The 138,854-nt window shown below is 42.5% G+C and overlaps 2 protein-coding genes and 1 long non-coding RNA gene across 6 annotated transcripts; all 3 read right to left on the bottom strand.

The window, feature by feature from the left end:
- Nucleotides 1-29,637: 29,637 nt before the first annotated feature.
- On the bottom strand, nucleotides 29,638-60,521 carry KIF5B (kinesin family member 5B). The gene is made up of 26 exons (XM_072154047.1): nucleotides 60,135-60,521; nucleotides 47,164-47,251; nucleotides 46,666-46,739; nucleotides 46,484-46,588; nucleotides 45,408-45,456; nucleotides 44,793-44,848; nucleotides 44,604-44,691; nucleotides 43,453-43,577; nucleotides 41,779-41,883; nucleotides 41,424-41,569; nucleotides 40,262-40,410; nucleotides 39,994-40,175; nucleotides 38,850-38,918; nucleotides 38,235-38,441; nucleotides 37,941-38,084; nucleotides 37,452-37,640; nucleotides 36,803-36,920; nucleotides 36,069-36,130; nucleotides 35,489-35,598; nucleotides 35,090-35,191; nucleotides 34,572-34,632; nucleotides 34,415-34,486; nucleotides 34,228-34,332; nucleotides 33,932-34,148; nucleotides 33,698-33,830; nucleotides 29,638-32,770 (listed from the first exon to the last, which is right to left on the bottom strand). The coding sequence occupies exons 1-26, from the start codon at nucleotides 60,258-60,260 to the stop codon at nucleotides 32,764-32,766; spliced, it is 2,889 nt and encodes a 962-aa protein (XP_072010148.1). The 5' UTR covers nucleotides 60,261-60,521; the 3' UTR covers nucleotides 29,638-32,763.
- A 2,765-nt stretch (nucleotides 60,522-63,286) lies between these two features.
- On the bottom strand, nucleotides 63,287-77,861 carry LOC140134270 (uncharacterized). The gene is made up of 3 exons (XR_011856171.1): nucleotides 77,795-77,861; nucleotides 77,607-77,663; nucleotides 63,287-63,531 (listed from the first exon to the last, which is right to left on the bottom strand). It is a non-coding gene; the product is annotated as an uncharacterized lncRNA (long non-coding RNA).
- An 8,056-nt stretch (nucleotides 77,862-85,917) lies between these two features.
- Nucleotides 85,918-132,624, bottom strand: EPC1 (enhancer of polycomb homolog 1). 4 transcript variants are annotated; one of them, XM_072154044.1, is made up of 15 exons: nucleotides 132,502-132,624; nucleotides 131,370-131,568; nucleotides 101,486-101,645; nucleotides 101,232-101,377; nucleotides 100,930-101,136; nucleotides 99,326-99,474; nucleotides 98,138-98,282; nucleotides 97,061-97,231; nucleotides 96,739-96,828; nucleotides 96,511-96,659; nucleotides 96,063-96,415; nucleotides 90,585-90,700; nucleotides 89,076-89,217; nucleotides 88,549-88,927; nucleotides 85,918-87,538 (listed from the first exon to the last, which is right to left on the bottom strand). In XM_072154044.1, the coding sequence occupies exons 3-15, from the start codon at nucleotides 101,583-101,585 to the stop codon at nucleotides 87,466-87,468; spliced, it is 2,220 nt and encodes a 739-aa protein (XP_072010145.1). In that variant the 5' UTR covers nucleotides 101,586-101,645; nucleotides 131,370-131,568; nucleotides 132,502-132,624; the 3' UTR covers nucleotides 85,918-87,465. The 4 variants fall into 4 exon arrangements, 3 of the variants coding, with proteins under 3 accessions (XP_072010145.1, XP_072010146.1, XP_072010144.1); XM_072154045.1 differs by lacking the exon at nucleotides 132,502-132,624 and having other exon boundaries at nucleotides 131,370-131,617; XM_072154043.1 differs by lacking the exons at nucleotides 131,370-131,568; nucleotides 132,502-132,624 and adding an exon at nucleotides 115,629-116,144.
- Nucleotides 132,625-138,854: the final 6,230 nt, after the last annotated feature.

Here is a 138,854-nt window from a genome sequence, read left to right as displayed (position 1 = left end):
GATCGCCGCCGGCAATGCTGCCGGAGGCTCCAAAAAGATGGCGCCGCATGGGCGCCCCCATCTTGCCGTGGATCGCCGCTCCCCGATGACGTCACGGGGAGCGGTGATCCGTTGCCATGACAGCTTCGGGTCTCACGAAGGCCCGAAGCAGTCTCGTTTTAACCCATTCATTACAATGTGCTATCAGCACATTGTAATGAATGAGGAGTAAAATCCCCATATACTGCCATATTGCAGTATGGCAGCATATGGTAGGATCGATCAGACAACTTAGGGTTAAAGTACCCTAGGGAGTCTGAAAAATAGTAAAAGTAAAAGTAAAAAAAAGTTTAAAAAAAAAAAATTATAATAAAAAAACCTAAAAATTCAAATCACCCCCCTTTCCCTAGAACTGATATTAATATTAATAAACAGTAAAAATCATAAACACATTAGGTATCGCCGCGTCTGAAAATGTCCGATCTATCAAAATATAATTACGGTTTTTCACTGCGTTTAACCTCGTAACGGAAAATAGCGTCCAAAGTCAAAAATGACATTTTTTTGCCATTTTGGAAAATATAAAAAAATTAATAAAAAGTGATCAAAAGGTTGCACAGTCCTAAAAATGATAGCAATGAAAACGACATCAAAAGTCGCAAAAAATGACACCACCCACAGCTCCGTACACCAAAGTATGAAAAAGTTATTGCCGCCAGAAGTTGGCAAAATCAAAAAAAAAATTTTGTACAGGAGGTTTTAATTTTTTTAAATGTATGAAAACATTATAAAACCTATACAAATTTGGTATCCACGTGATCGTACCGACCCAAAGAATAAATTAGACATGTCATTTGTGGCACACAGTGAAAGCTGTAAAATCCAAGCCCACATGAAAGTGTTGCAAATGTGTTTTTTCACCATTTTCACTGCATTTGTAATTTTTTTCCCGCTTCCCAGTACGCGCCATGGAATATTGAATACCGTCACTGCAAAGTGCAATTTGTTACGCAGAAAATAAGCCATAACACAGCTTTTTATGTGGAAAAATAAAAAAGTTATAGATTTTTGAAGGTGGGGAGTGAAAAATGGAAGTGAAAAAACTAAAAAAGGCCAAGTCGTGAAGGGGTTAAGTGCGCAGTGCGCTGCGTACAGTTCTTTCATGCTTACCCTGCCGCCAGCGTCGCGTCGGTCTCTGCGCGCTTCCTCCTGGGCTGGCTGTGTGATCCCGCGAGATCCAGTGCTGGGTCACAGGTCTCGCGGGATCACACACTGTCTGCAGGAGAAGAAGGCGCGCGCAAGAGAACGAGAAGAAGACCGGAGCAGCCTTTTCCTTTTTGTAAATATATTTTGTGGCTGGGGCCAGAAGAGTGTGCCTTGTCGTAGCAACAGGCCTCAAACCCTGTTTGTGAAAGGTCACTGCGGGGGGCAGGAGGCTTGTTCGGTTTTGGGGTGTGTTGGGGCCCAGACACTTTTGCTGTATGGGGCCCCGAATTTCCTGATGGCTGCCCTGCTCATCACTAGTCATTACTGCTGAATATTACTACTCTTCATGTGACCATTGAGGCATGGATCTTTACAAGTTTTATTGTATATATCTTTGCCCCAGTCACCTGGAGTTCTGCTTATTAGAACTTAGCATTTTATATACAGGCGGTCCCCTACTTAAGAACATCCGACTTACAGATGACCCCAAGTTACAAATGGCCCTTGGCCATAATAATCAGCTGCAGGAGTTATAATAGGTGTCTGTAAATAAGCTTTATTGTTAATCCTGGTTCTTATGACAACCCAACAATTTTTAAATCTAAATGTCACAGAGACCAAAAAAAAAATGGAGCTACAACTATAAAATATACAGTTCCAACTTACATACAAATTCAACTTAAGAACAAAACTACGTAACCCGGGGACTGCCTGTATATATTTTTTAATAAAAATATTTTATGTACATGTAATTGGTTCTTTCTACCTGTCTATTATTATCACTTTTTGGACAGGGTGAACCTGGCAAAATGGCAAAATCTGATGCAAACTGGACCTACAGGTTAGGCTGACTCTACATGACCCTATTGTTAGGCAACGTTACCTTTCTGTTAGCCTATAATGTGGTGCTTCATACATTTTTACACATATGATCATAAGACAACCAAGAACGGCTGCTCATATCTGCAAATATTCAAGGCAAAACTTCAACAGATGACTTGGAAGTCAGAGAGAATTGGAGCGGAGTTGTGATATTTTCCCATCATTTGGTGGACATGTGAGGCCAGCTGTTTATGGAACTCTCTGTAACTCGGAGATTGCAAAACTTTCAAGAATCTGTTCAGATTATAATAATAATTCTTTATTTACATAGCGCCTACAGATTACGCAGCGCCCTGTCCCCAAGGGGACTCACAACCTAAACCACCTACCAGTATATTTTGGAGTGTGGGAGGAAGCCGGAGGAACCGGAGGAAACCCACACAAACACAGAGAGAACATACAAACTCTTTGCAGATGTGGACCCTGGGTGGGACTTGAACCCAGGTCCCCAGCGCTGCAAGGGTGTAATGCTAAGCACGGAGCCACCGTGCTGCCCAATTACAAATGAGATGTGGCTTCTCTTCAATCATAATCTGCCATTAGTCTATGTTTTTCTACATGTCAACAAGGCATTTATTCCCATCTAATATATTTATGGCTTAACTACGGGACATGCCATGAATTTCTACATTCCGAGCGGAAGAGAAGACGTCCATCGGCCCCTGTCCAACTGAAGTGATGAAGTTTCTGTGGACCATGGAGTTCGCTCAGTTTTAGTTTGCGGAACATTACGGAAACATTTTCGTGACTCCAGTAGAAGTGAATGGAGAGATTTGGACATATGCAGCAACCTCTCAACTCATTATCAGTTTGGATTTGCCAACCACCTCTATCAGATATCAGGGAATCTAATACAAATGCTCATAAAAGTAAGAGAAGTAAGATAAAGCAGCCTAAGGCCTTGGCAGTCATTACTTTCCAGTTGTGTTGGCAGGTCCCATCAATTACCTGCTAAAAGTCTACTGACTGCAGACACGGCTCCAGAGATCTAATTTTGGGAAAAACAAGATGATTATTTAGGAGAATTATTTCTTTTTATAGCTTTTTCCACGCATTGAAAAAATGTGATGTCACAGTACAGAGATAATACACAGTGATGTCACAGTACAGGGATAATACACACAGTGATGTCACAGTACAGGGATAATACACACAGTGATGTCACAGTACAGAGATAATACACACAGTTATATCACAGTACAGAGATAATACACACAGTGATGTCACAGTACAGAGATAATACACACAGTGATGTCACAGTACAGAGATAATACACACAGTTATATCACAGTACAGGGATAATACACACAGTGATGTCACAGTACAGGGATAATACACACAGTGATGACACAGTACAGGGATAATACAAACAGTGATGTCACAGTACAGAGATAATACACAGTGATGTCACAGTACAGGGATAATACACACAGTGATGTCACAGTACAGAGATAATACACACAGTGATGTCACAGTACAGAGATAATACACACAGTGATGTCACAGTACAGAGATAATACACACAGTGATGTCACAGTACAGGGATAATACACACAGTGATGTCACGGTACAGGGATAATACACACAGTGATGACACAGTACAGGGATAATACAAACAGTGATGTCACAGTACAGAGATAATACACACAGTGATGTCACAGTACAGAGATAATACACACAGTGATGTCACAGTACAGAGATAATGGTCCCTTGCTTGGTAGTTCCCATTGTCTCTGGAATTCAAAACAAAAACTCTGTGATATCTAAAACATTATATCTAAAATAAAACCACTAAAAGAAATCACATAATGAATAAATGACAGATGTTACAGTATAAGGCAGAACAAATCAGGGTTGTGGTTACAGCACGTGGACACGTGGAGCGCAGAAAGTGACGACCGATTTATATTATTTCTATCTATAACAGGAGACCACAGGACTGGTAATAACAGGTTAATATTCACACTGGAGCCTAAGAACGTAGAGCAGTAAAACATCTATGACTAAATGCAAACACAAATCCTAATTTATTGAATTTATTGCCTCCACCCTCACGATTCCAACACACATCCGATAGATCAGCGCCGTGAATCATTCCTCATACACAATATATTGGCCCAGGATTCTGCAGTCACTGAATGTAAAAAACACATTTCTGCCACCCACACACCGTATCCTGTATGTGAAGAACCCGTGGATATCATTCATGGCAATAGCAAGAAGATACAGGAACATTCATTTATTCCAACATTATTCCATGGATTATGGGAAAGTCATAGTAATGTATGTATATATAGAAAGCCACAAGGAAAGCTAAAGAAAATACTATCAGAATGTAGGTTACAGGCTCGGACTGGCCCACAGGTGAACAGGTGGATCCACCGGTGGGCCCCCAGGCCCTGCATAACTGGTGTTGGACGAGGTACCCTCTCTATAATTTATACAAATATTTTGCATAGAGCATCTCAACTATCCTATGTATTTATATGATATATTAATAGATTATGTAACATACTTATAGCTGTGGTGAGCCCCTAGATCACATTTTACTGGTGGGCCCAGGGTATCCCAGTCCGATAATGGGAAGTTACAACCCTATTACACTCCTCCATGTCTTTTGTCTTTTGTCCGTGCCATTGTTTTTAAAATTTACAGTTTTTACAGTTTTCAGATTGACCATTAAGCACAATATTAGTCTGGCACTTCCTGTTTTGTAGAGATCACTTTTAACAACTATATTACAGCTCCCCTTCTCACCCTAGTGATGGGTCGTTTGTGAACGAGCTGGCACGAAAAGCCGGCTCTTTTGTGAGAACGACGGGAGTCAGCTCTTTTCAATGACTTTCCTCACTTAACCACACCCCTAATCGGCTCGCCACGCCCCCTTTAACTCCATAAAATAGGGTTATAACTAGAGTGAGTGACTGGCCTGACACTCCCTATTATATATTTAATCGTGTGCCGTTCAGGAGCCAGAAGAGCTGGCGGAGCGGAACTGATGATCCAGCTCTCTAAGAAGAGCCAGCCGGACTTCCGATCACTATCTCCCCCTCCCAGCACAATGACTCCTGCACAGGTCACAGAGCATGCCCACTCACTCTTCCATAGATTTCGCTGTACATCTTCAGACTACAGATTCATGAGAAAGTTGGGAAAGCTGTTATGTAAATAAAAAAGGTATAAAAGCCGTGATAAATGTGATTTATGTGGCATTTTAGACAGTTATTTGGTACAAAACCAGCAGAATTCTGGCACAAATGCGTTGATAAATTCCCCCCAATATGTTCTCACTTGTTGTTGCTTATATCATCTCTGATACTCCAGTCACATCCAGAACTGCGATCATCTCAGATGCCTACAGCTCTGATTGTGACTGGAGTAGCAATCTGCTGTTATCATTCTTAGCATATGGCAGCTGATGTGTCAGGTAATATGTTTTTGATTGTGCCACTTATATCATATTTGATACTCCAGCCACATCCAGAGCTACAATCATCTATCTGTTATAGCATCTCAGATGACTGCAGCTCTGGCTGTGACTGGAGTATCAATGTGATTGAGGTAATATGTGAGGTAATATGAGGTTATAAATGTGTCCCAGGTCAACATCTGCAAAGAGTTTGTATGTTCTCTGTGTTTACGTGGGTTTCCTCCGTTTCCTCCGGTTTCCTCCCACACTCCAAAAAACATACTGTTAGCCCCATTGGGGACAGGGACTGGTCTGGCAAACTCTGTGCAGCGCTGCGTAATCTGTGTGCGCTATATAAATAAATAACAATTTTATTATTATTATATGTGAGGTAATATGAGATAATATATTCTCAACTCCTATGGCTAGATCATCTGTGATATTCCAGTCACATACAGAGCTGCAGTCTTATCCTTGCCATTATGTACTCCAGTCACATCCAGAGCTGCAATCGTCTATCTACCATTGGATCACCTCTGATGACTGCAGTTATAGTGAAGAGCAGTTATTTACTATCCCACTATAGCTAGTTACAGGCAGTCCCCGGGTTACGTACAAGATAGGATTTGTAGGTCTGTTCTTAAGTTGAGTTTGTATGTAAGTCGGAACCGTATACTTTATCATTGTAACTCCAGACAAATATTTTTGGTCTTTGCAACAATTGGATTTTAAAAATGTTGGGTTGTCATCAGAACCAGGATTAACAATAAAGCTTCATTACAGACACCAGTGATAACTGTTATAGCTGTTTATTGTAGCCTAGGACTAAAGTACAGAAAATTACCAATTACTAGAGGTCTGTTTGTAACTAGGGGTTGTCTGTAAGTCAGGTGTTCTTAAGTAGGGGACCGCCTGTACATATATATATATTACCCGGTCCGTTCGCGATCCAGCGGCGCGTTCTCAGCGCTGGATTTGGGTCCGGCCGGGATTCATCAAGGTAGTTCCTCCGCTGTCCACCAGGTGGCGCTGCTGCGCTAAAAAGAATCTGAGCGCACTGGAGTTCACCGGGCCGGACCAAGTGAAGGTAAGCGCGTCCCAAGCGACACTTTTATTGTTTTAAATGCGGCAGTTTTTCCGAATCCATCGGGTTTTCGCTCGGCCACGACCAACCCCCCCCCCCCCGATTTCCGCCGCGTGCATACTGGCGCCGGTGCGCCACAATCCGATTGCCAAAATCCCGGGGCAATACAGGGAAAATCGGCGCAAATCGGAAATATTCGGGTAACACGTCGGGAAAACGCGAATCGGGCCCTTAGTAAATGAGCCCCATTGTGTGTTTGAATTTCCTTATATGTTGGAGGCCTCCTGGGGCACCCACGCTCCTTGGCTATACACAGCCTAAATGGTTAAAGCCTGGAAACAGATGGGTTTTCTTTGTGTGGGTGCTGTAGTTAGAATAATATAGTTGATTTAAGCCAAACGATTCTTCTCAGGAGACTTTGGACATTAAAAATATACTTTTATTTAAGCAAACCATTGTAGTCTATGGCGCTCTCTTCTAAAGGATCAAACAGTGGATAATTCTTAAATGGCACATTCCTTTATTTTGTGATCGTCTTTCATTGGAATAAGTTATCAAGTGACATCCCGTTCTATTGAATTGGGTTGATTTGCAATACTTAGCACAGCTGCTAAAAATTTGAAGGCGCTACAGAGAATCCTCAGATGTTATCCGAACCCTGAACTGTCTGAAAAGGCCTGAAAACGTTTAAGGGTGCGTTCACACGTTCAGTTTTTAGGATGCAGTTTCGATGTCCAAACCAGGAGTGGAGTGTAAGCAGAGGAGGAGCAGCACCTCTCAATGATATGTTCTCACCCATTATGATCCACTGAAAAACTGAACGTGTGAACGCACCCTGTAATGACTTTTCCTACGTAGCGGTTTACTTCTTTTTCATTGTGTGCTACCTTAAAAAATTTGTAGTTTCTTTTTTCATGACACATAGAGCTAGTTAAAATTTACAAAAGTTTAAGGACTTTGTTTACATTTTTTATTCTTGGGGGGGGGGGCTTACATTTACAAATAGTGGGAAAAAAACCCTTTTTTGTGCAGAAGTGGTAATAAGCCGCTTTTGCCTTCCCGTTGGGGTCTCCAGCTAAGTTCCCATTGTGCACCCATCTAAAATTAATGGGCGATCCAAAAGGAGTTAAGGCTAATTGTTGGTGCCCTGGTGTCAAACCCATGTGGATCTGACATTAATCACCTAAAAAAATATTATAATTTAAATCTGGAATATCACTTTAAAAAGTTTCAAGCCTGAGATCACATATGGCACATCACCTGATCGTTATGATACACCATGCTTGGGTTGAGGTGCGGGGACTTGACCTCCAGGGTTGAGATAATGGGCAAGTGTCACGTTTTTCTGTTTTTGTTGACCGTATGAAGCGTTTCCCTTCCTTTCTCAACCCATCTCTCCACCCCTTCCCACTGGAACTGGAGAAAGATGCCAAACCAGGATTCAAGACTGCTTACTGTCAATATGCGGAATAGCCTGCCTCAGGCGCTGGTCACAGCAGGGACAGCAGAGAGCTTCAAGAAGAGTCTAGATGCCTTTTTACACCTAAATAACATTGAAGGTTATTATATATAGAATTGTTTCACCTAAATCCCTTCCACATCCAATCCCTTCCTTGGTTGAACTTGATGGACAAGTGTCTTTTTTCAACCATATAAACTATGTAACTATATAACAGGAGCCATAAAATGCAATGATGATAAATTCTGTAGCTGTACAAGATTTCTAGACTGCTAAATTTTCCCCCTCAGACATCGTCGTATAGTATGAAATTGGTTACGTTTCTTCTGGACCAGATCCAACGGCAAACCTTTAGCTTTACTCATTATCCAGATTCCATGCCTGAGAAGGTCCCATCAGATATTAGTTCAGTTCTTATTACCTGATGGCAAATGTTCCCGTCCCTGCTCCATCGAAGGAGGAAATGGGTTTGTTTAAGAATAAAGCTATAAATTACAATTGTCCTCAGGGGTGAATTTGACCCAGTCGCCCCTGTAAGGATCGTAGTAGAAAGCTTCTGCCTCGTCCTAGAAGACACTGAGCAAATTTACAAACCTTTAACCCCTTAATGCTCTTCGCCGTAGCTGTACGGAGCAGAGGTGCGGGGGATGTATGAATAATAAAAATTCAAATCACCCCCCCTTTCCCTAGAACTGATATAAAACATAATAAACAGTAAAAATCACAAACACATCAGGTATCGCTGCGCCCCAAAAAGCCCCATCTATCAAAATATAAAAATGGTTACGGCCGGCGGTGACCTCCAAAACGGGAAATGGCGCCCAAATGTCCAAAACGCGACTTTTACACCATTTTACATCACATAAAAAATGGAATAAACAGTGATAAAAATGTTGCACTGTCCTCAAAATGGTAGCAATGAAAACGTTGACTCATTTCGCAAAAAAATGACACATCACACAGCTCCGTGCGCCAAAGTATGAAAAAGTTATTAGCGTCAGAAAATGGCAATTTTTTTTTCTTTTTTCGTACACATTCATTTAATTTTTGGAAATGTATTAAAACGCAATAAAACCTGGATAAATTTGGTAGCACCGCGATTGCACCGAACCAAAGAAAAAGGCTGAGGTGCTATTTGGAGTGAAGAGTGAAAGTTGTAAAAACAGAGCCCACAAGAACGTAAAACACATGCAGTTTTTTTCAATTTTTCCGCATTTGGAATTTTTTTCCAGCTTCCCAGTACATGGCATCGAATAATAAATAACATCACGGAAAAGTGAAATTTGTTATGCACAAAATAAGCCCTCACACAGCTCTGTACACGGAAAAATTAAAAGAAAGTTATGGATTTTTGAAGGTGGAGAGTGAGAAATGAGCGAAAAATACCATGCGTCCTTAAGGGGTTAAGATTAAAAAAAAGTGTTTGCCTTAGTTCAGACAGAAACGTAGGAGACTTGGGTAAAAAATTGCAAGCTTGGAAACACGACTGGGTGGGAGTTAAGAATGAAAGGCTGCGCACAGCAACAAATGAGCTCTCTAATGAAGAAAAACACCATCAATGTGCTCACAAAGAGGTAATTATCTGCTAACGAAACACTGATTAGCCTGGTCAGTAATAAAGCAGAATGAAAGGGGAAATCCAAAAACTGCAGTCACTGGATTCCCTACTCACAGAAACACGACAAAAATTAACAGTACTGTCCATCACAGAGCCAGACAGAGGGAGATACTCCATAGAAAAGTCTAAAGAAAGACCTGACTTCTTCTAGATCGGGTTAACTTGGGCCATAGCAGAATTTTACTCTCCAATTTAGCAGATAAGGTGTCAGATTTTGGAGTTCCACTTGTTAAAAAATGTGGGACTATATTTTTGCTCCCCATCATTGCATTGCTTCTGGTTAACATAACAGGGCACATTTACTTACCCTGTCTAGTCTTCTGGGATTCACTAAGGTTGTGCGCCCGATATCCAGCAGGTGTCGCTGCTGCGCCGAGGTCTGCCGGAGTTCACTTTCTTCTTCCCGGTGCATGTAGGTGAGACACAAATCGTTTTTTAAATTCCGCGTTTTTTCTGAATCCATCAGGTTGTCTGATGGCCACGCCCTGTCTGTCATGTGAAAGCCAGCGCCGATGCGCCACAATCCGATCGCGTGCGTCAAAATCACGGGGCAATTCGGCGCAAAACAGAAATATTCGGGAAACCTGGTGAAAGTGCGGCGTTCGGACCCTCAGTAAATGAGCCCCAACGAGTACACTCAGAGCCTCAATGACCCTACTGTTGAAAGTCAACAAGAGTCGGTAACATGACCATGAGGGTGCGACCACACGTTCAGTTTTTGATGCCCAAACCCGGAATGGAGTAAAAGTAGGAGGAGGAGCAGCACCTTTCAATTATTTGTATCAACCCATTATCATCCACACCTCAAAGAACCTGTCACCTCCGGCTAACTTAACAAAACGTGGACAATACCTTAGAGAACACTCTAAAATTGTCTCAAGGCTTCTAATCCAGTCAATCTGTGTTGCTGCTGTGGAATTAAAATAACTTTTGTCTTCTTTTATTTATCCAGTCAAGGAGGCGGGAGAACTTTCCGATCCAGTCAAGCTCCCCGACTCCTCATGGCTGCTTTGACTCAAACTCCTGCTCTTCTGGACTGCCCCAGCTTTACGTCATTACACTCCAGTTTGAAGCTTCTGTTCATGTCCGGTCCACTTGTTTGTTTGGTGCCAGTTTGGCACTGCGCATGCACCAGTGGATGGCCAGGCAGTTCTCAATCACACCAGTGCTGTGCACACTACTAGCAAATGTGCATTGTACCTGTAGAGCCGGCCATGAATGTGCACACCGACTCTGAACTAACAGGTGGACCGCGCATGCACAGAAGTTTCAAAGTTTGCAATCTAGTGAAGTAAAGCTGGGGACACCACTGAGGGAAGTGGGTCCAAACCACAGCAGCCGTGACGAGACGTGGAGCTTGACTGGATCCGAAAGCTCTCTCGTCATCTTGACTTGATGAATGAAAGAAGACAAGAGGAATAAAAGTTGCTGATCCCACAACATCAACACAGATTAACTGGATTAGAATCATTGAGACAACTTTGCTGTGCTGTATAAGGTACTATCTGGGGTTTTCTTAGCTGGTCAGAGGTCATGGGTTCCCTTTAAGGCCAATGATCGACTACATTTCTCCTATGACCACCTGCGCAACTAACCCAGTGGGAACTGGGAATGAGAAGTTGGAACAGCTTAAGTAAAGTTTCTTTTTTATACTTAAAAAATTGTTTCTGTGTCTCTCTAATATTATATTAACCAATCAAAGCTGAGCCGCAATACCAAACCCGACCATATTCACAAGTGGCGCTAATACTGACAAATCATCCATTTTTCTAATAGAAAGTTTCCCTCACAATTAAGATCACAGTGTAGCGGGATTTGGCCAGTTTAGAACGATGTCGGACTTTTGCCTGATGAAAATATGGTTGCCAAAGCTACAAGTATCTGGCATTTTTGGCACATTTGGCGAATTTAGCTGTATGTATAATTGTACAATTGTACAATTGTACAGTTTATTATAAAGAGGGTCTACTATCTGTATAATCATTCCTTTGTGCATGGTGTGAAAAATAAAGAAGGACTGTGAACTGTGACTGTGCATTTCTATTCCAGGATTGTAGCTGGAATTGTACTGCTGCACAGGCCATCCTCTTTGCAATGCACTGCAGCAGCAGGCTTCTGATTGAATACTACAGCAGTAACTCGGGGGAACTCACAGTCACTCACAGTCCTCTCACAAATGTATAATTTCACAAATCTCTAGGACTTCTACCTGGGGTGTAACTACAGTGGTAGCAGCCATCACAGCTGCTATGGGGCCCGCAGTGTCATGGGGCCCCATCAACCGACCTGACACCCTAAAGAATGGAGGATGTGCACCATTATATACATATTATGCTGCATGTATGTATATAACATAGAGTATTGCCACTTAGACTCTTAGTATTTATCATTGGGGGCAGCATGCTACCTGTTATACAAAGAGACCAAAAAGAATAATCGACATGAACGAGGCCTAATGCACCAGGGATCAGGCTGCCAGGGGTTGGCTATCCTGGAATGTCACTTGTTACATTAGTTCTAGTCGGTGGGATACAGAACAAGCCATCCATATGCATAGAAAGTGTAGCATGAAGTTGCTAAGGAACCGAGACAACTGACTGGAGCTTGAGGGGTTAAACCAATTATTTTGTTGATTAAACCTCTTATTTTGCTGTCTGGCTAAGATTTCTTGCAATGTTAACACCCACGTGCGCTCCTACTTGGAGTTGGTGAACCTCAGAGCTGTTTTAAAAGTGTGAAAACGTGAGAAATCTGTGCCATAAAACAGAAGCACAGTGTGAACTAAACCCTGTTATGTCAATATCAGTCATTTACGGTTTAGTAATACTGTACAGTCTAATATTGGACCTCTCATTGTCAAAATAAGACACTGATATCACCTGTATGATATAGGTATGGGGGTGCAAAGGTGGTACCAGAGCCCCATCAGTGCTTCAGATTCATAGGCTGTTACAATGAGCAGAATGTGTCTCACTCAACCCCTTGCTCTCTCCGTCCTCCCTCTGCCTGTGTAATCCAGCAGCAGTGGGAAGCTCATTGTGACAGTATGTGAAGCTGGAAACACCCACCAGAGCTCTTCAAGCTCATTAGCATAATTGTATAAGTTGATTTTAGAAGGCAAGAGCCCAAGGATAACAAATATAAGAATATTACTACAGTCACAATACCTGGATGTAAGAGTAAGTGTCCCTGGTTTATCATGATGGCTTCTGATGGTAGATTTTCTTTATATATTTTTCTTTGGTGTTCTGAAAGTGCCCATACACCTTGGGAAACTGTTGGCCAGTGGTATATAGATTTGTTCTTTATGGGGGAGCGGAGGAAAAGTGACTTTGAGAATTGGGGGAGAGTCATTACACCCTCTGACACACTTCAGCTAAAATTCATGTTCTATGTATGGGTACACCAGAGGTTTTATGCGAATATTGAGTCAAAGTAGGGAAGATGACTCTTAGGTCAAGGTCACATCTCTGTTAGGCTACTTTTACACAAACATGCGCTACGCCCGATTCCGGGACCTGGGCATAGCACATGTTCAGCTGGAGAGGCGGGGGGGGGGGGTGAGAGCTGCTCACTCCTGCCCTCTCCATAGAGACGCCTGGTGCCCGGTCGTACATTCGGGGAAAGATATTCCATCTTTTCCCAGCGAAGGTACGTTGACACACATGTGTTCTCACCATACCGCCGCCAGCTGGTTATACGTCCCCAGAACGTCTGTGTGAAAGGGACCTTACTGTGAGCCAAACCCAGGAGAGGTCGCACACAGAAGAAATGAAAAAGAAAGAATCTGGTATTTTGTTTTTTAAATTTTTAATTTTTTACAGTTGGAGCGCCTTCGCCCTCCGGTAACAAGCCCATGGATTTTGGCAAGTTCCATTAGCATTTTGGAGTTCTGTAATAAAGTCTAGCGAGAGCAAGGCCTTGACTAGAGCATGTTCTACCACTGCCCTCCAAAATACTAGACAAACTTGAATAAATGACTATATTATCTATATGTAGAACATAAAAAATATTACTGGAGATTTTAAAGTGGGATCTGGCTTCAGTATTCTTGGGGGAAAAGTATGGTATGTACTACATACTCGAGTATAAGTCGAGGCCCCTAATTGTACCACAAATAACTGGGAAAATGTATTGACTCGAGTATAAGCCTAAAGAGGGAAATGCATTGGTCACAGCCTACCCGAGTAATTTAATGCCCAGCAGCCTCCCCCAGTACTGAAATGCCCCATATACCCCCCCCCCCCCACCACCATAATGAAATAGGGCAGCACGGTGGTTCAGTGGTTAGCCTTGCAGCGCTGGGGTCCTGGGTTCAAGTCTCATCCAGGTCAACATCTGCAAAGAGTTTGTATGTTCTCTCCGTGTTTGCGTGGGTTTCCTCCGGGTCCTCCGGTTTCCTCCCACACTTCAAAAACATACTGGTAGGTTGATTAGATTGTGAGCCCCTTTGGGAACAGGGACTGATTTGGGAAGCTCTGTGCAGCGCTACGGAATCTGAGTGCACTATATAAATAAAGAAATTATTATTATTTATTATTATAAAATGCCCTGCAGCAGCCCCCCTAGCAATGAAATGCCCCAAATTCCCCTAAATAATGTAATGCTCTGCAGTCCCCAAAATAATGATATGCCCTGCAGCCCTGCATGGTATATAAAAAAAACTTACATACTCACCTTCCAGCGCTCCTCGTGGCTCCTCTTCTCTCGTACCAGAATGGGAAGAGACGCATCTATGCGCCCCACCAACCGTTGCACACTATAATGTGACGGTGTCGCCCCTGATGACATCGTAGTGTGCGCCCCTGGGAAGAGCATATGGACGCATCTCTGCCCACTCTACAAGGGAAGAGAAGAAGGAAGAGGAGCTGAGAGGAGCCGCGGGGAGCTCCGGAAGGTGAGTATGTACTTTTTTTTTTTACACACTCATGTATAAGCCGAGGTCGTGCTTTTCAGCACAACTCGGCTTATACATGAGTATATACGGTAAGGTAAGTGTGAACTTTGTGGCCAGTTTAGGGCTCAGATATTACTGCAGACTTTTACATATAGCAATGACAAGTGTAATAAGTGTAACACACTGCCTGCAGTCTGGTAATATAAATATACTGTAATTACTCATGAGGGAGGGCAGCGGGATAAGTGCTCTGAGGTCGGAGGTGACCCCTGTAATGCTTTCTGTTTATATCCACTGAAGCATGAAGTAAAAAAAAACCCTGATTTTCCTCTAGAAGTGAAGCCTTACACATGTATATTTGATGAAATCGCTGGACTTATTCATGCCGAAAATACTTGAATTATAATTATGCTTTTTTTTATATGATGTTCCCCTGCTGCGCCTTTTTGTCATGTAGGAATATGGCCGATCTTTGAAGACGGCATTAAGGAATATTATGGGGGGGTTGGATTTTTTTTCCCCCCCAAAGACCCACTAATGAGGCCTCTCCTTAAATTTGGTCTGTTTTTTTTTTTATTTGGAGACAAATTTACTGTCCCCTAATTTGCTGGAAGAGGAAACAATAGCCTCCGGGGCCTCGTTCCGCTCTCCTTAATTATTTTTTGATCCTGTGGAGAGCTGACATTCTGGCTGAGCCCCAGGGCCATTATTTTCTTTGAATTCTACAAACCCATTACTCTCTCATGGGTACAGAGAAGTCATAATTAATAGTGACTACTCCCCGGAGTAATGAATTAAACATATGCATTTTCATAGCAAAATCATAACATGGAATATTGAAATGTGCTAAATTTAACGCTACGCTGAAATCCGTAACATTTCTTTTTTTCCGTTCTGCTATGATGTGGAAATCTGACAAAAAAACAGCCCTAACTACATAACTGTTAACCCGAAAATCTGGTGCCGCCACATACTTGTTTACTAATTAGGCCTCATTTATCCAAACCGTCTCAGAGCAGAGCTGTTTTAGTTGCTCATGGCAACCAATCAGAGTTCAGCTTTCATTTTATAAACAGCTGTGTGGAAAGGAAAGCCGAGCTCTGATTGGTTGTCATGGGCAACTAGAACAGTTTTACCTCAGACACTTTTCGTACATTCTCCCATGTTCTGTAGTATGTTCCTTGTAGTCTTAAAGGGATATTTCTGCCTTCAATACGTCCTGTATCAATGTCCTGCGACCCTAACCCCTTGATCCAACATGCGTTTTAGAATTTAACTTGTTCTTGTCACCCACTTGCCTTTTGACACTGAATGCTGAGAAGGATTCACAACAGATTCATCCCTCAGGATTCCGATTTTGGGATTCCACAGAGGTCGGAGTCTGGTGGTGAAATGTAAAAATAGTCATGTTCAATAAAGAACATTGGGGCAGATTTACTTACCCGGTCCGTTCGCGATCCAGCGGCGCGTTCTCTGTGGTGGATTCGGATCCGGCCGGGATTCACTAAGGGAGTTCCTCCGCCGTCCACAAGGTGGCGCTGCTGCGCTGAAAAGCATCTGAACGCACTGGAACTCACCGGGCGAACGTGAAGGTAAGCGCGTCCCAAGCAACACTTTTTTTGTTTTAAATGCGGCGGTTTTTCAGAATTCGTCGGGTTTTCGCTCGGCCACGCCCCCCGATTTCCGTTGCGTGCATGCCGGCGCCGATGCGCCACAATCTGATCTCGTGCACCAAAATCCCGGGGCAATACAGGGGAAATCGGCGCAAATCGGAAATATATTCTGGTAACACGTCGTGAAAACGCAAATCGGGCCCTTAGTAAATGACCCCCAGTGTGTTGAAACGTTAAAAACCTCAGGCCTCGTGTAGAGTCTTGGATGTATCCGATAATTTCATTATATCATTATATATATGTGTGTTATGGGCAAGAGTCGTAAAGTAAAGAATTTGTATGTCCTTACTTGATGGAGGGCTCCTGCCCAAACCACGTGTATAATATCATAAATTATTTTCTTCTGATATTTTCTTCGGAAAAACATCACACACTACATTTTGATTTTGAAGTCGCTGAATGACGTAACAACAGAATTTGAAAAGTCTTCAAAATCCTATTTTACCGACTAAAATGCTATTCCCCTTTTAAGGCATAAAGCCTGTTTGTGCCTAATGCTCTGTCTGTCAGTGTTAGGGTGGGTTCACACCATGTTTTTCGTATACTCTATAAGCGTATAAATCGGGAAAGCACACACATTTAGCGTATACGTTGCCAAATAGTGGCAGATGGACAGGGCCAGCTCCAGGTTTCAGTAGGCCCCTGGGCGACAGAGCCTTAGTGGGCCCCTTTGCAGTGAACTCGCTTGGCGGCATTAAAAATTCAAAAACTAAAACAGTCTCCTGTTCCCTAAAATATACCCTAGTTTATCATCTCTCATGATTATTCTATAAAAAGCCCTCACCCTCTGTGGATTCATTAGAAAACAGTCCCCCTCATCCTCATGGATTCCTTATGTCCAGCCTTTTGTGCCCCCCCAAGCTGCTCTTGGTCCCATCACGTGCCTGGGTATGCCCAGTGCTAGCGCCGACCCTCCAGACGGAGGTATAGTTGTAGCCTCTGTCTGGCCACTATACGTCCTGCCCATCAAAAAATGCAAAAAAAAAAAAGTTAACTTATGCTAATGATCCAGAAGCACTCTTGGTGGCATTACTAGAGCCCCTCTGTGCTTCTACTTCATAGGCTATTGCACTTCATAGGCTATTGCACTTCATAGGCTGTTGCACTTCATAGGCTGTTGCACTGTGCAGGAGCACTTCTACCCTTCCTCTACCTCCGCTTGCTGTAATCTCACAACTGCAGGCAGTTTCAGCACACAGCATAAGTGCACGTGGTTTATCATGCTTGATATTTTAAGGTAGATTTTCTTTAACGGGGCAAAACACGTGATCTTGACCTGTTATAAGGATAGTTTGGCTGGGATACGACGCAGTGTAGCCGTGACACAAAACAGGCGCAAACGCTCCAAAAATACATGTGAACGCAGTTTTCCGGGATTGTAAATCTGGGCAAATGTATTCTGGGTGAAGCCAACCTCAGTGCAGCGCTCCAGGCATCGCCAGTCTGCGTTTCCCCTCGGATACTGGATAACTAGAACAGGTGACCCGTATAAAATCCAAACAGATTTCTCTGCTTCCTGGAGGATTTGATCTGGGCTACGATTGCCAAGCCGTACGAGTGGGAATTCTCCGGAGCCTCCCTCCTCGCTGCAGCTGCTTTCTTATGGGGGGGAAAAAAGACAAATTAAAAATTGATAGCAGCATAAAAGTCCAACACACAAAGCGTGATAACACAACCTCACGTGCAAGACGTGCCCGAAATGGGACGATAGTAACTCTAACAACCGGACATATAAATATATGAATATCAATGCGATTCTGATCCGATCATGAGATTCAAGATGTTTAAGATGGGTTTCGTAGTGATGCCCACTTCAATCTGAGAATGGAATGTGTACAAGATTTCACTTCGAACGGCCGCATCGTTAAATTTTAGAATCATTTAATGAGTTAATAAGTATATGTTTGCGTGCAAGGGGCATCAGGCAGTAAGGTAGGGGAGAGAGTCCAGGACACAGCGATCATTACACCTTAGATTAGGAAAAAGCTGCGTGCTTCCAAAATAGCAGCGCCCCCATCCGGGTATTGGTCGTGGCTTGTATTACAGCTCCAATGCGACCAAATAAACGGAAAAGACATTATTAATAGCCCCTTCGCCAAGCTCTGCCCCTAATTTAATAAGATGTAGGTCTCGTCATATATTAAGCACACGGCCTTGACAAGGGATTGGGGTCAATTTTCATAAGCTTGTTTAATTTAGAAGATATTGCCCCATCCTCCTTTCTAGTGGATTGAGCCTTTTGCAGGCATTGATGTATGCACCCTCTCCATCCGCAGACAAGTGGGGTGCTCCTTTTAGAAGCGAGGAACAAACGGGGACATTAATCATAGTGCGCCTCAGGTTCGCCCATTTTTGCGCCTGGTTTGTTCTTTTTTTTTTTGGCATGTGATTAATGTTGGATCTAGTTTTGCCTTAGTAAATGAGTTTTTGAATTGTCGCATGTCCGATTCATTTGCGCCGAATTTGTCTTAAATTATTACCCTGCAAAGTAAATCACAATTGTGACTAATAATGGAATGAGATTGAAAAAACGTGACAGAAGGCTGAAGTATTTTCCATGTTACATGGAGGTAATTTTTCATTTGGGAAGCGAAGACCCTTGTTTTCAGCAAAGAAAATACGTTTTTTTTTAAGTGCAGCTGCTCAGAGTAGGTGTATTTTTATGAAATTTTTTGTGACTTTTTTAGGCGCAAAATTGTGAAAGATGGAGTGCAAATATCTGTATAGCAGCCACTAACTATGTCAGATAAGGTGCAGACACTCAAAACCACTATGTGCCGGACTTTTGCTTGCACCCAAAAAGTCGCAGATTAGAGACAAATTTACTAATCGTGCCCAAAATTGTGCAAAAATAGACAAAAACAGTCTAAAAAACTGTGATCAATGACCCCCAAAGTTTTTCTACTTCCGGGTAACCTGTTATCCATGAACTATTACATTTCAACTGTAATTTGCTTTATAGGTGGATGGAAGTCATCCAGCACTTCACAGAGAATACGGGATATGAGAATAAGAGACGCACTTTTATCAATTGTAACATAATTTTTTATTGGATTCTTAAAAAAAAATACATATATCATTTAGAGGTGAAACATGTTCTTGTGAGATGCTGCCACCTACTGGGGAAATTATGTAAATGGTCCCAAAAATGTATTATGCTGAATTCTAACATATTTAATATGTAGGGTTTAAATGCTGATCTTAAACTGAAGAAGAAACATCTTTGAAATGTTTTATTTTTTGGGGGGGGGGGGGGAGGGGGGTTGAGACTAAGATGTTTGGTGGTCAAGATAACGGATCTATACAAACATTCCTTTTTTTGTGCCCATATTATTTTCCTCACACCTGCCACCTTTAATAAGTGAGGGTAAAAGTAGAAATGATTAGGGTCACCAGATATATGAATACATATGTATGGTTCATGTCACCACCATAAATTTGGAAACTGCTTTAGGCAAAGTTTGATAATCGATTCTGTGCAGTCTTACAGCAAGAACAATCTACATTTCCAAATCAATCTTTACTTACTGCTTACTTCTACCCCCAAAAATTGAATAAATAGTCAAAAGGGACTATAGACAGCTGTACAATGTTTGATACAAATACTTAAACAAGGGAACAGCCTTGACTATTGATCGGCTATTGACTATTTTCTTGCTTTAATATTGAATAGAGGAACACGTCTTACAATTCGGAGGCCTTAGGACTAGTAGCTTATAATACTGTACTTGCCAACTCTGCTGTCATATGTTCCTTGTGTAGATGTCGTATGTGAGTCACATTCTTAATTCTTCCAAAACAAGGTTCTCTATTACATAGTAGTCACCGACAGCTGAGAGGAAGCACAATCCATGCCGCTTCCTTCCCCACATACTTGGGAGAGATTGGGAGTGTCACTATAGAAGAAAATTGTTGGCTTATCTGTTCTATCACACACTGGAGACGGCTTGTCCTATGGCATGTATAACATCTACATATCCTGTATATAGGGTCGGCTCCAGGTATCAGTAGGCCCCTGGGTGACATAGCCTCAGGGGGCCCCTTTGGAGTGAACTCACATGACCGCATTAAAAATTACTGCTCTGCCTCATTGTACTTAGGGACCGTCTGCTAATATTCATCTACAGACATATAAAGCTGTATGTACAGATGGGAAATATTGTGTCGTTTTACGCGGTGCCTTGTGTTACATTCATGACATGTGACCAGTGACATCATCGCAGGCCCTTCAGCCGTCTAACAATAGCAAACTGTACACCATGTATGTGATTACCTTATATACTCGAGTATAAGCCTAGTTTTTCAGCACAAAAAATATGCTGAAAACCCCAAACTCGGCTTATACTCGAGTCAAAAAAATAAATACCCCTGCATATCTTCTGTGCGATCTGTTCGCCAGCTGCAGCAGGATATATATACACTGGGGCAGGGTCTGGCAGGCTATATACACTGGGGCAGGGGCTGGCTGGCTATATACACTGGGGCAGGGTCTGGCAGGCTATATACACTGGGGCAGGGGCTGGCTGGCTATATACTGGGGAGGCTGTGACCAATGCATTTCCCACCCTCAGCTTATACTCGAGTCAATAGGCTTTCCCAGTATTTTGTGTTAAAATTAGGGGCCTCGGCTTATACTCGGGTTGGCTTATACTCGAGTATATACGGTACATGAAATCACAGCCACCTCCATGGAGGATGAGAAGTAGTAGAAGTCCATGGAGGCAGCTGTGACTTCATGTGGTCAGATACATGCATGGGGGCAGTTTGCTATTATTAAGAGTCTAAAGTACCTGAGATGTCACTTTGGTCACATGACATGAACTGTGGCCATTAAGGAGGCATAAGGCATGGGGAGTATTCGATGGGAGGGGCCGGACACGCAGGACACGCCCCCCCCCCCCCTCCCAAAAAAAAAAAAAAAAAACACACACACACAAACACACACACTGATGCCAGGCAATATAAGATAAAAAGGTGATTTATGTTGATGCAAGTGAAACAATTTTTAGCTAAAAGAAGGAGATCAGTCCTTCAGCTGTATATGTGCAAATGTGGTGACAGGTTGCCTTAAACAAAAAAGTGTTCAAAAACTGAAAATATGTCTTATATTCTAGATTCCTTTTGCTTTGATTACTGCTTTGCACATTCTTGGCTTCTCTTCATGATCTTCAAGAGGTAGTCACCTGAAATGGTTTTCACATCACAGGTGCCCGGTCAGGTGTAATAAGTGGGATTTCTTGCCTTGTAAACTGGGTTGGGACCATCAATTGTGTTGTGCAGAAGTCAGGTGGATACACGGCTGATCGTCCTACTGAATAGACTAAAGATTTAGATTATGGCTAGAAAAAAGCAGCTAAATAAAGAAAAATGATTGGCTATCATTACTTTAAGAAGTGGAGGTCAGCCAGTCCGAAAAATAGGGAAAACTTTGAAAGTGTCCCCAAGTGCAGTTGCAAAAACGATCAAGTGCTACAAAGAAACTGGCTGGAAAGGAAGACCAAGAGTCACCTCTGCTTCAGAGGATAAGTTCATCCGAGTCACCAGCCTCAGAAATCGCAGGTTAACAGCAGCTCAGATTAGAGATCAGGTCACTGCCGCACAGAGGTCTAACAGCAGACACATCTCTACAACAACTGGTAAGAGGAGACTGTGTGCAGCAGCCTTCATGGTAACATAGCCGCTAGGAAACCACTGCTAAGGACGGGCAACAAGCACATGAGACACGAGGAATGGTCATTACACCAGGGGAAATCTGTGCTTTGGTCTGAGAAGTCCAAATTTGAGATTTCTGCTTCCAAAGGACATTACATGCCTGGTTCCCACTGTGAAGCATGGAGGAGGAGGAGGTGTGATGGTGTGGAGGTGCTTTGCTGGTGACACTGTTGGGGATTATACTGAACCAGCATCTTGCACCGGCTGCTATTCCATCCAATATGCGTTTAGTTGGACCAGCATTTATTTTTCAACAGGACAATAACCCCAAACACACCTCCAGGCTGTGTAAGGGCTATTTGACCAAGAAGGAGAGTTATTGGGGCTACATTAGATAACCGGGTCTCCACAGTCACCAGACCTGAACCCAATCCAGATGGTTTGGGGTGAGCTGGGCCGCAGTGTGAAGACAAAATGGTCAACAAGTGCTGAGCATCTCTGGGAACTCCTTCAAGATTGTTTGAAGACCATTTCAGGTGACTACCTCTTGAAGCTTATCAAGAGAATGCCAAGAGTGTGCAAAGCAGTAATCAAAGCAAAAGGAACCTAGAATAAGAGACATATTTTTTAGCTTTTTCACACTTTTTTCCACATGTGTTAATTCATAGTTTTGATGCCTTCAGTCTGAATCAGTTTTTATAGTAGTGAAAATACAGAAAACTCTTTGAATGAGAACGTGTGTCCAAACTTTTGGTCTGTGCTGTATACCACAGAATAATGGCCTTAGATTGGAACCAAGATTACAGACCAGAGAACTCACTATGCACCCCAGATCTCATAAAGACCCCAAAACTTTATATGACAAGCTGGATTACATCTACAAGGTTTCCTAGAATATTCTATTTTAAGGAAAACATCCATGGATGACTATCAATCATAGGATGTTAGACAGGGGTGTATCTACAGGGGTAACAACAACAGCAGCTGTTATGGGGCCTGCAGTGTCAGGGGGCCCAGCCAACTGACCTGACAATAAAATGGAGGATGTGCAGCTCTGTATAAATATTGGGGGAGATTTATTCATCTGTCCGCGACAGAATTCTGTCGTAGTCTGCGCCACATTTATAAAGGGTTTTAAGACCGTTTTCTGTCTCTCCTACGACTAGCTTGGCAAAAAGGTCAGTGCGCCAGAAATTCTGCTAACCGGACAGAATTGTGTCCTAACTTTCTGGCGTAATGTAAGCCAACTAATAGGAGGCGCAGAGTGTGACTAGACTAGGGCAGATTTATCATCCAGCATTAGACACTTATACGAATCTGGTGCAGAATAAGACTCTAGTCTAACCTTAGGACACTTTTTTACAAATCTCCCCCATTGTGTATGCATAATGTGTGTATATTTGATGTACATAGTATGGGTGTATAAATGAATAGATTTGTACATACTGTGTGTGTATGTTCTGTGTGTTTATACTGTATTTACAAATACATTTACAAACACATTTGCGCCATATTCTTTTGTGTCCTGTTTTTACGGCTTTCAATGTTCGCTCCAAATGACACCTCCCCTTTATTCTTTGGGTCCCTACTATCATGGAGATACCAAAAGTACAAAAGTATTATTATGTGTTAGTACATTTTTTAAAAATTTAAATTTTTATTATTTCGTTGCAATATTCTGAGGGCAAAAACTTCATATTTCATACTTCAGTGTACGGAGCTGTGTGTTGTGAAATTTTTTGCGGGCTGAGATGACGTTTCGTTGCTACAAATATGAGGACTGAACGACCTTTCGATCACATTTTATTAAAATCTTTATGTGTTGCAATATGGCAAAGAAGTGTCGATTCAGAAACTTGGGGACCTGCAATAATCGTTTTTATATTTTGATATATTGGACATTTTTGGACATGGTAATACCCAACATGTTTATCATTTCATTGATTTATTTATACCCGGAAAGGGGGCGATTTGAACTTTTAGGCTTTTATTATTTTTTTACTATATTTTTAGACAACATTACCGGGGGAAGGGGGTGATTTGGGGTTGTTCAATGATGCGGCCCAAGATGGTGGCGCCAATGCACTGCCCACAAATAAATTGGTGGTGACATTTAAATTGTTGACACCCACGATCGGTGCTGGTGCATTATGCAGCAAACACCCAATGTAATTATTAAATAATTCCTTTATTTATATAGCGCACACAGATTATGCAGCGCTGCACAGAACTTGCCAAATCAGTCCATGTCCCCATGGGGCTCACAATCTAATCAACCTAGCAGTATGATTTGGTGTGTGGGAGGAAACCAGAGGACCCAGAGGAAACCCATGCAAACACGGAAAGAACATACAAACTCTTTGCAGATGTTTACCCTGGGACTTGTACCCAGGTCCCAGCACTCCAAGGCTGTAATACTAATTCACCAAGCCACTGTGCCATCCTATATGAAGAGGGCTCGGCCCGTGAGCGCTCTTCATACACTCGCTGCCATACCATGACTTTGGGGAACGTTGTGGAGCGGCAAGGGGTTAAATATATTTTGTTCAAATTGTGTAACATGCTCTGCATTTGCTAATTATTTTAGCACCATTTACGATGATCATGAAAAGGGGTGCGGCTTCTGTGCACCAGAAAATGCGCCATATCTGACATTAGACATTCGGAGTAATGCCAACAAAGCTGATGTCCCTTCACATAAAGATCAAGAACATAGAATAGCGATTGCTTCTGCCTGCTCGCTTTCATACTTGCCAATTCTGCCGCAAAGTTTTCTTTGTGTAGATGTCGTATGTGAGTCACGTTCTTAATTCTTCCAAAACAAAGTTCTCCATTAGAAAGCAGCCAGTCACCGACAGCTGAGAGGAAGCACAATCCATGCCGCTTCCTTCCCTAGATGCTTGGGAGTGTGAATACTGAAGAAAATTGTTGGCCTGTCTGTCCCATCACAGACTGGAGACAAGTGCTCATGTCCTGGATACTATGTAATCGTTTCGGTCACACGTTCCGAGATGGATACAAAAGTCCAGGGGCGAGGCTGGCCCAATGAAACGCATGTGGCCGGTAATGAGCAAAAACAATGCAAAACACCCGATGCTTATTACCAATCACATACGTTTCAATGGAAGTGCATGTGCTAGCTCGCACCCTAGAGGTAGCGTGAGGCAGTGTCTACAGCCCACAGAAGCGGCTCAGGCAGGGAGGCTCCGCTGCGGCAACAACATTAGCTGTGTCTGTCCACACAGTGTCCAGGGCATGGAGCAGATACCAGTAGACATGGAGGGGGCCTATGAGGGAAACAACCCAGCAGCAGGATTGTTACCTCTGCTTTTGTGCAAGGAGGAACAAGAGGAACACTGCCAGAGCCCTGCTAAATGGTTTCCAGCAAGTACTAATATCCATGTGTCTGCTCATACCAGCAGAAACAGCGAGATCCTCAGAACCATTGGGAGACCACATGTAGGAGCAGTGGTCCCTGGGTTCTCTCTGATACATGACTGTGCTAGGCCACCTGCGGCTGTTGTGTGTCAGCAGTCCCAGCATGATGAAGGCATTGATGCTATGGACCTGCCCGTTCTCCAGCCCTGGATCCAAACTAGCACATCATTTCTCGTTCCATCCACCAATGCCATGTTGCACCACACACTGTCCAGGAGTTGTCTAAAACTGTTATCAAGTTTTGGTGATAGATCCGTCAGGAGAACATCAGCTGCCACATCAGGAGCACCCAGACATTGTAGGGAGGTCATACATGGAGGATACACACACTACTGAGCCTCATCAGGAGCACCCAGACATTGTAGGGAGGTCATACATGGATGCTACACACTACTAAGCCTCATCAGGACATGCCCAGGCATTGTAGGGAGGTCATACATGGAGGATACACACACTACTAAGCCTCATCAGGACATGCCCAGACATTGTAGGGAGGTCATACATGGAGGTGACACACACTACTGAGCCTCATCAGGAGTATGCCCAGACATTGTAGGGAGGTCATACATGGATGCTACACACACTACTGAGGCTCATCAGGAGCAAGCCCAGACATTGTAGGGAGGTCATACATGGATGCTACACACACTACTGAGGCTCATCAGGAGCAAGCCCAGACATTGTAGGGAGGTCATACATGGAGGCTACACACACTACTAAGCCTCATCAGGAGCATGCCCAGACATTGTAGGGAGGTCATACATGGAGGTGACACACACTACTAAGCCTCATCAGGAGCATGCCCAGACATTGTAGGGAGGTCATACATGGAGGCTACACACACTACTAAGCCTCATCAGGAGTATGCCCAGACATTGTAGGGAGGCCATACACACTACTGAGCCTCATCAGGAGTATGCCCAGACATTGTAGGGAGGTTATACATGGATGCTACACACACTACTGAGCCTCATCAGGAGCATGCCCAGACATTGTAGGGAGGTTATACATGGATGCTACACACACTACTGAGCCTCATCAGGAGCAGGCCCAGACATTGTAGGGAGGCCATACATGGAGGCCACACACACTACTGAGCCTCATCAGGAGTATGCCCAGACATTGTAGGGAGGTTATACATGGATGCTACACACACTACTGAGGCTCATCAGGAGCAAGCCCAGACATTGTAGGGAGGTCATACATGGAGGCTACACACACTACTAAGCCCCATCAGGACATGCCCAGGCATTGTAGGGAGGTCATACATGGAGGATACACACACTACTGAGCCTCATCAGGAGCATGCCCAGGCATTGTAGGGAGGTCATACATGGAGGCCACACACACTACTGAGCCTCATCAGGAGCATGCCCAGGCATTGTAGGGAGGTCATACATGGAGGATACACACACTACTGAGCCTCATCAGGAGCATGCCCAGGCATTGTAGGGAGGTCATACATGGAGGTGACACACACTACTGAGCCTCATCAGGAGTATGCCCAGGCATTGTATGGAGGTCATACATGGAGGCTACACACACTACTGAGCCTCATCAGGAGAATGCCCAGGTATTGTAGGGAGGTCATAGATGCACATGGAGGCCACACACACTACTGAGCCTTATCAGGAGCATGCCCAGACATTGTAGGGAGGTCATACATGGAGGCCACACACACTACTGAGCCTTATCAGGAGCATGCCCAGACATTGTAGGGAGGCCATACATGGAGGCCACACACACTACTGAGCCACATCAGGACATGCCCAGGCATTGCAGGGGGGGTCATAGATGGAGGTGACACACACTACTGAGCCACATCAGGACATGCCCAGGCATTGCAGGGGGGGGTCATAGATGGAGGTGACACACACTACTGAGCCACATCAGGTGAATACCCAGGCATTGTAGGGAGGTCATACATGGAGGCTACACACACTACTAAGCCTCATTTCCATGTCTTGAGGCATTTCCACTGATTTTATTTTGAGTAGCATTCCAAAGCCAGACCTCTGGGATATTAATTTTGATTCAATTTTCATTGATCAGCTTTATGTTATGTGCTCAACTATGTAATGAATAAAGAATTGCAACTGGAATATCTCAGTTGAGATTTAGGATGTATGACTTTAGTGTTCCCTCTGTTTTATCAAGCAGTGTAGATACATATTTATATCTGATATCTATACAAGTTTTCATATAGTCTTGTATTATTAAGTTCAATTAAAAGGTAATGTATCAACACTAAGGCCCACATTTACCACGGCTTGTACACCTCTTGGGCGTGGATGGGGCGGTGCTGCCTGCACCTGCGCTCTGCCTATAGCCTCCAAATAGAAAGAGATGGGAAATTTCTAAACTTTACAAGAGGGGGCTAACTAGCCCTAAGGCACCATAACCAAGGAATAAAACTTAACCTTTATTCATATTAGTTTAAATATACAATGAACATAAATTTATGACTAAAAACACAGGGTTGCATCAATGCCAAGTGTCTAGGTGTCCCAGTACTGGTTTCCAGATTTGCCAGCCTAGGTATTGTGTCACATATGCATTAGTGGGGCAGACTTCAGTAGTGGGTGTGAATTTTGTGTCTGAGGTGACACTTTTTTTGGTGGGGTATATATATTTAGACTGTCCAGGTAAATAAGTCCAGGAGAGTGCAGTTCGCACTCCCTGGTCAGATCAGTGGGGTTTATCCACCATATTGTCCAAGTGGATTGTTAGATATTCCTCTTATTACATTGTATCCCTACGTGGGATCCAAGTAAAGTGGACCAGTGTTATGCCACTGTATGGATTGTAAAAGTGATGGAAACTGATACCCCAATTACCCTGTCTCTGTCATTAAACCCAAATGTCTCATACACCTGATGAATCGCATTCACACCACGCACTACTGCTCTAGTTCTATGCTGTCTCCCATATTATTTTGAGATTCAATTCTACACTGGCATAGTGTACCCTGCTATTAAAACTTGCTACTCAAAGCCCCCCAACAAGTTTCGCCGAATACACGGCTTGATCAGGGGTAACGGGCTTAGCTGTAGTCTAAATATATATATATCCCCCCAAAAAAAGCCTCACCTGAGACAAAATTCACACCCACTACTGAAGTCTGCATATGTGATACAATTAATACCTAGGCTGGCAAATCCGGAAAGCAGTACTGGGACACCTAGACACTTGGCATTGATGCAACCCTGTGTTTTTAGTCATAAATTTATGTTCATTGTATATTTAAACTAATATGAATAAAGGTTAAGTTTTATTCCTTGGTTATGGTGCCTTAGGGCTAGTTAGCCCCCTCCTGCCTATAGCCTGTCTCAATTCTACACCAGACCCCGGTGTAAAAGACCCAACAGTGCAGAGCATCGTTGTGCTGCGTTGCCTGCTGCTAGGATTTATCAGGAGGCCGAAGCCGCCTACCCTGCTAAAAGTAGCAAGTGTCAGGGGCCACATCATACACTGGCACTAAATTGATAAGTGTCCCTATTTGTTGTTTTTATTCCATATAGGACATGGTTTACTTTTCCTAATGTTTGTAACTTTTGACTAATACATTTTTTGAAATTGAAACGTTATATAAGTGTAACACAATGGACCCAAACTGACCCGGGGGGGGAATACATATTTGTATATACCGACTGGTACTTTATAATCGTCCCCTGGCTCTCTACAAATCTCAACAGCATTAAATCTTCAAATGCCCCTTCCTCTCCCTCCTCCTCCCCCCCCCCCCCCCCCCCATGACATCACAGGATCCCAGAGAAAATGGGCACACCAGTCATTTAAATGCTGCCCACAGTTGTGCCACTACATTTAAAGAGGTTAGGGCCCAACTTTGATTTGTGGGAAAACCCCTTTAACACACATATAATCAGTGGCATCACTAATCGCGGGTGTTTGGGTTCAGTCACCAGACCCGTCTACAAACATTTTAAAGTCTGCCAAACTTCAACTTCACTGGGTCTACTCCCCAAAATACCCTTGGCACACTGCTAGATATGTTATTTCCGGTCTAGACAACAAGTTTGCCCCTGTAGGGGCACATTACGAGGTATCTGAAATCATCAGTCTGCCACAGGGTCTGTCAGACCAAAACCCTGTTCTCGAACTCCACTGGGATGGGAGGTCGGTTTCATCCTATATATCGCTGGATTGCTTGGCCCTGAATATAAATAAAGAATAACCATTTTTAGAATACTTGTTACCCTTCGTTGTAGGGTCTTTTTCCTTCAGATTACGGTCATTATGGAGAACTATGGTTGAAAAATTGGTCCCGGTGACCTACATTGGAAAAAACATGCACAATAACCATAAAATAAACCATATACTAGACTAGAAGTTCTCTTTTTTTATTTTAAACACAAATACATTTACAGCATGCAGAAAGACTGATGGAAATGGCAATTTCTCTGTCCCAATAGCAGTGTGTATCATGTGCTGGACCCGTTACTGGCACCTCCCGTCTCCAATGCCCAGCAATGGTCCCGGTATTAAATAAAATAATTTAGCCGATCACCATTAATAAACAGGTACAATCTGTGTTTGCACGGCTGTAATCAAAATCCCAACATACGTATGTGCCAAGACAGGACAACGAAAGAATCCATAATGTCACCGTTATAATCTCATCGCAGAAGCCTCTAACACAAACCATCTGATGGAAGCCTCTGGTAGGGAAAACATGAAGATATTCATAGGGTAGACTTTAGGAAAACCATTCAATGACAAAAAAAAAAAAAAAATAACTCAGATATCAAAGTTAAAAAAAAAAAAAAAAAAAAAAAAAAAAAAACATTCTACTTCCCGTTGGTGTAGTGTGCAACAGTCTCCTGTATATGTAATATTCAACCAGTATTAGATCAATGTCAGGCTGTGGCATGAAAAGCCCAGAGTAAGCCGCAGTATCATACATCTTGTAAACAGGATCTGTCTACAGAAGTCCAGCTCTCTTGGGTACATTTTAAAACTCACTAGTTCCCAGATGCACAAACTGGGACTATGCAAAAATAAGTAATAGGATTAGTGTTAATCTATAACTGGTTCTATAGAAGGTCAGTATCATGACCCTTATGACAATGGAGTGTATGTATTATCTAGCAAAGCCTACTATTTAGTAAAGGACCACAGCTTCCAACCAGGAATGATGTACATAAACAGATACGGCCAGTAAATACACAGTCTATAGCCCGTACTAGTCCAGTATACACCAGCTGTGGGAATATTATACAGATGAGATACTAGCAGCTTGTATCCTATGAGTAGTGTTTCTTACAGATGCTGGAAGTCGTGTCATGTGCCTGTAGGCTCGCTCCTCAGTATACATTAGCATTAGGATACAGGTGGTGAAGAGCCAGAGACTGACTACATGTGCAAACTTTTGGCCTCCCCCCCCCAAAGACAAATCAAAGTATACAAAATATTTGTTACATTGCAACAGAATGACAATTCAGGAGGTAGAGTGCAAAACCAATGACATCCAAGAAAACAGGGGGGGGGGGGGGGGGGTCTTTTAAAGTACAAATCAGAATTCTTAAAAATGTCCCCATCTACAAATTCCAATAATTTATTTTTTTTAAGAGGGAACGGGATCTTTCCCAACATTCAGTGTAACACTAGTATGACTGATGGCATTATTACTTGGCCACGCCTCACGCTGCTCAGGGGCACCTGCGCTTTTGGTTTCCATTATAAATAAATATATTTTTAAAAATGCTCAACTGAAATTAATTTAAATGTAGCCGTTACAACAGACACCCGACTTTGGTTCCTTTTAATTTGAAATGAAACAAACAGTCATCAGGTTTTGACCAACAATCCTGATGACAGGTTCCCACAGCTTACAACACCCAGAAACCAAACCTGTCTAATGGTTCTGAGGCTGTGAAGCCGAGCCGGTGACTCCACTACTCAGTGCACAGGCCTGATGTTGGATTTAGGCATCAAGGCCAACTCACTATGTGACATGGAGAAGACTCCAAGACTTTGACAAAGTCAAGTGGATACTTTATGTAGTGTCCAGGACTTTTCTCTATTAAAAAAAAAAAAAAAATGGGGTTTTTGGGTTCTGTAGCCCCCTTTAACTTTATTTTTTTCCAGTTTTTTATAAATTTTTTTGTAAGGGGAGAAAAAAAAAATTGTGATGTGAACTGATCCACAATTTTCCCTAAAATGCACAAATTCTCAGGAACCTGGGCCTCAGCATCAACAGACTGTTCCTAAACAGTGTAACGCCCAGTTGTCCATTGATGTTTACGTACAGCATATGATGCATCAAATAAGTTATTTAACAAGGAATACAAAGTATTTTCACCATCACAGAAAAGTCAGGAGATCAGACAGCTTTTCCTTTAAAGGACTTTTACACTAGTTGTACACTGGTAGTGAGACTGAATAGACAACTTTGACAAAGGGGCGGGGACAAGTGTTTGTGATTCCTTTATAAACATTGCTTTTCCAGTGCATGTAATATGTAGCCATTCCATGAAAGCACCAATGCAAGGAATGTATGTACAGAAACGGATCAATCTAAAGTGGCAAAAGTGAGAAGAAGAAAAACAAAACAAATTAAAATAAAAAAAAATTACAGCCAGTGCAAGCAGCATTTTACAGTAATAGATCCCATGGACATTTATTAACAGGATAAAGCAGAACGTTCTCGCACATTGATGCTCATGAACAGAACCCCCCCCCCCCCCTCCCCCCATAGTCTTGTATATAAAAGTCCTCCTCCTGCCTCTGGTTACTATACATTATATAAGCACACGACGGCCGGGATCCCACCAGAGAATAGTAGAGCAGCCTCCAGAGTCCCGAAATCTTCCTATAGTACAGATTTCGGGCGGGTGGCAGGTATAATAAAGCACACGGTAGTATCTAGACGCTGTACAATCTATAGGATTTTATTGTAGCATCATTGTTAAATAAAGTCACTTCATAAAGTCGCCTACCGCCCCTTGTATGACGACGCGGTAGACTCTTAAAACGTTTTGGGGGAGAAAAAGGGTTAAACCTGGAAGTGTATTAAACCGTTACAGTCCGGCGCCATGTCGCCTACGACGAAGATTTACAGGAAAAACGTAACTAGGTTCTACCCGACCAGTGACGTACATTCAGACTTGGCACAGTGCAGACTAGATTTAAGACATGGAGGACAAGACTGTGCAATAGGTGGAGCTATTAAATTACAGATCGTATGCAAATACATCAAAATTGCACTCTAAAATTTTTTCTTTTTTTGCAGAAAATCAAAAAAAAAAAAAAAAAAAAAGTTTTGCAAAAAACAAACAAAAAGGAAAAAAAAAAAATGGAAAAAAAAAGGAAGAGCTGTACAGGCCAGATATAAATTACAATTTCAAAAACAATCCTACTTTCCCCAAAAATACATGAACCCCATTAATGATCACCCCCTCCCCTCCTCTGCTGTTCCCAAAGGCGGACGATGCTTCAGTGATCCTTCAGCAGCTGAAATATAAAACAAAGAAAAAAAAAAAAATTAAAAATTTTTCCTCATTTTGGGAAAAATTCTAAATGATTTTTATTGATATCAATGTTGTCCACTAGATGGAGTATTATTATCTGTGTCCTGTAGCAATGAAAGGCACAAAACACAGAGGATACCATGAATGAGGAGCATCCTGCGATTGTTCTAAAAGCTGGACGACAAATTTTGATAAGATAAAAGGACTGTAACAGTTCTGTGCCGAGATCCGGTAGTACGCAGAGCAGGACTGTCGCCCCCAAATGATGTGATCTCAGATTCTGTTCAACATTTCAGCACAGGAGATTCGGTTTGCTCTCTCCTATAGGTCGTGTCATTAAAGGGGTTTCCCACTAAACAAGTTAAGCCACATCCACAGGATAGGGGCCCAACTTGCTGATCTCCGTGAGAACACCCGGTATGATGTACCTCCGTTGGACACCTCTCCGCTACCTGAGATGAGCGGAGCAGGTGGCCACACTTGTCCGTTCTGCCCTATTCCCCTCTACAGAACCAACAGAGATTGGCTGTCATCAAGACCCCCACTGATCAGCAAGTTAAGCCCTAGCCACACTATAGCGCCTAACTTGTTTCGTGGGAAACCCCCTTTAAAGTAGACACCTCAAGCTCCCTCTGGTCGCCAACAGTGCCAAATATTAAAACCCATTTATCACTACTACTTCTTTTACATTAGTTTATGCATCCCCTTCAAAATCTGTAATCAGGTACATTACAGTACATTTACAGCAAAGCCAAAAAAAAAAAAAGGATGTGCCATGACTAGTTGCTTATCATGAAATTTTTGGAGGATATATCAAAACTGGTGCAAAAAACAGCAAGTGGATCAACGATCACAAGCCATATTTCCTTACTGTAGTACTGTAGTGTTTTTGCAACCACCACCAACTTACATTTTGTCTTGTTTAACACTTCCTCCACGGATAGAGACTGGCTGACTATTCTGAGGGAATACATTTCCACCACGAATTGCATTTGGGTGAGTTGGTGAGGCCGCTGGGTGCTGACCGGGACGGATGGGTTTAGCTAAAAGGAAAAAAAGTAGTATTAGAGGGCGTCATTGATTATTTCTGATATTAAAGTCCGATGAAATTTAGCACAACATTCGGCCTTCTGTCAGCACTCACCGATCTGTGCAGAGTGCCCCCTTCTTGCCATATTCTTGGATCTAACCGCCTCCTTGATGCGATCCACCTCCTGTTGATACCTCTTCCTATCACGAGATGCATTTTCTTTGGCTTCTTTTAGAGCGGACTCCAAGGCCTTAACTCGTTCAGCTGTAGCTCGCAGTCTTTTTTCCAACTTTGGAAGCTCGCAGCGCAGATCTGCATTATCACGTACCAGCTGGAGAAGACCAGGTGCCACATTAAAAACTTTTATACCAAAATACGCAATATAAATCACACTAGAAATCAACACTTACCTGTTTATGGACTTTTGTGAGCTGCTCCAGGTTATTCTCCAGAAAGGAGATCTTCTGTTTCTGAGCAGCGCTCCCCCCAGTGTCATCAGAGTCCATTTCTGCGCTCTGCACGGACAACACAGACCACACTCAGACAGGAGAACCAGAGCGTTACATTAACTATACAAGAAGTAAATTGATTTTGTACCTTTTTCACTCTGGTTGTCAAATCCTGAACAAAGAGCTTCCTGAGGTTGTGGAGGGTCTGGAGCTCCTTGGCCTAGAAGCAGAGTTTGAAGGTCAGTTTTAAGACAGATTTGGCAATGAGATAGGGAATTGCTACTGATCGGTCACATTTCACTTACCACTGTCTCTTCAAGACCCTTCAGATCCTGCCGTGCCTGTTCTCTTCTGTCCTGCATAACACTGAAAAGAAAAATCACACAAAACCTTAAAAAAATCTGACAACAGGGAGAATGTAAATATAAAAAGGAAATATACCATCAAAAGTTATGGTGCCTTGGGATTATCATGCTGGATTTGACCGTAGATTCTTTGAATTGGGTGTATATGTTTAGTCTGTTGCTCCACCCATTAGCAAGAACGGGATTCCCATTCTCCAAACTGCCGGGGGAGGGGGTCCAGTTCCCATAATCAGTAGGGATTCCAGCTGTCAGACCCTCACCAATAAGAAGTTATCCCAAATCCACATAATAGGGGATAACTTCCTAAGTTGGGGTCCTGAAGCCTCTATCCTCAACTACTGTAACTGGCCACAAGACCCAACGAGGTACTACATCAAAGTTTGGACCAGTTTGTTTATGCTGGGGTCATTATATTTAAGAGGACACAAAGTAACAGATCCATAGCTGTGTGTACTCACGTAAGATCGTGCAGCTTTTTGCTTTTCTCCTGGTCTGCGCACTTTAGTTTTTCATGCTCCACCCGCAGTCGTTCTTGCTCCAGGATCATCTTCTGGTTTTGGCTGCAAAAATCAACAGTATTATAAAATGGGGAAACTGACAAGTCTAAAGATTTGTTCCCAGGCCACTTTACAATTCATGTGCAAGCAATAACCTTACTAGAAACCTTAATTCTAACAGTAGACTAATACATGTTATCTAGACAGGACAGCACTTACAGAAAGCTGAAATAAGTAACAGGCTATATTTCCTACCAATGTATCCGATTTTTATCTGAAGGTGATATTTCTAAGTGTCTGAGTGGAGACTCTTTGTAGAATTACACACTGCACTGAGGTCACCGAGTATTAATGACTTACTCTTGGAGCTCGGTGATGACCTTCTCCTTAAATTCAATCTCATCTCTCAGGCTGCTCAGCTGTTTCTGATGAGTTTCCCGATGACTTTGAATCTGTTGTTCCACAGCGTGCTGAAAAAGTAGGTCACATTTTAGAAAAGGCTAAAACAAATTGTGCTTTAGGAAAACAAAAACAAAAAACAATCCACAGTTTAGGCTCCATTAACATATAGGCTCTATATAGCGGCCTGCAGCAACTGGATTATGCATGGATACTGTGCAGTGAGCACACAGTGCCCTAACTATGCATCAGCGGTCCCAAAAGACAGGGGGGTCCTATTCCTGCCTGCAGTTCCAGCATGGAGAGGGCAGGGGAGTGCTTGCAGCTCCTGTTTGTTTACAAGGATGTCTACTAGAAAGATAACTGGACTGATCGTTGAACATAAGTGATCCATGATCAGACCATATAGATTACGTATACAATGTAATTTTGGTCTCCATTTTAAAAAAACGCTAAATATTGAATGCTAAATGGTGGAGAAAAACCCATTTAACCAACTTCCCTACCTTCTAAAAAGGCTATAAATAAAAAAAGCTTGTACCTTAACTTCATTTGCAGTCTGTACTTTATTTAAGTGCTCCTTCTCCATTTCATGGACTTTTTCTAAAATAAAATATACAGTAAATGAGAGGTCATGAAAATCATATTCACAAATAGACGTCCGGCAGTCCGCTATAAAATTGTACAATAAACTGCTAATATCATTATATTTTTACAGGTCTACTTGGCATAAACTGGACTGACCAGCATCATATTTGGACTGGCGCCAGTAGGAGTGGTCACACATGCTGAGACAATGAGGTCACAAGAACAGCTGGACAAATATTCAGGAACACAAGGGAGAAGAATTACCGAATGGCTGCTAAAACAATGAAGACTCTTTGGGGCTAAGGATCACAATTTCACAAAAACAAGGATATAATAAAAGGTCCTGGGAAAAATTAAAGGGGTGTCTTCTTACTTAAAGCAATGCAGAACACTTGCCGCTCGTTACCATTCACAAGAGTTTCGGTTCAAATCCATATGCAATCGGGCCGCTTATTTCCAGTTGAATTGAGTTTCAAAACACAATTCAACCAGAATGCGTGAACCCAGCATCCGTCTCTTGTCAATTTGCATTCAATTATAAGACCAAATTAAAAACAAATTAACAATATTGAGCGCTCAATGATCACTATCCCCCCTCCCAGTTATTAGAAAACACTTAGCAGGCTTTCCAGAATATCTGGTCTGAGAAGTTTACAATCATTATAAAGCACAAGACAGACGCCCCACCCTGTGCCCGCAGCTTGACAAGCTCCTCGTTCAGAGAATCCACAGACTCCTCCATCTGCCTCTTCTTATGCTCCAGGTTCTGGACATATTCTGTCAGCGACTTGATCTTTGCTTCATGCTTTAATAGAAGATTAAGGTGTCAGTCAGTAAACAGTCACTGTTAAATCACAAAATATTAAGGTATGGTCACCTGCCACCTCAAAATCTGCTTCAAAAACAAAAGACACCCCTTATACGTCCCTTACAGTGTGCAAACCTTCAGCAAATCCCAAGCCTCAAGATTCAATGCCAAAACCTTCAGTGCTACACTGATGCCAAAGTTGTGACCACAACCTGAGATCCCAGCAGGTAAGAGACTTCTATATCAATTACACAGCATCCAAAAAAAAACAATAGGTGACTGAAGATTATAAAGTGACAATTCCTCTAGGGTGAAAGTCTGACATCCACATACATTATTATAGGGCTTATGGACTGTAGTTACTGTTATGGTAAATCACCCACTACAAGGTGTTACATCCACCCATAGGATAATTGTTTTAACGCTGCAGAATTTTCCTCAATGCCATAACATGGACCTCAATGATTCCCATTCTACAGAGTGTTTAGGGGTCTTAGGCATCCCCCACAAGTGTGAGGACGTCTGTACCTGAGAGATACGGAGCTGACATGCAGCAAGTTCCTTCTCGTTCTCCTCCATCTTCTTGTTGCTCTCAGTCTGGGTGCCTTCCAGCTGCTTGCAGCGCTTCACCATGGTCTTCACTTCAGATTTCATCTTACTGATGTACAGTCTGGCAACTGTGAACTCCTCGTCAATCATGCCACTCACTTCAGGTTGCTGCCATGAAAAGACAAGATACGGACTTATTTTTGCTGCACTGATAACCTAAAGCATACAGAACTTCCCTTTTATTAAGCATTATTTTGAAATAAAAGCAGATGCAAACCCACACATCACAGTGATGATCAAACATCTCCATTCTCTGGGGTTACAAATCTATATGGACATTTCCAGTAGAAGAGCATTATCACAGTCTGAGCGTCTATTTGTCATCAATAATGCAAAACTCTGTACTTTGTGTAAACACAGAACAAACCATATTGAAAAAAACCCAAACAAACAAAATGAACAAATTACCTTAGAGTCGTTGTTGCCTACGGCTATGCCAATCTCTGCAAGGTCCTTCAGTAGAGAAGTCATCATCTCGGTAGCTCTTTTCTTCTGATGGTTGGTCATTTCTTTCAGTTTCTGGAGTTCAGAATCTATACTGGACAAAATCACCTAGATAAAAGGAGGGGGGGGGGGGGGCAATCTATGAATAGAAATTTTCACAAAACACTATTTTGCAATTCTTATAAATGGTCATATGTTAGAAGCCAATGACCCCCTATAACAGGCCATTTTCCATACAGACACCCGCCTGTGCCTCACCGATTTCTGGCTGAGCTCTTCACTCAGGATCTCGTACTCTTTTGCCTTGTCCTCCACCTCCTGGGATTTCTGATCATAGTTGACAGCCAACTCTTCCAAGGCTTGGAGAACCTCCTTAACTTCTTCTTTAGAGGCATCATTTTCAGCCTGCAAGCGATTTAACTCCGCTTGCATGTTATCCTGGTCCCGTCTGGTGGAAGCCAATAGCTGAAAGTTATGAAAAACACATTAAAGCGATGTAAAAAGCAGGTTTTTAAAGGACTAAAGTTACACAAAATATTATAACCTGAAATAAACTAAGATAAACAAAAACAATTGGAGTATTGCTAAGGAGAGTCTGTATTTAGCAGGTGTATAGTTTGAGTACAGCTCAGTTGTAAATTAGATAAGGAAATTATCAAATACCAAACTCATACAAAGCAAAGTTTGATATAGAGTGCTGTTTTGACATTTTGGAAATCACAGGAAAACCACAAATATGTTGATCTCTTAACGGAAAAAAAAAATTGCTGCAAACCTTAAATTCTACTGCAATATCAAAGTAAAATTTGCACTTTTAAAACAGCCTTTTAGAGGGCTAGAGTTAGATACTTAATCTGTACACTTAGAGCTCACCTCTTCTTGATCCAGCATTTGCTGTTTGAGTTTTTCTACCAGCTGACTCTGCTGATTGATCTCTTCATCCTAACGAAACAGGATAAATTTATTACATGCAAAAATAAAAAGGTGGCAGAGTTTATAATAGAAAAGAGAAAATAACCCAACATTTGCACGCATGCCATTCTTTCTAATGGATCAGTCATTCGGTCCAAAAAAATAAGAGCATTTCTTCTACGAAGAGCAGAACACTTTTCATGGATCACACATATAATATAGTTTATGCGGATCAGGGATGACTGACTGATGAAAAACTGAGGAACAAGGCAGCTTTTCACAGCAGATTCTGACCATGTGTGCAGGTAGCCTTAAACTGGCTATGCAAAATAGATGCCAATAAGATAAATCACCAACATAATGAGCATAAAGACTGGACTGCTTCCATTCCAAGTGGCATAGGGAAATAAAGGATTTCATGCTTATGTACAGAAGACGACTTGAAGCGTCTCTTTCCAATATGCTCTAATAATAATATATGCATAATAATAATTCTTTGTGCAGCGCTGCGTAATCTGTGTGCGCTATATAGAGCTTGCTGAATTGGTCCCGATCCCCAATGGAGATTGCCAAATCAACCTACCAGTATGTTTTGGAGTGTGGGAGAAAACTGGAGAACCCGGATGAAACCCACACAAACATGGAGAGAACATAGAAACATCTCTTTGCAGATGTTGACCTGGGTGGGACTCGAACCCAGGACTCCAGCACTACAAGGCAGAAGTGCTACCCACTCAGCCACCATGCTTCCCTTACTCCATGAGAATTCCTAATCTGAGTAATCCTGCTTATGCTAATCTTATGTGAAGGGACATATTCAAATATTTTAAAACCATTAATTTTAAACACCCATCAATGCAGGTGACATTTTTTTATAGGCATCAATTTTCTACCCACAGCTGTACTATTATAAGCCATTGGGGAGCTGTTTCCTCCTCCAGTAAATCCTAACAGATCCCATTCTATAATAATGGAATTCTCAATGGCAATAATGGAGCTGCACATTTTGCTTGTTGATTGTAAAATATCACAGATGTAGCCTGGGCTGTGTATAGTAACTGGCACTGATTAACCGGGATCTATGAAAACGGACAATTGTCCATACCTTGTCGTCCAGCTGTTTGTACAGTTTAGTGACCTCATCTTCACATTTCCTCCTCTCAGCGTCCGTAAAATTAGCAGCAAGAGTGACAGCGGGTTTGTCATTGGCTACCACATTATCCACCACAAAGGCGTCCATGTTGGCCTTTTCCTTATCAAACTGCTCCTCTACTGGTACAGTTTCACCTGCAAGACAGAACAAGTTGACACCTACAAGACCTACATTGTGCACCTACAAAGCGAGGCCCACCAGCATATGGCTGACAACGCACCTTTACGCCAGCGAGCGAGCTCATTCTCCAGCCACTGCACTGTATTCCTCAAAGTCTTGCATTTCTCCTTTTCTTTCTCGTATTTCTTCTTCCACTGCTCGGCAGTCAGCTCCACATTAACACACACTGTGTTCTTGATGGTCTTCGCTCTAACAAAAGAAGAAATAAAAATCTTTAAGATTTCATTGTCCGCCATTAGCTACACAGGCATCTGAACACTTTCAAAGGATGTGAAACTTTGATCCTGTATAAATAATATAGAAGATAGACTTTACAAAACATTCATACTGTCAAAGCCATTGGGAGCATGCATGGGGGTTGTCTCCTAATCAGCCCCCCACCCCCTGAAGTCCAATTACTGGTGGGTGGTGCTGGCATAGAAAAAGTTCGGCCAGCAGAAAATAAGCTGATAATCCACTAGAAATATGTCGTCAAGCAGATCGACACCTTCCCAATCAAGTCTTTCATGCCCCAGTGTGTTGGTATAATTAAGAAATTCAACTGTGAAGCGAGATGAAAATTGGTTGTAGAAAGTCATGGTTGGAGAGTCTAGCACTAAAGTCGAGCTCTCCTCACATTCAGTGCCGAGATCTCCTCCTGTTGACGTCTGCTGAAAAATTTGATATACTGGATGATGCCACCACACTGGGACATGAAAGAAACAATCTGAAAGGTGTAAGGCTGCTCAACAACATCATGGAAGTGGTTTATTAAAGGAAATATACCGTCAGGATAAAGTATTGTAAGCCAAGCACACTGACATGGTGGTGTATTTTCCCTCTTACAGGTTCCCCTCTATTAGCGGCTTATGCCCTTTTGGTAAAAATAAGGCTTTGAATACCATGCAAATGAGCCTGTGGGTATCAGGGCACCATTAACACCAATGGAGCCTGGAGTCCCCCAGGTCACCCATTTGCGTAATTTGTAAAGCCTTATTTGTAACAACAAGGACATAATGCAGATGAAAGGAGAGCAGATTCTGCCAGAGGGGGCAAACACCAGCATGTTTGTGTACTTTGTTAATCCATCATCCTGGTGGTAGTCATTTCTGCTGACAGGTTACCTTTAATTCCAATAGTAATTCTATACATTTTCTAACATTACAAAAAGCCACCGTCGTCTTCTCTACAAGTTAAAAAAAAAAAAAACTTCTATGACCAACCTTTGCCCAAACAGAAGAGTAGACTTGGACTCAGCTTCATTATAAGAGGACGGTGAACAGCAAATTACAATAGTGGTTCTGCAATTTCCTCCCAGGGAATCCTGGAGAATTCTGGTCATTTTACTATCACGATAGGGAATATAAACCTGTATGAAAGAGCAAAGCGCCCATTACAAGCCGAAAATGTGAATCAAAGAAAATGCATAACAAAATTGCAGTCATGGTTCGACACTGTCTCACCTGTTCAATTGCCAATCACACAGAACATAACTATGTGTGTCAATACCATAATCCACACACAATTCATTGTATGTCTTGTATACATGCTATTGGAATAGGCCATTGTGCTACTTACACTGCCTTCTGCTAGGGCTGAGATGACATTGCCAAGAGATGACAAGGACTTATTAATGTTTTTTGCTTCGTCTAACACTGCACCTTCAGCTCCAGTTTTGCTAACCTGAAACAAAGGGGGGGGGGGACAAAAGTTGGTTAGAAAAATGCTAACACATCGGCAGTCAGATATCAGAGAACATCAGCTTGACAAGATAACATTCTAAATTTTCCTAAGAAAGGAATAACAGCCTCACCACTGAGCGCCTATCAGCTTAGTACATGGTATCTGTACATCGAAATTAAGCAACTTCGGGGATGTAGATCACCAAGACGATAGATGGTGAATGGAAGTTGACACTAGACTCATTACATCAATTATCTTGCATGTGGGCATACAAGACATCACGTTTCACTACCTCACAATACCAAAGTCTGGAGTCAGCAGCCCCTTTCTATGGAGTACCAGGCGCCCAATTGAAGAGACCGGTTTGGCGAGGACGACCTTCAATTCTCCATATATCAACTTTGTAATTTGTAACAAAGATCATGGGGACCACATTGTGCGACCCGGTCACTAGCCCCAATGCAGTTGTGTGCATGGGGCCTTACACATTGGAAACAGTACAGTGAACTGGACAACATTTGGCTCCGGAGCTGTTATTTCCAGTGAAATCCAAGCGTACACCCAATACACACATGTCAAAGGAGGTGACAGCTCCTTTTTAAAGTGTAAAGGCGTATGTGTACATATGACAGGTTTCCTTCAGGCAAAAAAAGCTTTGTTGTATTTACTATCTGCGGAGGTGCAGGATAGAGTTACAAAAGAAATGGTGTAAGGTATCCCAGTTATTCACCTGCTCAGATCAGTAACCTAAGAAGTAAATTACACCTTCATCACACAGCAATAGGGAACAAGGGAGCAACATTACTGTAACCTCTGCAAATATCTACTAAAAGAACAACATTAAGGTGTCCACTCCAAAAATAGTTCACATACAACCATACATAGCAAAGAGGCCATTAGGAACGTGATGGAGCCATCCCAACATTGTGCCATCTCCATTAGACCCAGTTTTCAAGGCTACACAAGTGTTGATGTGGCCACAGGAGAGGCCTTCTGTCCGGCTAGTACTATATGGTGTTAGCAAGAAGCAAACAGCGGGGGAGGAGTGCACAATGGCATGTGAATACTTGTGTGCGCCAATCGAGACAAACCCCGCCTTATATTGACAGTGACACCACTGGTGTCCTTCCTTTTGCAGAGCTCAGCGAGCCTGGTGGGAGGGAAGGAAAAGCTACATCTGCTCCCCATAGACTTCTATTGCCCCTGCTGAGCACATACGTCGCTTAGATGGAAGGAAAGGCGCAGCTTGCTCAGTCTTTCCATCATGCCTTTTTCATCGGATGCAACGTCTAGTGGTCAGATGGAGGCAACAACTACTCCTCTGTCCACCGGTAAATGTCAATATGTACACTGAGCATATACAAAAACCCAGCCTAAAACTGTGTTACCCAAGGATGTCTGTCACACCTCGCAGATTTTATTAGAAACCATTCAGCATCTGATAATCTAGTTTACCAGTACGAATGGTGGCTTACATACATCTAGGGTCCATCGTCCACAGACTGCTCATCAATCTCAAGGTAAGAAAAGAAAAAAAAAAAAAGGACCAAGAGAATCAGCTCTGCTCACCTTTTCACTACCTGCCAAGTCCACCAGGTAAAGTTTACCACTCAGCTTTTGCTCCGTCTGTGTATTTTCTTGCTTGACGTTTATTAAAAAAATGCTGTGACTTCTGGAACTGTGTTCATTCATGTCTGCAAGGCAAATGTAATACAATCAAGACTGAGTAGCACTGATACTAATTATCCACTTTGATAGGGTAAATAGACCCCAAGAAGGTCACCCATATTGTACAGACTCAAGTCTTAAGTGACAAATCCCCTTACTGCTGGAGATTTGCATTATAAGCCATCAGTCCCCCAACCTTTTTTTGGCTTCAGCGACTATAGGCACAAGAGAGTAAAGCAGGCAGGTAGCTGAAGGTCTGGTGAAGGTACCTAGGCACGTTACTCCTCTGTACTGATACTATGGGCTGTGAAATGTGTTAGGAGCAGAATTTCAATGCTGTGTACATATATTAGCCTTTTCTCCTGCCTGGGTGTAATTATCCCCCAGGCCCAGCAGTGGCATGAAAGAACAATAAGAGAGTCACCGCAGCAAGAGACCAGACAGCACTCTGTGAATACACTAGATTCCTTAGGTGTCTGAAGTGGTCTTTCTAGTACCCTGGAGGCTAAATGTTACTTTATTTGTGCAAATCTAACTAGTAGGCATACAGACCTTTAGGCGAAATATTCAACTCCTGTATCGGAGCACATTAAGTTTCCCACGAAGATAAATTAGGCCTCATCCATGGGATAGGGCCTAACTTGCGGATCAGTGCGGGGTCTCAGTGCAGAGACACCATCCAAAAGATCGCAAAAATGAGGGGTCCATCTGACCCCTCGCCCCTCCATCAGACTAATGGAGCAGACGGCCGTGCATGACTGTTCTGCTCCATTAATCTCTATGGAGCTCACGGAGATCGGTGCGGCACTCAGCAATTTCCGTCAGCTCCAGAGATTAATGGAGCAGAATGGTCATGGGCGGCCCTCTGCTCCATTAGTCTGAGGAGTGGTGGTGGGAGGTTAGTCGGACCGCTGGTTTTCGCAATCTGTGGGTATCTCGGCACCAAGACCCCCACTGATCAGCAAGATAGGGCCTAACTTGGCTTCGTGGGAAAACCCCTTTAAGACGACAGCTGCTTAAAACATGGTTCTGTATAATATATAAGTACGTACTAGTCACAGCTACATGTCTGTTTGATTTTCCTTCATCTATAGTATCCATAACCTCTTCAGGACTACATACAAAACGTTCAGTACAACCCTATAAAAAGAAAAAAAAAAAAAATTGCAAGGTTAATTTAACAATCAAACAACAACAACAACAAGAAAAAACTAGAGCCGTCCATCCATCATTACACCCACCTTTACATACGGCACTCTATTCTTGTCTTCATGGACAGAAAGATTTGTTTTTGACACTGAAATACATAAATGGAGGCATCAGCTGTAACGTGTGGATACAGTTATAGTTGCGGGGCTTGTGTACAGACGGTAACGTGACAGGTCTTGGCTTCTGAGGTAAAACACGTCTGACAGTTTTGGAGCAGGGGAAAGAAAATGTTCTGCGCAGACCATTAAACTTGAAGCATTCAAGCCTCTTACACGTGTCATTATTTCTCTTGTCACTTGATCAGAACTAAAGTACAACGAACGCTGAACAGACTGACAAATGATGTGATGATTGTTGGATCTATGGACAACCAAATTGTCTAGGAGGGCGGTCAAATAGCTATTGTGTATATTAAAAGGTCCACACCTTTATAGTGGCCCTTCCATGGTGGAGACAGTACTACCCCATGAGGGCGCTCCTCTACAGGTCTGGCTGCGGGTGCCCACTGGCTACGCATAAACTTTACGTCCCCATAACAGATTTAATACACAAAGATTTGGCCGAAGCATAACCATACTTTAGACCACTGCATCTTGCTAATGCATCAAAAATAGTAAAAATGTTATATAACCGAAGGTTTCTCTTACCATCAAGTAAATCTCTTATCTTGTCCAAATAGATTTCAAAATATGACACCTAAAGAAAAGAAAATACACTGCAGATTCTAGGAAAACACAAAATTTGAAGAGAAGCTGCAAAGAAATGCAACAATACAAGTCCTGCAATTATGTACAGTACATGGAGGCAGCATGAATGGACAACTCCCTCTAGACATTTATAATGTGCGTGTCCAGCTCAGAAAATCCAATCTCTGACACATTAAATCCATGACTGCCTCTGCAGAAGAGGATTCCTGCACCAGTGTCAGGGGCAGATAGACCCAAGCTATAGTTGTACACACTTTATTAAAAGAAATCTACCATCAAAAACCATTTTGATAAACCAGAGGCACTTACTCCTAGATCCAGGCACCGTGGCTGTGGCTTATATTTGTTATCCATGCCCTGGAGCCATCTAAAATCAATTTGTAAAATTATACAAATGAGCTCAAAAGTAACCTGGGGGGTTTTACCCAATCTTCTCTATGCTTTAGCTTCACAGGGTGTTACACTGTGCAGGAGCACTTTACCCCCTTCCATTGTGTGCTGAATCTTGCAGTGAGTGCAGTGAGATTAGAGCCAGGAGTGGGGGGGCTGACAGTGTAGCATCCTGTGAAGACAGAGCATGGAGGGCAACACCGCCCAGAGCGGTTCTGGCTCATTAGCATGATTGTACAAGTTGAGTCAGGAGGTCATGGATAATATACGAAGATACCAGTGCCTGGATCTACAATTTGAAGGGAATCTGAAACAAATGGAAGCTCAAGGGTTTGTGCTCCTGTGCCATTCATTCCTTATGGGTTTGCAGAAGATGTTTGATACAATGACAAAATACAATGTTTGTCCATCTTTGCTACATGCACTAGGAAATAAAAGGGGCCACCATTCTGTTGATCTAATGATTATCCCCCATCTGGTGGATATTGGAAAACCTCTAACCATAACATCGGCCCTCCCTTTAAGTGACAGGTCACACTCCACACCCACTGCATTATAAATCATTATAAAAGGACACAAATTACAAAGCGCCTTCCAATGGGCACCCACTAATCACACTTTTATACCTTTATATGAAATTCCAGGTTCTCATCCATGGAGTAAATGTAGTTAAAAATATCTTGAACAATCCTGGGAATAATTCCCATTCCATCTGGATCATGCAACTTCCCCTGAAAAGAAACACAAACATTGTTATCAGCACTGTAACAGCTCAGATCTATGTGGCAGTAAAGTGAAATAGAGTTACCTCCATAGTGTGCGTCTTTCCAGATGAGGTCTGTCCATACGCAAATATTGTACCGTTGTAGCCTTCGAGTACATCTGGAAAAACAAAAGGAAACCCATGTCTTATGTAGCTTCTTTTTATGATGACTGTGTAAGAATTTGTGTAGAGCTCAGTAATTAGAGATAAAGTATTCAGGTATAGAAGTATCATCATGGACTAATGCTTAGTCTTCGGGGCTCAATCTATTAGGGTAGAATCAGATGCAGTCAAAGTCATATACAAACGTGTACAAAAGTTTGTTCTTGTTCTTATGAAAACTTAAAAGTGTTTTAAATCCAATTGTCAGACAACTGGAGAGACATTTTTGGCCTGGGTTACAATTATAAAATTTACTTGCTCTGAATTACATACAAATTCATCTAGAGAACCTCTTGCATCCCACCCACGCGCTGATTGTATACCGAAGATCATATTTTTAACGTGATTTGCGCTGTGACGCTTATCTGTAAACATCTTTACCTTTAACAATCGCTTTTGCGCACGCATTGTAAACTTGTTCTTGGCTTGTGTTAGACTGGAACACACGGTCGAAGACGTAAGGCTTGGACTGAAGAGAAAAAAGAAGAATTGGATGTAAATGTACAGGCATACAATAGGATCAGTAGTACAAATAGACAAGATACAGGAAAAGCTCAGACAGACAAACCTAATGAACCTGTATAATAGATGGTAAAAGTAGAGCACAACAGCATCCGCATCTTGCACACAACTGCTGGATACCGGTATCTGCACATACCCCTTTCCATGGCAATAGCTTTACTATCAAATAGTGGGGGAAACCAAGAAATTAGGATTTGGGATCAACTATGATGGCAGGAGTCCCATTTTGACATGGTGTTCACTGTGAAATCTGGCCACATCGTGGTCCAGGAATCTAATGAATTGGATTTGAGAAGCTTTTTTTTTTTGAGAAGCTTTTTTATATTTTTCTACTGATGTTTGTCAGGGAAGAAACCAAAATTCCCTGAGAAGGAGAATTTGCCATTAAAGGTCACCTTTGCAGGAACATGGAGATTTAAAGACCATGCAAGCCCCACTGGAGATTCTGGGAAGGTAATATCTTTTAGGAATAGATATACTGGTTTGGTTCTGTAGGAATGGCATCGAGCATACACCCGCCATACAAGTGCGCATGCTCTATTTTTCACCGTCTGTGTGACCCGGGGGCAGAGCTTCCTATGAATAATGGAGGGGTAGCATAGATTGAAGCATATAGAAATACATGGGGCTGTATGCTAGTCATTGAGACAACAGCTAGCACACAGACCACCAAGCCAGATCTCCGAGAACAGAAATTACCTATGTATAGGTTATTAGTATAACAGGACTTGTATTCCAGGATTGTAGCTGGGGTATGTTACCACACTGCTGTTCTCGAATGATCAATTTACACCTTATAATGCCACCAAAAGATCAGGGTGGGTAAATCTTTCATTTTCATCTTCAAAAGAACTGATGAAATAACTGATGTGAATGGACTCTTACACCTCCGTTCAGTTGCTCCAAAGTACATGGGCTTCTGATTTGAATGATTTGGCAGATTCTACTGCAGCTTTTACTCAGAGCACAATGCAGAGAATTAAGAACACAGCAGTGTGAGTAGTTGTCCCTTCCTCTGCCTTTGATGTGCCATTCATATTCTAGAAGGTTATGCCAAGGGTCGATTCATCCATGAAATCTCATTTAAATTATGTGGCAAGTTATTCTCCACAGCACTAGACCATATAGGGGAAGCCGAGTAATTATCTCCATAGACAAATGGTGGCCTATAATTACACATCCAGTCATTATATAAAGCTCAAGCATGTGACAGATGCTTCACATTCTAGAAAAGTACAGGCGCCGGATCACAGGAACAAGATGAGAAGCAGAAAAATGACATTACAGAGTCATCTGCACAGAATAAACCATTGCCCATCTCAGAACCACCAAAATGCTACAAGTAGCAATGAGACAACTTCTTCTACACATAGAATACTCACATGACAACCCTGATAATGCCCCTCTCACCTACAACAACCGCTCACCCCAATGTTACAGCCGAGGCTCTGTTTGCACAGGCATTATCCATCGTTTGTATAATGATAAGTTATGTTTTCCAAATATACTTTCTGTATGAAATCCTCTTGGATTTCTAGATCTCTGCTTGCTGTCATTCTAAAAGGTAGCTGTGATACTAACAATCTGTGCACCTGTGTGACCACAGAGAGATTTCTGTCCACTGGAAGTACGTAATGCTTCATATACAATGACAGCAAGCAGAGATCTAGAAAAGCGTGAGGAATAGATACAGGATGTTTATTTAAAAATTGTTTAGCTTTTCAACAAACAAACAATAACATTTGCTGAAACAGAAACACCACTTTACCTGGGAGCATAGGGAGGGGATGTGTCAGGGTGTATTCACATGTTCACTTCTTCTCATCTGTTCTGATGCATGTAAACACAACTTTATCCAATGGTTACCCAAAGGATGACATAAAAGTGAAGTCCCCTAAACAAAGGAGCTGAAAATCCATGATTGAAGTGGCCAGGCAGAAGCAGCAGAACGGGGCAAGCATGTATTTTTTCCTCTATTATCCCTTTCCCTGGGGGAAACACTTTAGACTAGAAAGTCTCCAGATTTGTCCCAGTGGCTGATCTGGAGACTGTAGTGGGAAGGTTCTTTGCAGGTGAAGACCACCTAGATGCAGCCTCAATTATTGGAAGAGATTAATAGAAAACATTAGGTTAATAGAAAAATAAAGAGTTATATAATGTGGAATGATTACTGCTAAACCCCAGAGAAGTCAATGACTATATAAAGCTGCCTCTGTGCTGAAGATGAGAAAACTATGCCTCCCGGGTGAACCCATGTTCACTCCCGACACCCAGGAGATGAAGCCTCGCCAGGCGTCTAACAAAGCCGCACTTCATCCATCCGACCGAGCTCCACTGATGTGTATGCGATATCATCCAATAACTCCAAACCAAACAAGCAACATGCACAATAACCCAATAAAGAAGTGACATCGCTGTGTGACAAGAGTTGCTATAGGTTTCTTGCCATCTATGACGTGTGGGTGAAAACAACATAAGTCACAAAATCATCCATTAGAAAATCCTCCCAGAAGTAAAAGTTCTCCTTACAGAGACTGACAATTAAGGTGTAGAGTCTTCTAGCCATTGATGGTCCACTAGGGGGATTCTGGGAAAATATACAAAGTTTTTCAAGGTGGGATAAGGAAAACCACGCCTCTTAGTTACCTTATAAGGCAGAGCCTTTGACATCAAGCATGACCTACAAGAAGCCTAATGACATGATGCGGGATTAAAGCCAAACCAGTATATCTATTCCAAAAGGCAGAGAATTCCAACTGTAGACAGCGCTGTTTCCACCCGATTGGGTCTCCTCAGTGCAGTGTAGGGAACTGGTTTGGCTGAGTGAGAGGTTTGTGACTAGGGTCAGGAAGTAAAGGTCCTCCTTATGGAGACTGACAATTAAGGGCACATTCACATGGCCGTCTGCGGGGACGTACATGCGGCCGCAAATTTGCGGCCGCATGTACGTCCCTATAGACGGCAATAGCGGCGCAGATGCGGTGCCACACATGTGTGGCACCGATCCGGGCCGCACACCGCAAAAAGATAGAGCATACCGCTGTGTGAATGTACCCTAAGGCTGCTGTGCAGATGTGTTGTGACTTATAGCCATACCTTACAAGGTAGCTAAAAGAGGCCTGGTTTTGTTTATTCCACCTTGGAAAACATTGCATAAAAAAATTTTATTGCATAAATATGATTTGAATGTACCCTGCACCACATGACAAACAAACCAGATGGCATTCATCAGCCTCAGCGCACCCCCATAGTTGCATTCCATACAATACGACAGGAAAAAGTGTCATGTGTGTCAAGTGTATGATCAGGGACCCTCATACTCCAGTCTGTATTCTGCAACACAAATAAAATGTATGCAACCCCCCCCCCCCCTCCATAACTCATCAAAAAGGGAATCTAATGGGAGTGCTTGACATTTTATGCATGTATAACAGTATTTGTTAAAGGGGTTGTGCACTTCCAGCTAATAATGTATATTGTTTGTGTAATGGAAAGTTCTCCAACTTTCCCCATACACTTTCTCTCAAATCCTCACTGTTTTCTAGACCTCTGCTTCGTGTCCAGCTAAAGGAAGCGTCTATGTTTACTTCCAATGGACAGAAATCTGTTGATGGTCATGTGATATTACACAGACTATTGATTACTTGGTGAAAGTGGACAACCCCTTTAATGCAGCAGTTGGGGGAACTCCACCATTGATGTCGGAGGAAGGATTCAAAGCCTTACACAGCTGCTGCAAAGATGAGACTCGATGCAGGGGAATGAGCAAAGGTGAGCGTCCGATTGGTGGTTCATAAAAGGCGCTATAATGGAGGGCTACAGGAATGGTGTTTTTTTTTACCATAAGGGCACCAATAAGGGTTATACAAGCATTATATAGACAAGTGGATTGTTGTAGGTACCTGGTAAGGCAATTAACCTTGAATCTCCCAATCAGTCCCTGGCAACAAATCAATAAATAAATCTGACCCTGGTGATAAATGGGCCCGGCCCACAGGGTTATTGGACTAATTATATGTAGCAAATAGTGGCACTGTGGAGCTGGTCATACATTTAATGTGACAGGGGAGCAGATACATGTTGTTCATGTCTGGGCAGGTCCTCTGGATGGCGGCACGGACTAATTTACTGAGATTTCCCTCCAGTGACAATCCCTGAGGACTGATGGAAGTAGATGTGGCTGCTAGGGTTACATTGCTCATTCTCTTGCTCCTTATGAAGTGTGCGCTGATAATTGTGTTAGTGTGCCAAGACCCTTCTTTATTGAGAATTTCGTTCTTTTAAAGAACATTACTTGATACCCGCCATAGGGATCTGTTTTTATTAGACAATGGATTCCTCACCATTGAAGAAACAGGTGGCTAATCACCAAATTTCAGGTATCATTATGCACCCATTTACCTTGAAACACCTTGAATTGTCCAACTTTACTCACATAGAACCATAACACTGCACGATGCTGCAGAAAAGATTCCTACAATTACACTGGGAGAAGAGGATGGCAGAGCGGGGACAGCATCCCTCGCTCCCATAGCCCCGGCCGGGGGCACTCATCCCTCAGACTTGCTTAGTCAGTGTTGAGCTGTCACAATCACAGGACACTCCCTTACCTTAGGAGAAATGACTATATAAAACAGACAGCCTTCCACGTTACTACCCAGCAAAGATAATCCACCCCAGAAGACATTCTAATAGGAGGAGCTGATAAATATCTAATGCAGGAAGTAAACAGAGACATAGTGACGGGAAACCGAGGACAAGCTATTCATGCATATAGGAAGAGACGGGACAGCACCAGAAATAACAACCAATGTCCACAATATACATTAATGAGATATTTTGGGCAATGTGCCCCTTTAAAGGGGCACATTCTACTACACTTGAGCTGAACCACAGCACAACAGAGGCAGCCGTGGGTTTCAACCCTTCGGAAAAGAACTTTAAAGGGTTAAATGAAGAAGCACATGTGTATAAAAGCCACTCCAACTAGATCATTCTTAGATAATTGGGGAAATGAAAAGCCTTCTATGGTGACAAGTGGGGGTTACAGCATCGTAAATTATGAAGGCACAATTTTGGTCAAGGGGTTAATAAGTTTCAGCAAATACTGAAACTTATTATTTATATAATGAAAAGTTATACAATTTTCCAATATCATTTCTGTATCAACTCCTCGCGGTTTCCTAGATCTCAGATTTGTCATTCTATATGAAGGTTCCTCATTTACTTCCTGTGGATAAACACCTGTCCCTGGTTATGTGATGTCACACAGGTGGACGCCTTATACCTCCCAGCTCTGATTACTCGGATACATAACGAGCCGTGCACCTGTGTGACCTCACATGACCAGGGATATAACAAGCCATGTTCCTGTGAGATCTAGAAAAAACAATGAGGATGTGATAGAGAAAGTATATTTTTTTTTTGCCAAAACTGGACTACCCCTTTACCTTTTGTATTTACACAAGGTTAATAAGCAAAAAGCAGGTATAAAAACGTGCAAATTCCGCCAATTATATATTATTTTTTTTGCCCAAATGATCTCTGTGCCATTTCACGCGCCGAAACCACAGTGAGACAGGATCGTTTTTGTGGAGTCCACAGCGCGATTCGAATGCAACTTTCGATGTGTAAACGTGTGACCATACCCTAAAGCAAGTCTCATACAGATCTGTGTATACAAAAACCTATTTTTTTGTTTGTCAAATGATGTCCCTGTCGAGAAAGGAAATAAGTAACATCACAACACCACAAGTTTATAACATGGTGTTCTGCGGATATAAAAACCTAGCGCCTGAACGTAGTAAGAGGGCCTCCCCCCAGAGACATGGGTGTACACAATGGTATACAAGTATCACAAGCCCAGAACCTGGGCCTTACAGAACCGCAACAAGAGGTTGTAAGGCCAATAATATACTGACAGAAGTACTGAAAGGACATTACAAGAAATAGCAGCAGTGACAGGTCCAGCGCTAGGAGGTCCTCCATAGACAGACATATGTAATCCATCTCCTTGTGCTGCAGCTCATCAGACCCTCCGGCTACCAAATGCCATAATGTCCCCCATCTGTAATAATCTTACACAGTGAAAGGCCTTGGACTATACCATTGTATACAAGTAGGTTAGCTACAGATCAAAAACACAAACATGTAAAGAACATACAGACGTGGACAAAATTGTTGGTGTCCCAAGCCGGTTTCATTTTGTTTTTTTTTTAAGTCTCTTGAAGCATGGATGAAAAGCAATGTCTGACAAAAGTAAAAATAAAATTGCTATAAAAATAAATGGCAGATTCAAGTCATTTCTGTGACCACTATGGGTTTTTCTTTCATTAAACAAGGGTACCAACAATTGTGTCCACCCGCGTATGCATCTTCTGATCAGCGAATCCTTTCACGAAGACGGGTTGTCCTTTAGTGCTCTGCACTTACTACAGTGCTCAGGTAGGGGGGTAACATTCACAGAAGGGCACAGAGTTGTGATAGCTAGTCCTCCTACAAGCAGGTATAACCAACATGACCTCCGTTACGGCTTGCTCAGACTATATGTACAGCTAGCAGAGATTAGAGGACTCACTCAAGGTAACTTGTCACTGCCGGGTACAGAAGATACTCCTAGAACTAGAGAGATTTGTAGGACATAACTAATAGATATCATCTCCATAGGATAGCGGATGTAACAGTGGGCTAACTCAGTTATTTTTGCAGTGTAATTACACTTTAGTAGCAATTTTTTATTATTTTTTTTTTAATTTCAGAAATGAATACAGCATGTGATAACAGTGTACTGTGTGATGCACCTTATTAAAGGAAATCTATTGCTTGTATGTAGTTTTTAACCTTTGCGCGGTTAAGCAATATATGCAATGCTGCCGGCTTCTCCTACAGATCCCCACTGACAGGGGCGCGCTGCGGGTGTGTCGGCCGCCCCCCTTATGAATAAGACCGATTGCCCAGACACAAGATACGAGAATCCGTCCTCTTATTTAGTAAGAGGTCGGATCGGTATAAATCAATTTACCGCACATACATTTTTTTTTTTTAAACACTGGCTGGGGAGAAAGGGGCTGGGGAGAGGATTATGGGGGGGGGGGGGGGTCCTCATAAAACAGTCCGTTAAAAAACGCACTTTTGTTTTTTCACCGTGTTTAAAAACACACCAAAAACGGACCAAACAAACACACACAATTAGCAATGAGGCTGCGGTCACCAGGTGTAACTAATTTTGGACGCCTCTTGCATCCCCTCCTCCCTCCCCATTCAATCTGTACATCCAGTATCTACATTCAAGCCCATGCGTGGGAATTCCCAAGTTGGCGTACAGCACTAGTTTGCGGCAGGGGAAGGGGAGATGTACATAATCAGTTACACAATGAGCAAAAAGCAGCTACAGGGATGTACACAGTAGCCACTGACCAATTTGCATATTTTTAAAACACTAATTACACAAAATACAAAGACATTTCAAGACTAGCTACAAGCGGTAGATTTAATTCACATAAAGCAGCCTCTAAGTAAAAGCTGCCTTTTTTTCTTCCTTCTCATGTAGTGAGCAGTGTATCTGAAAGCCTTTTGAGGTTTGTCCACTTCAGACAGACAAGGAGGCTAATGATTAACTCTTCCCATACCTATAGAATATTTTCCTTGCCGATTCAGCTCTCTAAAGAGATTACATTTTCCCAGGACTGTGTGAAGTCAGGTGTTGAGTCATTAGACGCTTTATCAGGTTCCTTTATCTCTCAGCCATCAGTGGATACAGGATAGAAAACTGATTTACACAAACTGCTTAATACAGGAACAGATTTCTATAATATATTATAAGGTTTACTGTTATCATCTGCACTTTTCATTTATAATTTCTTGTTAAGAGTTTGGTTAAGCTTTAATAGTGCTATTAACAGGAATAAATACCGGAAAGCAAAAACTACTTCAGGGAGATGGTTTGAAAAAATTAAATTAAATTAAAATTTTTAAAAAAAGCTACGTTTAATTGAAGAAAAAAAACTTTCAAAGGCCAAGACTGCTTAACTATATGAATCTATTTTGCATATACAGGTTGTCCCCGACATGAGGACATCCGACTTATAGACGACCCCTAGTTACAGACTGACCTCTTTGCCCACAGTGACCTCTGGTGAAGTCTCTGGATGTTACTATAGTCCCAGGCTGCAGTGATCAGCTGTAAGGTGTCTGTAATGAAGCCATATTGATCATTCTTGTTTCCATGACAGCACCAAATTTTGAAAATCCAGTTGTCACATGGACAAAAAGAATTTTTGTCAGGATTTATAATTCTAAAGTATATTAGTTCCAACTTACATACAAATTCAACTTAGGTTCTTTAGGCATGTACTTATCTTGTACTTAATAAGCATATTCATAAGTAATAAAGACATGGAATTACAGATTTTCTTGTTCCACGAGATCCCATGAAAAACTCGAGAAGGGAGGCATTTATTACGTAGACTTTTCCACATGGAAGATATCTACCCATTCCGCAGGAGGAGAATAGGAAAAAAAGAAAAAAAAATCATAAAGTTCACCTTTAAGAGAGAGATGACTATTCAAATACATTTGCATCTTGGCAAATCTCTCTTCCATCTGTGGGATTTGTCCAAGTTTCCACAAAAGTCTGTAAAGACGGACTTATAATCTGACAAATTTATCGGAAAGTCTAAGCTTTGGGTCAGCATGGGACACATTAGGAGACACTTTGGCCGGCAGAAGATAAAGCCTTGCAGACATTACAGCTCCCCGCACTGCAGTAAAGGTACATCCAGAGTACAAGTGTATTTCGGCTGCTGGCCCAGCCACAAGTACTGCAGGCAGTGATTAAATAGAGACACAGCACGGGACAAATTGCTGCGCACTTCCCATTGAGAGGCGTGATTGCTGTGGACAGACATTAGGTTACTGCGGGGTAAACCCAGACACTGAGCTAGAAATAGGCCAAAGTGATGTATTATCCATAAAATCGTATGGAGTACTGCAAGTACAGCCTTTCACCATCCAAACATCTTAGAGGGAACCTGCCAGCAGGTCTTACCCCAAGTGACTAAAGTACTGAATAATATGCAAGGTCCTAAAGTTCAGGAACGTGGATCAGTTTTGTTCCACGCTTTCACCAACCTAGAGCACCAGTGAATGAGAAGCAACATCGATCCATGGAAGGTCTGGACAATCCCAGGGGACTCCTCAGCTAACATTACCACACAATAAAGGAGTTTCTCAGGCTTTGTCTACAGTGTGACTGAGGATCACACTGAGCATAAACCGGGCATAGCGCATTGTAGGAGAACTGTATATAGCCAAAACTTACTTCCTTAACCCCACTCAGGGGTAGGTTCACATTGCAAAAATTACATTCACGCGGACATATGATTTCTCCAGTCCCGTAATTACGCACCGTATATACATGACATTTTTCATCCGTATGCAGCACGTATGTAACCCGGATTTTATACGTCCTCAGACTTCTAGGGCATACGGAACTGAAATACGGGAGAAAATAGGACATGCTCTAAATTTTTATACGGCGAGTATACGGTACGGTACGGAGTTAACAACGGCAATATAAATGGTTAGACCTATTGTCCATTGAAATGAATGTGTCCGTATGTAATCCGCAAAAAAACAGTACGGTATGGATACGGCCGTTTTCATACGTCCGTGTGAATGTAGCCTAAATAAGGCTGCCATGTACTGGAGAGGAGGAGGAGGCGACCCCTCCTCCCTCCATAGAAAACAACGGCTCACGGCTGCACACACGCCAAAAGATAGAACCTGCTCTATCTTCTTGCGGTGTGCGGCCCGGATCGGTGCCACACATCCCCGCCGTGCCGCTATTGCCGACTATGGGGATGTACATGCGGCCTGGAAGTATGTTCTGCCTGGAACAACCAGCCAGACAGATGACAAGCAGAACTGACCTGACACACTGTGTGCAGTACTGGTTCCCCAGTGTTCGGGTCAGACATTAAAGCCTGTACATGTTGAGAGTGTGATCCGAGGTGAACACATCAAAATAACTTACATCTGTCAAATCTTAATACATTAAGCTAAGTATTATAAACATGCCGATAAATGTTTGGCTTAAAGAGGGTTGTCCAGAGCGCCACGGCACCACACCTGACCACGATTTCTGCCGGCATTGCAATTCAGCGGCAAAGATGAATGGAGCAGAGTTGCCTTACCAGCACAAAACATGGTCAGTCCCTTCTACCACGCAGAACAGTAGCAAAGTGTAATTAATGGTAAAGTTCAGTGAGGGCGATAGGACTTTGCATGATCCTCTCGGCGAGTCTGTGAATCCGGGCACTGCACAGTCTCTGGACTGACTACAGTCACCCATTTTAACCCTTGTGTGACACTTCTAGGCAACAGGTCTGCACATGTTATATACAGAATTTGCATTTCAAAACACAGATTTGACAGGGGATTTTGTTAAGAATTTCCCCTAAATTGCAAAAACTAAAAGCTTTTGCAAGTCCACAGAACATATTCTGTCAAATCTGCACTGCACGCCATCTGCAGGTAAAGGACTTTAGATTCTCAGATTTTAGTGGCGCTATATTCTACTATAGATGTCCAACTTTTAGCAACCACAGGTGGGTTGCAGCAGTCAAGTGCATGAAGTTGTCACAGCTCAGCCTACAGATGTCAAGTAAAACTGATGGGGAATGCTACACATCATAGATGAGATAGGTCTACAAACAAAGATTCCATTCAGCGGCAGCACAGAGACCATTAGGAGACAATGATTAAGCTTAATTTACACAAGACTGGACAACCCATTTAAGCCATCAGCTCTAGGACATCACAGATCATCCTCCTATTGGAGCAGTGACTCCACAATAATGAGCGAGATGAGAGAGAGATGACTAACAAAGTTGATCACACCCAGGTATTACAGAGAATACAGGAGGGATGGTAAAATCCCACAGGTGGCAGCGGCTGTACACGGCCTCCAACAACAACAATGAAGTCACATCCAGCAGACACGGCTGATACAGAGGCCTGTCAGTGCGCCTGTTTTATATGGATTACATGTATAATGATAGAAGCTTCCTACAGACACATAATTGTATGTTACAGACACTGTCTGATCACTCAGATACTGGATCCTACAGATTCTCATTACACAGCGCCCATAAGCAGGGAACATCTGGGCCCGGGGCCTCCCTGGTCTTTGCCAGATCAAGCACAATCTGTTCTTCCCTAAGAGCAGACAATCTCCTTTGTGGGGGGAAAAAAAAAAGCAGAGGAAGATAAAGAATTTAACCAAATCTGCAATGTCATCTGCTGCTTTGTGCGCTTCTATTATATTGGATGAATATATTCTTTATAATACACTGAAAAAATTGCTGCCAAGGCTTCACAAATTCATAATTCGAATGGTCTTAGTATTGAAGGCGGGTGGGCTCCCGGCACTGGCTACTGTCTGCCACATCACAGCTACCCCCAAGTATATACAAAATCATTGGATTCATCAATCTTACCAATTTTCTTTAAAGGGGTTTTCTGATCCTTGATAGAATATTCTTGCGATAGAGTGGGGAACAGAAGAGACCTTAAAGGGGCTGGCTAGGAGTTAAAAAAACATGGCTGCTTACTTACAAACACACCTGACCATGTCCAAAATCAGACAAGACAAAGTTGAGGTTTGATGCCTCTAATAGGGCACATCAGGTCTCATCTTGGTCATAGCCTGGCCAGCATCATGGCCCCATTTAATGTCATCTGAGAGGACAGGGGGAGGAGGCTTCTATATGATGACACAACAGGAGTCTCAAATGCCAAGTGCATTATCCACCACAAGAGACATAACTAATAAACTATGGATACCATCTTGTATCAAAGCACCCAGCTTTTCCTGTCTCCTGATCGGCAAAATGATGGGCCTTACACATGCATCATCAAGCCAGCAATATATACACTAATATATATATATATATATATAGAACTTAAAAGTGACTGATCTGTGGGATCTCTCTCCACAGGACAGGGAAAAGGTGGTCAGAATTATATGCAAAATCATAGACATGGACCCCAAGTGATCCGCTACTCCCATGTGGATAGGGGGCAATTACTGGGAAACCACTTGTCATCAATGCAGGGTACTAGGATTCAAAATAGAAGTGGGTCCCACATATGACCCTTATAGCCACAGGAAAGGAGTCTGCATTACAATCGCAGGGTCCTAGATGTTGACAGTGAGCAGCTACTCCTATGTGGACGGGGGTAACTAGTGGGGAACTCCAAGGCCCAATTTTCAGAATGGCAGGGTAGTAGGTATCAACCCCCAGCAAGTATCACAATGGAAGGGATCCCACATGACACCTCTCCTAACCATAGAGGTCTGACTCATAACAGTGGGGTCCTAGATGCTGAACACCTGGCCTCATATACTACTATGTGATTGGGGGAAACATCGAGTGAACTCCCCACCCCAAACAAAAATCAGAAGCCAAAAAAGTTTCCCAGTAGTTTGTCTCCCACTAATGACAAAGTCTTCTCTTGTCCTGTGCCATAAGGGGCAGCACCTTTATCTTCTGCATCCACCTAAGGGACCCACTAAAGGTCATCACTGGGGGCCCCAAATTTGTATAGGATAGAGAACAAGAGAGATGCTGGGAAGATCACTTTATTAAGAGTCAGGGGGCAGCTGACAGGCAGATGCCTCAACATGGGCACTGCCCTAAACACACCAGCCACAGGGGGCGCACAAGATGCAGCCACACAGAGGGGCAGCTCCCATCTCCTGCCAGTCATGGCGGTCCCCAGGGATGGTACCCATGGAGGATGAGGTGACAGCTCTGCCCCGCACTCACCGCGATCACCACCGTGTCCTCCGCCTGGAACTTGGGCACGTACTTGTCTCCTCTCACCACCTCAGAGTCGTTCAGGGGCCTGAAGCGGCACATTACTTTGATGCTGCACTCTGCCGGGTCGGCCATCTTGTCCGCTTTCTCCTCCGCCTCACGCCCGGGGCGTGTGTCCGGCAAGAAGAACTAGACGGGCGGGGACCGGGTGACGCGCACGACACAGTGAGGCGGCTACCAGCACCGCAGCCGCCACGCCACAGGGCCGCTCCGTGCGCCACCAAGCTCAGTGGGCGGAGGAATGAGAATCACTTCCCATCCAATATGGCAGCCATGGCGAAGGCCGGCGGTGACGCTCCCAGGCTCCTCCTCTCCTGCCGGCGGTTGACTGACGATGACGTCATGTTCGCCCACTGAGGGATCGGCCTGGAGTTTCACTGCGCATGCGTTGCAAGAATCGTCCACCCTACCCAGACAGGGCGGGATGATTCGCCAATTTGGCGCTCCTGTAACACGTCCCCGTGATCCTGGGCAGAGGGCCATTTTACCGAAGAACAACTCCATTGACCTTAATATGTCAGTCTTCCATAAAATGTCTCTTTTTGTGGCGACATGGCGGAAATGAATATAAAATTTATTTGAACACAGCCTAGAGCAGTGGTGGCGAACCTATGGCACGGGAGCCAGAGGTGGCACTCAGAGCCCTTTCTGTGGGCACTCAGGCCATCACCAGAGATGAGTCCAGGTATCTTCCTGCAGTCCCAGACAGCCCAGGACTTGCTGTGCACAGAGCTATTTTAAAGTGACAGCGCTACCTGGGACCACTGGAGGAGTGGGAAGGTGTGGACAGATCTGGATTATCATTAGAGCTTCTGCTCCGGCCCTGACAATTCTTCCTGTTTATGGGACCCTGGAGCGAAGCTACAATGATCATCCAAGTTTCTCCCATTTTCTGCTTTATTGGAGTCCTCAGGGTGCTGATATGAATGAAAGCTGTGACAGAGAAGGGAGTATATATCACTAATTAAATTTCTGTGTTAAATAAATTTCTGCGATAAATAAGCGGGTCTTTGTTGTAGTTTGGGCACTCGGCCTCTAAAAGGTTCGCCATCACTGGCCTAGAGTCTCTGAATGAAAGTTTGGCCCCTCTACTACGGAGGGTCATTGTCCATAAACCAGTGTGGGAGCGTTTATCTCATAGAGTGCAGTCACATAGTGGGCTCTTAGTGTATTTTTACCTGTTTACCATGCATGCTGGCTTGAATCCGATTTTCTTAATTTCTAAAAGAATAAGCAGCAGTACTAACACCTTCAGAGCTGCTTAAACCAGCCTAACTCATGGTAAACATGCAAAACGTAGTAAGAACGCACTAAGAACGATGAACAGGGCACTCTTGGTCCCTGTTCACACTTCCATCTGGGCTTTCCATTACGTCATAGACTTTATTGGTCGTTCTGATATTAATAGTGAAGAAAAGAAGGGGCTGCTGTGCTAGTTTTGCCTCTCTTTATGACAGAATGTGTAGTGGAACCTACCGAACAGGAGATTTCCTGTTGTTTGAAAACCGTAAATACAGAACCCACAAAAGCAGAAGCAATTTTTCATCAATTTCTCCCCATTTGAAATGTTTTAGGAGCAGTAGATATATGGAGGGAGGGGGCTCAGACTATCAGACCAGTAGAACAGAAGTCCGTCAGAAAACAGGCGCAAAGCCCTTAGTAAATGTGCCCCAATGTTTTAATTGTCCAATATGAGCTATGCTACACACGTGTGATATATCCCTATACAGCATTCTGCAAGGTGATGAGCCATACCAAGGTGCAAGCTATGATCTATTCTGCATAGTCTCTGATCTCCGTGAAGATCATCTATAATCATAATGGGTCCTTAGATTTATGATATTATGAATGGAGTGAAACACTGAATTTTATGCAAAAAGTTTGATCCATGTGGAATGAAAGCAATGATGCAATTAGTACAATTTGACCATTAAAAGTAACAGTGGCCAGATTCATAGATACATGTTTGTAATATAGTTTATTGCTATAAAAAATATTTTTCCTGTTTTTACTCCGGTCCTCCTGTTTTCCCTCTAGTGCTCACACTGACAGCTAATAGATAAGGAGAAGCTGATAAAGTTTCTACCTACTTAACTCTTTACAGACACAGATAGACTTTTCTTTTGACAGAGCTGTAACATCAAGTGAAATATTCTATGGGTTTGTTAGAAGTTAAAATTAAGCCTCCTGTCTTTATCTATTTGCTGTATACAGGCTTAAAGGGAACCTGTCACCAATGCGCTATTTTACACTAATAACATGTGCCAAAGGCCCATCACAAGACAAACGCATATGTGCTTTTGTCATGTTTATGGCATGTGTACATCAGCTAATATCGTCATTATACCAACATGCCTGGCTCCTTTCCAAGGTCCCCCTGAAGTCCTAGGGGCTGGGATTCAAATTCCCACCGTTGTCTGCTCCTCATCCTTTAGCAGTGCCCACTCACTGAAACCCCACCTCCATGTGATGTCACGGATGGGTGGCCGCTAGGAACCATAGGAGGGACGCCTGATTCCTGGCTGCCGCCCCTCTGTGACGTCAGCTCGCCGCTGCATGCATTGCCAGCGCTTGTGGGGTGAGCTGTATCTCTCTGACTCGAGTAGTGAGAGACGGAAAGATACAGCTCACCGCTTAAACGCTGGCAATGCGTGCTGCGGTGAGCTGACGTCACAGAGGGACAGCAGCTAAGAATCAAGCGTCATTCCCATGGTTCCTAGCGGCCGCCCGTCCATGATTTCACATGAAGGGGGGGGGGTCCAGTGTTTGGGCACCAATAAAAGGGATGAGGAGCAGACAGCGGTTTGAATGTGTATCCCAGCACCCAGGACTTGGTATAATGACGATATTAGCTGATGTACACATGCCACAAACAAGCACATATGCATTTGTCATGTTATGAGCTTTGGGCATATGTTATTACTGTAAAATAGCGCATTGATGACATGTTCCCTTTAAGAAGAATATCAATGGCTCATTGCAGGTGAAGAAAGAAGCAGAATAAAATGGGACAGAGAAGAATAAATAAACTTTCAACACAATTGCAAAAATAAGAGTAACATTTTAATCTACTTTAGTAATCTGTTCCTTTGTCCTTCTCTTCTTCCTATGTTAAGCAGTTTGTGTAAATCAGTTTTCTGTCCTGTATTCACCGACAGCTGAGAGATAAAGGAACCTGATAAAGTGTCTGATGACTTGACTCCTTACAGACAGTCCCTGAATAGTCTGTTCTCCGCAGACAGCGGAATCATCAAGGCAAGTGTTCTCTAGGTATGGAAACAAGTAATCATTAGCCTCCTCATCTGTGGATTGGAACTCTGAAGGCTTTCAGAAACGCTGTTCACTACTGTAGAAAGAAGAAGAATAAAGCTCAGAAAAGATGTTCTACTTAATGAAATATTCAACAACGTGTACTATTATCACCTGCTCTATTCTTCATAATTTCTTATGTTATATGTCCTTCAAGCTAAAAAAGAGGCAGGTGACCCCTGATCTATCTTCGTTATGATTATATATTAGTTATATATAGACATTTTTAAAGAATGTTATTCTTCCAGTAATGCCTTATGTACGACCACACACATGCCACCGTCTTGTCAATCAGTCCTGGGCATGTGGCGTTCTCTGGTATTCAGCCACATTCATGGATATAGCTGGACTGATAGACCCCTCTGCCCACTGTCACCTCTGGTGAAGCTCTCTGAATGCTTTACTTTAGTCCCCGGCTACAATGATCAGCTGTAAGGTGTCTGTAATTAAGCTTTATTGATAATCCTTGGTTCCATTACAGCAAAAAATTGTGAATGGGGCAAAAAAAAATATACCTATTCTGATTTATTCTACATACAAATTCAACTTACAGAAAATGCTGCAACTACACTGATGCAGAAACATAGCTTGTTTAATCCCTGAACTGAGTGGCTCTGTTCAACAAAACAGAGCGGGGTCTACATAAACACACAGAGCTTCCTGAACTAGCTAGACAGGACTAATACACCTGAGCAGCTGGAGAATGAGTGGTGCAGCGAATGATTACTTCTGCCTGTCAGGGACAACACAGTAATGACATATTTTTAGCTTATGTTGGGCGGGACAAGACTGGACCATTGCATAATTAGGGTAAAAAGAAATGCTGGGGCAGCCACAGAAGCAACAGAGCCTCATTATCATAATTTTATAATTGTTTTTTTCAGGAAATCAGGATCAGGGATTAAACAAGATATGTTGCTGCAACAGTGTAGCTACAGAATTCTCAAGGTATATTTGATTTACAATGAATATAATCAAATGGTAGATTTACTTTAAGAACAAACCTAAAGAACCTATCTTGTATGTAACCCAGGGACTGCCTGTACCTTATGATCAATACTGTGCGACGGCTTGCATGGAGCCAAAACATAGCAGCCATCACTGAACTATCATCCATACAATTTATTTTTCATCTAGTGTCAATGTATTTATGAAAACTTTTTTGCCAGACTATTGTAGGACATTTAGGTATTGCAGGCATCAGACATTGGCACAACTTGGTGTATTTGTGTTAAAAAAACACTATACATACAGTACTATATTAATGTGTCCACACAACATACTACAAACATAATCCATATAGTCTGATCCTGCAACACTTTCTTCCATCTGTCCACTATAAATATAAACTTTAGAGAAATGACCCTATCCCTGGCTTTATGACAAAATCATCATAATGCTGAGCTCTTGTGGTACCTGCAATGAAAACTTAAGGGAGGCAGATGCCAAACATTATTCCACTTTACATCGTCATCCTGGTGGTAAAACTGGTGTGACATTCCCTTACAAAGCCTTCTTCATGATGTTACCCATCTCCAGCTACCATTGCGACTGAGATAGAAAAAGTAGGATTGATCTCTGAAGAGGATAGACCTACATTTTAGACTTCATTACCATATAATACAATAATTTATATAGCGCCATGAAATTATGTAGCGCATATTGTTCTCCATCATGATATACTTTGGTGGCATCAGGTCAATGGGAAACCTGGAGCTGGACCTCTGGCATAAACCGTAGATTTGCGAGAGAAGCTTGTGATGGTTTGTGGAGACCTTGGGGTGACACAGAAGATAACTGGTAAAATTGTCCAGTCGTTTTTTATAGGATAAAATAAATAAAAAGATAAATAATGCTGAATAAAGCATTCCAAGGAAACTGTCGATATTTACAGAAATCAAGTGCATCAGTCTGCAGAGAAATCTGTTTAATGGTATGAAGTGATGAGGGATTACATATATCAGTGGAGCTTTGTAGAAAAAAAAGTTGAAGTTACATGCAGTTAGGGAATGTGATAAGTTTTTAGGGAACGTTTAAAAGTTTGGTAGTTAGGGATTTGCCTAATAGTTCAAGGTAGTGCATTCCAGAGAATAGGTGCAGCTTGAACATTTCATAATTTGCAGATCTTATCATCATCTGCTACATCTTTGATTTGCTTAAGCTTATACTTGCAATTCTTGGTGTTTTAATATCAATGTTGAGGGCTGTGTATACAAAATCAAACTTTATTGAGCAACAACTTGATCAACATAGGATTGAGGACCTGCGCAGCTGAGTTTACAAAGAGATTATGTTAGAGGTAAAAGTGCTTATTTGATCAATTGTGCAGGCAGGTATATTCTATACTTCTGTACTTCTGGTTTTCCAATTTTTGGCTATTGTTCTGAGACTATCCCTTTGTACCTGCAATTTTGTTCCTTATATGCCATCTCATTATTATTCTATGTTATGTGATTGCTGGTCTTGTTTTGTGTGCTCACTTTGGCATAGGAAGGGAACATCGCCCACGGGTTAAGGTGGACCCAGTAAGTAGGCAGGTGTTTGGGGGGTCTCGGTTGAGGGCTCACTGTCCTGTCTATATTTCATGAGTCCAGAGTCCTCATTACAATTTGGAAGCAAAATTATTGTCATAGAAAGAGCATTCTAAATAACTGATGCAGCTGAAGAAAAGTATCAGCTTCAGAAGTGTCAGAATTAGTGGGTTGGGATTACAGGGAATGTAAATCTTGGCAGAATGTATAGGACAGGTAGGGTTATAAAGATGGTAATTTGAAGTTTCAATTTCAATGGTGGTGAAAAGCTGCTGCAGGAGATTATGAAGGTAAATTTTGTGTGTGTGCAAAATAACAGATTGTAAGAGAGATACCAAGATAAAACCAAATGTTCAAAGTTTAGAGATGAAGTTGAGTTAAAAGATATTGTAGGGTTCGTAGTAAGCCGGGCAGGACAGTAGGATAAGAAAGTGCTTAAAAACTTTACAGAGGTGAGTGTAGTGAAAGACTAATAAAGGTAATAGAGTAAGAACATTAGTGATAGAAAAGAAACAAGTGAAAAAAGTGAAGTCCGCCATAGGACAGAGCAGCAGGAGAGGCAGTATCAGATAACAGGAACAGGTGTACTATGAAATTAGCTGAAGAGTGTAGATGCGAGTTATGAAAGTGTCTCGCAGCTAATAGCAGGAAGATCCGATTATTGTTGCACAGTTGTATAAGATGGGTCAAAGTTATTTAGGAATGTGAATAGTAGTTGTTCATAGATGAATGGAAACAATAGGGATTGATAAGAAGCGAAAACAATGATGGTGCAAATGGAAAAAACAAAGATGCACAGTGATAATCAGACTGATCATTATTTTAATAATATTTATTATTAGAGGAATTTATGATATTGGTTCTCAAAACTTATATTAGATATGGCTGCTACATTCTAATATTTTTTGGTTTTTACCTGTCCACTTATAAAGCTATTGATTTGATTTTGATGCCAAAGTATAAGATGTTCTCTGAAATACTGACATAACATTTTCCCAAAGTTGGCTGCATTAATAATTAAAAAGAATGCTGAGCAATTCTGATTTAATGTGGTGCATAATTTCAACGATGGATGGAGTGAGTATCTATTGTGGCATGCATTACGTTACAATATAGGGGGCATCCAGGTCATTTGCAAATATTAAATCTGCTCAGCTCCTAATGCAATATAACATGCTGCCTGCAGATAGGACACTATGTACAATCTGCTCAGCTTCTCCTGCTCTATAACATGCTGCCTGCAGATAGGACACTATGTACAATCCGCTCAGCACCTAATACACTGTAACATGCTGCCTGCAGATAGGACACTATGTACAATCTGCTCAGCTTCTCCTGCTCTATAACATGCTGCCTGCAGATGGGACACTATGTTCAATCTGCTCAGCTTTCCTGCTCTGAGACATGCTGCCTGCAGATAGGACACTATGTACAATCTGCTCAGCTCCTACTGCTCTATAACATGCCTCCTGCAAATTGGATACTATGTACAATCTACTCAGCTACTCTACTATAATGCACTATAACATGTTGCCTGCTGATAGGACACTTTGGGGCACATGTATCATATGTTTGTCTTTGTTCGTCTGTTTTTTTTTTTACTTTTCTAGGCTTTTCTACTGGTCAGATGTACATGTGGCGTTTGGTCTTTAGTGAATTTGTGACTTTTTAAAACAAAAGTCGCAAAAAGTCTCCAAAAGTTGCACTTAGTTCGAAGCTAAGTATTTGCGCCAAAGTTTGAGACTTTTTTTTCGACTTTTTGTAAAAAAGAAAAAAGTCATAACTTCCACATCTGGATTCAGGTGATAACTCATGGAACACTGCAGGAAACTAGACAATTTTTGTAAGGGAGACAATAAATGTACATGTGCCCCTTTGTGCAATCTGCTCAGCATCTCCTGCTCTATACGATGCTGCCTGAATGAAGTATAGGGGCACACCCAGTATATGAAGCAGACTATCTCTGAGCATTTGTTCTCCCAGCTGCACTTATGAATGGATGTGCGTGTGTGTCTGCATCATAATGGAAGCTATGAATCAGGAAAACAAATTCCGGTGGCTATAACAGATGTCACCCAGACTATATTAAGGCTGCAAAAAGCTCTGCCAAATCCAGCCGGCAATTAGGCTACTTCATCCTCTCACTTGAGATCATAGCTCTTGTTAACTTTCCACTTTTTGAAGATTCTTAATTTTTTCGGTGGTGTGTATGGTGTGATATATAAGAGAGGGGCCTTTAGCCAAGATGGGAATGGCTCCTTTATCGTGGTGCTTCATTCTGCTTAAAAGAACAGAAGGCAATGTGTGTGATTCCCCCTCAGTGCGCTTTTCATGACCCTTGTGCACAATTGTTACCCTCTCGCTACCCTTTGCTGTTAGCAATGTAGGAAAGCAGTAAACCACAGGTTCTTGCTTCCCAATAGTAAGGGGGGGGCTATAGTACTGCATGTGCAACGTCCACCCACCAGGGCCTTACCGCTGTGTGGGGGCAGCTGGATTCCCTGGGATCTGAGTGGCTTGTAATGTGTCCAAGCATCAGAGATATATCACGATGGCTTGGTCCAGGAGAACTGGCCTCATCCATGCTCATCAGAGCCAACAAGGAGATCCAAGAAGAGGGTGAGGCCCCAGTGTAGTGAAGGAATTCCCTTGGGGCACTCTTGGTACATATGTAGTGATATATTCCGGGGTAGATGGTAGATAAGTGGTGATAGTGGTACGTCAGGGGATCACAAGACACTACTGAGGTAGCCCAAACACAAACCGGAGCAGAATTTTCAGGTTCGGCTAAACGTGGCCGATCTCGAACTTTCTTAGGTCTCTTCATCTTTAAAGAGAACCTGTCACCAGGAGACCCATTTTTATCACTCCCCCGGTCCCCACAGAGCATAGTACATACACTGCCAAAGTGTTTTTGTATTAAACATTGGTTTTACAGAAAAAAAGATATGTTATATTGTACCTTTCATTAGCATCTGCTGTGTGACTGGGCAGTTGCCAAATGGGAGGGGCTGGAAAGGAGCAGCCCCCCCCCCACCCTTGGGGAACAGCTCCTCCATGTGACCTTTTAAAATATATGAAAACACCCATCACTGGGCTTAGCGACGCCCCCTGCTCCTCTACAGCCAATCCCGAGTGTGGGGAGTTATTCATATATTTGAAAAGGTCACGGGGGGGTGCCTGTGTGGTCTCTGTGAGCTGACTGTATCTAGTTGTCAGCTCACAGCAGTGCTCGGGGGCCTTCAAATCTACCTGGAAGAGAGAACAGAAGCACCGCAGGGGGAAGTCTCTGCAGTGCTGCGTCCGGCCTCCAGTTCCTACAGTCTTCAGCGTGGCCACTGTGAGTTCAGGGTTTGGGGTTTTTTCTTCTTCACCGGCCCCACCAGTGTCAGACCGGCCCCGGACCGGCCCCAAACGAGTCTGCCCACCGGGATTTCTCCGGGTGGGTCTAATGGCCAGTCCGCCCCTGCTGGTGGTATGAAACTAGTACTAAGGGATCGTTTGCCAATATTCAACTACAGACATATGCAGATCACTTTACTTCCCCCTGCTCAGCTCTGTGAGGCAGAAGAGAATTCCTGAGTATGGGGTGAGGAGCAGGTGCAAGATAGATAGTGGATGTGTGTGACTTGCTCTGCTACATCATTGGCCACTTCCTCAGGAAGGTAGGGTTTGAGAGAAAGAGATGCTGACTATATGAAGAGAAATCAACCTTACTCTTCACCTCTCCCCCAGGAATTCTCTTCAGCCGGGTTACCACCTTGACTGTATACTTGCAGCTCTCTGTCTCCATGACTCTCAACAAAAGTGTTTTTTTTTTCATTAGTGGAACAGACACAGAACCCAGACACAGAAACCAGGTCTGTTCACATGACAACTTTCAAGAGAGTGACCATGTGACCTGGACTTGGTAGGTTATTACACATCAGTAATTGAAATCTTTCTGGGTCCTGGGGACCAATAGGGAGCAATAGGAAGGTAGGAAACACATTAAAAGGTAACAGCACTCAGTAGGGATTACTCCAGTTAATAAAACTTAACTCCTTTAGTAAATTTTTGTAACCAAGTAATAGAATCAGGTAAAAATTCAGGATACCTCTAAAATTAAAAAAATTAGATTTAGAAATTGATTTTTAAAATTACCGATATTCCTTCACCTCACCCTCTCCTATCCCTGCACCAGACATAATGGACATGTATTGTTTCTTCAACCAGACTAACTCTAAAGCAGCAACAACGTAAAGTGCATGTCATGAGAATTTGGTGTTTTATTGAAGGGCAAGATATTGCGGTGACAGCTCTACTGGGCTGCCAGACCCTATGACATATAAAATATTGCTCCGTTTGATTCATAATGTATAAGACAGATGAGAATGGACTCATATCTCCTTCTTCTCTGGTAAACATGGATAAGACTGCTCTATGTAGCACAGTGGACCTGTCATTATAATAAGCTGCTCTTAAACGCGTTCAGTTAAAAAAATACCGACTTATTCAGACTGGTATAAAATCCTTGTTGCATCTTAAACCCACAAAAATAATAATTCCGTTATTTATATATCGCACACAGATTACGCAGCGCTGCACAGAGCTTTGCCAGATCGGTCCCTGTCCCCAATGGGGCTCACAATCTAATCAACCTACCAGTATGTTTTGGAGTGTGGGAGGAAACTGGAGGACCTGGGGGAAACCCACACAAACACGGAGAGAACATACAAACTCTTTTGAATATTAATTATATTTATTCCTGGAATACCCCTTCCATAAACACTTCATCTTTAATGTAACTACATTTCACCTTCTTACCTTCCTCACTGCCCTGCTTTTTATCTTGAGGACCTGCAGGTCCTTTAGCAGGTCCTGAAGATCACATGGTAACATTGTCATGATATTTCATGACATGATATAATTATATAATATAATTATAAATTATAATATCAGTAACTCTACCATCCACTAGAGGCTTGGTAACCTGCCATTAAGATTAACTACATTGGAATATTTCTGAAATTGAGACATTTCTGGCCTGATTTCAGACAATATACAGGACAAATATTTTAAGCCATCTTAGATCTATTAAGGTATATCCAGTGGCAGGTGCATCTAATAAATATAATCGGAGCCTTTTTCATGGCTAATCCCTCAGTGACGGCTTGAAATTTTGAAATGTTTTATTACCCCAATGTGAAAATATGTTCAAGGCTACTAGGAGTAGACGGAGCTGAAGTTACACGCCGCAGCTACTCCATGCCCCGGTATCGTCTATCGACTCTCCTACTATGAGATCTTCAGAGCGCAGCTCCTGGTAGCTGTGCGCACTCCGTTTCTAAGCTGGAGCTACTGCGCAAGCGCAGAAGCTCCGGCTTTCGTACCCAATTGGGGTCATTTACTAAGGGCCCGAATCGCTATTTGGCGTCGCGTTTCCCAAAAATTACCGTTTTGCGCCGAATTGCCCCAGGTTTGTGGCGCATGAGATTGGATTGTGGCACATTGGCGCCGGCATGCACACAACGGAAATCGGTGGGCGTGGCCGTCGGAAAACCCGATGGATTCGGGAAAAACCGCCGTATTTTAAAAAAAAATGTGTCGCTTGACACACACTTACCTGCACCCAGCAACAGATGGTGAACTCCAGTGAACTCCGGAGGACTTCAGCCCAGCAGCGACACTTGGTGGACATCGGGCGCACTACCTTAGTGAATCGCCGGAAGACCCGAATCCTCGACGGAGAACGCGCCGCTGGATTGCGACAGGACCGGGTAAGTAAATCCGCCCAAATATGCGCAGATGCCAGCTCTGCATACATAGTCTTAAGATCTTAAAGTAGGAGGATCCAAAAAGGTTACTGGGGCATGGAGTAGCCACGCCATGTAGGTTCAGTTTCGGCTACTCCACGCCTAGATTTTCTAATCAAGAACCTGCTTTAGATACAATGTATACATAAAGAACAATAATAAATAGACATGCTGGTGGACTGCATGTTTTTTCTTCTGTCATTCATCATTATAAAAACTACTTTTTACTGTGTCCGCTATCCAAATATTCCCAGACATCTAGAAGAGTAGAATGCAAAGTTTACCAGGAGGCAGGAGACATCATAAAGCCTTATCTTAAACACTGAGGAAGTGCTGATAAGCTCTAAGACACTGGGAATGGCTTAAAAGGAAGTGATAAAGTCTGGAAGACGCTAATAGCTAGGCATTGACCATCCAGACTGTAAGAGGAGGCCATAACAACAACATGTCTGTCTGTGTATGGTAGACAGTGGCAGACACCGGCAGCAGTGGCCCCCTGTGATGTCCTTTGCTCCCTAGGGGTATGTAATGTCAGCTATCATTTTTCACAGACACCTCCAGGACTCACAGGCTCAGGGGCAGTAGTGGATTATAATATAGGCGGTTTGAGCGGTAGCCCAGGGCCCAATCCACCCACCAAATTTTATACTGAGAAGGATCTTCAGCCATGAAATCCTCAATACACATGTATACAAAAGCCATTTCAAGACCTTTGAAGGTCCTCCAACGGCCAGTTTGAAAGCAGCAGAAGGGACACATCCTCCATTCCCCAAGCAGCTGATTCTAGTATCAGATGTAGGAAGTGATTCCAGACTTGTAGGGGCCATAATATTCTTACAGCTCAGGGCCCATGTCTTAATCCTCCCCTAGGATAGCATAGCAAGTGAGAGTGGGCCACATGACCTCCGGCGTGGCACAACACTCACTTACAACCGTCAAAGGCTGAGAGCTCTGTCAGCCATTAGACTACCACCAGTTTCTTGCAGATATAAGCTCAGTTTGTAAAGGGACTATATCAGGCCAGAAACCAGCCCCAGTAGCGCATGCATAGACCAAGAACACACTTGTGTGGATTCTTGGATCAAGATAAAAGATCACCCCAGGTTAGATTTAATATTTATTTGCTTTAAGGGCACACTAGACAAAACACTACACACACAATGGAAATATGATCAGACATGCAAAACACAGGTGGTGGTACAACAAGTTTCAGCAAATAAAACACAAGTCACTTACTGGCTTTGTGCTGTGATCACTGGGAGAAGAGGAGATTTGAGGAGGCAACATGTTTTCCCTGGCACAATATTCGGCATGATCTCCCCCAGAAGAGAACAAATGATAGGAGAACTTCAGGAGAACTTCACCGGATCATTGGACACTCCCTTCCCACCCCTGGTAGAATACTATTGGATGGAATCGCTGAAACCTACCCAACACATACCGGGCCAGAACTTTTCAGTGGTAGGTCATAGTTTGGTATTAATGGTGCCATCGGATCCTAACAGGTTCCCAGCACACCTGGAGACCAAACATGACTCCGCTACTATTCTCCCATTAGTAGTTCTGTGCCTCTCCTCACTCCAAGATCCAGGTAGGTGTTTGTCCCACTCCCCAGGTCTTGCAAACATAGAAGGTTCTACCAAAACTTCCTTTTAATATTACGTCTAAGGGATTTCCTTTGAGATGGGATTGCCCTCCTTAGAAGAGATTTCCCCCTCTGAACCTTTGATGCTGGACCCTTTACTAGTCAGATGTCGGATTTCCTAAGCATTACAGGGAAGGCCATATTTCCTTAACTGTCATGATGTTATATTCTCATATTCTCCACTGTCTGTCAGCAGTTATGACCATACAAAGTTGCATTGTATTGGCCCTTGAGATAAGTGTAACCATACAGGTGCGTGACCACAGTGGTAGCAGCCATAGTGGCTGCTATGGGGCCCACAGTGTAAGGGGGCCCCGGCATCTGACCTGATACACTAAAAAATTGGGAATATACATCATTACACACATAGTATGCGTCACACTGTACAGCATAATATGTATATAACACTGCCTATAACACTACATCATCCACAGTATACAGCATGAATCGGCAGCCCAGGTAAGAAATGTCGGATGAGGGGAAGGGGACAGCAGAACGGAGGGACTAGGGATTACTCATCTCTAATTCATGCTGTATACTTCCTGCTGGGCTGCTCAGCAGCTTTTGGGACGGATGTGTAAGTATGTAAATATGTATATTATCTAAGGCAGTAGGGGGGCCCCAGTCTGCTACGGGGCCCTGCTTCTCCTAGTTATACCACTGTAACCATATCTTTGTGTGTTGTTGCAGCTTCAGTGTGAAAAAATACATTTACATTTACATACAGCTTCTGGTTAGATATTACAGTAGAGGAGATGAGTGAGGGAGTGTAATGATCACAGAACAAAACATAGTCCAGCTACAATTGTGGACTATAAATGCATTCTTCACAGTTCAGCTTTTACTAACAACACAAAAAACGGCATGGCTTCACATATCTCCAGGACCAATACCCAACACTGTCTGTAGCTTTGTATGGTTATTACTCTCTTTTATCCCTACTTTGATCCCTTTTCATTCAACTGAACTTCCTGCCCCCCCTCCCCCCCCCAGAGGACCTCTAACATGATTAAATGACATCAGTTCTGTTGTTGTGTCCACTGATATCAGTTTCATCAGCAAACCAGGGAAAGATTGAGGCTTTCTTGCAGTGATTACTCATGAAAACACAATGGGGCTGATTTACTTATCCTAACACTAAAGGCAGTGAAAATGAAGACTACATAGTCCACAACTGTGCCAAAGTGGCTGATGCTGGATGATATGTACATGTGCTGAATCTGGTTAAAGGATTGTTTACTTTACCTCAGGCGGGGGTGGAGGAGGAAGAGGCAGAGGAGGAGGTGGAGGCGGAAGTGGAGGAGACAGAGGTGGAGGAGGAAGAGGCCGAGGTAGAGGAGGCAGAGGTGGAGGAGGCAGAGGAGGAGGAGGCAGAGGTGGAGGAGGAAGAGGTGGAGGAGGAAGAGGCGTTGGTGGAGGAGGCAGAGGAGGTGTAGGCGAAGGAGGCAGAGGTGGAGGAGGAAGAGGCGGTAGTGGAGGAGGCAGTGGAGGGGGAGGTGAAGGCAGGGGTGTACCAAGCCTGTCTGCTGCCTGAGGCGAGCCATAGAGAGACGCCCTCCCCCCCGCCAATATATGTGATATATCAGGGAGTGTCAGGACCAGATCCATCATATTGGTTTGGTTTAAAAATAAAGCAATGCAAAATGCATACAGCGGGTATAAAATGCATATAGCGTACCGCCATGTAGTATAAAATGCATCCAGAGTACCGCCATATAGTATAAAATGCATACAGCGTACGGCCATGTGGTATAAAATGCATACAGCTTATCACCATGTGGTATAAAATGCATACAGCGTGCCGCCATGTAGTATAAAATGCATACAGCCTCCCCCCATGTGGTATAAAATACATACAGCGTACCGCCATGTGGTATAAAATGCATACAGCGTATCGCCATGTACTATAAAATGCATACAGCGTACCATCATGTACTATAAAATACATACAGCATACCGCCATGTAGTATAAAATACATACAGCATATCGCCATGTAGTATAAAATGCATCCAGAGTACAGCCATGTAGTATAAAATGCATCCAGCGTACAGCCATGTAGTATAAAATGCATACAGCGTACCACCATGTAGTATAAAATGCATACAGCGTATCACCATGTAGTATAAAATGCAAACAGCGTACCGCCGTGTAGTATAAAATGCATACAGCGTTCCACCAAGTAGTATAAAATGCATCCAGCGTGCCGCCATGTAGTATAAAATGCATCCAGCGTGCCACCAAGTAGTATAAAATAGATACAGTGTACCACCAAGTAGTATAAAATGCATACAGAATACCACCATGTAGTACAAATGCTGCATATACATACAGCATATATACACATAAACAAACAGTAGATACAGCATAGACACACACAAACATATATACACATATACATATATAAACACACATATATACACACACACATATAACATATACACACACATATATATATATATATATATATATATATACACACACACACATATTACATACATATATATATACACATATATATATATATACACACACATTACATATATATATATATATATATATATATATATATATATACACATATTACACATATATAAACACATGTTACACATATACATATTACACACACATATACATATTACACACACATATATATATATAAATATATAAATATAAAGTAACCTTACCTGTTCTTGGAAAGTTCGGGGCCTTGTCCTGCAGCGGCAGTGCGGGAGCCGGGAGCGGGTAGGTCGAGAGCCAGGAGCGGGGAAGGGGGGGGGCGTGAGCGGGGGTTCAGACGGGATGGAGGGGGAGCCGAGAGCCTTGAGGGGGGGGGGGAGCGGTAACGGAGCCTGGAACTTGAGCGGGGGCGGGGGAAGCAGGGAGCCTGTAGGGGGAGGGGAGACATGAGCGCAGCGGGGTTGAGAAGGGAATGGAGGGGGAGCCGGGAGCGGAGTTATGGGCGGGACCGAAAGTATACGGGGAGTGGGGGAGTTTGATGCAGGCAGGGGGGCGGAAGCTCGGTGCCGGCGGCGTCGGGGGGCGGGCGCAAGGTGCCGGCAGCGTCGGGGAGCAAGGTGGGCTGCAACGCGGTCCCGTCCGGCGTGCGGCCCGGGAGCTCAGTGCCGGCCGGTGCCGCCCCCTCGTTGAGCAGGAGGCGCGCCGCCTGAGACGAGATGCTCAACTCGCCTCATGGCAGGTGCGCCCCTGGGTGAAGGCGAAGGAAGCAGAGGTGGAGGAGGAAGAGGCGGTAGTGGAGGAGACAGGTGGAGGAGAAACAGGTGGCAGTGGAGGTAAAGGGGCTGGAGGAGGTGTAGGAGGAGGAAGCAGAGGAGGAGGAGGAAGCGGAAGTGAAGGAGGCAGAGGTAGAGACGAAACTTGAGGAGTAGGTGGAGGAGGCAGAGGTGAAGGCAGAGCTGGTGATGATGCAGGAGGAGATGGAGAAGGCAAATGAGAAGGTGAATGTGTTTCCCCTTGTTCTGTAAAAGAGGTGAAAGAGGCGAGAATAGCTAATGATTCTATTTCACTATCACCCTTAGGCTACATTTGCATGGCTGTATGGGGGGATGTATATATACGTCCGACGTATATACGGCATATATACGCCCCCCATAGCCGGCAATAGTCGCACGGCGCCCTACAGGAGTGGTGCGGTGCAGCACGCGTGCAGCTCCGTACCGTTCCGTAGCCTGGAGAAAAATATGATATGCCCTATCTTTTGCCAGAATACGGCGCCGTGCACTCACCCCCTCCTCCTCTCCCCGGCACCTACGTGGGCTTGCCGTGCTACGGTACAGCGGGCAGAGGTCAGTGTGAATGCAGCCTTAGGGTGTGACAGACATAAAATTAGCACATGTCATACAAAGCAATTTCTTAATATTATGGAAATAGAAAAATTCTAGAAAAAAAACCATAAGCACTTTCTGTTATCTTGGTATCTCTGAGAACATGGAGATGGCGGATCGTCTGTTTTCTTTTCTTCTGCATAAGATACAACATCTATTAGACATCTGTGGACAGTGTCGGAGCCAATGACCTCAATATCTGCCCCCATATTAATAGTTACATAACTGGGCCCAGGTGTTTGTATTTCTGAGAAGAACTCTAGGTAATATTTCCAGCATAAACGCCCTAAGCACTTACCATCAGAGGAGTTTCCCATTTTATCAGGAGGTGGTGGAGCAGCAGTTTTCTTTTCTTCTGAAAAAATAGACAACTTCTATTAGTCACGGATGCACCCGTGATCCTTGTCGCGGATTGCGGGCACACCAGTGCCCCTCTATGTGCCACGGTCCTTGCTGCCGCTGTCCCACTCCCCGGCATGGACTCACCTCTCCATGCTCCTGGCTGTACTCCTGCTAGGCCTAAAGGGCCAGCGTCCTCCTGATTGGCTCTTGCTAATCCGGCTCGCCCTTATAATCCAGCACCTCCCTTCACTCCCCGCCAGATCTTCGGCATCATTTCCTGCTATGTGAAAGCCCTCCAGCGTTCCCTGTGTTTCCAGTGTACCTCTGTATCTCCGCCCCAGTCTCACGTCTTTTGCAGACTCCAACAGGTTTTCTTTCAGAATGGTCGAGTATTTGGATCCATCCATCTTCCTTGTCCCTGCTGAAGAAAAGCCCAAACCATGATGTTGCCTCCACCATGTGTAACAGTGGGGATGGTGCCCCCCACCATGTGTGACAGTGGGGATGGTGCCCCCCACCATGTGTGACAGTGGGGATGGTGCCCCCCACCATGTGTGACAGTGGGGATGGTGCTTCCCCCATGTGTGACAGTGGGGATGATGCCACCACCATGTGTGACAGTGGGGATGGTGCCCCCACCATGTGTGACAGTGGGGATGGTGCCCCCCACCATGTGTGACAGTGGAGATGGTGCCCCCACCATGTGTGACAGTGGGGATGGTGCCCCCACCATGTGTGACAGTGGGGATGGTGCCCCCCACCATGTGTGACAGTGGGGATGGTGCCCCCCACCATGTGTGACAGTGGGGATGGTGCCCCCCACCATGTGTGACAGTGGGGATGGTGCTTCCCCCATGTGTGACAGTGGGGATGATGCCACCACCATGTGTGACAGTGGGGATGGTGCCCCCACCATGTGTGACAGTGGGGATGGTGCCCCCCACCATGTGTGACAGTGGAGATGGTGCCCCCACCATGTGTGACAGTGGGGATGGTGCCCCCACCATGTGTGACAGTGGGGATGGAGCCCCCACCATGTGTGACAGTGGGGATTTTGTGCTCAGGGTGAGGAGCTGTGTTGCTTTTACCCCAAACATATGGGGCCAAAAAGACATTGGGGCAAATTTACTTACCCGGTCCATTCGCGTTCCAGCGGCGGCTTCTCCGCTCTGGATTCGGGTCCGGCCGGGATTTAATAAGGTAGTTCTTCCGCCGTCCACCAGGTGGCGCTGCTGCGCTGAAAGTAAACTCATCGCGCCGGAATGCACCGAGCTGGACCAGGTGAAGGTAAGCGGTCCTTATGCGACACATTTTCGGTTTTTAAATGCGGCGGTTTTTCCGAATACGTCGGGTTTTCGTTCGGCCACGCCCCCCGATTTCCGTCGCGCGCATGCCAGCGCCGATGCGCCACAATCCGATCGCGTGCGCCAAAATCCCGGGGCAATTTAAGTACAAGCGGCGCAAAACGGAAATATTCGGGTAACACGTCGGGAAAACGCGAATCGGGCCCTTAATAAATGACCCCCATTGTGGCCAAAAAGTTGGATTTTGGTTGCATCTGAGCAGAGCATCAGGTGGATTTATACGGAGACCTGATTACACACAGGTGGATTATATGTATGATCATCAGTCATTTAGGACGACACTGGATCATTCAGAGATCAGAGACTGAACTTCTGGAGGGAGTTTGCTGCCCCACTTCAGTTTATTATTTTTTTGACAAAAGTTTAAAATATATAAAAAATAAATTTCGTTCCACTTCACAATTGTGTCCCAAAAAATTATACTTTTTTAAATACTGTTCTGTTGTTTCTCCAGAGATCACAATTATGTCCCCACAGAAGCCAGTATGTTATCACATAGTAACCAATATAGTCACAGTGCCCCCAAATTAGCCAATATAAAAACAGGCCCCCCACCATAGGCAATAAAGTAATAGTGGCCACCTAGAGTCATGGCCAAAAGTTTTGGGAATGACACAAATATTATATCTTCACATGATCTGTTGCCCTCTGATTTATCACATGTTTTTACCACATACAGAAATACAAGTACAATCATATTATGAGTAACAAAAGCTTTTATTGTCAGGTAGAATGAGTTACTGCAGAAAGTCAGTATTTGCAGTGTTGTTCCTTCTTCTTCAGGACGTCTGCAATTCTCCCTGGCAGCTCTCAATCACCTTCTGGACCAGATCCTGACTGATAGCCGTCCATTCCTGCACAATCAATGCTTGCATTTTGTCACAATTTGTTGGTTTTTGTTTGTCCACCCGTCTCTTGATGATTGACCACAAGTTCTCAATGGGATTAAGATCTGGGGAGTTTCCAAGCCATGGACCCCAAATCTCTATGTTTTGTTCCCTGAGCCATTTAGTTATCACCTTTGCTTTATGGCCAGGTGCTCCATCACGCTGGAAAAGGCATTGCTGATCACCAAACTGCTCTTGGACGGTTGGGAGAAGTTGCTCTTGGAGGACATTCTGGTCCCATTCTTTATTCATGGATGTGTTTTTAGGCAAGACTGTGAGAGAGCCGATACCCTTGGCTGAGAAGCCGCCCTACACATGAATGGTTTTCCAGATGTTCCAAACAATCGGAAAGGGGATTCATCAGAGAACATGACATTACCCCAGTCCTCAGCAGCCCACTCCCTGTACCTTTTGCAGAATATCAGTCTGTCCCTGATGTTTTTTCTGGAGAGAAGTGGCTTCTTTGCTGCCCTCCGTGACACCAGGCCTTGCTCCAAGAGTCTCCGCAGTCTCACAGTGCGTGCAGATGCGCTCACACCTGCCTGCTGCCATTCCTGAGCAAGCTCTCCATTGCTGGTAGCCCCATCCCCAAGCTGAGACACTTTGGCGACTGTGGTGCAATCTTTCTAGCTGCGATACTCTTCCCTGTTAGACCAGTTTTGTGCAGTGCACTGATGACTGCATGTGTTTCTTTAGAGATAACCATGGTTAACAGAAGAGAAACAATGATGCCAAGCACCAGCCTCCTTTTAAAGTGTCCAGTGGTGTGATTCTTACTTAATCATGAGAGATTGATCTCCAGCCCTGTCCTCATCGACACCCACAACTGTGTTACTGGAGCAATCACTGACACCATGTTAGCTGCTCCTTTTAAGGCCTGCAATGAAGTTGGAATGTGTTTTGGGGGGAAACGTTCATTTTCTAGGCAAATATTGACTTTGCAATTAATTGCTGTTAAGCTGATCACTCTTTATAACATTCTGGAGTATATGCATATTGCCATTATAAAACCTGATGCAGTAGACTTTGTAAAAATTAACATTTGTATCATTCTCAAAACTTTTGGCCATGACTGTACTATAAACAATATAGAAACAGTGCCCCAACAGTAGCCAACAGTCACGGCATCTGCCCTACAGTAACAGCTTGTGCTCCATAGTAGCCAATATTCACATAACCAGCCCCACAGTAGCCAATAGTCACAGTGCCTGCCCCACAGTAGCCAATAGTCCTCGCATCTGCTCTACAGTAGCCAATATTCATACCTGCTCCACATTAGTTAATAGCCTGTGTCTGTTTATCTATGTCTACTTTGTAACTGCTATCCCATTTTGAACATAGCACAGCACTACTACTCCTATTATACACCAGGATACGGCACAGTACTACTACTCATACTCTGTATATATGAGCACAATGCTTCTACTCTTATCTTTTATATATGTCACATATAGTACTGCAACACCTCATGCATATATGAGCAGGTCACAGTTCTATTATGCCTATCTTGTCAATATGGACAATATATATCTGGTATATATGGGCAAAACACAGTACTACGACTTTTATCCTGTATATATGGACAAAGTGCAGTACTACCACCCCTATCCTGTATATATGGGCACTACACAGTACCACTACTCCTATCCTGTATAAATGAGCACAGCACAGTACTACTACTCCTATCCTGTATATATGGGCACTGCACTGTACCACTACTCCTATCCTGTATATATGAGCACAGCACAGTACTACTACTCCTATCCTGTATATATGGGCACAATACAGTACTACTACTCCTGTCCTGTATATATGAGCACAGCACAGTACTACTACTCCTATCCTGTATATATGGGCACAGCACAGTACAGATACTCCTATCCTGTATATATGGGCACAGCACAGTACTACTACTCCTATCCTGTATATATGGGCACAGCACAGTACTACTACTCCTATCCTGTATATATGGGCACAATACAGTACTACTACTCCTATCCTGTATATATGAGCACAGCACAGTACTACCACCCCTATCCTGTATATATGGGCACTACACAGTACCACTACTCTTATCCTGTATATATGGGCACTGCACTGTACCACTACTCCTACCCTGTATATATGAGCATAGCACAGTACTACTACTCCTATCCTGTATATATGAACACAGGACAGTACTACTACTCCTATCCTGTATATACGGGCACAGCACATTACTATCATTCCCATTCTACACCAGGCTATAGCACAGCCCTAGTACCCCTATCCTGTATATATGGCATGATGAAGTACTACTGCTCTTATCCTTTATATAAGAAAGCAGCACAGTACTTGTCCTATTCTACACCAGGCTGCAGCACAGCACTACCATTCCCATTCTACACCATGCTATTGCATAGTCTTCTACTCCTAATACTACTAATCCTATCCTGAAAATATAGATATCGTACAATACTACTACTCCAATCTTGTATATTTGGGCACTACACAGTACTACTACTCCTATCCTGTATATTTGGGTGCAACTATAAGATAGTAGCATAGACTGAAGTTCTGGCGATTCTACCCAGAGCTCTTCTGGCTCATTAGCATAATTATAAAAGTCGATGTTAGAAGGGAGGAGGCCATGGATAACAAATATAACAAGATTACCACAGTCACAGTGCTGGATCTATGAGTAATGTCCCCGGTTTATCAGGATGGACTTTGATGGTAGATTTCCTTAAGAGGACCCACTATGTATTAACCCTACATTGAAAAGATCCTCGAGGAATATCTATAGATATTTAATGTAAAAGGAATATGCAATGCTTATTTATGGTCATATAGACATAAAACAATCCCGATACCTTTTTTTGTCAAATTTGTTATTCTAAACATAAGGGATCATTCTTATGAAATGTAGAGAGGAAAGTTCAGCAATCCTCCACACGGTGGAGCTGTTGACCACATACAGTATATAGTGGGGATGTATATGTATACCTGGTGTAAGTGCTCCACCAGATGTCTGTCTGAATGACACAACACATGCAGGTAACGTATTGGACAGTGATGGTGAACCTTTTAGAGATTGAGTGCCCAAACTACAACCAAATCCCTCTGATTTATCATCAAGTGCCAAGTCTCCCGTAAGTTATTGCTCTCTGTTCTGCCACAACTTTCAAAATTGTATCGGCTCCCTAGGGCCACCAATACAAAGAAGGAGAGCAAATTCAGACTATCATTGCAGCTTCTCTACAGGGTCTGTATATAAAGAGGACCTTCAAAGAGAATCCAGCTCTGTCCACACCTTCTCAATCTTCCTGCAGTCCCAAACAGCCAAGGATGTGTCGCTTTCAAATCGTGCTAAGATTATCGTGTCTTAAGTTGCCTGGGACTGCTGGAAGATTATTTGAGTCCTGCCTGGTGAACTCTGTGCTGGGTTAATAGCTTGGGTGCCCACTGAGAAGGCTCCGAGTGCCACCTCTGGCACCCGTGCCATAGGTTCGCCATCACTGGTATAGGAGGTGAGAATTATACTGTACTGGGTTGTCTCATGTTCTCTGTCACTATAGTCTTATGCTGCTCTCACACAGCCGCTATGGGGGACGTATAGACGGCTGCAGGTTTGCGGACAGATATACGTCCCCATAGAGGGCTATGGCGCCTGGGCACGGTACGGTGAGCAGACACGTGTGGCACTGTACAGTACCATGCTCTATCCTTCCTCGTGTTTACATCCCAGGCTCTGTGCATCACAATGAAGAGGAGGGCGAGAAGTACTTACCCCTCCTGTTGTCCAGTGCAAGAATACGACTAACATATGAAATCTTCACTTCAAGGCCAATAGTAACAAAATGGCGTGTTGTTGGTCTCCAAACATCTTGCACCTGCTCCGGACTTGTTTGCTTACATCATACGGACCAGAAGAATTCAACACTATTTTTCCTACTTGTAAGAAAAGATTTGCCCATCTGCATTGCGTTTATGTAAAGTTAACGCAATGCAATCAGGCAACTCTTCACTTCACAGCTGTTGAAAAAGCAATGCAAACGCAACGTGTGACCGCAACCCGTGTCTAGTTCACACAGCAGAAATCAGCTGTTAAAACGTGACTGCATCCCATTCAATTTCATATGATGTCACACAGGTGCACGGCTCGTTATGTCCTTGGTCATGTGACGTCACACAGGTGCACAGCTCGTTATGTCCTTGGTCATGTGATGTCACACAGGTGCACAGCTCGTTATGTCCTTGGTCATGTGACGTCACACAGGTGCACAGCTCGTTATGTCCTTGGTCATGTGATGTCACACAGGTGCACGGCTCATTATCTCCCTGGTCATGTGACATCACACAGGTGCACAGCTCGTTATGTCCCTGGGACAAATTTCTACCCACAGGAAGCAAACAATGAAGCTTCCTATAGCCGGACAGCAAGCGGAGATCTAGAAACTCATGAGAAATTGTTACAGATTGTCTAATGAAATGTTTTCCAACATACTAACAAAAAGCAGAGGGGGAGGGTTAGACAGGCTAACAGCCGGTGAATCTGCAGAACGGAGGTGAAAGTACATTACATACAAGAAGATCAGTGTCACGGTGCCAGGATCTGTGTATGGCAACAACAAACAATCAAGCACCTTATCATAGTGTGTACACCGGTCAAGTTCGCGGGCTCTCCACACCGCGATCTAGCAATCAGTACAAAAAATACTTGAACCATCCGTGTAATCCAATCAAATACTTTATATAAATCTTTGGATAACAAATTTAGACATAAGGCATATATATACTTCACCAGTTTATGGCCCAATATGCTGAAGTCCACGCTATGCAAACCTGGCTCCACTGAGACACCGAACGCCCGGTGTGTCCTATGACGTTTCGGACGACGTCTCAGTGGAGCCAGGTTTGCATAGCGTGGACTTTTAAATGTGAGCCATAAACTGGTGAAGTATATATATGCCTTATGTCTAAATTTGTCATACAAAGATTTATATGAAGTATTTGATTGGATTACACGGATGGTACAAGTATTTTTTGTACTGAAGGATCCACAAACATGTGGAGAACCAATTCCAGCCCGATATCAGTCCTCATAGAAGCCTATGATATCTGTGCGGTTCCTGCCATCCCAGGTGGAAAGATAGAGCAAGCCTTCTTTTCCTGCTTGCAGCCGGGCACCATGGATTGCTACGGAGAGGGGCAGCGCTCATCCCTCCGCCTTTCCAGCCTACTGTGTGCTACGCCCGGGTCCCAGCCTAGCACACCTTAGTGTGTAAGCAGCTTAAGTGTCCCTGGTTTATCAGACTTGATTATCTTTGTGGAAGGAAAAGGTTCTACAATTATATTTCCTGTATCAATTCCTTCACCATTTTCCATATCTCCGCTTGCTGTCATTCTATAAGAAAGCTTCTATGCTTACATCCAGTAGATAGAAACCTGTCCATGGTCTTGGGACGGACACACAGGTGCATGGCTCGTTAGAACACTACTCACTATTTATGAGCTGTGCACCTGTGTGACATCACATGACCATGGACAGATTTCTATCTACGGAAGTAAACCTATAAGCTTTCTATATAACAGCAGGAAGAAATCTAGAAAACTATTAGGAATTGATAAAAAAAAAAAAAAGTATATTGGAAAATTGTTAAAAACTTTTCCTTACACAAAGTCAATTATTTGCTGAAGACAACCTCTTTAAGTCCCCTTACACACACTAGCTAGCAAGAGAGCGAGCAAAACTGAACTGAGTCCGGATAATCCAAACAGCACACGCTGGACTCTCACTAGTGGTGGGGTCCGACCCTCTGCTGTGTCTGCTGCTACAGCAATGACCTGATAACCAGATGGTAGACTGTACCTCTTCCACTTAGTGATGGTCTATATGTTACATAAGCCATTAAATGTGTATTCTGTGTGTTAAAATCCCCCCCCCCCAAAAAAAAGCAAATCCGAACACACTTGTGACCCCAATACAATAGTTACAGTAAAGCACACTGCAATCCAAGACGCCACAGTCATTGAGTAGTTTTTTTATGTATTTTAATATTTCCTTAATTTAGTGGGAGCTTTTCTTTCCTTCCATTTAAGAAACAAGTGCAGAACATTGAAATTGACAATGAACTCAGAGCGGAAAAAATTAATACAGGGAAAAAAGAAAAGAAAAGAAGAAAACATCACCACACATTTTCGTTTGTCAACATGTAATGCCCTGGGTTTTTATTTATTTTTGTGAGAAACCATTCACAATCTATTTCCAGGTGGGATTAAAAACCTCAAGGATAAACGTGTGCCATTGGAGTGGGCATCCAGACTTGGGTACTGACAAAGCGTTAGTAGTCTGTAAAGTACCATGCTCTTCACAGAAGAGAGCTCGTATTTCCAATAAGGAAGGCACCCGATAAGTTGTGGTTCTGGCCCTGCAGCCTTCTCTCGACAGAAAAAGGAAAAAAAAAAAAAAAAGCTGGCTGTTCTAGAAACTGGAATGATGACACGTACAGCAATTACTGCATTCTTCTCCCTTATGTCCAAGTAAAGAATGAAGTCTTTAAACAATGACACAATAAAAAAATACTATTTTTTAAAGTGTTTTTTTCCTTAAAAAAAAGGGGGCAGACAACATAAAAAAAAAAAAAAAAAAAACAACACTCCAGTTGAATGGACTCCGTTTGCATACTTGATTTAACACTTTTTTTGGTGTAGGAGGAGATGGGGGGCCGGAGAGGAAGGAGTGAAAAGGGGTTCATTCGTAAAGCAGCAACAAAACTTTAGTGCCTGAAGTACCAGAAACCACCTACAGGTGACGTACAGGTTGAAAACCGGGGACGGGAAGATTCAAGAGACTTCATTATTATCTTGTCACTTCTGATATTAGAAACCGAAAGATCCCCATTAGTACATTCCCCATAATTGGAACAAATAAAATAATTGATGCCTTTTTCTTAAGATTTCCGTATGTATGTCACCATTTCTTCACATGATACAGAGAACTCGGGGACCCGGGTGGGGAACCAAGTTATGTTATACCATTTACAAAATACCAAGGAGTCCACAGCTACCTAACACATTTACTACAGCACAGGAACCAATGAAGGTACAGTGTACAAAAAACTGTAAACACGGCACAATAAATAGATAAAACAGCAGGTTCCGCACCATGCACATGATGTGATGACACTTCTCATCTCTATACAATCTCACACTCTTTGTTGCAGTTTTTGTTTCCCCGTTGTATCTCCCCACCCCCCCAGTGCAAAGCATCACAAATGAACAGTTCTGTATTCAAGTAACATATATACAAGGGTATTACAAATATGCAAGTACTGTACAGATAATTGCTGTATTCATAATTTACAGATTGGTTTTTTTAAATTTTTAATTCTTTTCCTATTAACAGTACGAAAAAAAGAAAAGAAATCAAAAGCATGAGAGATGTGCATTGCTGTCGAGTCCCCACAGCTGCCGAGGAAAACGCAGTGGTGTGCCGCTTCCCATCATCCCTTGCATTCATAATGCTACTGATGCATAGCACCTAAACAAGTTCCCAAGGCTGCAAGTCCCAATCCTGCCGAAACTACGTCACTTCCATAGCTACTGTGTTGTCTGCTATACTGTTCAATGCTGGCTTTTCTGTTTCATGGTTGTCCCTACAAAAGAAAAAAGTGCCGTTAGTAAAGTTAAGCCCAAAAACATAAAAAACATTTATAATATCCAACATAATTCAACAAAATGAAACATGTGGTGTCTATTATTACAATCATTTCATAAACAAGATATTATATTCCCACCAGATCGAAGTTTTATCTCCTAATTTCTCCCGTTATTTTAAAGGTGAAAACCAATAAATCTGGGGAACCCTACAAAATCATGAGGAAACTCCAAACCAGAATATAAATTGTTTGGCTGTTTGACCAGGGCTATAATCAGCCGTGCACCTGTGTGACAAAGGAAAAATGTAGTTTTATTTATGTGATTCGAGGTTTTCTACAATATAGACCGGTCAATGGACTAGGAATTTGGCCTTAGACTGCACACAATAAGCCAGTGGTGTACTCCTGGGCTTCTCTAATGAACTTGATGAATAATTATCAACTGCATTTCAAAAGGGGTTTTTCTCGAGCCACAAGCTGTCATCCCCATTGATCACTAGAACTGAGCCCAGAAATCCATAAGATGTGAAGACCACAAGTCCATGTGTAGAATCAAATAATATAAAATTGGATGTACAAGTGGCCAAAGTAGTCCCAGCAGGCTCATAGTCTTTCTGATGGTGCAGATCTAACAGGGGAAGCTATAATCCACATGATTTATTAAGTTTTCACTCCTGTGATCTGAAAGATAAGGCTATGAGACTGCCCGGACTACTTGAGCTTCCTATGAAGAGGGGAAGAGTGCTCAAACCTCCCATCTCCACCTGGTCGAAAGGGCTACAAACCCAGCCCGGTTTGTGGCCTGTTTTTGCACATGGTCGCATACATAAGGCTAAAGCCTGTTCAACTTTATCATATTTAGGATCCTTGCAGACACAAATCCAAAAGTTTCTGTATTTCATTGAATTATGTTACTATATTTGTGCTATGTATAAAAAGGCACAAAAAGAAATAGCATTAAAAAACTACATATAATTAAGACTATATAAAACCACAACTATGCTTACCTCGGTACTCCATCCACAGAAGATGCTGCTGGAATCTTGGGTACCTGACAATTCGCTGCTGCTGCAGCAGCGAGCTTTAAGGCAGATGTGGGAACAGCACTTAAAGTCCTGGGTAAATGGCGTGCATTGAGGGTGTTTATAGAGTTTACAGTGGCAACGGAGGAGGGTACAGTTAATCGGATGTTGTTCCCAATCAGGACCTGAGTTGTTGCAGAATTGGCAGCAGTAACTTGGTGACTCAGAGTGCTGTGGGAAGTAGCAGTCTGTGTTATATTGGAAGGCTGTAGCAAGGCTGAACCAGTTGATGATGCAGATGATGTACTTGTATGTACGAGTGCTGCAGGCGTATTACTACTGAGGTGTAAGCCCTTGTATACTCCTGTTGAGAAAAGACAAAATGTAAGCCAGGAGATCTAGAAACTGTGTGCTCACCGCACCGTGACCAGGAGCAAAGTCTAAAGGGGACGCAACAACAGTCCTCATATGTTTGTAAGCATGGAGGCCTCAAGACTTCTGATATGTCATACCTGAGGCTTGAAGAATGCCATTCACTCCAATCCCTAGGACAACATCATCCTTCATTTTGATGGCCATCAACTGCTCGGATGTTACCAAAGCTGTAACGGCAAACTGCGCACTAGCAGAATCTAATGTCTTCGAGACAAAACCCTAGAACAAAAAGGAGGAAAAATATATAAAAATACCAGAGAAGAGAGAAAAGAAAAAAAATTACCCAATCCAAGCAATTAATGCATTTAATATATGTTGATGTTAGTGCATCACCACATCGTCAGGTAATGCTTGCAGCTTAGTTTAGTGCAATTGATAATTCTGCTTAAAGCACAAATACACATTTCATTCAGGGTTATTTTTATAACATTTTTATCTATTGATAAACCTTTGTGTAGTGGATTTGAAGACGTGTATGAAGAATTGGAGAAAGGGTGAAACGAAACAACATAATTGAGGCTCTTGTGATGGTTGCAGAAGCATGGATAATATTTTTTGACAAATGGGTCTCTGGATCAGGAAGATGGAGTTCTGTATTATATAACTTCTATAGAACTGCTACAGAAAGTGGGTAGCTCAAATCTCGGCTTTTGACTAATGTAAATTGAGAGGGGTTCTATAACGTCTCTAGGTGGTCTGAGCATAGCCAAGCGTGCTGTACCCTACATGGTGATATAAAAGGGGATTTCCCATTAATGTGAAAACTCTCAGGGGGTCAGGTGGCATGTATGTCCTGTTTTGGGCCCTGTACTCAACCTGAAGTTCTGTGGGGTCACAGGACCTGTTTCATCCCATAGGTGGCATCCACAGACCAAGTGACAAAAAGGAAAATAAGTCCCCTGTCTAAGGAGAACACCACTGGATGAAGTAGGCCTGGTACAGTCAACCTTGCCTCAGTAACTTCCATTGGGGAGCAGGGCCCAAAACCAGAAGTACTGGAGAAGGGCAAGGTTGTGCTTTTTTCCCTTACATTCAGTCAAAACCCATTTAAGATGCCAACAAACATGTCTAGTTAGGCAGGAACTGTACATAATACCCATGATACTAAAAGGATACAATAGCATGATGTTCCCCAATTAATTTGTGTCTATCCAGAAGATTGAGAATATACAAAACCTACCACGGCACAGCTATAAATCCTCTTGTATTTAAAACCATACTACAAGTAACATTATGCAGTGCAGGCTTCAGTATACAGATTATCCAGCAAGATATACAGTGCAGCGTTATGAGTCATACATGTATATATGTAAAAAGTCACAATGGGGCTCATGGAAGAAAAAGCCTCATGTCACTTTAAATTTATAATCCAGTCTGGAAAAACAAAAAACAAAACAAAAAAAAATGGACTGGTTATTACAGGCAACACAGACCATGAGGGATCATGGGGCATACTTTCAGATTTGTATATTTGATTGGGCAATATTGTGCAGACGTTAAACTTTTTGACTGATACCAAGTCAATACCAAAAAAAAACCCCCCACAACTTCTTTACAAGAGTCTACACTACAGAGTGCGCCATTACCTGTGAAGTGTTGGCAGATGAGTTATTTGCCTGCTGTTGATGGATTTGAGCAAGTTGCTGTTTCTGCATTAGTGCCAGTTGTTGTTGATGTTGCTGGTATTGTTCGGCTGTAAATGCTGAAAATAGAGTTGTATGTATTAGAGGATGACCGCAAGATCACTTTAGAAGTTCTATTCCTAGTCAAAACGGTTAGAAAAAGTATGTGTGATTTGTTGGTCCACCACAATAGGGTTTTTCCGGGCTAAAAAAAAAAATATTGATGCCTAATCCTACCAATAGGCCCTCGATACCAGATTAGTGTGGGTTGGATAACAGGAAGCCTTGCTGATCTATTGTCCTATGTAGTCAATGAAAAGTGACTAGAACAAGAAGCAGATAGTAGGGCCACTACATCATTAAAGTCGCTGTGTTACTACAGACATTCACTTGAATGCGAGTGAAGCTGTAAACACTACACAGCAGTGGAGTAGTCTACTTCAAATTCTCTGAACTGACTACACAGCCGATCAGTAGGGCTCTCTGTTATCAGACCTCCCCTAAATGCATCATCATAAGGATTAGTCATCAATATTATGAAGCCAAAAAAAAAAAACACTAACTCTGAAATTATTCAGAAAAATTATTTGCCACCCTTTATTTGTGCCTTCAATTTTCAATGTGACAGCACATTTACAAAAACAGCAGCTTGCCTCCAATGTAATGTACAGAAAATCCAATTTTATTTTCTTTAAACAGATAAATCATCATTCTGCACCAATTAGAAGATGGCAAATTGGTGGGACTTCTGCAGAGTTTTACAATGATGGGATATAAATTAGAATAGGTGATCAATAACAGATCTGCAGTTGTCCACCCCTGGTTTGAAGCTGCCCATTGGTGGGAGCACTAGGTTCTGATCCAATACGGATACAAACAGAATACCCCTTAATAAGGGGAGGGTTACAGGGCAACTTAAAGATTGCAAATGTCGCCCTGCAAATGGCAAAGAGTCATCATGAACATGCAGAAATCCTGCAACATGGGGCTAAAGTAGCAATGCAAGTAGTATGCTCTGTGATTGCAGTCACCACCTGGGCCAAGGTTTATGGACATATTAAAAACTTCACATCACTGCAATTGTTTAAAAAAAATTTTAAAAATGCAGGTACAATACCAACCCTTGTTGTATGTAAGTTGAAACAGGTATATTTTATAATTGTAGCTCTAGTAAAAAAAAAATAATAACTTTTTTGTGCCCCAGTGACGATTGGATTTTCATAATATTGTGCTGTAACAGGAACAATAAACTTAATTGTGAACATCTTACAGCTGATCATTGCAGCCTGAGACCAATGTAAAGCATCCAGAGAGCTTCACTAGAGGTCACATAGAGGTCCGTCTGAGTCAGAAATCGCCTGTAATGTTGTCACAGTTTGAAAAATTGAGCTCCGTCTGTACTGCCTAAAAGTTGTGCGCCAGTTAATATTCATCACAATAAACCCACAATGGGGAACATGAAGTGGAACCACATGCTAGAAATCTTAAAAAGCCAAATACTCCAACAATATGTGCTGTAGTGGACTACTATAATCATCAAAAAGAGAAGAAGTCTCAAAGAATTGGCTCAACTGTCGGTACAAGTGGGATATGATTGTTGGATTAATTTGTTACCGGTTACATATAACCATGAAGAAACTATACCCCATTGTGTTTCATGAAATAGCAACCCCCCACTCCAAGAAAGAATGAATTAATGCACAGCCCCCCCTCCCCCGGTTCCTTATTTTACCACAAATTACTAGGAAAACCGATCGACTCAAGTATCAGCCCAGGGAGGGAAATGCAGCAACTACTCTTAAATTATGATTCGGCGCATCTGCCGACTTCACAGTGCGCACGCGGGCAGAGTGCATAGACCTGCCTCTGTAGAGCCGGTAGAAGCGCCAGAGGGCAACTTTATTATTTTTATATACTCATGTATAAGCCGAGTGGAGCTTTTTCAGCACAAGAATTGTGCTGCAATACTTGGCTTCTACCAGAGTGTACACAGTATTTTATTTATTTGCTAGATATCACCTTTAAACTCCATGTCCAACATCCAGAATACTTTCTACATATAACCACCAGTGCTCTACTGTATTGTGTGAGCTGCACATCTACAATCCCAGGGGGTAAATTATGGAGTATACAGTGAACTCTGACAAATGCATGGATCCAACTAATAGTTGCACAACTCGGGGCCAATGAAGACTGTTTAATAGTTGCCATTGACTACAAATACAACTTCATTAATATTCTGCAGATCATACACTCATCAATATTGAAATCGTTTTAAGTTTCTCTTCAGTGTACAAGTGCTAAAATTCATACACATCTTTAGCTGAACTGTGGAGAGTTTTGGCCACATTCTCCTACTCCAAACCTATAAATTGGCTGCTCACTAGAATGTTAGAATGTTTGCTATAGGTACAAACGTTCAGGTCCGGTCTTTGATACAATACTGGGGCTGCCAATTCACCTGCATCTTTATACTAAATATCTCACAGGCAGACAGTGTGCCAATGTGATATTGCTCACATATCTCACCAAATGTTTTGCTTACATGTAAAATGTTCCTGAAGACGCTCTCTAAAGCCAAAAAGGAACATTTTGATTTTTTTTTTTCATTATGAAACCAAGACATTCATTGTTATTTTTAAAAAATACCTCTGTGCGGCCATTGCAGTCTATTGAGAACATATGTACGGCCGCAAGCTAAAAAGTTATTCAATAAATAATCAATAAAATGCCCATAAGCACAAAAAAAAGTCATAACAAGCACACAAATCATAACACAAACCCCACATATATAGTATCACCACGTCCGCAGCAACCCGCAGAAATAAAAAAAACCATGTACTCCCGAATTATACTGTTGCAAAGTACAACATGTTCTGCAAAGAACAAGCCATTAACACTGGAAAAAGCATCTCATCTCGAAGAAAAAAAAAAATGCTGTCACATGGCCCTAATTACAAAAAAAGCTAAAGTTTTATCTCTTACAAAAAGGGGCCAATGAGGAAACAAATCCTGGCAGCTGTAGGTCCCTCCTTCCCTTCTGCACCACGCTGTTCGCCCATAAAACAAGTAACGGGCACATGTGGGGGGTCTCTGCACTCGGGAGAAACTGCATAACAAAGATGAGTTTTCTCTTTATCTTTTGGAAATGTGTAAACTTTAGAGCCAAATAAACTTATAACAGACAAAATTTGACCATTCTAAATTTCACCTCCATTTTTATTTAATTACTATGAAGCTCTCAAGGGGTTAGTAATCTTCTTAAAAGTTATTTCTGATAGTTTGAGGGGTGCAGATTTGAAAATGGGTTGATAAGGTTAAATATTTAAAATTTCATTCAAAACAGCCATCAGCCCCAAAATAGTTCATTCTGAAGATACCAAAAACGGATATTCGATTTGTAAGCCGTGTGACATCAAAATAAATTATCCAGACATTTCAAAAATTATGAAAATGTAAAGTAGACATGTGGTATATGTTATTCAGCAATTTATTAAAGTGGTAAATAGATCTGCCGGAAAGAGACGATTTTGAATTTCGAAAATTTTTCAACAAATTCATTAAAAAAAAAACAAAAAAAACTCAAAACCCATCAGCCATAATTTACCACTAAAATGAAGTACAACATGTGGAGAAAAAACAAAACAAACCATCTCTTAATTGCTTTAAGAAACAGTGTTCAAAAGTATGTCTTATAAAGGCCATGACCTACAGAACAATGTTGGAGGAATGGCAATAATCTAGAATAGTACCAGGTTTGCATTTATCCCCCCATTCACAGGATGGGGAGTAACAAGCTGTTCAGTGAGGTTCCTATGGAACCCATCCTGAGTAATGTGTGGAGCAGAAGGTCAAGAAAGTCTTCCGATGCTCCACCCCTAATAAGCAAGGGACCCTGTTCTGTGGATAGGGGGATGACTTGCAAATCTGGTAGGTACGATGGCCTTTAACACAACCGGCGATCAAGAGGTAGAGAATATTTAGCAAGCTCATCTTTCTAAACTATCAAACAGCAAGTAGCTTTGTTTAAGGTAACGAAAGTTGCTAAAATGCAGCACAATATAAACAGAGTACAAGCTGAGGCCCCTAATTTTCCCACCAAAAACTGGGAAAACCTACTGACTCAGGCATAAGTAGAGGGTGGGAATTGCATTGGTCACAGCCTCCCAGTATATAGCCAGCCAGCCCCCCTTGGCATACAGCCAGCCAGCCCGCCCACCCAAAAATAAATTAAAACTCACCTTCGGTTGGTCTGGATGTTTGGCATCTGCTCCTCTTCTGTCTTCTCCGCGATGCTGCGGTCCCCGTAGCTCATCTTTTGCCTGCTGTAACAGCCAGCAGATCACATGGACGCATCTCTGCTGCTTGTTACAGCAGACAGAAAGAAAGACAAGCCGCAGGGACCGGAGCAGACAGTGAAGCCGAGCATCAGGGCGCCGGAAAGTGAATATGTAAAGTTTTTTTTTTTATTCGCTCGTGTATAAGCCGAGGTGAGGTTTTTGAACACATTTTTTGTGCTGTAAAACTCGGCTTATACACAAGTTTATATGGTAAACTTCCTGCCTGTACTTCCAACAAGCATTTTCTGCTTTGCCATCAAGGATCTCAGGACTTCTATACCTACTGTGTAAAATATATTTAGACTTAAAGGGGTATTCTCACCTGGGCATTCACATTCAGTTTCATTAATCTTCCATATATAAACATTTCTTCAATTGGATGTTATTAAAAAAAAAAAAAAAAAATGCTCCTGTGTGAAGATAATTACTCATAAATGTAGCCATGTTATCCCTTAGAAACAAGATAGCTTCCTCTGTTACGACCACCGCACACTCTGGCAGTGGTGGCCAGACATGAGCTATTGAGTCCTGCCTGACCACCTGGATTCAGCTATCATTACCACAGGACGGCTGTAGGATATACAGTAACTCCCGGATATTTCATATACAAGAACTTTTTGTTTGTGCAATCCCTCCAGCAGAGGTGGTCGTATCCAAGGACACAGCCTTGTTTCTAAGGGACCAAATCACATTTATGAAAACTTTTCACACAGGAGCATTTTTTTAAATAACATCTAATTGAAGAATTGTTTATATATGGCAGATTAATGAAACAATGTGAATGCCCATTCTATCCTTGGTATTCCATTGCATTGGGCTATTTATGGCCAATTATTAAAACAAAATCTCAAGATTCATCCTGCATGTCAAACTTGTTTTTTATCATAACATTATCAATGAAATATGAACAAAACAATGATCAAAAAAAAAAAAAAAAAAAAAAAAAAGTCTGGCCATATAGAACAGCTGGCAAATGAAACACTGCTTCTTCACATATGCAAAACGTATGGCATGTCACTACGATACAAACAAACATTGACACTCATTCCGTGGTGGTACTTCCAAGCCAATAAAAGAATAAAGAATGCAACAGACCACGTACCAAAGTGTGCTGAACCACTGCTACTTTTACTTGATGTGGAGGTACTGCAAGTCTGGGTCCCGGGTTGTGCTGTGCCTGTTCGTGTTATACCCTTGTGAAACGTTCTACAGGAAAAGTCAACAATGTCACTGTCATGTAGGGATGTTGTCCGTGGCCTAAAATGGCGCCATCTACATGATTTTATATTGACTAATATCTGGCTGAGGTCTTTAGAGAAACATTTATCCGAGGTATTCGTTTCTGAGGTATTGGCAAATAAGTTGATTGAAGTGTGTTCGGGAGAGGAAAGCATGTCAACATCCAATTGACGAAAAGTACTGTTGTAGTCAGAATGCGCTCTGTCAAGAAGTACCCTAAAAACAAGAGAAAAAAAAAAGGCTTAATACAAAACTGCACACGCACAAGGCAGATACAGTGCGGTCTATTTTTACTCTAAACAGAAACTTACCTTCCGCCACGCCCAACCCGTCTTCGTGCAAACCCTATGCACTTGCGTGGAACAGTGAGGGTAGTGAGGCAGTATCTGTAGCGAATGTCTCCCAATCCTCCTTGTTCTGGACTACACCACGGCCAGTTGCCGGTTTGGTCCAAATGTGGCTAAAACAAAAAACAAAAAATTGTGCTAAGCAACAAATGCTGTATATTTTTTAACTGTAACAATGGTTTATGTACTTACAGCATAGTATTGACAGCCAGCTTTCCTACGAAAAGCAAAGGGACCATCGGGATCATTCTCTTCCTCAGCTTCTGATGAACCGGACATGACCTAATAAGACAAAATGGCAGAAGTTTTTAGCGCAAAAAAATGTAAATAGACCATTGACTTTCTAAATATCTGCACAAGATATGCATCTATAGATCTTAGATAAAAGTGTACCTTTACAAGAAGAAAAAGTTAAAAAGCATTGGCTTATAGGCATTCAAATTGTTAGCTATAAAATTTTAAAATACAGGAATTCAAATTTACTAAGAAAGAGGTGACAAAAGCATGTATATACCTGTGAGAGGGGCTCATCATCGGAGCTTGGAAAGTCATACTGATTCAGATCTTTAGCGTTGAACACTGGCAGTGCAGCAGGGCTTGTCTGTTGAGCAGCAGGAGATGAGGGTAAGACTTTGGGCTTCTTCTCGTATTTACGTTTCGGTCGTACAACATCAGATTTCTCTGGCTGTAATTCATAAATGGGAAAGGAAAAAAAAAAAATACATGAAAATTAACCAGTCGATGCAAAACTATACGAATGTAATAGTGAGCATTAATATAAAAAAAAATTCAGAGATCTATATATGGCTAGCTTATCCTTAGCTTTATCCTCTTTTTTCATTTGTCTCTAGCTTATCTTTAGGATAGGCCAGTAATGGCAAACCTTTTAGCTGCAGAGTGCCCAAACTCCAACCCAAAACCTCCCTTATTTATTGCGAGGTGCCAACCAAAAGTTAAAGCAGTAACTTATTATCCTCAACAACATTACATCATATTGGCCTCCTCAGGACAAGATGGAACATTTGCAACATTTTAGTTTCTTTCCTGTGTCCCTCTCTACTCTGAGAATCGTGGGGCCAGCAGAAGATCTTTAAAGATAATTCGGCCCCGTCTACCCATTCTTCTGCCTACATTCCCAAGTAGCAAAGTCAGTATCAATTTAATATATGACTGAAAGCAGCATCCTTTAAGTTGCTTGGAACTGCTGGAAGATTCTTTGAGTCCTGTCTGGTGTGCTGATGTGATGGCCGAGTGCCCACAAAAAGGGCTCTGAGTGCCGCCTCTGGCACCCGTGCCATAGGTTCGCCACCACTGGGATAGGCCATCCATATGAGTGGGGGTCCTAACCTCTACACCTTCATTAAATCAAATTTTGCAGGGGCTTCTGTGTCTGGGTGTGCTGTCTGCCCTCATGGTTTATACTAGTTCATTTACCTGAATTCCATCATCATAACAGTAGCAATTCAAGTCAGTCACTTTTTCCAGTTTGCTATGGTTGTCATCAAATATATATGAAATCTCTAGTGAGTTCTATTATTCTTCTAAGATAAAGATACATTCATCACTTTACTGTATTGTGCTTCAGTCTTACCTTGTTGATCTTAATTTCTATTGTATCCTGATGTTTAAACGGACTAGAAATAGGGATCATAGGGATGGCATAGGTGGGCTTTAATGGCTGACGTTGTGCCATTACCTCTGACAAAAGCTCTCCATTATAGTCACCTAGGTTATACCTGCAAGTAAACAGTGGAAAGCATTAATTTATTGTTCATTTAAGTGAACAAATTTTTACTTTGTCACACAAGTTAAAAACGTAGCAACACTATCCTGGCTAAGCAAAGCCTTTACTCAAAAAAGGCAGGGGGGGGGTGAACGCCTACAGAAAAAATCTCCGGCAGTTCAGATCTGGTACAAACTTGCAGAGTTTGCTCCTTTACTTACCAAGAGACCGGAGCCTCTTAGTGAATAAGGGCGGCAGACTGCCATCAGGTGGCACTTTAAGAATATCTATCTAAATTTGTTTAAAACTAGAAGACTTCCTCAACAAAAAAAAAAATTACATTAGACCACACACACACACACACAAAATTTGTGCCTAGATCGCAGCCCCCATAGAAATCTATGGCACCCGATCATATTGCGGTGAGCATACAGGGTCTCATTACACCGTGACCTGGCAGCTTGGCTTTCTATAGAGTCCGGCCGTGTGCTACTTCCGGATAACAGTCCAGGTGAGCCCATGGCTGTGTGTAAGGAGAGATAGGCGAGTTTGTTTACTGCTGAATGATTTATATACATAAACCAAGTGTTAACGTATATGAACTTTTTTAATAATCTCAGCCTGAGACAAAAAAACAAAAAAAACAGAAAAGACAACTGCAAATCCAAACCTCTGCCCAAAGTTCATTGCATTGTAGACACCACCTTAAAAGCCAAAAATATACAAAGTACTAGCTTACAAGCGCTAATAAATTCCATTAAATGTATTCAGATATTGATGGATTTTTGTTTTAGCCAGGGGTCACAATAACACGTGTATACACATCATAGGCGATCTGTAACCAGCAACCACTGTGTTAAACAATGCAAAACAGCAGGTGACCGATCACATGCATTTCTATAGAAATGCATATGCGATCAGGCTGAACGAGCCCACAGGGGTTTGCCTTGTGGAAAATGTTGGCGAGACCTCTGCCCCTAAGCAATGCTACTACAAGATTTACAAACATAAGGCATAATGTAAATAGAGGGTTTCTAGATATTGTAAAATACAGACCTCTTCTCCATTATTTCCAGTGTTAGATGCAGCAATTCACGCTTGCTTTTTTCTCGTCGTTTAATCATCTCTAGTATCGTCACAGCTCGGCTGAGGTCACGTCGCAGCTTTAGCATTTTTTCATACGAAGCTTCATCATTCTTTCGGTTCTGAATAAAATACATTGTGTACATGTTTATTGTTCACTAATGCTCTAAAATTTTATAGGAAAACTATTTTACAAACACGTGAAAATACGAGGATTAAAAATGGCTTTTTGTATATTTCACATCTATGGCACATCCACATGTAGATGACATACAAGCTGCTTGGCCCATTCACTAGTTTAAAACAGTTAAGAACATTTGCTTGGGCAACTCCCATAGAAGTGAGCAACAAGAGCAGTTGCTACTGCTTTAAAAAATGCCAAACTCATGCGATCTTAGGTTTTGCAAAAACTTGCTAGATTTACAGCGACTAACTGAAGCCAATGTTAGATCAACAAACTTTTATACAATTATTTTTGTATCCTACATAGCACCATGTTGGGACTACTTTAGAATGGACATAATAAAGGCTCATCTGTAAGTCACAGCAGCCACAAAGCAAATATGTAATTTTGAAGAACCAAACAGGTTTGAGTGGATTGGCTTCAAGCAGCACCGTGTAATGCCTCAACTCTTATTGTAGTGCTACAGGAAAACTTAGTTTCAGGTTTCTCCTATACGGACGAGGACCGATTTATTTTAAGGGCTGCAAAGTATAGTATCTTTTGAGGGAGCCCAACATATAAAACCTTGTGTAAGACCATGTCGCACACAGTATGCATATTTGATCTGGTTGGTAAATCTACTTAACACATAGACCAATATTCACACAGTGAACACAGATGTGTGCAACTGGGCTACAGGAAACAGCCACAATTGTAGCCATATTATGAAGTAAAAGAAGGACTTATAGTGAAAAATCATGAAAATCCAGGAAGAAACTGCATATATGAAACCGTAGCAGCCTTCAGTATAGAACATTTAACTTTCTAGCAATACATTAGTTAAAAAACACTAGTTTTTTTTTTTTTTAATCATTTCACTAACCTGTCCGGTCTGCTCCTCCTATCTATGCAATTCTGCAAGCCCTAGATTACAATTTGCAGACTCCTCTGGACTCTAATTTAAGGTGATGTATGGTTCAAGCAGCAACGTTGCTTTTAAATTAAATTCATAAAATTTTATTCTGATCCCTTTGAAGAATGGCCCTCCTACTGTTTTACATGACTATGTTATTGCTGTGCAAATACATTTTTTGTTTATTTCTATAGCTCCATGTCACTGAGTACATATATAAAGACTATTTAAGGCAGTGGTTCTCAACCTGTGGGTCGGGACCCCAGGGGGGGTTGAACAGCCAAAACCGGGGGTCGCCTAAAGCCATCGGAGCCGCAATTTTACTGTGTTTTTACTGCGAGTTGCATGGTTTGGGGTCACCACAGCATGAGGAACTGTATTGCGGGGTCACAGGATTAGAAAGGTTGAGAACCACTGATTTAAGGGAAGCTAAACTTAAGTTTAATAGGGCAATTTCCAGTTCAATACACCACACAGAGTCATAAATGGAGTTTCTCTTACTTTCCGTGTCTGCATCTTCTCCGTACGCCTTCTGAAAGCTACATAAGGATCACTGGTGCTGGAGCCATCCCGCTTCTCCTGTTTCACTGCTGGTATAAGAGGGGATCCACGAGTGCTTTTCCTTTTCTTGATCCAATAGTCGTAAACCTCTGTGATCAGTTCATCATCTTCTTTCAGCAACAGTTTGGCCTCTTGGAGATTAACTGGCTGGAGTATAAGAGACCGGCTCTTTAGACCTTCACTTAATCATTTTAAATGTTTTTTTTTGTTCACAACAGAAGTAGATCTGTTCTATAACTTACCTGCTGACCACTTCCTTTCTCTAATCTGTCAATCATCTCTTCAAACTGAAGAGGAGAAATCTCAAGTTTCTTTCTTAGCTTGTTCACAAAGATCTCATCTTCAGAATCCATGTCATAATCCGGCTGCTCTGCATCCAAACTAAAAGCTGAAAGAAAAGAAAGTGAGGTGAAGATGGCGGCCAATTACTGCTTCAATCCTGACCTCTTACACCCTTTTAATTAAACCCTACTCCCCTTTAAAGTGCACTACTTACGCTGTATGTGAATGAGCTGCTTTGGCATCTTAAATTCCCCTGGGTACACAGATTCATAATAAGCGATGTTACTTTCTGCCTCCGGGACTGGAATAACCATGTTATCCCGCTTCTCTCCATATACCTGCAGTGCTGAAATGGCTCGCTGGAGATGATGTTCCTAGAATAGAATAATATTGCCATTTAGATTTAGTAACTTCTTTTTCAAGCACAAATGACGAGGGCTCTTACATTGATACAAAATACCCGGTCAATTATATGGTTCCCTTTTGATGGCTAAAGAATATGATCAGAGACAGGTCGGCACCTAGTAATCTTAGGTCAGAATGAATTCAGTATAACAACCTCTTTATTGCAATATTAGAAGTGGATATAACCAACAGAAGTCACATGCCACTGAGGTCACAGGATGTATTGAAACCTTTGTACTTTTTGATATTTTCAAACTCTGAACAGCCCAACATTGTGTGTTTGTCATTTTCAGGTACATAATGATTTATCCCGTTATACAGACTCCAGGTAGCGGTTTGCATTAAAATATTCAGGGGAGAGGTCGGGCATAAGGGAAATATCAGGAACTGTCCTTATAGGGCGTTTCTACATCTCTAAGGGATTCCTCTGACACACGGCCTCTAAATTATTTCATGCTAATTATTTTTTTTGGCCAGATGCGATTTGTAATCAAGTCAAACAGCGCTTTATTGATGCTTATTAACAACATATTCAACTTCTCATGCCTATAAGGTACACCACTCATCACACACCCAGAAGCTCCCAGGACAGTTTAGCCACTTTTTCAAATATGCCCATGGATCCCCATTTCACATACACCTGCATACACTTCTCTAGTTCTCGGTGGGGCCTCATCTAGCCAGTGCAGAGTAATAGATTTATGCACCTGGTAAAGCACTTTTGCGACCCACAATTGTTCCTTCCTTGGAATATCAAGAGTTCCAACAAAGCCTAACATGTGCAGCTTTGGGTTCCTCGGTACCGCTGCCCCAAACACCCTGTGTACCAACTCTACCCTCTGCCGTACCATAGAGATGCAGTACAGTGCCTCTATGGGCTTATGAGCTTCACTAGAGCTGCCATAGTTACAATGCACTGATATATACTGTAGAGATATATCCAAGATCCCTCTCCATCTGTATTATGCGCTTTTAAAATGTAGTGATGTATAAAGTGAATAGAAAGGTTTAAGACACAAACTAAAATTATATATTTTCTATTAACATTACCAGGAAAATCTTTACAATACATATAATAAAATGGTCATAAAAAAAATCAAGCTCTCCTTGAAAAACACTGTTTGATTGGAAAAGTGTATATGATCAGGCTGAGCCCTGCCCCCAGATATTTGCATTTCATTTCTAAACAATGTAAACGTGACTGCACCCTAAAAATTGAATTCAGATAATACAATATTTTCAAGAGAAGAAAAAAGTAACATTATGGAGTAAAAATCTTGCCTGGGATCGTTGCTCCCCGTGACTTCATCGGGGAGCGGCGATCCATCTCCATGGTAGCCTCGTGTCTTCTGAAGACCCGTGGCTATTTTGTTTTAGCACAATGTATTGAATGAGGAGGAAAATCCTGTAGTATGGCAGTATATGATAGGATCGATCAGACAACCCAGGGTTAAAGTACCCTAGGGAGTCTGAAAAATAGTAAAAAGAAAAAAAAAAAATACAAAAAAACCCCCTAAAAATTCAAATCACCCCCCTTTCCCTAGAACTGGCATAAATAAACAGTAAAAATCATAAACACATTAGGTATCGACGCGTCCGAAAATGCCCGATCAAAATATTAATGGTTTTTCAATGCGTTTAACCCCGTAACGGAAAATAGCACCCAAAGTCGAAAATTCCACTTTTTGCCATTTTGAAAAATATAAAAAAAAAATATATATAAAAAGTGATCAAAAGGTCGTACAGTCCTAAAAATGATATTGAAAATATTATCAAATTTCGCAAAAAATGACACCACCCACAGCTCCGTACACCAAAGTATAAAAAAAGTTATTAGCGCCAGAAGTTGGCAAAAATAAAAAAAAAAATTTTGTACAGGTTTTAATTTTTGTAAATGTATGAAAACATGATAAAACCTATACAAATTTGGTATCCCCTTAATCGTACCAACCCAAAGAATAAAGTACACATGTTATTTGGGACGCTCAGTGAAAGACGTAATATCCAAGCCCACAAGAAAATGGCGCAAAGGCGGATTTTCACCATTTTCACTGCATTTGGAGTTTTTTTCCCCACTTCCGAGTACATGGCATGGAATATTTAATACCATCACGATGAAGTGCAATTTGTTACGAAGAAAACAAGCCGCCACACAGCTCTTTGCGTGTAAGAATAAAAAAGTTAGATTTTTGACGGTGGGGAGTAAAAAATGGACATGAAAAAACAGATAAGGGCCCGGTCCTTAACCGGTTAACGGAGTGCTGTTCAGACACATGTAGATGAATACGCACTCATTTAGCACTTTCCGGGCATCAAAATAAACATGTCCACTCCTTCTATATCTCTGACTAATCTAGTAATCGGGGAAGAAGCCCCTGTGATCATACATTTTTTTTTCTTATCCTGTGGACAGGTGAACGTTTGTTGAAATTAAAACCTTTATGACATGAAGTTTGTGTTATTAAGTTTAATTCACATTGACTTAAAAATAGCTGCACTTTTTAGGGTGCATTCACATGTGGCAGATTTGCAGGAGAAATTTTGAGTACATACTGCATTAACATACATTTTTAGAAGGCAAATATAGAATCAGTCCAGCAAACAAACATGTCTTATTACTATTTTGCTATCCAATATATTTAAAGGAAGTCTACCATCAAAATCCATCCTGATAAACCAGGGACACTTGATCATAGATCCAGGCACCAGGACTGTGGAAATCTTATAAATCTTCTTTCTAAAATGACACTAATGAACCCTATCCGCTTTGTGATCTTGCTTTACAGGCTCTCACCCTTTGCCTGCTTCCGCAGCACTTGTGCAGTGAACTTGTTGTTGTAACCTCAGTGCTGAGGGAGCAGGGGGAGGTTGTAATCTTTCTTTACAGGCTGTTCAATTCTCAGAGGGGCTAGGGTAGAACCTCAGGATTTTTAGAATAATTTAAAAAATGATTTTAGAAGGCAGGAGGCCATGGGTAACAAATATAAGAGGATTTCCACAATCAATGTGCCTGGATTCATGAGTAAGCGTCCCTTGTTTATACATGCTTGAATTTAACCCCTTGCCACCCAAGTCACTTTTCACCTTCCTGACACGGCCCATTTTATTCAAGTTATAAGTGGTTATAACTTTGAAATGCTTTAACATATCCAAGTTATTTTTAAATTGTTTTCTCGTGTACTTCATGTTAGTTGAAAAATTTTAGTGATATGTGTTGTATTTATGATAAAAAAAGACATTTAGTGAAAATTTGGAAACATTCAAATTGTTTTACTTTTTCGACACGTAGTTATCAAATTTTTTTGCTGTTATGACTAACATTTACCAAATGTCAGCTTTATGTGGAGATTTTTTTTATTTATTTATTTTTTTTTTTTACACACCTCATTTTTTCTAGGATGTTGTGAGGCTTTGAACTTTAGATGCAAATTTTTACATTTTCATAAAATCGCAAAATCATGCTTTTGAGGGACCTGCTCAGATTTCATTTCACTTTGGAGAGGCCTAACTAAAGAGTAAAACCCCATAAATTATCCCATTATAGAAACTACAACCCTCAACAGATACTAAAACAACTTATGAAGTTTGTTAACCCTTTAATTGTTTTACAGGTGCCAAATGAAATTTTTTTAGTTTTTTTGTAAAACAATGTACACATTCAGTGGTGAAAATACCAAAACTCTCCACCAAGTTTGAACCCCAATTTCTCCCGAGTATTACTATTCCCCATATGTGATTGTAAACTGAAAAATGGGCACATGGCAGGACATCAAAGGGAAGCTGCGCCATTCAGAGCGATTTGCATTGTCACTTTTAAAGCAAACCTACCACCACGGATCTAGGATCAAGGTAAATTTGGTGGTAGTTGCATCTATTTTATGTAAGGATATCCCTTTTTTGTCATCTTCAATTGGTGTAATATTCAAATTTACCAAAGAGAGGAGTACCTAGAGCTGAGGTTACACGGCACAGCTACTCCACGCCCCAGTAGCCTCTTTGATCCGCCTACCCTGACATCTTCAACACACAGCTGCACATGCGTGGTCTCGGCTCCGAAGCTGGAGCTGCTGCTCATGTGGCTTTGTGGCCGAGTATGCACAGCTCCTAGCTGCACTCTAAAGATGTCTGGGGAGGAGGATCAAAGAGGCTACCTCATATATCTATATATATACACAATATAGATTGAATAGCCGTTAAAGGAAGCCTACCACCACGAATCCTTTAGATTCGTTGGCAGGTGCATCTAATGTATCTAAGGATCGCCCTTTTTAGGGCTAATCCTTTAGTTCCTTGTACCCTTTGTAATCATTAATTGTGATCATTTGCAAACTTACCAAAGATGCTACTGGGGCGTGGAGTAGGCGGAGCTAAGGCTACACGGCGTGGCTACCCCACGCCCCAGTAGCATCTTTGGCAAGTTTGCAAATTATCACAATTAAAGATTACAAAGGGCACAGGGAACTAAAGGATTAGCCCTAAAAAAAATGTACATACATTAGATGGACCTGCTTAAAGGACCCCTGTCATCAGGTCTGTGTCACTAGTCTTGTCACTACTACCTGTTGGAGCAGCTCACAAGGATCCCATCCCAGCCTTTATCTAGTTATTTCATACATTATTCATTGTAAAATCATCTATTCTTTATCATGTAAATGAGGCTGATCACATGGTCAGAGGCAGTGATGTCACCCCTGTTACCCCTCCCCTCTCCTCCCCCTGCTCATGTCTGTGTGTAATGTATAGTAAAGCATGGCTAGTGTGTTTGCAGCATCTGCTGACATGCTACATCCTCCTAATACACAGGTGAGAGACACAGACATCAGCTACACATGAATCTGACATGTTCTGCTGTAACATGGCTGCCTGGAGCTGCTGTATCTCTCCTAAAACACACACACACACACACACAGGCTGCAGGGGGCGTGGCCACCAGCAAGCACATCATTATACAGCCTCACACCATTATACAGGCTGTCAGTCATGCACTGGGGGTGTGGCTGTGCCTCCCACTCATGAATAGAGTGGACAGCTTGAATATGCTAATGCTTCATTGGACATTTCACAGGTCATTTGCATACAGCTTTAGGACCTCATTGCTTAGGTTTACAGGCATGTAGAGGGACAATGAAGGGATAGAGGCAATGCTCTATAATGGCAGTGTATGAAAATATATTTAGTTTAGGGGGTTATTTTGCATGACGGGTTCTCTTTAATAGGTAGATCCGTGGTGGTAGGCTTCCTTTAACGGCTATACAATCTATATTTTTTGGGAAATTTGGATAGAAGGGCTTATTTTCTACGAGATTAGATGCACTTTACAAATACTTCATTTTAGTGGGTCATTAGCTTATTGATGAGATTTTATTAGCTCTTGAATGTATGGAGCATAAGAAAATCATGAATTCTGGTTTCCTTTCTTTTTGAAATTTTTGGGGGCCGTACCATACACTGTACCATAAAATGAATATGTTATCTTTATTCTATAGATTACTACGATACCTCATTCCCGCCGTGCAGCACTATAAGGTCAGATGTCAGGAAGGAGTTAATGGTAGATTCCCATTAATCCCTACAATCATAGCAATGCAAACCAAAGAGTAGGCAAGATTGCACAACACAATAACTGGCATGAAAGAGTTGCATAAATGAATGACAAAGCAGAGTTTGCACAGATGGCATCAACAGCAGCCAGATGCTCTACTAACAATTTCTAATCATCACATTCCACATAAACTGTAGGAGAAATTCTCCAATTACATCAGTCTCCCGAATAATAAAAACAAAGCTGTTATACCAACTCAGTAGAAGCCCATTATCAGCAATAGATGCATTAGTCCACTTAAGTGCACGGAAAATCCACAGACTTTTCACGTGACTATGGTCGATAATTGCCAGTTTTACAAGATGTATTCTGAAATTACAAAATTGTTTGGGTCAGAGACTTAAACATGCAGGGTTTGTCACTTTAGTCTAGTTTTAGCCATAGTCTACAGAAGGAGAAATGTTAAGTCCCCCTGTCTGACTCAGTGTTTGATTTTATCACAAATCGGCAAAAGGGGAATAAATGAAGGGGAAAAAAAATGTAGCCTAAATTTGCCCTTCTAAATAGACTTGTGAATGCACCCCAATTTATTTAGTGTGGTTTATGAAGCACTGCTTCCCCCTCCATGTATTTTTCTGTACTTGACAGGAAAGGGCGAAGAAAGCAAGGGAAAACTGCAAGTGTTCTCTTTTACACTACTATTGGTAGATGAAAAGTTTGTATTGAGGAAAATATACAATACAGAATTGCTGATGTCTACAACCTTTAAGCAACTCAACATAATGTATAGACAATGGAGTAGAGCCATTTAGTCTTGGTTTATCTCTAGACTAGAAACATTGATAAAATACAAAACAAAAAGAAACCAACATACAGATAAATGTTTAACAATTTGATACTTTATTTTGAAGTTTGAGTTACAGAATGGATAAGGAGATGCAATAGGAAACAAAAACAATCAAACTTCAGAAGATACAAATCTATGATCCTTGGCACAGCCAGGACTGGCCACCATTATTGTCATCACGATTTCATCCATGGTGACAAAGAATCACAGGTGCAGTAGGTTTAGAGCTACCGGTGTCAGTAAATATTGCTATTCACATTGACTAGTACATCAACAGTAGATAATGTGAGCAAGTAATGTTAACCTGCTGTAAGTGAGGTATGGCTACAGCACTTCCTTTCCTCTCAATGATGTAAAGGTCCACGGTCTCTCCCCATGTGTCTCCTGCTGTGATGTTCCTGGTGCAATCGGGAGGAGTTTAATGATTTCCCCCGAAATTTAATTGTATGTTTTTAGATTAAGAAGGATTAAACTTTAGTAATGTATATGAATGTGACAAACTCTGGTTACATCGAGTGCTAATCTAACCATGTATAGATAGATAAAAATCTCAAAGAGAAGTTTTCTTGGTCTAGGAAAAAGATCAAGCAAGGAGAAATTGGAAACTTTGGCATTCTAAAAGCAGCATAACCATAAACTTTAGTAAGCCTATAAACATTGTTAGTTCTGTTACCCTAACATAAACCTCTATACAAAAGGCAAGCTGTGGAAATATCTGTCCCATGTGCAAGGCACATAAAGCACTATAGGACGATTTCTAGATCAGCCTACAACATAAGACAAAGTGAGGCAACTGACAGAAATAAGTAAAGGTGTAACTTATGAGGGGGTGGCAAGTACCGTAACTGAACTTTGTTTTTCTTATTTCCATAGAATGACAATATCTGCAAGTCTTTGCTCAATCCTATTCTATTCCATGCTCAATGGTGAAATACAACCCTGGATCAAAATCTGTGACAGATGAATAAACAGTAGGACTAATGATTTATAAAAGGGTAACTGAAAAGGGCAGTATGTCTTAAAGGAAGCTTCTGAGTTTAGGTATTTAGATATGGAGTAGCCTCTCTAGGCAGTGAGAGCAAAGGCTATTGCTACTGGGGCTATTGGTGTGTGGAGGCGGGCAAAACTCTGGAAAATTTACATATTAGCCAAATCTTAGTTTATAAAGCATTATAGGGTTAGCTAAACATTAGGGTTTAGTAGGTTAACAGGTTAACCTACCTGTCATTATTTGACATAATTTTGAAAATGGATAATAGCAAAATAATCTAGTTTCCAGGCAGATAGTTTGACCACCTAAATTAGTTGCCGAATATCATTTCATTTTTCTGCTTTACATTTTCATAATTTTAAGTTTTGTCATTACAGGTTTCAACCCCGTTACATAAGTGGAGTTTGTATGGCAATTTTCACTTTTTTTACATTTTTTTCCCCACTTTTTGACCTGTCCCACTATGGGACATAAACAAGCAATCATTTGATTTATAATACCCTGCAACTAGCATGGCACTGTGCGTTAAGTGATGGGCTTACGTTTTCTTTACACAAACGCACTTTCAGTAACAATGCCTCATGGTTTTCTAGATCTCCGCTTGCCATCATTCAACAGGAAGCTTAATTATTTACTTCCTGTAGGTAAGAAGGAGCGCTGTTCAACCCAATTATTCAAATAAAATGTGTCCCTTTAAAAGTCAGAATAAAAACTACTAGAAAGGTTTGCCGAGACGCACACATAAAACCCGAATATACCAGAAAAACCTAACACTATATCAATAGTAAAGTTGTCAAGGTCTATTTAACAATCACAGTGTAAACATTCAGAACAGCAAATAGAAGGTAATACAATGCTGCTGTTAAGGCATGTGGGCTGCCATTCAGAAAGTGAAAGTAGGAAGCAATAACACAGCCATAACGTCAGGATAAAGAAACCTTCCGGTCTACACACACACACACACACCTGCTGGTTAGAACCTCCCTACAGAAGGATGAAAACAAAAAATTCCTGAGCTTTCTGGTTTCTTAGTAGAGAGAAATACACAAATACAAGTTCTCATTGAGACCCAATCTATATATACCATGCACACATTATCTAACACATTGACAAATCCAGTGCATGACTGACACCAAAGGCAAAAGAAAGAGCACCGACTTTGCCAAGTTCCAGCAAGATGTTAAAGTACAGTAGTTGGTAATGTAGAATTGGCACAGGTCTTCTACAAGGTACAAGTCCAAAGTCCACTGCTCGCAAATTACGTTAAACTCGCCCCATAAGCTTACGAGATCTACCAAACCTATAACTGCTGCACTGCACAACAATACTTGGTTTAGTTTGATAAATCGTGCAAATGCCCGCAGCGGGTTGGTCAGATCAAACTCCCTCATAGGCAATGGGCTTAAAAAAAGTATATTATGCAAAGATTTATGCACCACTACACCAAAAAGTAGGGGGATCAACAACACATTGGTCCATACTTCTGTAATAGCTTTCCTTCAAAACGCATCATCTTTATGTCAGGAGTAAGATTTAGATGTTGGTTGACAATCGGGCCTCGTGCACACGAACGTATGAACATGGCGTATCAATATGCACCATAAGGTCCTATTTATTTCAATGGACAGTACAGCCATCCATTGAAATGGCCGTATTGTGCACTGCACAGTTTGAGACGTAAAAAAGATATATACATATAGAGCATGTCCTACTTTCTCTGTATGCCAAATTGAAGTCTAGAGGAACGTTTAACCCCTTAAGGACGCAGGGTTTTTCCGCTCATTTCTCGCTCTCCAACTTCAAAAATCCATAACTTTCATTTTTACGTGTACAGACCTGTGTGAGGGCCATGGTATTTTGTGCAAAACAAATTTTACTTTCCCGTAATGTTATTTATTTTAACATACCGTGTACTGCGAAGCTGAAAAAAAATTCCAAAATGTGTAAAAATTGAAGAAAGAAAAAAAAAAAAAAAAAAAAACAAAACGCATCACGTTCTTGTGGGCTCAGTTTTTCCGACTTTGACTGTGCACTAACACCTCAGATTTATTCTTTGGTTCGGTGCGATCGCGGTGATACCAAATTTATACACGTGTTATTGTGTTTTAATACATTTTCAAAAAATTAAACGAATGTGTACAAAAAAGAAAAAAAAAATGTTGCCATCTTCTGACGCTAATAACTTTTTCATAATTTGGCACACGGGACTGTGTGAGGTGTCATTTTTTGCGAAATGATGCAACGTTTTCATTGCTACCATTCTGAGGTCTGTGCGACGTTTTGATAATTTTTTATGTGATGTAAAAAGTCGCATTTCGGACATTTGGGCACCATTTCCCGCCTCGGAGGTCACCGCCGGCCGTAACCGTTTTTATATTTTGATAGATCGGGCATTTTGGGACGCGGCGATACCTAATACGTTTGTGATTTTTACTGTTTATTATGTTTTATATCAGTTTTAGGAAAAGGGGGGTGATTTGAATTTTTTATATTTTATTCATTTTTTTATTTTTAAAACTTTTTTTTTTTCTCCACTATTTCTTAGACCATCTAGGGTACATTAACCCTAGATGGGCAGATCGCTCCTACCATATACGGTCAAACAAAGACCCGAGGCTACCATGGCAACCGATCGCCCGCGCGCCGCCGTCTTTTAAACGCCGCCGCCGACAATGAAGAGGTTAATAGCCGCGATCAGCGCAAGCACCAACCGCGGTTATTAGCGGTGGGGGTTTTCTGCAATATGCAAAAACCCCCACCCTTGTATTAAGAGGACTCAGCCCGTGAGCCCTCTTCATACACTCCCTATACCTCTGCGCCGTAGAGCTACGGCGCAGAGCGTTAAGGGGTTGCAATACAGGTGCTACATATTGTTGTGTACCATATACTGCCATACATGTGTGCAGAATCCAGAACAAGTGGGAGGTGCATTCTGTCAGCCGGCCAATAGTCATCACTTGCCAGCCCACAGTTTTTTTTATACAGATTCAGTGTCATACAGGAGAAATGTATTACATGACCAAAATACAACTGTATACAGGCGGTCCCCTACTTAAAAAACACCCACTTACAGACAACCCCTAGCTACAGACAGACCTCTGGATTTTGGCATTTTACTATTCTTTAGCCCTAGGCTACAATAAACCACTATAACACTTATTAAAGGTGTCTGCAATTAGGCTTTATTGTCAATCCTGGTTATAGGACAACCCAATATTTTTAAAATCCAATTGTCACAGAGACCGAAAAAAATTTGGAGATCTAATGATAAAATATACAGTTCCGACTTGCATACAAAGTCAACTTAAGAACCTATCTTAGACGTATACAAAACAGTAAAGCAAAAAACACAACACTGTCATGTGCAACAAAACATAACATGAGGTCTTCTGTGTAATGATCAGCACCATTCAGTGTGAGGAGTTGTGAAGCCACGGAGTCCTCCTATTCTACACAAATAGTTTTAATGATAGAAGATGCATTAAAGATGAATTATAAATAGCAGATCAGAAAACAGACTGATGGGTGTATATAGGATCATCATTTCTCATCCTGACATGATGCACATTACACATAGCTGCTGCAATTGGCCCCAAGTAATACCTTACCAATCTCTTGCAGCTATTAGGTCACATTCAACACTGACATGTGACTGCTACAGCCAATCACTGCAACCAACAGCAGATAGAATTTCGGCCTACAAAAAAAAATGGATGAAAACCAGGATAGGGCACAACTTGCTAATCAGTGCAAACCTCCCAGATGTGCTAAACTGAACTCCTATGAAGGTGGTGGGACTGTATTCACAACCCACATTATCCTGCGTCTCGCCAGCTTCAGAGTGGGCATAGACCTATTTGTATTATTTTTTGCTTCCAAATAAAAATTTGGGAAAACTGTTGCATACAGTACAAATAGTACAGAGAAACATTTAGAGGCTTTTGAGCACATTTTTTTTTACATGAAGCAAGGTGTATGGTGCTCAACAAATATCCTTAACCTTTCATCTCCACATGGCACGCCATCAGCCCCTTTGATTCAAAATTGATGGCCAATCCATAGGACAAGTCACCAATTGTTTGACTGCTGGGAACTCCCCATCCCCTTTTTGTGACTACTGGGGGTCCCAGCAATGACACACTGGCCTCCTATCAAGTGACTAGTGGATTTAGAGTATTTAGGCCGGTAGCATACGAACATCTACAGGCTGTGGAAATGGTCCTGTATGTTGGCCCTAAAGAACGGATTGCACACCTTGGTTACACTGAAAAATGATGCTTTTCTTCATTACAGTGCCAGCGCTGGGGTTCACCCATTGCCACAGGCCACATGCGTTCCTGTACTACCGGCCCAAGTTTTATATCGCCTTTTATTCACCAATTCCTACAACAAATGTATGATCAATGAGGGGTCCCTGGGATGCATTTCTTAGCCGTGCTATGTTCGGGATACAGTATGTAACTGGTCACTCTGAGGTCTCCACAAGGTGGCCAGTGAATAGTAAGCCAGAAGCAATTTTAGCAATTGCTGGAGGTCCCAGTTGTCAGACCCAAATATTTGTCTGTGGCCTATTCTACCAACATGCCATAAATGTTCGGGTACACACATACAGCAAATATTTTGTAGAACCATTCATAAGCACCCTAGGCCTCTGAATGAAGCTAGCAAAAGTTGCTGAAGGTGAATTTACCCTAAGGTGGTTCACGACTGGTCACTGTGCGTTGCTGGATTTCAGACCAACCACAGTGCAGGGAATGAGATGCTAAGCATCATAGTAATATACATTATTGCAGTTGGGCGCTGCCGTTTTGCAAGAAAGATGAAACAGGGTTTCTGTAGGGGAGATGAGAAGAATCTGGGAGTAAAATTGTTCTAGTTGCCCATGGCAACCAATCAGAGCTCAGCTTTCATTTTCTCACAGCTGTTTATCAAATAAGAACTGCGCAATGATTAGTTTCCATGGGCAACTAGACCAGATTTACCTTAGATAACTGATAAGTGTCCCCATATATCACTTTGATGCTCAGTGTCCCATCCTTTGCCTTGTGGTTGGTCTATCAAATTCAGCTATAACCCAGTACATGATTCAAAATACAAAAATCCTATAGGTTAGTGATTGATAGATGTCATCATACCCTCAATCTGAAAGCCTCCCAGCAATCTCCCGAAAGTAGTTGTGGTGCAGATCTGCTCATACATCGCATGCCAGCTGGATATCACAGACTGAACACAGGGCAGAGGACAGGACTCCCTACATAAGGACTCAGAATGAATGGGTCAGTATGCCATCTATGGTTTTTTTCATGGATGTGCAGACATGGAGAAAACAGGCAACAGGCACTTTTTTTCCCTCACATGTGGGCCATGGACCTCCATAAAGGTAAATGGATCCGAAAACAAACAAACAACAGATGACATCCGTATGCAGTCAGTTTTTTCTCAAATATTGCTAAGCATTTAACTGGACAGGGCAAAAACTAGATTAAATGCAGATACAGCATGGACATCACAGTTTTCCCGCCATGGGGAGGAAAGGGACTCATATAATGCTTGGAGTCCTGTCCTCTACACTGTAGTCAGTCCGTGAAATCCAGACAGCGCAAAGCCAACTTTTTTATTTAATTTTTTTTTACTTTGCACACGGTATAGACACTTTGGTCAACACTGTACTCCCAATTATCTCCGTGTAACATCAGTACAGTCACATTGTAACTCTTATTACTACATGCGGATGCTTGCAATGCCCCCCACGGACCACCCCATTGTGACTGCCCCCTGAATTGTGAGCACATTCCCCTGAATAAAGTTGCAATGAATGGAGCTCAACACTGTATCACTTCAAAGGTGCTACTTTATTAACGAAATTACCCCTTAACAGCACAGATCTATCTGCTCAAAACAAAATAAAATCATATTGTACATAAGAACTACTGCAGGTTTTATTCCATCCTGTGCGATCAGATCAACAAAAGGGCATCCAATAGTATCTAGACACATTTGTATCATGCTATCAGCCGCACTAGCTATGCACTTGCAAAGACAACAATAATTTAGAAAACATAGGTATATAATCTCATTCAATGAATAGAAGCTCATGGCGGTGCATGATGATGGCAGGCCGCAGCTGTCAAGCCTGGATGTACACAAACAATCCCACAAGGTGAGCGCAGCCTCGTCCTCGGGCTCCCCCCGGCGGCCCATCACGGTAACTGCACCTCAACAACACACACACATCCAGAGAAGAGAGCGAGCAGGCCCAGCCCAAAGACAGGAACCCACACAACAAAATGGCGGACCGCGGCCCCGTCACGTGACCCCCTTTGTGCCTTTCGCCTCAGAATTCACCCCAATAATAGCCTCATTCACCTCACTGACCGCCCTGGGGGAGATATACGGGAGCCCGGCTACATCACCCCGGGGCGGGCGGCCCGTTACACCGCGGGAGAGCGGGAGCTGCGCCACCTCCGCCCCCCCTCCTCCTCTCCTGTGAGGAGAAAATGGCGGCCATTTTGTGCAAGCTTGCGCAGAGCCGATAGCGAGAGAATGGCAGTATAGAAAATGAGAATTATTACCGACTCCTCTTCCTTCTCCATGCCCGTGGGCATCTGGGGCACGGCCCGGTTGATGGAGGCATATTCGTGCAGGTCCGGGAGATCCTCGCAGCGGAAGACGGGTAACGGTTTGGACGCATCCAGCGCCCGAGCCCGGAACGATAATTTGCTCATTTTCTGTCTACCACAACAAAGCCATGCGACCGACGAGCGGGGAAATCCTCCCGTGCCGCGCTGCTCTCATGGGGCTGTCCGTGCTCTGCCGCCGCCGCCTTCCCACCAGTCGCCGTGATCAAAATGGCGCCTTTCCCGGTGCTCCGGGTTGTCCGTAGCTCGGTTCGGGGGGTTATTTTGTGGGTTTCTGAGCGCTCCGGTGTCTCTCTTTCTCCCTCCCTCTTCAATACGCCATGGCCAACATGGCGGACATTAAAACTCCGCTGTCTGCTCCCCCAGCCAACCCGAGCTGCGCAGCCATTCCCAGAGTGCATAGCGCGCCTGCGCGTCCGCCGGGCCCGGGCCAGCCGCAGCGAGCGGGAGCGCGCCCCTGAGGGAGAGAGAGAGCGCGGGAAGACAAGGAGATCGGCGGCGCGCACCTGAGAGGAATAGCGCGGGAGCTGAGGGGAGCGCGCACCCCCCATCAAAACACACATCAGAGGGACAGCATGGCTGCTCCTGTCATACTCCTCACTTCACAGAACACATGTATAACACTCACTATAAATAATAAAAAAGTTCTAATCACTTCCCCAACAGCTGTAGCACCTCAGATGTCAGTGAATGAAATCCCTTCATTTCTTAAAGGGGTCATTAAAGTTAAAAAAAAAAAAAAAAAAAAAAAATTTAATCTATATTTTGATAACTTGCAGATTGGTGGCAGTCCCAGTAGTGGGACCCCAATGGATCGCAAGAACAGAGGCCCGTTGTACACCAAATAAACAGGGCAGCCTGTCGCTGAAAGCACATTCCCACGTTGAATTTTTTGTCACGTTTTTAAACGCATCCAAAATGCAAGTGGTAGAGGGTTTGGCGAAAAAGCATATGCGTTTCCAATGAAAAGGCTTAAGGTTGCTGCCAACACGGGAAGTTTTGGCTGCGTTAGCGTTTTGGCAGTGGTTCGCGGCCAAATCGCATCGGCGTTTCTATCGAGACCAAGCCACCGGTGTTTTGCATTAAAGTAATGGAAAAGCACCGGCAGCTCGGTCCGAATCGCAGGCATCTCCATAGAAACGCCAATACGATTGGGCCGCCCCGATGGGTGCGGTTTGGTCTGCGTTTGCAACCGCAGCCAAAATGTCCCGTATGACAGCGCCCTAAGAGTTTTGGATGCGGCAAAAACGTCACGTGTTGAATGCACCCTGACATAAATAGCTGGTGTACTTGGCCATCTCCATTTCTTCCACAGACAGTGAATGGCGCTGCAGCGCACATTTTCAACCTACTCCTCTATTCATTTGGGAACATATATCTGGAAACATGTCTAGTTTTTGGTATATTTTGGAAGGTTTCGGGCTTACCCGATTTCTCTTAGTGGTTGATAAATGAGGTCTGTGTTGTTTGAAAAGTCTCACAAAAAAACCTCAAATGTATCAGCAACCCCTTGCCTACGTCCGCTTTGGATGCAAGGTTATGTGCGCAAAACAATTGAAACTTTTCACCGCGATTGTGTCAAAATTTGCAACTTTTTCAGACAAGCACATCTGGAAACTTATGACAGATCAGGCGCTCTACTGAATAATACATCAACATGACTTTTTGTAAAATGCCAACAAAAGGCATGAGAACACTAAAAAGTCAAAGGGGAAAGAAAAAAAAACTAAACATAAAAGTTTGGTAAATGGCCCCTCCAATGTTTGGCATTTTTTACATGTAAAGCGCGTGCGTGCGTTCTGAAATGTGTAGCATTTCAGTGGAAACACATTTGAAACTCCACATGCAAACGCTCCCTTATTGCAGACCAGGATTTTGGTGCATATAAGGCACAACTCTTTATCCAGGTGCCAAATGTTGGCACATACAGAAGGGAACCCGTTTCCAGCTTTCATCCCTTTAAGCTAGCAGCCCCCTCTAGTAGAGCAAGAATGCCCTACTTCTAGAATGCTCGCATTTATGTGAAATCCAGAGGACAGGTATTTTATAGGCAAATTATCCAAATTCCAGTGAAAATGAGCAGAGAAAAGTCATATTTTGCCCGAGATGAGTCATGTTTAGAAGCTGGAAAGGAGAAAATTACTGCAGTTATGGTTGAGAATGTCAACTAGAGACAGAAAGCCAGAAAATTATGCAAACGTTTTTTTTTTAGCCAATTCCCAGTACATGGCACAGAATATTAAATGGTGCCGCCAGAAAACACAAGATGTCGTACAGATAACAATCCGTCAATTTTAGTTTTGAGGGGAAAAAGAAAATAAAAAGTTATGGAGGCGAGTGAATACGGAAACGCAAAATACTGGTCTTAAAAGGGGTAATACGACACCAAAAGTACGGTTCTAGTTACAGACCTGAAGATAGTGGTGTCTGAAGTGACACTTACATGCGACTTGTCTCATTCAAAAGTGACTCTTCTCAGCTCATTTACATATGACTTGATGTAATTATTTTTTTAAGTTGAATAGGGGAGTTTTCACATAAATGGGAATTAGAGAAGGATTTCATACCCTACCTGAGGGAGCAAGTAATATAGAAGGATAAAAGCTGGTGTAGAATTGCGCCATAACAGGTAAAGGTAACACTTTATGATCCACCATCGGCCATGTCCTCCACCATCATTTGTCCTGGGGTGAGGGGTAAAGAGGTGAAATTTACAACTGGTCGTGGGAAATTTAGTCACAGATTTCACCCTTTACACAAATTGTCATTCATTGGTTTGAAAATGTGCACAGTAAAAATTCCAACTATACTATGAAATCCCAGCCGCACAGAGGCCGTGTCACCAAGAGCAGAATGCTGAAAGCCATCATTCATCTGATTGCCAACCGCATTCCCTCATCTCCCTTCCATAAAATGTCATAAATTGTTATATGTACGGTACAATCAAAAATAACCATTTACATCTCAGATATTTCATCAGCTAGGCCCCTTTCACATGAACGCATGCTCGCCTGATCCAAAACCCGGGCGCAGTACAGGAGGGGGTGAGCATTCCTCACCCCTCCCCTCTACATAGGGAGACGAGCGGCCTACCCTATAGGCCACGGTCACACGTACTGTTAGGCGACAGTCATAACGCGATGCTAGTGCACAGGGGGCGGTCCTCGGCCTGAACGCACATGCGTTTCCAGGGAATTGATAAGCTGATAGCATGCATTTCTCTGGAAACGAATGTGCGTTTGGGCCCAGGACCGCCCCCTGTGCGCTAGCATCGCGTTATGAACGGACGCCTAGCGGTTCTTGTGACCGGGGCCATACATGAGGTGAAGGTTAAAAAAAAACCCTGTTGAGTTTAAGATGATCGGAGCAGCTGGTTGTGCATGCGCCGGGTGCTCTATTCATCTCTATGGTGTCGACAAAGAATGGCGAGTACCACGCTACGCTATTTCTGTCAGCCCCATAAAGATAAATAGAGCAGCCGGCAAATGTGCGACCTGCTGCTCCGATCATCTCGAGTGCCACAGAGGAACAACGGACCCCGGTCTTGAGACTCCCAGCAATCAATAAGTTAATCGTCTGGATAGGGCCTAACATGCTATGACTGGAGAACCCCTTTAATAGCATGAAACCAAGGCCGCGGTCACACGTACCGCTAGACGTCCGTTCATAACGCGACACTAGCGCACAGGGGGAGGTCCTCAGCCCGAACGCAAATGCGTTTCCAGGGAAACGCGTGCGATTGTTAAGCCGAGAAACGCATGTGCATTTGGGCCAAGGACCTCCCCCTGTGCGCTAGCGTCGCGTTATGAACGGACGTCTAGCGGTACGTGTGACCGCGGCCTAACACACTGGCTGTGATAGTAACTGCTGAATGCACATGACCGTGTGTTTTCGGCCGAGAAGAGGTCGAGGGGCCACAGTTTCCCATTTACATTTAGGGCGCTGTCCCACGTTGCGTTTGCAGATGCAGACACAGACCAAACCACGCCCACTGGGGCGGTCCGCGGTCCGATCGCATCGGCGATTTCCATAGAAACATAAACGCCGATGCGATTGGACCACGGACCGCCCCAGTGGGCGTGGTTTGGTCTGCGTCTGCAAACGCAACGTGGGACAGCGCCCTTAAAGTGCGGCCTCCTGCCTGTTCCGATTTTACACAATATTAATGTGCAGATTCTTCTTAACTATGCTATCAATTCCATGATGCTTCAGCGCATCCTCATATGGGAAGAAGAAATCAGCTCCTCCTGCTGGGGGAACAATGTAATTACCGTTATCACTATATTTTACAAAGTCTAATAAGTATGACATCTGGGAGCCTGCAAATTCATCTTCTACATTATAACTGCGTCTGAGGAGACCGTTAAAGGGGTATTCCCATTTCAGCAAATTAAAATGTTATCGTTTTTATGATAAAAAGTTAAACAATTTTCCAATCTACTTTTTGTATCAACTCCTCTTGGTTTTCCAGATCTCTGCTTGCTGTCATTCTATAGAAAGCTTCTACATTTACTTTCAGTGGACAGAAATCTGACCATAGTCGCACAGGTTCACGGCTCGTTATGTCAGAGTGTATTCAGAGCTGTGGGTTACGACGAGACCCGCACCTGTTTAACCGTCGCCAGATTTATGTCCACTATAGAAGCTTTCTATAGAATGACAGCAAGCAGAGATCTGGAAAACCATGAGGAATTTATACAGAAAGTATATTGGAAAATTGTATAACTTTTTATAGTACAAACAATAACATTAATTTGTTTTAATGGGAATACCCCTTTAAGGCCTCATGCACACGAAAGTGCACAAGGAAGCTGGCAAACATCACCTGATCCCAAAGCCTCACCAAAACAAAAGCTCAAATAAGGCCAGACAACACTGCCTCCTTGTGGAGAGTAAAAGAGAACTGCAGGGATTTAGTCACCTGTACATCAAAGTCATAAAAAGTAACCCTGAAATATTTAGATGACCTCTCCATTCATTTCATGAGAGGAAAGTACTAGTAACTCAATCCCACAAATGTTACAAATACTGTGACCCCCCCATAGCAGCATGTGCCATTCAAATTGTATGGTTTTATCAAGATACAATACATTAGATTTATGACATTCTTGGACAACCCCTTCCTGCTCTGTACTCAGGGGCGTAACTACAGTGGTAGCAGCCATAGCAGCCGCTATGGGTCCCACAGTATCAGGGGGCCCGGTCACCCTACCTGACATACTAAAGAGTGGAGGACGTGCACCATTATATACATTTATGCTGCACATTGTACTTACATGTGTGAGTATACAAATATATATGTGTGTGTATCTATAATGTATATTTCTTTAGTGAGAAGGGGGGCCCCATGCAGAAGCTGGGTATGGGGCCCTTCTCCTAGTTACACCACTGTCTGTACTGTACATCTATCACATTAGAACACGTGCTCAAAAACATGCGCAGTTCTAGGGCCGCAGACAATGGATCCGTGGTTCGTTATTGGTGACCCCGCATGTCACGGGTGTGTGAAGTCCTTTTCGCACAACAATGACAGCACTGGAAGGAATGGGACCTGTACAAACCAAATATATGTTCCCGCGCACATAGTCTCATGGTGTCGGCAGCCCTGGAACATGATCTAGATTAAAAGGAGTTTTCCCAAAAAGCAATTTAGGCCCTTTCCACAGGATAGGTCCTAACTTGCTGATAAGTGGGGCTATCCGTGATGGGACCCACACAGATCTCTAGAACGGGGGCCCCCCTCGCACCACAGATGCCCGGAGCAGGTCGAGCATAGCCAGGCTGTCCCATTCATTCCTATGGTGCTGATGGAGATTGCGGAGTATGAACAGGGCAGCCCGTGCATGTGCGACTAGCTGCTTCAGCCATCTAGGTAGTGCTAGAAGGGTTGCGATGGTGGTACATTGGACCCCCGTTCTCGTGATCCAAGGGGATCCCGTCACTGAGAACTACACTAAACAGCAAGATATACTGATGGTAGACTCCTATAATGCACCTATTCATTGTGCAGCAGTCACTGCAATTTTTTCAGGATATTAACGCAACCACATTCATTACCTACCGTAATAATGTCATACATTAGGATGTAGGAAAAGATGTGTAGAAAAAACATTATTGCTGTGTATTGGTCGGTTTCACCCTAGCTCTAATCACAGATTGTGCGTGTCCTGACCACACAGTTGTGGACGGGATTCCTTAAATCATATAGATATACTGTATGACACAAGGAGCCCCTCCGTTCCCCCAAAACAGTGGCAACCACACGGTTTGTTGGATTTTAGAAAACTTAACCTCATACTACTGAGGGATGTTTTTTGAAAATACTCTGTGTGCGTCAAATTCATCACGATTTGTTCAATGTGGGCAACAGAGACAGGACAAGTTGGGCATGGTCTCTGGAAGAAACAAATTGGAAGTAGAGATACCTTTTGCACAGCGTTACAAAGCCACATTGTTTTACTTTCCTGGTATATTCCTAACATTTGTAGCATTCTGATCATCACACCAGATGTGGCAACAATATTAGGCTAAAACATAAATGGCTGTGATAATAGGTGATGTTAAGGGTTCTTCATGACCACATAATTCTAGTGGTGGCTCTCCAATGCTCCTGGCTGAGCAGAAGCAATGACATCACATTAATTGTGAAGCCCAACACTGGCCTCTGTAGTGGATTATAATATAGGCAGTATCCCGGATTATAATACAGGTGGTTTGGGCAGTAGCCCGGGGCCCAAACCTTCTAGGGGGCCAATGGTCACCCACCAAATGTTATACTTAGTAGAGCCTTCACCCATGAAATCCTTGAACATCTGTTTCTGCTCTTAATACACATGTACACAAGAGCCATTTGAGGACCATTGTAGGTCCTCCTATGGTCCCGAAACCAGGCGGAAGGGACATATCCTTCATTCTCCACAAATCTGATTCTAGTACCATATGTAGGAAATGTATATCAGACTTGCAGGGGCTGTAATATGCATATAGCCCAGGGTCCATGGCTGTCTGAGGCTACATTCACACTGCCGTTGCCCGCCCCCCCCCGTACAACGGAAGTGCACTGGGATAGGAGGAAAAGGTGAGCGCAGCTCACCCCCGCCCCTCTCCATAAGAAGTTATGGCGCCCATTGCCGTCTATGGGTGACGTATATCGGCCGTATATACGTCCCCCATACATCAGTGTGAATGTAGCCTTAAACCACCCCAAGCTGGCATAATAATAAATCATCTTTATAGCGCAATTAAATTCCACAGTGCTTTACAAATCATAGGGGACATATACAAACATAATATTACATTACAGTAATATTATATTATTAAAAACAGTCATTTGGTACTATAGAAATGAGGATGTGTCCTCTGAGGCCAGGGATTGGCTCACTTATCATATACGTAATATACCAGAAGGCCACCACCGAGACTACAGACACTGCAGATTGAAGTAAAACCGAATGAGAGTATTTTCATGTAGATAAACAAAAGTAACCAGACCTATTGGGAAAAGAATAGCTGAGCCCAGTCCCATCCATCTCACCATTTGCCTATTTTGAGCAGTGTTATTCTGTTGCAGAAGAGCCATGACATTTACGGGATCTTGAGGTGCACTCACTAGTGCAACTACCTGATCTTACTGCAACTGTGAAACGGAGCGAGATATACTCTTCTGGGATTCACTCATACACAGCACATGTACTTAGACTCTTCTCTAGCTGAAAGAAACTCCGGAAAGGAGGCAGAAAACTGGTCCACACATTTGGGTCGCCAGAATTTAGCAGTATGATAACATGCTGTTGGTCTAGGGCAGTGATGGGGAACCTTTTAGAGACAGAGTGCCCAAACTACAACCAAGAGCCACAAATTTATCTCAAGTACCAACACAGAAATTTAATTAGTGATATATACTCCCTGCTCTGTCACAACTTTCATTCATACCAGCACCCTGAGGACACCAATAAAGCAGAAAGTAGAAGAAATTTGGATGATCATTGGACCTTCCCTCCAGGGTCCAATAAACAGGAAGAATTGTCGGGGCCGGAGCAGAAGCTCTAATGATAATCCTGATCTGTCCGCACCTTCCCACTCCTCCAGTAGTCCCAGGTAGCGCTGTCACTTTAAAATAGCTCTGTGCACAGCAAGTCCTGGGGGGGTCTGGGACTGCAGAAGATACCTGGAGTCATCCTGGGTGCCCACAGAAAGGGCTCCGAGTGCCACCTCTGGCACCCATGCCGTAGGTTCGCCACCACTGGTCAAGATAGACCATTACATATGTACAGTTATACTAGGATCAGGTCCAAGGTTCATTTCAGTGTCCGAGCAAAGATCGGTGAAGGTGGCCAAATACAAAATCATTCTGATTAATGGTGTAAAAGGGATTTCAACCGTGAAAAAAAATGACAGCAATATCTAGGATATCCTATCAAGAACCGATGCGGGTGACCCACAACAACAAAGCAGCAGCTTATTCTTCTCATGGTCTACTGTCCCGGGCATTACACAGAGACACTGTCCCCAATCCTTCTGATCAATTGTAGTCCCTAGGATCAAAACACCCATTGCATATTGATAGCATATCCCTACAACGCTCCTTCAATATGTACAACTCACTACCCCACCATAACAACATAGGGCTAGAACTGTGCATGCTGCCATATCATAGGCCAGCGATGGCATGGCTATAGTAGTGCAGTATTGGATTATAATTATGGCGGTTTGGGCCGGGGGCCAGTGACCACCCAAACAATCCACCAAATTTTATACTGAGAAGGACCTTCACCCATCCTCTAAAGGTCCTGACCCTGCATATTGAAAGCGGGTAGATGGGACACATCCTCAGTACCCAGAGAAGCTTTATTCAAGTACCACATGCAGGAAGTGAATTAAAAATCCATTTTACGGAATTGCAATTTATGTTGTCATGTAGCCGCACTAAAACATTAATGAAGGCAAAATCCTAGATGTACCCATACATGGTGCGATCGAAAATTACAACTTATTCTGCAAAAAACAAGCCATTGGAAGTAAAGAGATGGAAGAAATATGGACAAGCTCTTAATGGGTTAACCCATTCTTTTGACTCCTTTGAGGCTTGTTTGTAGGCAAGTTGTGGGTTTTAAAATACTCCGTACGTCCTGTTATGCAACAGATTTCATGATTTCTGTGAGCAGAGGGCTACAACTTAGGGTGATGACACCCGTAGTCCTTTGTCTGCGCTTGCAAGCGCAAACAAAGTCGCACCCACCGGGGCGGCCCTCGGCCCCATCGTTTCTATGGAAACGCCTGCGAACGGGAACGAGCCGCCGGTGTTTTGCATTAAATTAACACAAACCACCGGCGGCTTGTTCCCGATCGCAGGCGTTTCCATAGAAACGCCGATGCGATCAGGCCGAGGCCCGCCCCAGTGGGCAAGCGCAGCTGGCACCACCCAAACCGTCCACCAAATTTTATTACTGAGAAGGACCCTCACCCATCCTCCAAAGGTCCTGAACCCACATATTGAAAGCAGGTAGAAGGGACTCATCCTCCGTACCCAGAGAAGCTTGATTCTACTACCATATGTAGGAAGTGATTTCCAGACTTGTAGGGGCCATAATATTCACAGCCAAGGGTCCATGGCAGTCTTAATCCTCCCCTGGTCTATTGTGCTGTGCACAGGTCACATATTTTTTTACAGTCCGATGATCGATTACATCATAGAAAAAAAAAAAAAAAAAACTGCAGGAGCTACTCTCAACCAGGTGAGGTCAGTTTTCAATGCAGTCGTTTCAAGGAAGGAGATCAGAGCTGTGAAAATTGGATGTCAAAATCTGTGGAAACTATGACGGCCCTAGGACTAAAAATTGTGCGATTATCACCGACCAATATCGTACAACTTGACAATCGATAAGTTTACACTTGGAGTTCAAGTAAAACACTACGGTCCTCTATAGAGATTTGCTGGACAGAACAGACTTGCTGAATATATCCCTCCAGCGCATAGAGCGTTTTTCACAAACCAAACTTACTCGTGGACAAACGCCCTAAGGTTGAAAAAAAACATGAAAGTCTCAACCAGAAACCATCAGGCTTCAGGTGAAAAATTAAAGGACATCTACCACCAGGATGAAAGGTTCTATGCAAATACAGTTAAAGGAAACCTACCACCACGGATCTACCTATTAAGGTAGATCGGGTGGTAGGTGCCTCTATTGTACGTGAGGATTAGCCCTTTTAAGGGCTAATCTTCACGTCCCCTGTATCTTTTTCTAACTTTTATTGCCCTAATATGCTAATTTTATAAAGAGGCTACTAGGGCGGTGCCAAAGCCGAGGCTACATGGTGCGGCTACTCCACACCCCAGCAGAATCTTTGATCCTCCTACCTGCATATCTGCTGAATGGAGCGGCGCGCCCTCGTCCGCAAAGCCGACGGAACGAGGGCACCAAATATATGCTGGTGGGAGGTTCAAAGAGGCTACTGGGGCGTGGAATAGCCACGCCGTGTAGCCTCAGCTCCGGCTACTCCACGCCCCAGTAGCCTCTTTAGAAAATTAGCATATTAGGGCAATAAACATTAGAAAAGGATACAGGGGACGTGAGGATTAGCCCTTAAAAGGGATATCCTCACGAACAATAGAGGTAGATCCGTGGTGGTAGGTTTGCTTTAACACCTTTGAAACCTGGAGCCCCTCAGACTCATTTGCATACAATCCTTCATTCTGGTGGTAGATGCCTTTTAACACTGTTTTATCAGACAAAATATTGGAAACTAAGCCATGTAAAAAAAAAAAAAAGTTTGTTTCCAAGTCTATAAAGTTTATTTTCAGAACACTTGTCTTTGTATGGCTCACATGAAATGGCTCACGATTCATTCAAGATATATCTAATGTCTATAGCCACCATTAGTCACGTAGAAATCCCCCATTCTCAATCTCACTTTTACCTTATATCAGAAAAGAGTCAGGAGACCCTCAGACCTTGTTCACACATAGCATTTACAACTTGTTCATGATGCATTTCCATAAACGCAATATTAACACACTTAACGCATTGTAAACTCAATTCAATAAAGTTTACAATATACTAACAAGCACTGCGTGTAAACACCCCCACAATTGTATGGGTTTGGCCAAAATCCAATCCAATAAGTAGGAAAGTTATTCCTCCTCCCCTATGCACATAAACAAGTGGAAGTATATTAAATATGGAGAGTGGGGCAAATCACAGACACCACCGGCAGGGGCTTATCTTCAGTATTTCCTTCTCCACCATCTTTAGGAAGGAGTTGGATACCCCACCATACACGATTAGATCAATGGACAGACCCTACAATGGAAGTTCAGCAATGGATTACAGTTCCTAAAAAAATAATGTCTGAGAAACTAGGGGTTCGACCGCAGAGATCCCCAGTATAATTGTCCCATATAAATGGAGCTGAATAGGGTTGACCAGTGAGCTGTTCACTTTTGGAGACTGCAAGAGAACCACACTAGTAGTGACTGGAGCACTAGTCCAGTATGTGCACCAGTCAGGGCCGGCGTTAGGGTTTGGCAAACTGAGCATTTGCCCAGGGCCCCTGTTCTAAAGGGGCCCCATGCATGTGGACTTTGCTGGCAGAGAATATATTGCTCCTTTAATACCCCTTGGTTGACTGTATCTCATCTACCTCCTGTCTATAGATCTAACATGTGTCTAGTTATCTATATATCCATCTAGCTTTTTGTCTCTCTATATAATTCGCTTTATATTTCTGTATCTATATCATCTATCATCTATCTATAAATCTATGTGGTCTTTCATATTTATCTTCAATCATCTACCTACCTCTCATCCGTCTAACTCCTATAACATTCTCCTAAAGCCCCATATTACAGATACTTACCTACTACTGTGTGTAACTACAAAGTGTTATTATTGTGCAGGACTGAAGGAGCCTCTTACTGACTGTGACTGTTCAGAAAAGTTATATATTTTGGGATCCACTTGTATCTTCGCCCAGGGCACCGCTGGCCTAAAACCGGCCCCGGCACCAGAGATTTATTTATTTACAGCCCTTAGTTTACAGTTTATGGCCATTTGGTAGCCGGTGTTTCAGCTCGTAGCACGCAGCCCCATTTCTTTCTACAAGCTCATGCCCACTGCCAGGGGTGAAACCAAATTCTCTGCTGTCTGAAGCGAGCTCGAGAACAGCAACAACTCCAGTAGTCATAGATCAGTATCCCATTTCTTTCGATGAGCTCATGCACATGAACAGGGATGAAACTAAGCAGTCTGCCCCATCCAGTAGTATTATAGAAGGTAAGATTTTTTTCTAAGTGGCCTCTCCATGCAGCATCTAACAGCCACGCTGACACTGTGTGTGAAGATGCTTTTTTTTTTTTAGTATGTGAGGTCCTGCTTTGTAGTAGCGGATGGTGTCTCTGATGCTGCCCACTATTTTACTGTGGTTAGTGCTGCCTGAGACAAGAGGCTCAACTCACCTCAAGGCTGGTGCATGGGTGTTTCCATAGAGCGGTGCTGACTGTCTGGGCTGCGCGCTTTGGAGCAGGTCCTATTCCTTGGCAGATGTCTGGGGTATACCCCCGGATGACACCAAGGCTGCAAACAACAGTCCATACGAACACTGTTTGCGGCCTGTTGACTGCACAGGGACAGCTCAGAGCCCTTAACTTCCCGGTATTAACTTCCATCATGAAAACAATATCATGATCGTTAAAATGCTCTATGGCGTCAATGGACTTGTAATGGCTTCGGTTATGATCCATTTTCATTGAAATTCAGATGGAAAATAAATTCTGTAAATTTCAATCAACTTTTCTGCTCAAATAATGGAAGTGATGCAAACAAACACTGGAAGCCATTAAAAGTCTACTAAAACCGAAGGACATTTTGAAAGGAACTGTTAGACTTCTGTTATTATGGTTTAGTGGTGTAAGTTAATAGTGGAGGTCCAAAAGCTGGTGTGAACTGGGCCTGATGTGTGTAGGTGATTTTATGCTTTTTTTGTCTTCGTTTCATATAATTGAAAAGGAAATCTACCACCATAGTCAAGCATAATAAGCACGACACTGTGACTGTGGTTATCTTTGTTATACATGGCCTCCTTCCTTCTAATTCAACTCTTAAAATTATGCTAATTAACTAGAAGGGCTACCCTTGTCCCTCTTATCTTGCTTTACAGGCTGTTACACTGTCTCACATTCCTCGCTGTTTCCTCAAAACTTGTGCAGTGAGCACTTCCTCCAGTATTTTCTGAGGGTGCAGCAGTGTAAGGGTACATTCACCTGGAGGTGAGGAGGGGGTGACCTCTCCTCCCTCCATAGGAAATAGCGGCACACGGCCGCCGAAAGATAGAGCTTGCTCTATCTTTTTGCGGTGTGCGGCCCGGATTGGTGTCTCTGATGCTGCCCACTATTTTGCTGTGGTAAGTGCTGCCTGAGGCAAGAGGCTCAACTCACCTCAAGGCTGGTGCATGTGTGGCACCGGATCCCCGCCGTGCCGCTATTGCAGTCTATGGGGACGTACATGCGGCCGCATGTACGTACCCGCAGACGGCAGTGTGAATGAGCCCTAACAGTGTGTAAAGCCAGATCACAGAGGGGCATGGGTAACCCCTCAGTCTCATTACCATTTTAAAAGTTGATTTTAATAAGAAAGAGGCCATGAATAACAAATATAAGAAGATTACCACAGTCACAGTGCTTGGGTCTAGGGGCAAGTGTCCCTCGTTTATCAGGATGGATTTTGATGGTAGATTTACTTTAATCATAAAAATCAAAAACTTTTCTAAAGACCTATAGATGGAGAGCAGGACCCCCTGTCTGGAGGTATTTGTGAACCTTGGAAGGTCTTTTTGGGGTTAATCACAAATGATTTTCAATTAGTGAGCGATTACTGAAAAAAAAAAAAAAAAAAATGCAATCTGATTTACCAAAAGCTACAAAACGCCAATGTTTTCCAGTCTTCTGCATGTCTTAAATTAATCTGAGGATTACACTGGGTAAAGAACTCTCACATCGAGGATTCCAATTAAATGAACAGCCATTTTGTCAGCAGAAGGGGGGTAGGGGGTGGGGAAAGAGTTTTAAAGAAAAAAAAAAAACAGATACACCAAAGTGTTTTTTTTAGTCTGCCACTTACAATAAAATGCTACAATTTTACTTTTTGTATCACTTTTGAATTCCCATAAAAGAAACCTACTTTATATTTCTTATTAAAAATAAAGAGGGACTTGTGCCCTGTGTGAGATATGTGAAACTTTTTTTAATCCCCCCCCCAAAAAAAAAAAAAAACCCACTCCCAAAGCTGATGGCTTGCCTGTTGAGTGGGGGAGGGGTCATCAGACACATATCTTTTCAAGAAAGCCAAGCCAAAAACAAAAAAAACTTTTTTTTTTCCCCCTTGTGCCAGAATGTAGAATTTTCCATCAACAGCCACTTATAAAAAGCACAAAAAGTGACAACTTTTTGAAAAGGTTCTAACAAAGCTTGTTATATTTTTTGGATTATTTATGCTTTTTATGAACGCAAAGACATAAAAAGCAAAAAATGAGACAGCTAAAAAAAAGGTTATCAATTTTAAATTTATATCCCGAAAATGGCCCACAGTGACGAGCTGCCCACAAAATGGATCAGACTGTTCTTGTCGTTCTAGCATTGTCTGGGCAGCAATGCTGATGAGATCGGCACTGCATTAAAATCCACAGATAAAATAATAATAAAAACACTATTAATAAAAAAAATTAATAAAATAAATTGTGCTCTTCTCTCCATGGTTATTCCGCAGACACAATGCCATATCTATAGCACATAATGTACACAGATCAGATCAAGCCTTGCCCCACCTCTCTACCCTTTCTCTTAGTGTAACTGACATATAAAATTGGTTAAGAGCACCACAGCGCCACCAACACAGATCAATGTATTAAAAAAAAAAAAAAAAAAACTCCCACCGTGTGCAAAAAAAAAAAAATATATACACAAAAAAAGGACATTAAAATCCTACAATATATTCCTAATTGTCTTCAGCTCAATAACAATCAGGGCCCATAGGGGAGTATATATCAATATATACCCCCCCCCCCTCCAGTGTCATTCTACACCCAGTCATCGCCATAGAGGGAGTTGATCTTCACAAATAAGAACAGCCACCATTTAGTACCAGCCATAACTTAGAATATAATAAACCTCTTGTGTCACTGTCTCCTCCTTCCTTCCACTTTGCATTAAACAAACGATTCGGATCATTAAACCCTATGTACATACAGCAGACGTGCCCCGGCAGAGAATTCATTAATCTGTTGATACGTTTGTTACAAAATTAAAAAAAAAAAAAAATTAAAAATAAATGTAAAAAAAAAAAAAAACACTATATAAAATATTTCTAAGGTAAAAGGTTTCTAATAGGATACAGACTACTAAACGCATAGCTGAATAATCTAATATTGAGAGATATTACTCTACTGTAATAGTTACATGTAAAAACAAAAATATTCTAAAACATAGGTCCAGAGCTGTACAGAAAATATACAGAATATTATAACACGCTGCAGCGTATAAACACAATGAAACAATCTGCATTGTGGGAGTTACAAAAAGTATACAGTAAAAAAAAAATCTATATATATTTTTCCTATAAGATCCACCCACTTTTAACTAACAGTTTGGAGAAAACTTGAATAAAAATTCCGGATGAAACTCACCTCTTGTCCAGGCGGCGAGGAGCCATAAGGAGGAATTATTAAAACAATATAAGAAGAGGAGGATGACCTGGGTTCTATCAAACAATTTCCAAGCAGCAGATGGCTTTGCAAACCTCTCGGAATGGCAAGGAAGGGAAGAAGTCCTACTTAGTTCCATGATGTCTGATTACACAGAAGGTTTTCTTCCTCAATCTTCAAGCTTTGTAAGAAGAAGAAAAAAAAAAACCCAAAGAAGATTATAGAAGCAGAGGCATAACCACAAGACTCTGGGGTTAACAACTTTGCAATGGCAAATAGGCGGATTGTGATTGGATGGGAGGGCAGTGTCCCTCCAGTCTGCACTATCCTCCCCCCCCCCCTCCCCTTCTGCAGCCTGGAAAAAAGGCAGTGTGCCATTTTAAACTCATATCATACAAACACAAACCTGCTTTTATGTGAAAGCCAAACCATAGGACCTACTGAGCACACAACCTTTGTCCATGATACAATCTGACCCAACAGATTGATCTGTTTACATAAAGCCTGAATCAATCACACCTCCACAATTTAATCAGATTGCAGTGATGTCATGGAGAAGGAGGTGGGGAGGAAGAAAGGGGGGGGGGAGACAAGTTGATACAATGTAACAATATCTGATACATTCTATAGCCATTGTTTATTATTTGTAACAAGAGACAGAGGCAAGGGCAGTGTCACTTACCTTACCCCATGATATGTAACACTGACCTTCTCCTGGAGGGGGGGGGGGAGTCAAAAATAAAGCTATTGTGCTCAAGGGCTTAGTTTTCACTTACTGGCAAGATTACACCATGCTGCCCACAAACAAAATGGCCATGGCAGGGTCTTGTAAAATCCCTCCCTCTTCCCCTCCCTTTCTCTCTCTCTCTCTCCCAGGGAAGTGGTAAAGATCAACAATGTGGATCAGCCCCCTCCACCTTCAAAAAAAAAAAAAAAGTAAAAAAATATAGAAAAAAAAAAAATTAAATAGCGCCCGCCTTGATTCTGGTGCCTAGAACTTTCATTGTTCTAGGAATGTGATCAGCCGCCCAATCATGGAGGGTTTACATGAATATGCAATGTAACAAAAAACAAAAACTTCCTGCTTTGCATATTTATGAGGTCTTTCACCTACCTTGGCAGGGTTTCAAATCAAGTGGGTTGGTGTAATGTGATGCCTGTGTGTCTTTTCATTGCAGAGCTGACTCAGGCGCTTGTGTGCTGTGTGTACATGGGAGTGTGGTTAGCTGTGCTCACTGTCTGAGCTGCTACCTAACCTTTAGAGTCTTTAGAGTGTAGAATTTTATATGACGTCAAGGAACGCAAAGAATTTTCAAAATAATTAACACAATTACAATTTTAAATTTTTTTTTTTTGTAGGAGTGGATTTTATTCCAAAATATTTTATTGTTATTATTTATGATATTATTTATTTTTACTTTTAGGATTATTTGTCAATTTATCTATAATTTCCTACGTGACGTGGCATCATAAATGAGGCTGCGTTCGCACGTGGCCTTTACATCGCATTTCGAAAGGCAATGCAACAGCTGAGGAGTAGATTTGCCTAATTACACTGCACTTTCTATGGAAACGCCTGCAATCGGGAACGAGCCGCCGGTGTTTTGCGTTAATTTAGCGCGAAACACCTTCGACTCGTTCCCGATCGCAGGCGTTTCCATAAACGATGGGCGCGACTTTGTTTGCGTTTGCAAGCGCAGACAAAGCGCCCTGTGTGGCGCCGGCCTAAGGCTGATGCCACACATGGCGTTTTTGGTCCGTTTTTAAGCATACATTTTTAAAACGCATCTGTTTTTTACCGTTTTTGTCCCTTTTTCCCAATTATCTTAATAGATAAACAAGCAGCCAAACATGGTAAACGGTCAAAAACAGGATGTGGTATTAAACGGACTGTAAATGCATGTTTAAAAACGGATCAAAAACGCACCATGTGTGGCATCACCCTCACGCATCTCCTCAGCTGTTATAGTGTAAAACACAATGTAAACGCCAATGTATAAACGCAGCCTACGGTCTCTTTCCCATGAGCCAAGTGCATTCAGTGAAAATTGTGTGGTCTCGCGTACCGTGAGGCCGCGTTCACACGTTGCGTTTTGGTTGCGTTTTCATTGCGTTTGAAACGCATATACAACAGCTGATGTGAGGCAATTTGCCTAATTACATTACCGTTTACGTTTGTAAATGCAATGTTAACACATGTGTTAACACTTTGTTAACGTGTGCGTTAAAATCGCGTTTACGATGCGTTTTGTAAACGGAAACGTTAACAGTGATGTAATTAGACAAATCACCCCTCCTCAGCTGTATATGCGTTTCAAACGCAATGAAAACGCAGGTCAAAACGCAACGTGTGAACGCGCCCTGAGTGTACAGGGGGTGGGTCAATGCAAGACATCTGGCTACCGATCACATGCGTTTACATAGAAACGCATTTGCGACTGGGCTACAGCCTGCCCCTTACTCTAGCATTTGTAAAAGCAGCGCTAGTGATGTTTTTAATGCATCAGTTTCTTAAAAACGGACCAAAACGTATTCACGTGGTGCTTTGAACGCATTTTTGGGCCGTTTTTAAGCAGTCTTTCAAAAACCGCATACGTTTTGAAAACGTATGCATTTTTGACCAGTTTCAATTTAATTGGTCAAACCTGTCAAAAACGCATTTGTTTTTTAACGGACTGCTTAAAAAACGGCTCAAAAAAGTGTTCAAAACACCACGTGTGCCATCACCCTGAGGGCACGTTCACACATTGCGTTTTGACCTGCGTTTTCATTGCGTTTGAAACGCATATACAACAGCTGAGGAGGGGTGATTTGCCCAATTACAGCACTGTTAACATTTCCGTTTACAAAACGCATCGTAAACGCGGTGTTAATGCATGTGTTAACGGTAATGTAATTAGGCAAATCACCTCTCATCAGCTGTTGTATATGCGTTTCAAACGCAATGAAAACGCGACCAAAACGCAACGTGTGAACGCGCCCTCAGGGTGATGTCAGACGTGCCGCTTTGTCTGCGTCCGCTTTGTCTGCACCCACCAGGGCGGCCCGATTGCATCGGTGTTTCTATGGTAGCGCCTGCAATCGGGAACGAGCCGCAGGTGTTCTGCGTTAATTTAACGCTGATGCGATCGGGCCGAGGCCCGCCCCGGTGGGCGCGACTTTGTCTGCGTTTGCGTTTGCAAGCGCCGGCCTTAGGGTGCTATCACACGTTTGCATTTTGATTCATTTTGTAACATAATCAAAATACACTGGGCGCACAAACACATATACATTTAGGGTGAAGACACACATGGCGTTTTTGGGCCGTTTTTACTAAGTGCGTTTTCAGATTGTTAAAAACGCATGCGTTAAAAAACGCATCAGTTTTTTTAAAAACGCATGCGTTTTTGTCTGTTTTTCATTGCGCAATTTCGGAAAAACTGACAAAAACGCATGCGTTTTTAAAAAATGGATGCGTTTTTTAACACATGCGTTTTTAACGATCTGAAAACGCACTTAGTAAAAACGGCCCAAAAACGCCATGTGTGTCTTCACCCTTAGGCCCGTTTTTGGCCCGTTTTTAAGCAGTCCGTCAAAAAACGCATATGTTTTTTGAAAACTTAGCAGTTTTTTACAGGTTTGACCAATTATCTTAATTTAAACTGGTCAAAAACGCATGGGGACTGCTTAAAAACGGGCCAAAACCTCCACGTGTGGCATCACCCTTAGACACCGGGTGCTGATTGCTAATCGAATGTGTTTACAAGGGTGCAGTAACACGTATTGCTAGAATTGCGCTTACTAACACAGTACTAGTACACGGGGACTGGCCTCGTCCTGATTGTAAAACACATGTGATCGGTAACCGATTGTATGCCTTTCATTGGAAATGTATATGTGATCGGGCCGAGGCATACCTTAGCTATGCTACAGACACGTGACCATGCTCGATTGAGAATCCGTCTGAATTGTATTTCAAAACGCAATCTAGATGGATCGGGAGGGGCTCGGCCTGATCACATACGTGTTCAACAGAAAAACACACGACAGATAATGGTGCGTCCAGTGTTTTGCATTGTTTACATAATTTTTCAATATGCTACACGTGACTGCAGCCTCGCGGTAGTTTCGCCGGTTAGATAAGTGTCAGATGAGCAGAATGCATTAGGCGGCCTAGATTACTAGCAAGGGACACCGCGTGATGTGTGACCATAATTGTGCTGTTCTCAGACATCAAACCACAGATCTGTGGTCCGTTTTAGATGTCCGTGTCAACAGTGTGTAATCCATTTCTTAGCTGTATGTCCACAAAAATGTCCAGGTGTCATGTACTTATGTCATCCGTTTTTGTCAATCCTCAAAAGAAAAAAAACTTAAAGGGGTATTCTCATCTGGGCATTCACATTTAATTTAATTCATTTGCCATATGCAAACATTTCTTCAATTGGATGTAATTAAAAAAAATGTTCCTGTGTGAAGATAATTTCTCATAAATGTAGTCATGTAGTCCCTTAGAAACGAGATAGCTTCCCCGGATACGACCACGTCACACTCTGGCAGCGGTGGCCAGACATGCGCTAATGAGCTCTGCCTGACCACCTGGATTCAGCGATCATTACCACAGGGCGGCTGTAGGACCTGCAATAACTCTCAGACATTTAATATTCAGAAACTTTTTGTTTCTTTGTGCAATCTCTCCAGCAGACGTGGCCGTAACCAAGGACACAGTCTTGTTTCTAAGGGATCATATGACTACATTTATGATAAATTATCTTCACACAGGAACATTTTTTTTAATAACATCTAATTGAAGAAATGTTTGTATATGGCAGATTAATGAAACTGAAAGTGAATGCCCAGATGACAATACCCCTTTAAGGCTGGAAAATGATGTCACTAGTTTGTCCCAAACCCCTGAAGGGCCATATGTAGTCACAGTACAGGTATAATACACACAGTGATGTCACTGTACAGGGATAATACACACAGTGATGTCACAGTACAGGGATTATACACACAGTGATGTCACAGTACAGAGATAATACACACAGTGATGTCACAGTACAAGAATAATACATACAGGGATGTCACAGTACAGGGATAATACACACAGTGATGTCACAGTACAGGGACAATACACACAGTGATGTCACAGTACAGGGATAATACACACAGTGATGTCACAGTACAGAGATAATACACACAGTGATGTCACAGTACAGGGATAATACACACAGTGATGTCACAGTACAGAGATAATACACACAGTGATGTCACAGTACAGGGATTATACACACAGTGATGTCACAGTACAGAGATAATACACACAGTGATGTCACAGTACAGGGATAATACACACAGGGATTTCACAGTACAGGGATTATATACACAGTGATGTCACAGTACAGGGATTATATACACAGTGATGGCACAGTACAGGGATAATACACACAGTGATGTCACAGTACAGGGATTATATACACAGTGATGTCACAGTACAGGGATTATATACACAGCAATGTCACAGTACAGGGATAATACACACAGTGATGTCACAGTACAGGGATAATACACACAGCAATGTCACAGTACAGGGATAATACACACAGTGATGTCACAGTACAAGAATAATACACACAGTGATGTCACAGTACAGGGATAATACACACAGGGATTTCACAGTACAGGGATTATATACACAGTGATGTCACAGTACAGGGATTATATACACAGTGATGGCACAGTACAGGGATAATACACACAGTGATGTCACAGTACAGGGATTATATACACAGTGATGGCACAGTACAGGGATAATACACACAGTGATGTCACTGTACAGGGATAATACACACAGTGATGTCACAGTACAGGGATTATATACACAGTGATGTCACAGTACAGGGATTATATACACAGCAATGTCACAGTACAGGGATAATACACACAGTGATGTCACAGTACAGGGATAATACACACAGCAATGTCACAGTACAGGGATAATACACACAGTGATGTCACAGTACAAGAATAATACACACAGTGATGTCACAGTACAGGGATAATACACACAGTGATGTCACAGTACAGAGATAATACACACAGTGATGTCACAGTACAGGGATAATACACACAGTGATGTCACAGTACAGGGATAATACACACAGTGATGTCACAGTACAGGGATTATATACACAGTGATGTCACAGTACAGGGATTATATACACAGTGATGGCACAGTACAGGGATAATACACACAGTGATGTCACAGTACAGGGATTATACACACAGTGATGTCACAGTACAGGGATTATACACACAGTGATGTCACAGTACAGAGATAATACACACAGTGATGTCACAGTACAAGAATAATACACACAGTGATGTCACAGTACAGGGATAATACACACAGTGATGTCACAGTACAGGGACAATACACACAGTGATGTCACAGTACAGGGATAATACACACAGTGATGTCACAGTACAGAGATAATACACACAGTGATGTCACAGTACAGGGATAATACACACAGTGATGTCACAGTACAGAGATAATACACACAGTGATGTCACAGTACAGGGATTATACACACAGTGATGTCACAGTACAGAGATAATACACACAGTGATGTCACAGTACAGGGATAATACACACAGGGATTTCACAGTACAGGGATTATATACACAGTGATGTCACAGTACAGGGATTATATACACAGTGATGGCACAGTACAGGGATAATACACACAGTGATGTCACAGTACAGGGATTATATACACAGTGATGTCACAGTACAGGGATTATATACACAGCAATGTCACAGTACAGGGATAATACACACAGTGATGTCACAGTACAGGGATAATACACACAGCAATGTCACAGTACAGGGATAATACACACAGTGATGTCACAGTACAAGAATAATACACACAGTGATGTCACAGTACAGGGATAATACACACAGGGATTTCACAGTACAGGGATTATATACACAGTGATGTCACAGTACAGGGATTATATACACAGTGATGGCACAGTACAGGGATAATACACACAGTGATGTCACAGTACAGGGATTATATACACAGTGATGGCACAGTACAGGGATAATACACACAGTGATGTCACTGTACAGGGATAATACACACAGTGATGTCACAGTACAGGGATTATATACACAGTGATGTCACAGTACAGGGATTATATACACAGCAATGTCACAGTACAGGGATAATACACACAGTGATGTCACAGTACAGGGATAATACACACAGCAATGTCACAGTACAGGGATAATACACACAGTGATGTCACAGTACAAGAATAATACACACAGTGATGTCACAGTACAGGGATAATACACACAGTGATGTCACAGTACAGAGATAATACACACAGTGATGTCACAGTACAGGGATAATACACACAGTGATGTCACAGTACAGGGATAATACACACAGTGATGTCACAGTACAGGGA

Source organism: Engystomops pustulosus, chromosome 5 (assembly GCF_040894005.1).
Source record: "Engystomops pustulosus chromosome 5, aEngPut4.maternal, whole genome shotgun sequence".
Lineage (NCBI taxonomy): Eukaryota > Metazoa > Chordata > Amphibia > Anura > Leptodactylidae > Engystomops > Engystomops pustulosus.
Note: the sequence above shows the minus strand (reverse complement) of the source record. Positions and strands in the feature narration are given on the sequence as shown.

Bases quoted from the DNA above. Each gene is read 5' to 3' on its own strand.
- KIF5B (XM_072154047.1), bottom strand. From the start codon at position 60,260: ATGGCCGACCCGGCAGAGTGCAGCATCAAAGTAATGTGCCGCTTCAGG. The intron at 41,570-41,778 runs GTAAGTAGCACA...TCTTTCATACAG, and splicing joins CAGCCCTAGCAGAAGGCAGT to GTTTATATTCCCTATCGTGA. The intron at 38,085-38,234 runs GTGAGGCACAGG...CCTTTTATCTAG, and splicing joins AAGAGCTCAGCCAGAAATCG to GTGATTTTGTCCAGTATAGA.
- EPC1 (XM_072154043.1), bottom strand. From the start codon at position 115,781: ATGAGCAAATTATCGTTCCGGGCTCGGGCGCTGGATGCGTCCAAACCG. The intron at 96,829-97,060 runs GTATATACATGC...TTGTCTTATTAG, and splicing joins ATGATGAGCCCCTCTCACAG to GTCATGTCCGGTTCATCAGA. The intron at 89,218-90,584 runs GTAATGGCGCAC...TTTTTGTTCTAG, and splicing joins CATCTGCCAACACTTCACAG to GGTTTTGTCTCGAAGACATT.